The 115,578-nt window shown below is 27.6% G+C and overlaps 3 protein-coding genes and 1 long non-coding RNA gene across 4 annotated transcripts; 3 read left to right on the top strand and 1 right to left on the bottom strand.

Moving 5' to 3' along the window:
• The first annotated feature begins 43,379 nt into the window (after positions 1–43,379).
• On the top strand, positions 43,380–57,134 carry LOC135932084 (uncharacterized). The gene is made up of 3 exons (XR_010573281.1): positions 43,380–43,449; positions 53,023–53,233; positions 57,113–57,134. It is a non-coding gene; the product is annotated as an uncharacterized LOC135932084 (long non-coding RNA).
• On the top strand, positions 45,205–47,148 carry LOC135922302 (uncharacterized). Its single transcript, XM_065456701.1, has 4 exons — positions 45,205–45,335; positions 45,409–45,529; positions 46,176–46,440; positions 46,486–47,148. Exons 1-4 carry the CDS (start codon positions 45,205–45,207, stop codon positions 46,743–46,745), a joined length of 777 nt encoding a protein of 258 aa, XP_065312773.1. The 3' UTR covers positions 46,746–47,148.
• A 5-nt stretch (positions 57,135–57,139) lies between the features above and the next one.
• On the top strand, positions 57,140–78,210 carry LOC135932083 (sortilin-related receptor-like). Its single transcript, XM_065469428.1, has 6 exons — positions 57,140–57,552; positions 60,243–60,525; positions 66,259–66,495; positions 70,610–70,840; positions 77,397–77,515; positions 78,118–78,210. Exons 1-5 carry the CDS (start codon positions 57,385–57,387, stop codon positions 77,507–77,509), a joined length of 1,032 nt encoding a protein of 343 aa, XP_065325500.1. The 5' UTR covers positions 57,140–57,384; the 3' UTR covers positions 77,510–77,515; positions 78,118–78,210.
• Positions 78,211–101,756: 23,546 nt separating this feature from the next.
• On the bottom strand, positions 101,757–102,179 carry LOC135922871 (craniofacial development protein 2-like). Its single transcript, XM_065457378.1, has one exon. The coding sequence runs from the start codon at positions 102,177–102,179 to the stop codon at positions 101,757–101,759; it is 423 nt and encodes a 140-aa protein (XP_065313450.1).
• Between the last annotated feature and the right edge of the window lie 13,399 nt (positions 102,180–115,578).

The raw sequence follows: 115,578 nt of genomic DNA, 5'->3' as shown, positions 1-115,578 counted from the left end.
TTTTTATCTTTTGTTTTATATCTGTTTATTTTATTTTCACCCAGTTCTACAAATTATACCATCGCCAAACGGCTAACTCAATATTTTAGCCAGAAAAATTATGCCTAAACCTCGAGATTTCGTCAATATATGTCTAAACCTTTGTTCCTTCTATGAGCAAAATCTTCAGGTTTGCTTAATATTTTTCTGGATGGAATATTGAGTTAGCCGTCTTTAAAAATCGGCTCAAAACGAGCCGTTTAACAACACTAATCGCCACTAACACAATCCCTATGCCTCCGCCTATTTTTTGACAAATATAAACATTTAATCCTGTACTATCATTCACTTCACTAGGAGTTAATATAAATTATACTTTATCCAATTCTCCGAGAAACTTTCATGAATATTTAGAGCTTGAATGTACAATACGGCCAATTTCATAAACTTAATTAATGGAAAAATATGCAGTAGTTCTGTCGTGGCCTTTAAAGCAATACTTACAACCGTTTTATGATTGAGTTAACATTGTCGTTCATGATTCTATTTTATAGAGGGATACCTATGTTGACATTGACATGTACAGTACGGCCAATTTCATCAACTTTATTAATGGAAATATATGCAGTAATTCTGTCATGGCCTTTATAACAATACTTACGACCGTTTTATGGTTGAGTTAACATTGTCGTTCATGATTCTATTTTAGAGGGGGATACCAATGCTGACATTAACAGAAATATCGTTTTGCGTTCTTCTTTTACCAGTATCCCAAGGTATAAGCATATCATCTTTATCAGGACGTAATGTGTTTTGTACACTGCTTTGTTAATCAGTCATCACTTTCATCTACAACCCTAAATGATATAAAATTATACATTAATTATTTCCTCTCCAGACGACCTCCCAGATTTATTTTGCCGCTTTTCCATCAAAAATTAAAATGTCAACATGGATTTGCTCTTAATTTTATCAAATACATAATAAATAATCGGGTCCGGTCGGTCCGGACTGGACCGATATCCTCGGACCGGACCGAACCACGGTCCTTAAAAAAAGATCGATCCTGATCGTGGTCCTAAATAAAAAGACCGGTCCAGGACCGGTCTTTTTCGGTCCGGTCTAAGACCGATAGGACCGGACCGTTGACCTTCACTAATTTTAACATTTTTAATATATAAAAATAATTTTGAGAGACATTAATTGATGATTTTTATATTTTTAAAATAATTTTAAATATATATTCGAAAAACATGTCTAGTTTGTAAAATTCTTTCTATTCTGTTTTATTTTTATCCAATAATAAATCATTCATTCATATAAGTCAGTACAGGGGAGTATATCAACATCGATTGCAATACAAAAATATTCTCAAATAATAAATAATATACAAATGCAACTACATTTGCGGAAATCGTATACATCTATCATGTAGTTCAACATTCACAGAGCTATATCCTCACAATGTGGGTCATATCTTTTTCTCATGATATTTAACGACTCCAATATAAGTGCAAACCTTACTTGTGGCAAAACAAAAATGAGCAAGGCTGTCAAAAGTGTTTTAGTACCTAAATCCTAGAGGTTAAAATCTAGACGATTTGAAAGATGGGCATCCATATGCAATTCTAACAGATGCATCTAATAAGGGAAATATTAAAACATTTCCCCCCGATCCTTCGCTATTTTAATAAGAATAAGAACATTTTAATAAAACTGTTAAAAATTTTTCCTCGGATAGTGAAAAATCCAACAATGTAGCTAGCCACATAATAATAAATATAGCTGATTCAGGGTTATCAATGATTATGTCAGCTTTCTGCGCTGATAATGCCTCTGTAAATTTTGGCAAAAATTAAAGTTACCGAATTGAGGCAGCACAATAAGGAATTAATACCAATTGGCTGTATATGCCATATACTACATAATTCTTGCAAGAAGGCAATGAATGAACTATCTGTGGATGTCAAAATAATTGTGATGAAATGCTTTAACGAATTTAGTTCATCAACTAAAAGTGTTAATTATTTAAAATAGTTGGTGAAGTGGCCTGACTTGGAATGGTGTGAGTTGTTGCGATATATACCTATCAGGTGGTTAGTTGTGAATTTTAGAATTAATTTGCATAAAGATTTCTTTTGGATTTTGTTGTACTTTATATGTAATTTGCATAAAGAATTTTTGTGGATTTATTGTTATAACGCGTGATAAAAAGATTATATTTGAATAGTTATGATTAGTTATAAGAAGATTGAAAAGAGTATAAAAAGGCAAATTTTTACGATATAAAAAATCTTTGTTTTTTTTAAATTATTAACTTTTTTAATTATATTATATTTTATTTTATTTTTTTATGATTTTTACTATTATAATTTTGAATAAAGAATTAAAGTTGATTTTATGATTTCGTGATTCCTAATTATTATTAATTTCCTTTTTATATATATATTTGTTTTCTATTTTTATATTTAGGTTTTGATGCACAATGTCAACTTGTCGTTGTGACAATGGTGTTGGAGAGCGGAGGAGACCGGCCCTTTACAACCTTCAGTCTGTGACCGGTGGGACAACAAGGAGATGTGTCAAACTGTATTCTAATACAAAAAAAAAATTCCAGAAGAACGTAAGAAAAATATGTAAATAAAGATGAAAAGGAAAAATTATGTTGTTAAGATTATGTTTATGTAGGAATATAAAATCTAAAATTAAAGACAAAGGTAACATTCATAGTAGATAGAGATAATTGTGTTTAGTTATTTAAAGGTGATAATTAGGAATTTTATATTTAGAAGTTACTGGTAAACTAAAAACCAATCGAATTTTGAAACTAATAAAGACTTTTTAGATTTTAGAATTATTATCAAGTGATCACTAGAAATAACTTTGACAAAGAAATAGAAACATAAATTGCGAAAGTTAATATTTAACTAATAGGTTGCTGAGATATAATAATTAAAAGATTCGGTGAATAAGATTAGAATATAACTTTATTGTTAGGAAATAGTTGATTAAATTCTTATTGAAGATTTACGTTTAACTTTTATTTTAAGCGCTGCGAGAGATAAAACAGCCTCAAGGATTAATGTGAATTAGTATATTAGGTTGTAGATTAACCAAAAAATCTTCATAGAGAGAATCGGCTTTTCGTCATTAGAAAATTTATGCCGCAATCGAGCTCAATTTGAGATCGGATTTTTATTTTGAATCATGAATAAGATTTAAGAAGAATCATACAATATTATTCTAATAATACAAAAGGAAAAACATGCTTTAGAAATATACATATCAGTTTTCAACAACGGTTGTGCGAAAAATTATAATGATTAGATTTCATAAGTTCTTCAAAGACGTGGGGTGAAAACCATAGTGATTAGAATTAAGAGGTTGTTCATAAACGTAAGTATGAAAACTTTTATGATTAGGTCATTGATTTCTCAACAACGTATGTATGAAAAGAGATTTTTATATTTCAGCAGTTTTTTTTAAAGACTGAGTGTCAAAGAGTACATGAGGAAATAAATACACAATGATAATTTTTTTAAAAAGATAGGTTTTGATATATATTTTAGAATAGGATTTTTAGATATAAATTTAGACATGGCTGAAAAGAAGATGAGATCAATAGCTAAAGGATGAGTACAAGTAAATTTTTCAATAAAAATATGGGTCTAGTCTTCATTAAGGGGAGAGGGGTGATAGAATGTGATATATTTATATAATTTATTATATTTTGCTACGTATTATAAAATTTAAGATTTAGTATAATTTACGCCATTTATTAAAGGCAGAATTAGTTTAGAGGAGATAAATGTAGATATGTAAATAGATTATTTTAGGTAGAAGTAGATTAGATGTGATTACCCGATAGCTCAGCAAGGGCAAACTGTCGTAGAAGACCCGAAAGTCTGAAAGATAGATACGATTACAAGAATTAGAGGCAACAACCACTCAATTACAAGAGAAAGGGGGAAAACAAGCAAATTGATAGAAAGGAGGGTCAAGACGTTATGCTACAATAGTTAATCGCGGATCAATAATAGCCAATTATTATCGAGACTTGAGTCTAAGATACGGAAATCGACAATCATAGGAACAAGAATTCGTGAAAACCATCGTTTATCGCAGACCAATCGTTTATCGAGATAAAAAGCTAATCGTGGATTACAAGAGAATGATAGAAAACAAGCTACGATGAAACTGGATGGCATCGATAATCGTTCATCAAGCGTGGATCGTGGAAAACAAGCCTTTATCAAGTTCGTCAGTGGCCTACAGAGATAAAAAGCTGATCATTTCCCAGGGTGACAAGCGACAGAAAGAATTCAAAAATTTCAAGCGACAAAGCCTTCGTTAGAACTTAGAAGACAGCAAAAATTAAGAAGAATAAGTCGAGATCGAAAGAAGATTGATCATTCGCAGAATGTTGGGTCTAATTTAAGTAGGGAGGTGTTGTGAATTTTAGAATTAATTTACATAAAGATTTCTTTTGGATTTTGTTGTACTTTATATGTAATTTGCATAAAGAATTTTTGTGGATTTATTGTTATAACGCGTGATAAAAAGATTATATTTTAATAGTTATGATTAGTTATAAGAAGATTGAAAAGAGTATAAAAAGGCAAATTTTTACGATATAAAAAATCTTTGTTTTTTTTAAATTATTAACTTTTTTAATTATATTTTATTTTTTTATGATTTTTACTATTATAATTTTGAATAAAGAATTAAAGTTGATTTTATGATTTCGTGATTCCTAATTATTATTAATTTCCTTTTTATATATATATTTGTTTTCTATTTTTATATTTAGGTTTTGATGCACAATGTCAACTTGTCGTTGTGACAGTTATCATTAATACCTGCCAGCGATTGAATTTTAAAATTTTACAAACCCTTAAAAAAATAATTATTAAATAGAGATTTTAAAAGCTGATCTAAAATTTTAATTTGGGATTCGTTTCACATGTAGGAAATCTACTTCATGCAGTTAATATTCAGTTGCAATCAGAATATTCTTTATAAAAAAGATTCAAAAAATCATGCTACAGCTCTGTTCATCTCTACAGTTAAAATTGATAATAAATTTTATGGCGCTATTGCTAAAAATACTATATTAAAATGTTCAAATAATACTCTAATTAATACATTTTTAAATGAAGCAGATATTTTTATTAAGACAATTTTAGAATATTTACAATCAAAATTTGATTTTAATAACTCTATTTACAAATGTATAAATATTATGACCTTGGAACAGAAATCATCAATTGATGGTTTTTATAATTAATAAATATATTAAAAATACCGAAAGACATTGATTTCTTGTTTGAAGAGATTGTAATTCTCTCTATTTTTTATGATTCGCCAAAATACTTAAAGTTAGATGGTCTAAAAGCAGAGGAGAAATGGGTAGAATTTTTTCTTAATAACGATAAATCCCCATGCTTGAAAAAAATATGCGAGTATGTCTTCTCCTTACCCCATTCTAATTCCTCATCCTAGCGCATTTTTAGCCTGATGAGGATTGCCTGGAAAAAGGAGAGAAATCGGATTGCTTTAACAACATTAGAGGCCGAGCTTTAAACAAATATATAAAACTATCTGATAACCCGTCAGACGGGGAATCAGAAATTTCTTCTTTTCAATGATGAATGAATAATAAATTTATCTTTATTGAAGGACGAATCAGAAATTTTTATATTTTATGATTATTCAATAATTGACATGGAAAAAATGTTTCTTATTAACAGTCCAAATACTAACATTATCCACCAGAGCTCCTGTTAGTCAGCTTTGCTGTTCACTCCCCACCGCGTGAAGGTAGGAGATGGATTTTAGGGGAGCAAAGAGATGAAAAAAAGAATGAATAAAAGAAGGAAGAAATAGAAAAAAAGAGACAAAGATATGAATTATAAGAAAATATAATAATTGTATATACCTCAAGGCTTGACAATTATCGGATTCCAACAAATAAGCATTTGTAACCATATTAAAAAAATATAATATAGTAAATTTATAATAACAAAAATTTTACTAAAAAAGGAGATTTAAGATATTTTAAAAATTGAGAGGAATCTAATATTTTTAAGAATTAGCCTCGGGTATATCACCGTAAGTTGCCTTTTATTTGAAAATGTTGTTGTCATGTCTTTGATGGTTTTGCTCGAAGTGGTATTTTGATGATGATGTGATTTCCTTGCTCGTAGTTTGTCGTAAATAACCTGAAATAAAGCTTGTAAATTGAAAGTACAAAATAGAATTTACTGATGATGGGATCGTGTCTTTGATGGTTTTGCTCGATGTGGTATTTTGATGATGATCTGATTTCCTTGCTCGTAGTTTGCCGTAAATAACCTGAAATAAAGCGTGTAAATTGAAAGTATAAAATAGAATTTACTGATGATGATGGTCGTGTCTTTGATGGTTTTGCTCGATGTGGTATTTTGATGATGATGTGATTTCCTTGCTCGTAGTTTGCCGTAAATAACCTGAAATAAAGCGTGTAAATTGAAAGTGTAGAATTTACTGATGATGATGGTCGTGTCTTTTATGGTTTTGCTCGATGTGGTATTTTGATGATGATGTGATTTCCTTGCTCGTAGTTTGCCGTAAATAACCTGAAATAAAGCGTGTAAATTGAAAGTGTAGAATTTACTGATGATGATGGTCGTGTCTTTGATGGTTTTGCTCTATGTGGTATTTTGATGATGATGTGATTTCCTTGCTCGTAGTTTGCCGTAAATAACCTGAAATAAAGCGTGTAAATTGAAAGTGTAGAATTTACTGATGATGATGGTCGTGTCTTTGATGGTTTTGCTCTATGTGGTATTTTGATGATGATGTGATTTCCTTGCTCGTAGTTTGCCGTAAATAACCTGAAATAAAGCGTGTAAATTGAAAGTGTAGAATTTACTGATGATGATGGTCGTGTCTTTGATGGTTTTGCTCTATGTGGTATTTTGATGATGATGTGATTTCCTTGCTCGTAGTTTGCCGTAAATAACCTGAAATAAAGCGTGTAAATTGAAAGTGTAGAATTTACTGATGATGATGGTCGTGTCTTTTATGGTTTTGCTCGATGTGGTATTTTGATGATGATGTGATTTCCTTGCTCGTAGTTTGCCGTAAATAACCTGAAATAAAGCGTGTAAATTGAAAGTGTAGAATTTACTGATGATGATGGTCGTGTCTTTGATGGTTTTGCTCTATGTGGTATTTTGATGATGATGTGATTTCCTTGCTCGTAGTTTGCCGTAAATAACCTGAAATAAAGCGTGTAAATTGAAAGTGTAGAATTTACTGATGATGATGGTCGTGTCTTTGATGGTTTTGCTCTATGTGGTATTTTGATGATGATGTGATTTCCTTGCTCGTAGTTTGCCGTAAATAACCTGAAATAAAGCGTGTAAATTGAAAGTGTAGAATTTACTGATGATGATGGTCGTGTCTTTGATGGTTTTGCTCTATGTGGTATTTTGATGATGATGTGATTTCCTTGCTCGTAGTTTGCCGTAAATAACCTGAAATAAAGCGTGTAAATTGAAAGTGTAGAATTTACTGATGATGATGGTCGTGTCTTTGATGGTTTTGCTCGATGTGGTATTTTGATGATGATGTGATTTCCTTGCTCGTAGTTTGCCGTAAATAACCTGAAATAAAGCGTGTAAATTGAAAGTGTAGAATTTACTGATGATGATGGTCGTGTCTTTTATGGTTTTGCTCGATGTGGTATTTTAATGATGATGTGATTTCCTTGCTCGTAGTTTGCCGTAAATAACCTGAAATAAAGCGTGTAAATTGAAAGTGTAGAATTTACTGATGATGATGGTCGTGTCTTTGATGGTTTTGCTCTATGTGGTATTTTGATGATGATGTGATTTCCTTGCTCGTAGTTTGCCGTAAATAACCTGAAATAAAGCGTGTAAATTGAAAGTGTAGAATTTACTGATGATGATGGTCGTGTCTTTGATGGTTTTGCTCTATGTGGTATTTTGATGATGATGTGATTTCCTTGCTCGTAGTTTGCCGTAAATAACCTGAAATAAAGCGTGTAAATTGAAAGTGTAGAATTTACTGATGATGATGGTCGTGTCTTTGATGGTTTTGCTCGATGTGGTATTTTGATGATGATGTGATTTCCTTGCTCGTAGTTTGCCGTAAATAACCTGAAATAAAGCGTGTAAATTGAAAGTGTAGAATTTACTGATGATGATGGTCGTGTCTTTTATGGTTTTGCTCGATGTGGTATTTTAATGATGATGTGATTTCCTTGCTCGTAGTTTGCCGTAAATAACCTGAAATAAAGCGTGTAAATTGAAAGTGTAGAATTTACTGATGATGATGGTCGTGTCTTTGATGGTTTTGCTCTATGTGGTATTTTGATGATGATGTGATTTCCTTGCTCGTAGTTTGCCGTAAATAACCTGAAATAAAGCGTGTAAATTGAAAGTACAAAATAGAATTTACTGACGTAAATCTTCTGTAAAACCCCATAATTCAGAATCAATAATTTCACAAAGAAAACAGGGCGCTGAACGAATACATTATTTAATCATTAATTTATTTTTCGTATTTAGTAAATCTTCCGTTAAAATCCCATTATTCAGAATCAATAATTTCATAATCACAAATTGAACAAAACATAATCCAAAACCATAAAAAAAATTATAAATTTTCGGGATAAAAAAAATATAATAGTGATAAAAAAATATATTGCAAAATAAATAATAAAAAAAATTACATTATTTTCGTCCTTTAACTATGATAAATTTATATAAACTTCACCCCTTTATAACAAAAATTCATGAAATTAAATAAAATAATATTATCCCAAAAAACGAAAATAATTTTAAATAAACAATACAGGGCCGTAGCCAGGAATTTTTATTTAAGGGGGCTCAGTGGCCCCTACAACGGGGGGGGGGGTCCGAAGCAACTGCTTCAATAAATTTGTTTAGGGGTACTTCTTTTTTTTTTTTTTAAAAAATCTTTTATATTTTTTTTTTAAAATTTTCTTTATTATTTAATTCTTTTACTGATTTGTTACATCCATCATGATCAAGTGATTTCTGGTTTATAAATGTAATAATTAGACCTCCCCCCCCCCCAGATTACATTTAATAGGTGCTTTTCAATCATAGTTGAGGCACATATGATGTTTCGAAATCAGAAACAATAGCTTTGATAGTAAGATATGTTGAAAATAATGAGACGCCAAAGCCTGTTGAAATACTGATTGACATATATTGTATGGGAAATACCACAGGTCTCGCTATTAAGCATAATATAATATCCAAACTTGACTCGATAAATTTACCCCTAGAATTTCTAGTTAGGCAAAGTTATGAAGGCGCCTCAACCATGAGTGGAAGAATCAATCAAATTCAATTGGCAAAAGATTGCTTGATTAATTTGAGAAGTATATTATAAATTATTGTCTTAATTATTTTTTAATCTAATAGATAATAACACTGAATTTTTGGATGTTTTTTCAAAGGCAAAAGATTTTATGAAGGAGAGATATCTACCTTTTGATTTTGAAAGTTCTAGACAAACATTACAATCCAAAAAGGAGAGGTATATATACTTTCATCATTAAATATAGAAATTTTTTTGCTTTAAAATAGGTGCGTTTTATGCTGCACTTGATTTAATTATTGCAGTTTAACTAAAGATTTAATGATGATTCGATGAAATTTTTACATCAAACATCATTTTTTACGCCAAATAATGTGGCAGAAAAATCAATTATTAAGGAAGATATCGGAGGATATCTGTGAATTTTACAATTTAAATTCAAATCAAATTTTCGAAGAAATGTTGAAGTTTAGAAATATTTATAAAATGGCCAAAATGGGGAATGTAATTATTACGCATGACCTAGAGGTTCAAGAATCAAAAGATTTGTCAGATTCTGAGAATTGTAAATTTATTTTATTAAAATATTTTTACCAATACATTATTTAGCTTCTTCTGATGATGATGATAATTCAGGGACTTACGATTCAGATTGGATAAACTATTCATTTATTTTACCTTATCGTCTACTTTTAAATTTTTATGCTTTCCCTAATTTAACAATTTTATATAAATATTTATTAACCATTCCTACAACCTCATGTACTGCCTAAAGAGTCATGAGTAAAATTAAATTAATTAAAACAAGACTTCATAGTGCCATGAAAGATTCATTTCTCAATAATTTAACCTATTATCTGTTGTAATTGTGGTAATATTCAAATTTACTAAGAAAAACGCCAGACAGGCAAATTACTTTTAAACAAAATTACGAAGCCGAAAGATATTCAAATCTACTCAAGAAAAAAGAATTAAATCTCGGTACAAATTGAGACTATGCAAATGTTGATTAAAGAAAAAGGATATATAATGGAGAAATTATGATGCTAAAAATGATGATTAAATTATTATTTTTAACTTAAATTTACTTTCTTTTTTTATATTAATTTTAATTTTTCTTTTATTTTGATTATGTTTTTCACTTTGTATTTAACTATGTTTATTATTATTTAATAAAGGATTCAACTATAATTTTAATATATATTTCTTTTTATATTTATGTTTTGATTTCAAATGTCAAATCTCGCTTTCTTGACAATGGTGTTGGAGAGAGGAGGCGACAGGGCAATTAGAACTTTTCAGTCTAATGCAAATCAATATATACGGTGGGACAAGTGTCAAACTGTATTCTAATACAAAAAAAAATTCCAGAAGAACGTAAGAAAAATATGTAAATAAAAGTGAAAAAGAAAAATTATTGATAAGATTATGTTTATGTAGAATATAAAATCTAAAATTAAAAACAAAGAATTATAAAGGTAGCATTCATAGTAGATAAGATATAAAGAAGTTTGTGTTTAGTTATTTAAAGGTGATAATTAGGAATTTTATATTTAGAAGTTACTGGTAAACTAAAACCATTGGAATTTTGAAACTAATAGAGAAGATGATATTTAAATTTTAGAATTATTATTAATTGATCACTAGAAATAACTATGACAAAGAAAAAGAAACATAAATTGCGAAAGTTAATATTAAACTAATAGTTTGCTAAGATATAATAATTTAAAATTCGGCGAATAAGATTAGAATATAAATTTATTAGGAAATAGTTGATGTTGTAATTAAATTCTTATTGAAGATTTACGTTTAACTTTTATTTTAAGGGCTGCAAGAGATAAAACAGCCTCAAGGATTTGATATGTGAATGTTGTATATTAAATTGTAGATTAACCCAAAAATCTTCATAAAGAGAAACGGCTTTCGTCTTAGAAAATTTATGCCGCAATCGAGCTCAATTAGAGATCGGATTTTTATTTTTTTGAATCATAAATAAGATTTGAGATCAATTATGCAACATTATTCTATTAATAGCAGAAAAAAAAACATGCTTTAGAAATATATATCCTTGTTTTTCAACAACATGTGTTGAAAACTTTAATGATTAGATTTCATTTATTGTTCAAAAAGGTGGGTGTGAAAACCATAATGATAGAGTGGAGTGGTTGTTCAACAAAGTAGGTGTGAAGGTTGTTCAACAAACATATATATGAAAAATATAATGATTAGACTTCATTAATTTTTCAACAACGTGTGTGCGAAAAGAGATTATATATTTCAGCAGTTTTTTATCAAAGGATATAAACAATATAGAGAAGAAAATAAATAAAATACTTGAGCGCCCATATAAAGTAGGAGGAAATAAAGTTGCAAATTTTTTTTTTAAAAAAAGGATATATTTATATTTTGGAAAAATATTTAGAATTTTTTTAGATTCAAGACTATCAAGAGAAATTTAGATTTAAAGGACTACTAACGCAAATCAATGAAGATATGGGTCTGAACTTCATTGAGGGTAAAGGGGTGGTAGAATTTAATATAAATATATAATTATTTAGCATATTTTAAAATCTAATTTAGAGGAAAAAGTGAGCAAATATTTCGAAGTTAAGAAAGGTGATAACCTTAAGAAGGAGGGAACAGGATATATTCTAGGTAGTTCAAATTTAAAAATAAATGTGTAAGAAAAAGGGATAAATTATTTCAGAAGTTATAAAGGGTTAAATAGATTATTTTAGGTCGAAGATTAGATGCGATCTGAAACGGTGAGACCAACATCAAGTGAGAATAAAGACAAAGTCGATATCTAGGAACTGTCGTAAGATCTATAGGGTTACAAGAATTAGATGCCTAAAACTTCAAAGAAAAGCGACTAGATAGAACAAGGGGTCAAGACGTTCGAGCTGCAATCGTTAATCGCTGACCAATATAGCCAAGTGTCGACGGAAACTTTAGTCTAAGATACGAAAGTTGATGATCATAGAGACAGGAATTCGTGAAACAATCGTTAATCGCAGACAAATTATCGTCAGTCGTTTACCGTCATTAGTTACCAGAAACCGTTAGGAACAAGCAAAGACTAGGATAATTTACCAAAGGGATTAAAACGAAATATAATTAAAAGAGCTAGAAGAATGTATCGGGAATCATGATAACAGAAGTGAATCGAGTTCGTCAATGGCCTATAGAGATCAAGAGATAATCGTTTACAAGGAGTTGACAAGAAACAGAATGATTCAAGAATTTCAGATTGTAATCGGATACAAACAGTCCTTAGAAGTGAAGAATATTAGACAATAGACCGCCGTCATTAGAAACTAGAAGACATTAAAAATTAAGACGAATAGATTCGGTGGGGAAACAAGATAAGTAAAGTCAAGATCGGAAGAAAGGAGATCACCCGCAGAATGGTGGGACTAATCTAAGTAGAAGGGTGTTGTAATTGTGGTAATATTCAAATTTACTAGATTAAGAAAAACGCCAGACAGGCAAATTACTTTTAAACAAAATTACGAAGCCGTAAGATATTCAAATCTACTCAAGAAAAAAGAATTAAATCTCGGAACAAATTGAGACTATGCAAATGTTGATTAAAGAAAAAGGATATATAATGGAGAAATTATGATGCGAAAAATGATGATTAAATTATTATTTTTGTTGGAAGTGGGTCTTTTGAGACCTAAAAATAAAAATAGAAAACAAATATATATATAAAAAAGAAATTAATAATAATTAGGAATCACGAAATCACGAAATCATGAAATCAATTTAATTCTTTATTCAAAATTATAACATTATCAAATTAACAAAATTATAAAAGTAAAAATAATAAAAAAGATTAATAAAAATAAAAATAAAATACAAAAAAGTTAATAATTATAAAAGATGCTCGCGAATGGTAAAAATTGGAGTTTTTATACTCTTTTCAATCTTCTTTATAACTAATATTCATAACTTAAATTATTTTCAGTTCTCACTATTCAAATATAATATTTTTATCCCGCGTTATAATAATAAATCCAAAAGAACTCATGCAAATTAAATATAAAGTACAAATTTAACGAATCTACAATACATATTACAACACCTCCCCACTTAAATTAGACCCAACATTCTGCGAATAATCAATCTTCTTTCGATTTCGACTTTACTGACCTCGTATATACACCATATCTATTCTTCTTAATCTTTGCTGTCTTCTAAGTTCTAACGAAGTATTCTTGGTTTCGAACGACCGTTTGTATCCGATTATCGCTTGAAATTTTTGAATTCTATCTTCTGTCGCTTATCACCCTGGGAAACGATCAGCTTTTTATCCCTGTAGGCGACTGACGAACTTGATAAACGCCTGTTTTCCACGATCCACGCTTGATGAACGATTATCGATGACATCCAGTTTCTTTTTCAACTTTTGTTTTTTCTAGTCTGTCTTAATTTTTTTACAATTTATCGTAGCTTGTTTTCTATCATTCTCTTGTAATCCACGATTAGCTCTTTATCTCGATAAACAATTGATTGGTCTGCGATGATGGTTTTCACAAATTCTTGTCCCTATGATTGTCGATTTCCGTATCAGACTAAAGTCTCGGTAATAATTGGCTATTATTGGTCAGCGATTAACGATTGCAGCATCACGTCTTGACCATACTTTCTATCAATTCGCTTGTTTTCTACTTTCTCTTGTAATTGATTGGTTATTGACTCTAATTCTTGTAATCGTATCTATCTTTTAGACTTCCGGGTCTTCTACGACAGTTGGCCTTTGCTGAGATATCGACTTTATCTTAAGGTTTCAGGTAATCACATCTAATCTACTTCTACCTAAAATAATTTATTTAAATAACTTCTGAAATATTTTATCACTTTTTTATATTTATTCTCACCTATAAACTACCTAATTCAAATATACTAATAAAATATATAAATATACCAACTTCATCCTAATGTCTACATATATCTCCTCTAATCTAATTCTGCCTTTAATAAATAGCGTAAATTATATTAAATCTTAAATTTATAATACGTTGCAAAAATATATATAATAAATTATATAAATATATCAAATTCTATCACCCCTTTCCCCTTAATGAAGCCTAGACCCATATTTTCATTGAAAAATTTACTTGTACTCATCCTTTAGCTATTGATCCTCATCTTCTTTTCAGCCATGTCTATACTAAATTTATATCTAAAAATCCTATTCTAAAATATATATCAAAATCTTTTCTTTTTTTAAAAAAAAATTATCATTGTGTATTTATTTCCTCATGTACTCTTTGACACTCAAGTCTTTAAAAAAAAACTGCTGAAATATATAAATCTCTTTTCATACATACGTAGTTGAGAAATCAAAGACATCTAATCATAAAAGTTTTCATACTCACGTTTATGAACAACCCCTTAACTCTAATCACTATGGTTTTCACCCCACGTCTTTGAAGAACTTATGAAATCTAATCCTTATAATTTTTCGCACAACCGTTGTTGAAAACTGATATGTATATTTCTAAAGCATGTTTTTCCTTTGTATTATTAGAATAATATTGTAAAATTCTTCTTAAATCTTATTAATGATTTAAAATAAAAATCCGATCTCTAATTGAGCTCGATTGCGGCCTAAATTTTCTAATGACGAAAGCCGATTCTCACTATGAAGATTTTTGGTTAATCTACAACCTAATATTTACTAAATATTATCAAAATCTATGTATCTTATTCACATATAGTTGAGCTTAAAATAAAATTGAACGCAAATCTTTAATAAGAATTTAATTACAACATTAACATAATTTACATAAGCTACCATAAAACAATTTTTTTCTTTAATCTACGTTTTTCAAATTTGATTTAAATAACCTTAAATATCATTTTGTCAAATTCATATTTTTCTTACCCCTTTTCCGTTTTGAATTTGTTTCTTTTGTATGGAGTTTGGTTAGCATTAGACTGAAGATCTAAATCCCCTGGGTCTTTATTTTAGGCATTACTGTTGTAAGCAGCTAGTTTAAAACCTAAAAATGTTTCGGCACCAATGTTGGAAGTGGGTCTTTTGAGACCTGAAAATAAAAATAGAAAACAAATATATATATAAAAAAGAAATTAATAATAATTAGGAATCACGAAATCATGAAATCAATTTAATTCTTTATTCAAAATTATAACATTATCAAATTAACAAAATTATAAAAGTAAAAATAATAAAAAAGATTAATAAAAATAAAAATAAAATACAAAAAAGTTAATAATTATAAAAGATGCTCGCGAATGGTAAAAATTGGAGTTTTTATACTCTTTTCAATCTTCTTTATAACTAATATTCATAACTTAAATTATTTTCAGTTCTCACTATTCAAATATAATATTTTTATCCCACGTTATAATAATAAATCCAAAAGAACTCTTTAGGCAAATTAAATATAAAGTACAAATTTAACGAATCTAAAATTTATTTTAAAGTATATATTTTTTGCATTTTATTTATATTATATATTAAAAATTGATGCAATAAAAATTTTTTTTGAAATTTATGGGTGTCATAAAATAATAATTTTTTTGAGGGGGGTACTTTTCAGGGGGGTATTCTGCTTCATTCGCTCAGAAAGTGTAGGGGCCACTGGGGGGGGGGGGCAGCTGCTTACTTGAGGAACCACTATTTTTTTTTAATATAAAACAAATAATTAAGCATTCATAGAAATTTTTTAGTATTTTTATTAAAAATTTGTTAATGTAATATGAATACAAAATAATACTATAATTATTTAAATTTTAACATAAATGAATTAAAGGATAAATTTTGTGTTATTTTTTTTTCATATACGTTGATCTTTCATCGACTCTCGAGTGTAGTGTTGTTAAAAAGCCCGATTCGGGTCGATTTTAAAAAACGGCCTGATTAAGATTATAATATAACATTACGTAAGCCTAAAGATTTTGCTCATAGCTGGCAGGAATACTAGGATGACATCTATTTACCAAATCTCGATGCTGGCATAATATTATTTTAGCTAAAATCTTAATCGGGCGTTTTGAAAAATCGACCCAAATCGGACTTTTTAACAACACAACTCGAGTGCTAGATAAAACTCTTGTAGAGAAAGAGGCCACACAAGAAGCCGTTGTTACCCTAATGATGATGGCTGCTGAGTAGCATTTATACAATTCTTTAATTGCATGATGATATTTTTCTTATACATAGTATTTAGGATATTTTTAAAATTATATGTTTCTTTAACTTCTGCAGCTAATAATCCATTAGCGATTTTTATTTCATGATGTAACCATATTTAAGTTTAATAATGATTATAATCAGACCATTTTATCCTATATAAAATAATCAGGGTGAAAGAGGTACAATGTATTAAAACATGATTGAAGATTATAATCATCATGTGTAAATCTATCTAAAAAACGATCAATATTGAAAAAAAAGCCCCTTACTCTCAACCCTTCCCTCTCAATAATATAACTTAACAATCCAAAACGATCCTTTTAATAATATTAAATAAATATTATAACATTATATTTCATAAACATATTAAATCTTCCCCAATCAATCCCGTCTTCATCCAATAGCATGTTTTCTTCACTCCAAATCGCAAACAAAGAAACTTTTATTGTTCTTTTCTAAAAAACAACCCATGTTATCATTTCGTTTTCCTCCCATCCACTAGGAAAACTAATTCCCCTGTCAGAAAATAACTGACATAATTTATTTCTTCTTTTTTTCAACAGCTACAACACGCCCACCCTTTACAAGCCCAGCGTCCCTCTCTCTGTGGTGGTGTTGTATCGAATCGTCCTTTTGAATTGTACCGGGACGCCTTGAAGACGTTCAGGGAATTTATCGAATCGTCTCCCCTTATGATGATTTATAATATAATATCTCCGATACATTTCAATATATAATCGCGGAAACACATATTATCAATAATGACATGTACATTGGGGTATCTGCATGTATAATCTATGGAACCTTAATATGGACAATGTAATATCAGCAAAACATAATAATTCATTCATTTTAAGACATTTGGGAAATAGGAGCTATAATATACATAATTTGGGTATGATTAATGGTAATTAGGAAATAATGATTTTACATATAATACTGTAATTGAACACAGGGTCTATGTGTGAAATGCAATTTCAACACATGTAATTGTCCTTCTGTCATGTAAACAAAATCAAAGCTACATTTTTATAGATATCTCCTAAACTAGATATAAAAATCCATTTTTAGGTAATAAAAATAATTGTGAAAATTTGACAAAGATTTTAAATTAAATTACAAGCATGTATAGAAATAAATTTAATATTTTATAGGGAGGAAAAATATATAATATGTAGAAAATACAATATATTCCATCTAGGAATTACTCAGTATCCTAAGAAAAATATACCATTTCTACCTAACTCTGCCATCACAATTAGCACAAATTCACAAAAACGTAGAATGCAAAGTAACAAAAATTGAGAATATAATGGGCTATATGGTATATATGTAAAGAATTTTTAATATACCTTCACAATATAAAATAATTTGAGTCTTTTTTTTTAAAAAAAATGTTCATAAAATAAATAGTAAAATGTGATGTGCTATAAAATTATTACAAAGATAAAAAAAAATGTAATATGCAACATAAATTTACAAAAAAAAAATTTACACAAAAAAAAACTTTCTCCCGTATGCAAACTAAACAATATTCCCACTTCAAGGCATACCCATCAACACGGGCTGACCTTATCTGTAAAAATATTTTCCCAACAAAGTTATCAATAATTTCATAATTATTCCTTTTTAAAGAACTCCAATTGGAGTCTTTTTCACCATCAAATTGTAATTTGGTTTCGACTAAAAAATCTTGAAAATTTAAAGGCGTTTACGTGCTCTTGACAATTTGTGGGAAGTGAGATTAAATTTTGCTAAAAGTTTTTCAGCCTTAATTCTAATCAAATCAAAAGAATTATAGCTTCTTTTATTTTTTATACAATTTTTAGCATCCACTAGATCAGTACCTACTGACTATAGATACTTAATTAGTGGATCTATTGTTATTATATCTCATAAATTAAAATGGCTAATATAACATAATTTATATTGAGGCATTGAGATAAAAACCAGAGGCTTCGTGAATCCTGAGTGGAAAACCTCTGAATTAAGAGTTCTATTAGAAAAGTAAAATAAAACTTCACCAATAGCTAGAAAATTATTATAAATGATACGAGATGTTTTTAAATGACCAGTTCACCTCTGGTCTAAAAGTATCTTAATACATGATCTGCATATTTACAGGATACTCTAAAATGTCTAAAAAATTATACAATACATTAGATAAATTTAAAAAATTAGAAATGATAACAATATTACACCAATTTTAAACCACAAGATGAAACTTCTGGTTGTAGCATATAAAAGGAACTTTTTTATTAAATTTCTTTTGAAGAATTTGCACTCCTCCATTTGATCATGACGTTTGCACCATCATATACCTGACTTATTATATTCGTTGAATTAATATTTAACTAATTAAGTTGCTTTAAAATGCAATCAGTAATGCTTTCAGTAGAAAGACTTCTTGAATTTTTCCAGAATAAAATATAGCGATATGCTCAGGTTTTTACAATCTGATGTATCTTTTGCCTCATCAGCCTTAAGACAAAAAAAAGGCATTCATTTTTGTTATATTTATCTGAGATATTTAAAGCAACATATCTTCCAATTACTTCCTTTTGAATCTGGGATGATGTATATTTGGCATTTTTGGGTATTTCATATTTAATCCAGGATCTTTTTGAATGGTGTATGAAACATTGCTATAAATAGTCCAGAAGAATAAATTATGTTTTCATCTTTTGCAGCATCCGTAATTTTTGTTGAACCAACCCCACAAAAAAGTAGCCCTTGTATGCTAAGAAATAACATCAAATCAAATATTGATTTAAGATAGTAAAAATTATATTATCACTTTCATTTAAAAAAAAATTCACTGCACAGTTATAAAAATAAAACAAAACAATGATGAAAATACCATTTAAAAGAATATTAAAATTAAAATTGACATAATATATCTATATTCTATATAAAAATATATAATTATAAGAAGAGAAATTAAAAAAATAATTTAAAATAATATATTTAGGTATGGTCTGCGGGATTTAATGACCCGTGAATGGATATGCAGTTGGATCGACAAATTTAAATTGATATTCTTTGTCGAAGGCAAATGCCTACTTTTGGATCACCCGTGATTAAACATAACCTTATTACGGTTAATTTGTTGGCTTAACAAAATTGTTGATAACTCAGAATTTTCTTCATAATTCTTTAATATTCACCGCTGTTTTAAATAACTGGTTATATAATAATAATAATAATATTGTGATTGAACCATAATAAATAAAATAACTATCATTGAAATAGTACAATCTATATAATTTCATACAAAAACACATGAAAATGATAAAATATGAATGAATGTTTATTATTGGATATAAATAAAACAGAATAGAAAGAAATTTACAAACTAGACATGTTTTTTGAATAAATATTTAAAAATTATTTTAAAAATATAAAAAAAATTTTAAATTTGGGGGACTGGAAAATTTTATGGGGGCCAAAGATTTTTTCTGGGGGTCAGGTGGCCGAAAAAATTTTTTGGGGTGGTGGGGGGCTGCCCCCTTTCGTGGCTACGGCCTTGAAATAATAATATACATCCAAACGTTATCTTTTTCCTTGGACATATGTGAAGAGGAACTTTATTTTATCAGAACCCAAAAAATCAAAAAAATAAAATTTCTATTTTAAAATATGTATTCGTGTTTTATGGAACACGCCCAATTCCGTTTTTAGAGAATGAATGTTTTTGTTTTTATTATATTACTAATTGATAACCCATCAAGAATGACGGGAATAAAAAAATCATGAACTATTACAGGAAAATTTTTTTTGAGAACATTCAGTGAATTTTTTAAAATTTGGAAGTAAATTCCATTAAATAAGGAGATTGAAAGTATTTCTTTTTTCCATTATCTATATAAAAATAGCTGGTAGTAATTGAGGTATCGTTAATAGCCTGTATAACCTGATCAAACGCATGTCGCTGTAAAACATATAGATTGGTTAACATTACCTTTGCGACATCTGCTTCTATTATTGGGTCATATAAATTAGATTGAGTGATAGGGTCAGGAGATGGAAGATTAAAATCATTGCAATTGAACCCAGGACAATCTACACAGGTTAGAAGTATGGAGGATATTCCAGTGGTAGCAAAGGTAAGACATTTTTTTGTTGTCCTCTAAGATAGTGTAGTAGAGTATTATAAAGATATGTCGTCTTACCTGATCCACCAGGAGCATCTATATAGAAAAATCTGGTAGTAATTGAGGTATCGGCAATAGCCAGGATAACCTAATCAAAAGCATGTCGCTGTAAAACATTAACTCCTTACATAAAGATTTTATGAAAAATATACGTTCACCATCGCAAAATATGGTTGTAAAAATTTTTTTTTATCTCAACCACAATATGGGAACTTTGCAAATAGTTTAAAATACCTATTTATCAATATCTTCCCATGCCAGAAAATTAACCTTCCTCACTAATCCTAAGTACTTATTATAAATTAGATTTAACAAATAAATTTAAATTATATTTAGCCAATTGAAAAATAAACATTTATCTCATATTACCACCCCAAAATATGCCAGTATTCTCAAACAATATTTGAACACTGGAAATGACATACAATACCAATTTATCAATATCTACCTACATTTTTAAATATTCTGTATCTTAAGAATCTCAAATAAATAAATAAAGCTTGCTTAGTTAATAAAGAAAATAATTAAACGTCTGTTTAATTACTGTCTCTTATAGGGCCTTTGGCAGATATACTATTATGTCCTTGTAATCATTTCGTTATTAATATCAACATGTGAAATGCAGATTGAGTATGGGTCAGTTGAGACTTTAAAATTATTTTCTGATAACCAGAGGTAAGCTCAAACATGATTTAAATCTTGTGCCAACCTGATGGTGATTTATTCTGTAATAATATCTATAAAAATTAAACATCTTTTTAATTACTGTCTCCTATATTTTTGGGCCTTTGGCAGATGTATGTTTATGTCCTGTTGTAATCATAAATTAGATTTAACAAATAAATTTAAATTATATTTAGCCAATTGAAAAATAAAAATTTATCTCATATTACCACCCCAAAATATGCCAGTATATAAATTTTATCTCAAACAATATTTGAACTCTGGAAATGACATACAATACCAATTTATCAATATCTACTTACATTTTTAAATATTCTGTATCTTAAGAATCTCAAATAAATAAATAAAATTTGCTTAGTTAATAAAGAAAATAATTAAACATCTGTTTAATTACTGTCTCTTATATGCTGGGGCCTTTGGCAGATATACTATTATGTCCTGTTGTAATCATTTCGTTATTAATATCAACATGTGAAATGCAGATTGAGAATATACAAAAACGTTCATTTCTTGATTACGGTGATTATATATATAAATAGTTTCTGATTTGAATACAAATTATGAAAAAAAAATATTTATTAAAAATTAAAAAAATACAAGTGTAGATACACAAATTAAAATATAAATTAATTATAAACTACTAAATTATGTCAAGCATATGAATCATTATAAAATAAATGTTCCTAGGAATTAATGCATGTGTATAAACTTACTTAGTAGTCATGAAAAGAAATATGGTGTAATATAACTAAAATGTATATTATAAATATAACATGTGAATGATTCATACCTCTTTGGCTTTGAGCTAATTTTTCAATAAATCCAACAGTGTTTGGTGTCAACTCCATATGTATATTAAGAAGGGCTAATTCATCTATCTTTCAGAGGTTGAAGTTCACAGTAGTAATCTTAAACGGCTTGATTTGACCCGATTTTAAAAAATCGATAACTTAATTCCTGAAAAATATTATGTAAGCCTGAAGATTTTACTCATTGATGGCACAAAGGTTTGGACATCTATTAGCAAAATCTTAAGGTTTAGGAAATATTTTTCTAGCTATATTATTGAGTTTTTAGAAATAATAAATTTAATTTAAGTAGTGTATAAAAATTTATTTATTTATTTTTATTCCCATTTCCTAAAACTAGTAATAGAATAATTTTAAAAAAATCTATTGGAAAAAATTTAAAAGAAATCTTTACTTATATTATGGAAATATTATAAGATTCATGAGTAAAATAATTTTTCAGTTAAATACTTATCAATTAGTAAAAATATAATCCGGTGAGATTATGATTTACATTTTACAATCATTAAACACTTTTATTCTTTCCCTAAGAAATAAATAAATTAAAGGTAATATTTGGTGAAAAATATAATAAATAATTTAGAAAATTAAATCTTTTGACCTATTAGGATTCGGATTCGTCGAATCTCGAAATCTAAATTTTTAGAAATCCTAGTGGGCATGTATTTTAGAAATTACACAAGTGTGTTGAAAATAAAAGGATATTTCATTTGAATATTACTTAATTTTTATTTTTCTTGTTTAGTTTAGTCTTTTAATTTAATTGTCTTAAATGAAGATGAGGTCTTCTTCCAAAGAATTCATAATATGATGGAAATGTCAGAGCAAATAAGTCACTAAGGTTATACTGGAAAGATAAAAATATTTAGCTATTCAGCAACTGCCCCTTTCTAAAGAAAATTTTAGCACTGCTGGAAGATTTTAGGAATAAATGATATCTTGTTTGAATTTTTAAAACATCATAAATATTTCAGATATTATTTTATTAATTTGATGACTTCTTAATTTTTATATTTATTATTTTTCCGAATTTTAAAACTTTAATCATTTGCCTTTCTGGAGGATTAATATTTTCATTCTTGATATTTAAAAAAGAATAACAACGAATGAATATAACATTTCTTAAACCAAATACAATATTTCAATACCAATCGGTGATAGAATGATTTTCTTTAAAAATCCATGGGCTGGCATGTAAATTTTTTTTAATAATCTTGGCGGAGGATAAATTATTATAAAGCATGGCTGATGATGAAGTTATGGGTTAAAATCAATTGTCGGCATTTAGTTCCCCACCTTTAGGGAAGGGCTTTGGTTCAAACTCTCAATTATACATTGAACACCTTTGAAGGAAATAATATATAATGCCAATCATTGAATAAGACATAAGTTAATTTATTTAAACATTATAGATGCTCTTTATGTACCGTAGTTGTATACAAGATTTTCGTAAAAAGGAAGAAAATTTTGGAAACTTTATTCACCGTAAATTTTATTGTTTTTAGACCCTTATTTGAAAAACTTTGATCGGAATATTTAAAACACACAACTGTCAAATTTAACCCCGTTCTCTTCCTTTGGTTACGTCAATAATACACACTATCACCAAAATTTAGTAACCTAGTCTAATGACCAACTTACTATATATACTATGCACATTAAACTCACTTTATTTAGTCTCTGTATAAATTATACTACAATCAAATTATTTCACTATTTTGCAACAATTGGAATTATGATATTATATTGGAAGAATATTAACGTGTTATTAATTATGCTTTAATTTTTTTAAATTTAAAAGAAAACCTGCTAAAATATTCTTTTTCAAATCGTTTTTCGACTTTCCTGATATATATTTTCAAAGCTCTTAGTGTAAAAAAAAGTTAAGGTGCCCTCATTATTATTTTTTTTGCACCCGTTCTGCATTTGCTTTATTGAATGAGGGGTTCACTGATATACTATCTAATCGTATCATTCTCCCTTAATTTGGTATTCTGCAACGATGCTATTGATTACGAAGATGGTAATTATAATGTATATAACTTTTGGTAAGTGGAAAAGCTATTGATCCATCTAAATTTTACTATATATTTTCTTCTTCTTTTATTTGATATGCGAAAACACCAATATTTTTCTGAAACTAACTTGACCAGGTTGTAGGTAGAGTCAGGGCTGTGAACCCTCCTTATAAAATAGAGGGTTCAGGTTCTGGTTAAGCAAAAAATTTCTGGACCAGGTTTGGGTTCTGTGTTCAGGCTTCAGTGTTCAGAAATTTTAAAATTTCAAATTTACCATAAAATTATTTTCACAAATGTTTTTTAATATTGAAAATAAAAAAAAACAATTGTTTTAAACATTTAATAGGTTTTCTAATTATAGAAATATTTTACATGTTATTTATTTTAATATATTTTTTTTTATACTGTTCAAATTCTTTAAAATTTAAAAAATAAAATAAGGAAATTTAAAAAAAAAAAAATTCTTGAATCTGAATCCTAAATTTAAAAAAAATAAGGTTCGTGGTTGGGGTTATGGCTCAGTAAAATATCAGGGTTCTAAGAGTCTGGTTTAGGGTTCGGGTTCATAGCCCTGGTTAATAAATAATTCATATATATAGTTTAAGGTTAAAATATATTAAAAACTGGCTCAATAGCTGCCCACTTACATATTGACAATATCATTTTTTTGAATAAATTTATATAGTTAAATAACTCCTCAAACAACATTGACCCAATATATTATTTAGAAAAGTATATTATTTTTTTAAAGTTATAAAATTATTTTATGATTTATAAATAGTTGTATATAGTTTTCTTTTGGGATTGTCAATTCTGTATAATATATTCCTTTTTATTATGTTAAATTTGATAAATAAAAAATATGTTAGAAATATGGATTTAAATTTTTAAAAAAATAGCAAAAATAAGAAAGAGTTAATTCGGTTAAATGTTAAGAACCTTTAAAATTTACTTGTCCTTAGCCAAATTGATACTTTTCATCTTATAATTTTTTTTAACGATATACAATTTATTTTAATATATTATATATTGTGCAATTGGTAATATTATAATTATATTTGAAGGTTTCTATCTCCATTTCTTGTCTCGTTTCATTTGAGGTACGACGTTGGTGTTGACATTGGCCATAAAAACAGATAAATCATGTCTACCTTTAAAGGTGGTCAATGTGTTGCCATCTATTCACTTAGTGGTCGGATGTCAACTAATCATAAATAGCTACTTTCAATTATTTGTCTCATAAGAGAATGCAAAGGCTGCTACTGGGAAGGACCTCTAATATTCTTATCCTATAGGAGTATCAAATCTAAGAGAGGATTAGATATTATATCAGTGTAAAAGCTTTCTATAAGGGGTAGGAATAAGTTTTCATGCTTGATAACTAATTAAAATGAAGTGTTTACAGGGATATATCCTCTTTAATAAATCGTTTAATGATGTGAAGGCGGATATCATGGAGTTATTTACAATCTGGAGGCGATAAAATGATGATATGAGACAGTTAAAAGATCTAACTAGCTTGATTTTGCAGGTAATTGGGAAGGAACCCATTAATTAATATTTGAAATATTTTCTAAAAAATATTTAAAATTTATCTGCAATTTATTAAAAGGTGTTTTTAGGGGGGACCTATAATTTTTGGAATGTATAGAAATTTGCTAAATGGAAATAAACTTTGGCGAACAGGTATGTGTTTAAGAATTCTAGAAATTGAAGAATTAGCTAATAGAGAACCTATAGCTTGCCATAGTATTTGGTAACCGACTAAATCTAAGAGGAGTTTTGATCTTATAGGAAGAGATTCAAGAGAGAGGGGTTGTCCTCAAAGTATTTACTATTAAGAATATTAGATGATGGCCCACATAAAGTTCCTCAATCTAAGTGCCATAAATTTAAATTCAGGCTAAATTTATGTTTTACTTGAAACATGTTTATGAATACCTAGACAAAATTGAAATTCTAAGGGATCACCTTGTTGGTTACTCAACTGTGCAAGGATCTGATATAGTTCAAAAGTTAGTGTAGTAATTAGGACATGTTTCGTAAAAATATTTTAAAAATTCATGTCGATTAAACCATACTAATTCCCAGATAGTAGGATGGGGATAAAAGAATATCATTATCAGGCTTTGAGACCTAAGAGGTGAAGACGAAAAATATTTGATGTATTTGTATGAGAATATCTCTAAAAAATATTTTTAAACAATGCAGTAATATTATAACCAGAATTTAAAACCGGAGTCAGAACAGAAACCCTCGAAACCTTTACGCATTTTAAAACCAAAACTTGAAACAAAAATTGATAGGAATTATGTTTTTAAAATTTCCAGGAAATGGTTCCGAACCAATTATAGCAAAAATTTAAGTAATTGTACTTAATATGTTACTTAAAATGTTGTGTGATTTATTTTAAAGGATATATTTTAGGGATACCTAACCTGAAATAAACCTGTATTGACCACTATTATTTACTGAGCTAAACCTAAATCACCTGAATCCTAATATATTTTGCCACCCGAATCTGAACAGGGTTTAACTGTGAACAAATCATTTTTCGATAAATTTGAATCGGAGGGTAGCAGCTACCAAAGTTAGCCAGTAAAAGTATTCTCAATCAAAAAAAAAATTTATTTCTCTTTATAGATATAATTTGATAGAAGATACCTTGAAAATATTCTAATTATATAGTGTCAATTGCATTTTTTGGAAAAAATTATATTAAATAATTATATTGTTCATTTATCACAATTTATTAGTGAGTAATTTATTTTTATATGCAATATTAATAAAATAAACATTATTTGATATACAAGTCTAAAATGGACTTATCTATGACTCTAAAAATGTTTAAAAAAAGTTCGAAACAGTAAAACCGATGAGATATTAATATTTTTACCAACCGAAACCCTAACCGTTATTCTGAACTAGACCCCGAATCTAATCGATATTCGATCCGATTCGAATCCCAGATTTAGTTTTTGTTCAAAAAATATATAGTTATTTTTTATGACTTTAAGAGAAACTAGTTCCAGGTTTATAAACTCTGATTATAATAAATACTATCAGAAACTTCCCTCCGATATTTAGGCTTATTTGTGTAAATTTTGTAAACTGTAAACCACAACGTTCGTAAGGTAAGCAGATCCAAGACACACAACACCAATTTTCCTTTTTAAAAGATCTGATACCTAAACCAGGTCATAAAGTGCAAATAAAAAATTTTCGTGTCCCAATCAACAATCGTAATCGCTTTTTCTATTTAAAGTGCAACCTCTCCAAAGGTTATTAGCCAATTTATATAATTTTTAATTTATATTCATACAATAAATATTTTTTTTCAAGAAACGTATATGATCGAGGGATGGATGCACAGATACAACGAGGACATGTTCAAAAATCCATCATCTAAGTTATTACATTTTTTTGAAAATCTTTTATTTGTCATACATAATCATAAAATAGATTTCCTAATTGTTTCGTGGATAGAATTTTGAGACTTGATCTTGTATACATTATCTGCTGATTTATAAAAATGAAAAAAAAATGCGATCAGCAAATTTGTCCCAATAAAATTTCCCAATCGGGGGTTATATTTTTCCTAAAATACAATAAGAATATGTTTAAAACAAAATATAAATTTAATCAAAATAGAGTCGAGACTTTAAGCATTAGAATATTGTTTATAAAGGCTTAAATTTTTTTAATTTTATTCTTCCTCACTCAATAGCAATTGTATTTTAGGATTAAGTTTTTTATAAAATACAATATATGATAATAAAAACAGAACAAAATACTTTAAATGATTTGGGAATACATCGATAACTAAAAAAAACAACTATACTATAATTGGTTAACTGAACGCTATTTAAATAAATGATGATTTAGACTTGCTTCCAAAGTTCAAGCGATATCTGGCGTTAGTTGAGACAAATTCTTGCAGTTCAAACTCTAGAAAATTATTTTTTTTATGGCTTTGATTCTAAGATTAGGTAATTTTATGTTTGATCAAATCGTATGGAATCATTACAGTTCGGTTAATGACAAGATTCTCTTTTTCCATATCTATTCCAGAACCTTTATTAAGCAGGTTTTTGACCCACCCCACCCCCTGATCCAAGGTCTAACACAGTGCATCATTCATTTAAAATTATAACTATAAATTATAAAAAAATTTCCTATCATATTTTCTCTAGAGCGGCAAAATGCTTCTAATAACAATAGTTGTTTCAAATTAAATTCCTAGAATCTTAACGATTCATTGAACTTTTTAATTTAAGCCTAAAAAGAGAATTTATAGGAAGCTTTGAAGATAATATAATTTCCTTGTTAAAATATAAATTGATCTGACCCATATCACAACTTAGGTTATTTTATAATTATTTAAAAAAAGAAGTAGAGCAATGAGTAACAATAATGGTTAATTTATTTAGACATCAAAAATAAAAAAAAATATTATTTAGGGTTCGAATTTACAAGGAAGAAATGATAGATCAAACTTTATATGAAATATGAAAATATAGAGATAGATTTTATCAAATCTAATATTTCAATGCTTGTTAGGATAGAAATTCAATACAAGAAAAAAGAAACTGTATAATATATTTACTTATAGTGAAGGAGTATAATAAATTAATGAAACGTTAAGAGAAGGTGCGTTATCTTTATAAAATGACCAAGCCCATATGAGTAGCCATGATTTTATTAAGGAAGGGGGAGGACATTACTAGGTTGATTTTTTCACAATAAATTTTATTGGTGGTATTTAGGTCCACTTATTTTTGAGACTTTAGCTATGTGTTAATTTTAATAAAAATATTAAATTGCAATTTTTTTAAATATAAAAAAACTCTTTTTATGTAATTTTATTTTTCTTTCAAATTTTATAATTTACAAAAAAAATTTTGCTGCAAAGGAAATTATATGCTATAGAGAAAAGGGTGAACCGCATCAAAAGGGACTGGAGACGCGAAAATAAGTATGGAATGTACTGCAAAAAACTAGCTTGCGTTTACGGTCTAGTGCCTTGCTGTGATGAAAAGTGGTGTTACTGTAAATCCTCTAACACAAATTGCTTTTGCGATGAATTTAGCAGTCCTATCCATATTGATTATTATAGGTTAGATTAGTAATCTATATGATTTAAAGCATTAAATAAGTTTGATCACTATAATGATTTAAAGATGCAGCCCCTTTAGCTGGGAGGTCTGACAAGGGTTCTTCAGGTTAAACGTCTGCCACTCAAATCTTTTTAGGTTTTAAATTTTACTACTGGTTTAAATCTCGAAAAATGGGTTAAATTCATCTTTCAGGTAGATAAATAAATATTACCCCAGGTTCAATTAAGATTAAAAAAAATGTTTCTCTTTTTAAACAATACAAAAGCTATCTTCTATAATAAAGTAATCTTCTAAACGTGATGGCCATAAAATAAAATGACCTTTAAATGTAGGGCCCTCTAATTATGGTGGGGGGGGGGGGTAAAATACATCAGAAAAGGCGGGAGTATCTTCCTAGTCAACATACACATGCAGTATCCATTTTATAATTGAATTATTTCATATTTTAATCATTAGGTATTAGGTATATGAGGCATCAGCTTCATTGGCTTAGGGAAGTTTTATAGGGCTCTGTTTGAATGGTCACTGTACTAAGTATGTTTTTATTGTTGATTATATATATGGTTATGACTTTAAAGAAGAAGCTGTGAATGGTTCAAAAGAATAGTCAAAACTTTCTTCGATCATTTTGTTTCCCGAAGTCATAACCTTCAAAATTCCTATAAATTGACTAATTTATTCATATATATTTACTTTATTCTATTTCCCATAATGAATGTGAATAGAATATTATTTCATTTCAAACTTTGATTTTCTAAAAATATTCAAAAGACCACAGAAATATCCAGCTATGAAACAATATGGTCGCCGATAAATAAAATAGGTAAAATAGTTATATTTTATTAATGCTAATGACATTTATACTAATCTAGAATGACAATTCATTTATTAAAGGTAAGTCAATGTCATTGGCTGTAGTAGCCATTGTAAGATATTTTGTTTAAATATCCTTCACTTTTAAATGCCTTTCAATGGCTGACTTCAATGTTTGTACACTTTTACATGCAATGAATGAATCGCCAGTCTAGGTTAATATTAATATGTAATGCATATTGAATAAATTAATAAAACAAAATTCTATATCTAGGAAAGGTGAATTTTCCTTTTAAACTAAGTTTATTCTTCTTCATTTGATAGCTACTGAGTCATTATCTTTAATATATAATAGTAAATCCATTCCAAATTTTCATGCTTTTTTAACATTACCTTGCCCAAGAGTGTTTCACAAAAATATTGAAAAAATTATAGTAAAAAAATAAATAATGATGGCTCACTAGCTACTCACTCATCCCTGAGAACAAATTTTTTTATATGTCATATATACATCAATAATTGGCTTTCCTAAGCAAAATTATGAGAGTTGAAACGATACCAACGAAATCCAAAAATATTTAAGTTTATCAAAAAATTTGAAAAAAATATATTTTCCCAGTCTTCTTTCAATAAATTTTTTTTGATTTTTAATTTAAAGTCATAATTTTTTTTTTTATATTATACATATTATACATATTGTAATTTTTATTTTAATACATATTGTAATATATATAAAAAACTAGATTAAAAAATATATGAATTTCAAAATCAAATCACATAAATTTAAATTATAAATCAAATATATATAATAAAATATAATAAAATAATGAATATATGAACGTATAAATAAAGTCTATATTAAAATGCGACAAAAGGAATATGAATAAAAAATTTTAAAAATACCAATGAAGAACGGGGATGGTATAATGCGAGGGAAAAAAGGATTTAGTAGGATAGCTCTTTGGCTAGTAGACTACCATTGAAGCTGATATAATTGGCTTTAAGGATTGCTATGGCGAGCCTTTGTCGAAGAAGAAACCCCTCTCGAGGTTCTTCCGAGTGTTTGCTGATTTGAGATCCTAAATTTTTGAAAAAAGCTAAGGCAAGGGGTTGAAATAATTGGAATGAAACAATGGTCATTAGTAATTTCTGTATTGCCTTTGTATTATAAAGATCTTGTTGTCTTAGTTTATTTTCTTGTATATTTCATATTATGCTTAAAAGAATTATTCGTTATTTGATAAAGTAAATAATCAAATTTCCCCAATGAATGAATAATTAATTTTTTATTTTATTTATTCTGCATGTTTTTTATATTTACATTATTATAAAAATTAAAAAGAATGGGACAAAGTAAAACATATATATGATAATTTAATATTCTTTTTTAATAAAATGTATATATTATATACGTAAGCGGCAAAATATCCCATTACACAATTTAAATTGTTATATCTCATAAAATATTAAATTTGACTTAAAATTTTGTACAATTGAATAAATATTTGAGATAATATAAAATTCTTAAATTTATTCTTATTTATATAAAAAATTATGGTACTTTTTCTATGGAACCTGCCTTTAGTTATATAATTGTCACAAAAAAAATTAAAAAGTGCAAATTTGATTATATATTTTATTAATTCAATATTCTTAATTTTATAATGAGATCATATTGTGCATTTTTAGTAAACTTTAATGAAATTTGAACATTTCTTAAAATATTTAATGAATTTGATTGTATTAAAAAAATTCGTTTATTATAATTAGAAGAAATAATGTATAGAAAAGTCGCTGATAAACATTTTTATAATCAATTCCAGAAATCGGATGTATTTTTAGCTGAATTTTGTTTGGACATTGGGTTTATTTCGATTGTTATTTTCTCTAAATTTTGATATGCTGATTACAATTAGCTTAGTTCTAGTAGAATCCCTAAAAGTCATATTTTAAAACATATCCCATCCACACTTATTTAATTTTCTACAAAATATAATATTTTTTATAAACTTTAAAAAAATTTAATTTTCAAATCGAATCGAATAATTAAATCGATTGCTGATTTGTAAGAATATGAATTTGATTTGTTAATGAAAATTTTTATAATCAAATACGAATAATAGAATTATTTACTTAATTAATTTCGCCAAAATATTAAAAGTAAGAAAAGAATTAACAATGCCTTTCTTTATTAATAATATCGGTTTTACCCTACATTCATAGTTAGCGTGAATTCGCGGAAAATTATATAAAAATACACAAAAATATAACATATTTTACATAATTTGCCCATCAATTCGCACCAACTATGAATGAGGTGTTATAATGATTATTATTTAAAAGTAAAATAAAATTAGGCAATCAATAATAGAGCCTTGTTTTTTCTTATATGTTTAAAAATTTATTTCTCTTATAAATTCAAGAATTAATTGGCCTATTTTTAAAATTTGTTTTATAATTATAAACATGAGGTGATAATGTTGAAGATATTTTTAGGAAAAACGAGGGAAGGATCTTGATATTTTTGCTATATTTATTACTCTGTAGTGTGAGTTGAAAAAGAAGCTTCCATATTATCATACAATATATAGTCCTAAGATTTAAGAAATATTTTGCATAAAATATAACTTTATAATTTTTGAGTATTTATAGATTATATATACTTAAATACATAATTAATCATTTTAAAATATAACAGTCTAGCTCAAAATTTATTTGAAAATTTGTATACATCTTATTTTCAATTGTAAGATAAATAATATACGATTAATATTAGGATTTTCACCCCCCCCCCCCCCAGAAAAAAAGATAGCCATTTACTATAAAGTATTTGTGTACCAACCATAAGGGTCAATGAATTACTTTAAAAATAATTATAAAAGACTGAACTACGTTTTATAGGATAGAAGTTTGAGAAATATCTAAACTGATATCATCTATATATTTTAATCCATTGACCTACAAACTGTCATAAAAAGACATATTTTTTTGTATATATATAATTTCCTTTTGTATTCCGTGTCAAATATGTTAACTGTTGGGTTCTAGATTTCTAGATTTATTAATGTTCATTTTAATACATTTTCATTTCTATAAAATTAATAACACAATATCTGAATTTAATTTCATTTTAACCCTTGTGCAAATAAAAATTGCCCCCATTTGCGTTAAAATATGAATATTACAATTTAATATTCATATTATTATTTATATCAATTAATTAAATTTTTAAATTGTAATATTCATATTATTATTTATATCAATTAATTAAATTTTTAAATTTATTTAAAAATTGTACAATTTAGAAATGTGGACATGTCTGAATATCAAAGATAATTCTTTTAATATGAACTGCATATCAAATTTTAAATTTAAAAAAAAAAAAAGAATTCCAGAAAGAACTGTATATGACTTGACTATTTTGAATATTAATTTTTTTTCTAATAATATTTTATAAATTAGAGGATTTATGGAATTATTAATTCGATTTGTTATATATATTGGTTTCAGATAGTTATGTTTTATAATTTTTTATACTAATATTTTCAAATTAATAAAGCATGAAATTTATAATAAATATTCAATGAAATATCTTCATTTGGGTCTCGTCTCAAAGTAGAAATTTTATATAAAGAAATTTAACCCCCCCCCTCCCCACCTCCCCCCGATTTGGGATCGACCCCACTTAAGAGTAAAGATTTTTAAAGATTTCTAATTATATTATTCTTTATTTATATTTTTGCACAATAAAATATTTAATGTTCGGTCGATCTAATCTATTTATTTCAATGAATTCAAAATATTATCTATTTCTTAAATTATAAATGAGTATTAGAACTAGTGATCTACATGGAAGGTTTAACCCACAATCCTGCCTATGGTTTTAAAAAATTTCTTTACAGTGGTCAAAAATGCTGCACAAGCTTATAAAATATGATTGGTTAAAGTTGTTTTGTTTTTTTATATTTATTATAATTTTTTTAAATCTATGAAATATAAATTTTTCAAACCAACTTTTACCTACTATTCAAGTTTCTATTTAATCCCCACCTCAGGTAGGAACATGTCTCTGCCCCCCCCCCTCATAAACTTATGAAGCAAAATATCCCCTAGCAAAAATATTCCCCCCCCTCAAGCCACAATATTTATAAAATCAATTCAACTCCCTCTCTACTAAATTACTGTACAATTTGTTGCACAATTTAAAATAAAATATAACTTGAAATTCTGATTAGTAAAATTGAAAAATATAATTTTTATATATATAATATTTTTTAAAAATGATAAGGTTAGCTGATATATTGCACTAATTGATATAATTAGGGTACGTCCTCCTAAAAAAAAAGAATTAAAACGTATACAAATTTTAGAATTTTAAAAGTTAGTACAGGGGGACTGGCGATGCTACAGCCGGGCAAATGTTTTCTATCGGCTTCATTTTTATGGGGGCTTCTCTCCCATATTCCTATTTACGGGACTTCACCGGGATCCCTTTAATGGCTTATGTTTTTATTATTACTTATATTTTTGGACAAAAATATCTAAAACGATGGGTGAAACACAATATTACAGTTATCTCATTTTTATTTAAAATATGAAATGAAAATCCCATATTTTATTTTAGGAACACATATATATAATCATATGAAATCGCAATTACATTATAATAAAATATATATTACACATAATCAATGTAATAATGTTTTTTATAAATATATATTAAACGTTAAAATGGAATGTCTGATTATATTGATTATCAGAAAACAAAGGAATGTATATAAATTTTCTCTAATTAATCTTTTCATTATGGAATTTGGTCATTGTTTTTTATTTTCTTAAACAAACGATGATAGATTTTGGTGAAATTGAGTTTTATACTATAGATTGTGAAATACCGACCGATTATTAAACGTTTTATTTAAAAACATTATCGCTTTTTTATTATAATATATTAATTTACAAGGTAGAACTGATAAAAATGATTTTTTTTATTTCCTAAAGATAAATTGAAAGAATCCTATATCTTAATCCGTCATTTGAAATAAATATATACAATAATATAAATATATTCATTGCAATACACATTTACCAATCCCGTGTAGCCCATATCTTGATTTGCAAATTCGAAAGACCAAACAGGTGACAAAAATTTATATGAAATACTAGTGCTTTGTAGAATAAATACTTAAATTGAAAATATTAGATTTTTATTAAATTAGACAGTAAATTTTATTATACTACTTTTTATTTTAGTGTTTACAGATAAATGAATAAATAAAATTCTTGCATTTTTCTATTTCTTATTTTTAATTATGCAATGTAGAACTTTTTGTAACTATTACATGTTAACCTTTAGATATTTTTGAAGAGAAATGGTACCTTAGCTGTTATATTTCATAATGGTAGCCTTTAAATTAAGTAACATGCCCAACCCTGTTTATCTGCAAATCATAAAAGAATCACATAGATACATATTAAGCATTGATTATTTGGTTGGATTTACCATTATCTTGTAATATTTCAATATTTATTAGATTCCTCACTATCACAAATTATATCATCAATATTTTCATTAACCTGACTATTAAATTGTAAATACGGGCAAAAAGACGGACAATTCATGACGTAATTTGTCACCAAATACATTTCCTAATAATAAAATTTTCTTCAAGGCCAGAAATACCTTAGATATTAATTTCATCAAAACTCTTGGGATACAATTATTGCAATCTATTTATTAACCGAAAATCTTAAGATTGTTAAACTTTTTATGATTTAATCAATTGTAGGCTGAAATGCTTTAAAGTAAATTTTCAAATTTTTAGTTTGAAGATATAATGAGAGCTGCCCCATTATTTCAAAACAAATATAACGTTTTTGGTCAGATACTCAATTAAAGATTTTCCTGATGAGGATGATTTTTCCCTTGAGATCGGGAGTACTCTTCATCATATAATTATCTAAGGTCTTCATCATGTGCCCACTACCTTGTTTTACCTATATTTTCTGAGACTTGGCAGCTTCAATTAGCCAGATAAATTATTTACGCCAATATCAGATGCTGTCGTCTTGTACTATATATATGCAAACTAATGGTTTGCTACCTATCTCCCTTTTTTAAATATTAAATTCCTAATTTTAACTAGAAAAGCATTGATTGATAACTTATTAACGGTTGTCCTTAACATAAAATTATTAGAGATTTCTTCCCTTGGATTTTTATTTATAGGGAATATTTCAGATTTACTCCTAAAAAGAGTCTTTTCTAAAGGGTGTCTAAGTATTTTATCCTTTTTTGATATGATTTGTATCATCTCAAAGAAATTCCCGTATTTTAATTTTCAATATCAAAATTGATAAGTGTTCATTATGATCTGATCCTCTGTAGGATTTGCATATGGATATATTGCATTTATTATTTTAAAGTTAATTGAGTTCTATTTAAATAATAAATTATAAATAATGTATAAAAATATAATCAATCAAACTTGACTCTCATTTAAATTGACGCATTTTTTTTTGAAAAAATAACCCATAAAATAGCAATATCTAAATGATAATCCTCAAAAAATGTATTAATATGATATTCTAAATGCTAAAAATGGAAATAAGACAATTTTTATTATATGAAATATAGGTATGATAAGAGTAAAGTCATAACTTAATGATAAAAATATATATTATATTTTTTTTTCTGATCGGCCTCTTTTTTCCATTTTTTTATTGATGGGCCTCAAAAATAGACATTTTTTCGAGGCCTAGTGGGCAAAATTCCCAGTCTTATGGCCAGTCCGCCCCTGAATGAGATATTATTTTGAGTTTGAATGTTTACCCTTATAATGGTATAAAAATATAAAAATATTTTGAAAAAAAGGATGAGAAGCTGTGAATTAAAATTGTAAGTAAAGAAATTAAATGGTTGTCTTTGACAAATAACTAAATTAATCATTTCAATAAAATAATGGAAGAAAGATGCAAAAGTATTTATAAAATCAATCAATATCTAATAAATTAGGTTTTTTCCATTGATAAAATTTATAAATTATTTTTTAAAAAAATTTTCATCATGCTTGAAAAGATTTAATCAGCCAGATTTTGCTCATACTTTTCTTTATTAATATTAATGGCATCATCATCAGAAGATATATACACTTTTTCTTTAGTATACTTTAAAAATAAAATAAATTTAAATAAATTAATCTTCAATGTTAACGAGTAGATTTTTAATTAATAGTTAGAAGAATTTTATTAGTGATTAAAAAAAGAAGTTAAGTAGCATCTTGAAATAATATTTTCCTAAAATATGAGAATTTTTATGACTTTTATATCATAGAACAATTCGTTTTGGTAATATTAAAGTTTAAAATTGATTTATAATTTTTTAAATTTAATTTTCAAATCAAATTTCCGTCATTGTTATTTAGCTTACATTCGCTAGTTTTTCTCTCGATATGTTGACCCTTAACATTATTACAAAGAGATTTAAATTTCGCAATTTCTTTTTATATATTTCTTTAATTTCATTTTTTTTCGATGCAGTGATGGTTTGAGAAATTAATTTTGACATTTTTATAGTAATAATTAAATTATGAAAATTATTATTTTTAAATATTCATAAGCAAAATTATTTTATAAAAAAAAATTATCGATATTTTTTTAAAAAGACTTAGATAGGACCTAAGATATTATATGCCTAAATATGAATATTTAAATATAGGGTTGATACTTGATAGTTACTAAATATACAACATTATTAATTTTTAAATAATTGACTTGTGAGTTTTTCTGGTGGTGCAACAATCAGGTGATAGAGTTTTATTGTTTTTTAATGTGTTTTTGTGAAAATATTAAACAATGTCGTCAGGACCCAAGCTATATAGGTACATGCAGGTGGGAAGGGGCAGCTCCCCCCCCTCTCAAAACAAATTTGGTCCCCAACACTGGCCCCCAGGAAAAATCTTTGGGCCCCCAAAAATGGCCCCATAAATTTTTCCGGCCCCCCAAATTTAAAAATTTTTTTGTAATTGATTATTTTTATATTTTTAAAATAAATTTTAAATATTTATTCAAAAAACATGTCTTGTTTCTAAATTTCTTCCTATCCAATTTTATTTTTATTCAATAATAAATCATCATTCATTCATATTTTATCATTTTCTTGTGTGTTTGTGTATAACATTATATAGGCGCTTAATTATAACGTTTAAATTATACTTATTTCATTGAATTTTATTTATTATGGTTCAATCACTATATTATTATCTTTTGAAGGTCTCTGAAATAGATCTGGGTGCAAATCAAAAAAACCCGGGATTTTCTGAAGCTAATCAAGTGGTTACTCAAGGCTTGATATATATATATTTGATATATATATATCAAATATTAGGAAACAGATTGATACCGATCCGTAAATATTTATTAAAATAAAAAAAGTTCTTATTAAATTTTTATAAAATTTGGTAACTATTGTGCAGTGTTGCTAAACAGCTCGATTTGGGCCGATTTTTAAAAATAATACGATTAAGATCTTAGACAAAATAATATTATCTAAGCCCGATATAATCAGGTATTTAAAACATCGGTGAATAATTTAGCATCATAAAGAAAATACTGAGATAACAACAATTTTGATAAGCCAACAAATTAACCGTAATCTTTTGCTTAAATCAATATTTCATGTATTTCTTAACATAAAAAGCTACCTTTCCCTGGGACTGGTTCAACAAAAATTACAGATGCTGCAAATGTAGAAAACAAAATTTATTCTTTCTGGACTATTTATAGCAATGTTTTCATACACCATCCAAAAAGATCCTGAATTAAATAAAATTACGAAATTTATATACAAAAATACGCGATATACATCACCCGATTTAAAACGAAGTAATATCTATTATGGTAGATATGATGCTTGATTATATTTCAGATAAATATAATAAAAGTGAGATTCCTTTTATTTTGTCTTAAGGCTGATGTGACAAAAGTTGCATCAGGTTTTGAAAACCTGCGCATAATTGTATATATTTTTTCTGGAGAAGTCCAAGAAAATTTAATAGGGATTATTAATTTACAGTTTATTTCTGCTGAAAGCATTACTAATTGCATTTTAAAGCAACTTAATGAGTTAATTCAATGAATATGATAAACCAGGCATATGATGGTGCAAACGTTATGTCTGGCCGAAATGGAGGAGTGTAAACCCTACTTCAAAAAAAAATTAATAAAAAAGTTCCTTTTATACATTGCTACAACCACATGTTGCATCTTGTGGTTCAAAATTGGTATAATAATATTGTTATCATTTCTAATTTTTTTAATTAATTCAATGCATTGAATAATTTTTTAGACGGTTTAACGTATCCTGTAAATATGCAGGCCATACTCTTAAGAGACTTTTAGACCAGAGGTGGACTGGTCATTTAGAAACATCTCGCATCATTTATATTAATTTTGAGGCTATTGGTGAAGTATTAGTTTACCTTTCTAATAGAACTTTTAGTTCAGAGGTTAGCACTCATGATTCTGTCAAAGCCTCTGGTCTTTTATCTCAATAGGTTAATATAATTTACATTATATTAGCCATTATAATTTATGAGATATATATTAATAATAATAGATCCACTATGTATCTACAGTCAGTAGGTACTTATCAAATGGATGTAAAAATTATATTGATTCCACTATCAATATATTTAAAAAATATAAGAATCAATAATTCTATTGATTTGATTAGAATAAAGGCTGAAAAACTTTTAACAAAATTTAATCTCACTCCCCACAAATCATCAAGCGTACATAAAACGCCTATAAATTTCTAAGATTTTTTAGTCGAAACCAAATTACAATTTGATTGCGAAAAAGACTCCAATTGGAGTTCTTTAAAATTGAATTAGTATGAAATTATTGATTACTTTGTTGATAATTTTTTAGATAGATTTACACAAGATGATTATAATCATCTATCAAGTTTTAATGCATTGTCCCCCTTTGATAGTAATTATTTTATATCGTACAAAATGGCCTGATTAAATTATTAAACTTAAATATGGAAACTTTACATCATGAAATGAAAATTGACTAATAGATTAATAGCTGCAGAAGTTAAGGAAACACATAATTTTGAAAATGTCCTAAATATTATGTATAAAAAAATATCATCATGCATTTAAAGAATTGTATAAATGCTACTCAGCATTGGAGTAACAACGGCTTCTTGTGTGGCTTCCTTCTCTATAATAAAGAGAGTTCTATCGAGCACTAGAGGGTCGATGAAAGATCAAGCAAAATTTAGTAGTGATGGCTTATGAAAAAATATTAACACGATATTTATCCTTTAATTCATTTATGTTAAAATTTAAAAATAAAAATCGTCGTATTATATTTTAATATTATTTTTGTATGTTCATATTATAGTATTATTTTGTATTCATATAATATTAATAATTTTTTAATAAAAATAGCAAAAAATTTATATGAATGCCTAATTATTTGTTTTATTTTTTTTTAAATAGTGCCCCCCCCCTAAGTAAGCAGCTGGCCCCCCTAACGGAAATTTCCTGGCTACGGCCCTGGATGCATGACTAAAAATTTTTAGGGGGTAGAAAGAAAATAAAATGGCCAAAAGGCACACTTATTCGTGGTTCATGAAAAAAGCAGGGTTGTGAACCAAACCTGTATCAGCGAACTTAGATTTTCGGGATTTTTTTACAAACCCTAACTGAGCCGATTTGAAACTAGTATTTTACAAAAAATCACATATTTCTACACATAAATTTATAAATATTAATTACTTGAGCTAAGTTTCAGTATTTATAATATTTGGAAATTCTCGACCATCTTGCACAGATGTTAGTTAATTGTTAGAAACCCTTTCATTTAGCATAATTATATATTTTAAACTCAAAATATTAGGAAGGGATATTATAAAGGCCCAAAAAATATAATTAAATGAATTTAAAAAAAAATATATTAGCATAAATCTTAATATGGTATCTGTAAATTTACAGTTTTATTCAGAGTGGTTAAAAGATATTTTTCTGGTGGATCTCGTTATAGATACATCATTGTATAAGAATAAATCTAACAAATATCTCGTATAAAAATGTATCCGCAACTAAATACATTCTTGCAAATGTATCTGTATATATATAATTTTTTTTTTCGCAAGCTATTTTAATTATAATTATATAAGGTGTGCATTAATGCTTAATTTACAATTCGATTGTTAAATTTCAAATTTTGAAACGAGCTCTAAAATTTTTTATTTAATTAATCTCATCTACATACAAAATATGTAATTAAATGATAATAATAATTAATAAATTTTAATATCACATAAATAAATAATTAAATGATAAATAAAAATTATTACAATTTAATAATACATATAAAAATATATAATTTTATTTATAAGTAATAATTGTTAGATTTTAATAATAAAACATTCTCTAGGAACCCCCATTTAACTGTAACATTATTGATCACATTAAAATGTCTTCCTACCGTGGAATTTGACTGAAAGTGGTATTATATTTTATGAATAACAACTTTAAATTGGAATAATCTTATTTGAATATTCTGATCCCGACACTCATTTTAAAAGAATATTTAAAATTTGATGAGTGCCTAAATTTATATCATTATTCACATTCACTAGGCAAAGGGTGGGGGGGGGGGGGGGTGCTAAAAAATTCTGATATTAAATTACGATTATTTTTTACAGATTATTTGTTTATAATTAGCTAGAAACTTTAATAGATAATCAACTATTAAATTTAACATATTGAAGTTATCCATCCATTGAAATAAAATTCTTCTGGTTTGTTTTTATAATGAATTAAATTGGACATAATATTTAATGAATTTAATCCAAATATTATTATTTTTGATATAAAAACATAGATAAGATACAAGTAATCGATACTTTTGATAAAAGTTTAACTAAATAGAGATATCACATTTTTTATCTAGATACTTTAATAACCTTTGATTCTATCTTAGAATGAATACCTTAAATGGTCCTCCTTTATTAAATATTGAGGGCTATAAATTTTAAAATTTTTAAACCTTTATATCAAAAATATTGAAATATTTATCAAACAATCAATCTATTCTAGACAAAATATCAAGAGAGGACGAAAAATTTTTAAGCTTAAAAGTTTATGCAGTTCATAGACTTGCTTATTCAAATTCTATCGGTTTGCTACAATTTTGAGAATTGTGTACTTTAGAAGTCTCTAGGTTTTGAGTAATGGCTCTAATTCAGCTATATTTTATATGATTTTTGTTAAAATTATTTATTTTTCCCTAACACACATATTCCTGAACCCTAACCTAAACTCGAATGTTCCCAAATCTGAGATCGAACACTTTATCTTTTTCTGAATTCCAGTCCGAAATTTTTAGCGGATTTACAGGATTGGAGAAGAATCCTTGTTACGTCACTGATAGCTGAATTTCTACTTAAAATTAGTTGGGCTCATAAATACGAAATAAATTAGTGCGTCTGGTTTGTTTTTATAATGAATTAAATTGGACATAATATTTAATGAATTTAATCCAAATATTATTATTTTTGATATAAAAACATAGATAAGATACAAGTAATCGATACTTTTGATAAAAGTTTATCTAAATAGAGATATCACATTTTTTATCTAGATACTTTAATAACCTTTGATTCTATCTTAGAATGAATACCTTAAATGGTCCTCCTTTATTAAATATTGAGGGCTATAAATTTTAAAATTTTTAAACCTTTATATCAAAAATATTGAAATATTTATCAAACAATCAATCTATTCTAGACAAAATATCAAGAGAGGACGAAAAATTTTTAAGCTTAAAAGTTTATGCAGTTCATAGACTTGCTTATTCAAATTCTATCGGTTTGCTACAATTTTGAGAATTGTGTACTTTAGAAGTCTCTAGGTTTTGAGTAATGGCTCTAATTCAGCTATATTTTATATGATTTTTGTTAAAATTATTTATTTTTCCCTAACACACATATTCCTGAACCCTAACCTAAACTCGAATGTTCCCAAATCTGAGATCGAACACTTTATCTTTTTTCTGAATTCCAGTCCGAAATTTTTAGCGGATTTACAGGATTGGAGAAGAATCCTTGTTACGTCACTGATAGCTGAATTTCTACTTAAAATTAGTTGGGCTCATAAATACGAAATAAATTAGTGGCTATTTGTTATAAAACATGAACGGTTGGAATTTATTTTATTAAATCCACAATTTTTAAAAATAACCGAAATAGATCAGTATTATGACTAATGTCGGGCATCGTATGATCAGATCGTGATTTAATCAATTTAGCAGGTCCGATCTCCTTTCTCAAAGGTAATTTTATATTTTACGAAAGGCTTAAAGCGCCTTATATTAAATATATTTTAACAATAAAAATTTAATTTGATGATTTCATTAAAACATAGATATTGGATATGGACTAGGTTTATATTTACATCTTTTAATCTCAAATAGTTTTATAGTTTTAAGGTACCCACTAAAAATCTTACCTGATCTTTACAGCCAATACATTTTTTATGCAACTCGCTCTAGCATAAGCAACAAGCTCATCTCTAGTTAGACATTCCCCATGAGGTGTATTTGTGAACTTAATATACATCAAAAAAGTAACATCTTAGAAAACGACTATCTTGACTCCTAAATTATAAATAATTCCTTATAGAATCTTAAATCTATTTAATGATCTGATACTTACTAGTTGAGCTTAATATCAGGGGCGTCACTAGCTTTTACAATCTCAGGGGGCTCAAAAATGTTTTTTTTTTAAAAATGTTTCAAAATTACCTTTTTATTTATTTTAGCTAACATTATCAAAATTATATAAAAAAAATTCAAAATTTTGAAAGGGCCCTTCAAATTTTTTAGGAAGTCTGACCCCCTACGTGCCTCCCCCTAGCGCTACTGTTTAATATAAATCTGTAACAGTCTGGGTAACACTTCTAAATGAATCAAGAACTGGCCCTAAAGAACTTCGATTCTTAACAGTTCACATTTTAAAACAATCTCCAATATAACTGATAAGAAATAATGCTCGAATTTCAATTCTAATACACATCATATTGATTAGAACCCTCAGATTTCTTAGCCATCCTATAACAAACCAAACACATCTATTTATGAATTTTAACCTTTATAAATGGGCATCTTAAACTTGTCAATATAATCTTACAAGCTTAAAAAATAAAATTATGTATACATGAAGAAACTAAAGTTCCGCCTATCAAAATATTTGTTATTGGCTACTGGCTGATTCCCTTGGCATAAAAAAATGACGTTAATTGTATATAATAAATTCTAAACTTATATATTGCAAAAAAGAAATTCTTAATATGCTTGTGAGAAAAGGGTGCCAAGGCCATTATTTCGACCAGATGATATTATTTTTTTAAAATAAGACTATTTTTAAAAATATTTCATAATAATAACATTTCTATCTAAATAACATTTCTGTCTAATGTTAATGCCATATACAATCTGAGTAAATATACCCTATTTGAACTAAGGATAATATTTTTTTGTGAACACAACTGTATAAAATTATAAAAGTAGTTTTTAAAGCATATTTTAAAATAAATAACAACAAAAACGAATATATTGGAAATCATTCATTTTTATCGAAAACAAATAGGGGAGACCGGGGATAGTGTGTTCCCGGGGTAGGTATTTCCTTCTTAAATAATTTAAAAATTAATAAAGTTTAAGATTTGTAATTTAAGCCAAATATGTATTATAATAAGGTGCTTAAGTAGATCCAAAATTGTTTCGGACAAAATTGCTCATGAAAAATTTTAAATGCAAATTTAAGTTTCAACATACCCAAAGTAACTTTTTTAAATTTTACATTTTCACGAATAACTTTTTTTATAAAAGTTGTTCAGACTTAATATAAATTCTAAATGATAAAAAAATCTCCATTTTATCATATATAAAAATATTGACAATCATTATGTTATTTTAATATTCTAAATTTAATTTTTAAATGATCCTGTGGACCTGGGGAAGGTATTAGCGGGGTGCGTCTTTTCCTTTTACATACATTCATTAAAATATTGGTTCTGATTTTGTAAAATGGTTCGAACATATATTAGAAAAACTAACAAAGAAAATAATGATAATCAAAAGGCAAGTATTCTTCAAATGCTGAAATATAAGATACCTTTGACAGTTATAACCAAGAATACGAATTTAAGTTATGGGAGGTATATTTATATATTTAAATTAGTATATATTTAAGAAACTAAGCATTAAGAGGTATAATAAATTGTTCAAAAGAAATGAAGATTTTCAAGAGCGATATCTTTACAGATCAGTATTTTCTCCTATTCAAGAAGCTAAATTAACAGATTATTTAATTAAAGGATCAAGATTATTTTCAGGATTATGCCCTAATCAAGTATTTTAATCCTTTGTTATATCATATATCTCTGTAAAATGATTTTTTTTATAATCTTTAAATTTATGTCATGGTATTTCTTTAGTTAAATAATAATAAACTTGAGAAAATTTTTTAAAATTATTTACATTATATGTTAATGAAACATCTTTATTAATTTTAAAATACTTTAAAGTAAGAATTTAACTTATACATTAGAATGATATTTATTTAAGTGTGTATGATATATATGTAAATAAAATGATGCTGCCATGTATATATATTAATTTTAAAATGATGCTGCCATGTATTAATATTAATTTTAAAATGATTTATTCAATGTAGCATTATATATATTATATCATGCATTAAATCATATCTTACCTATATATTAAAGATTTAATTATGTGTGAATGATATATATTTAAAACAAAATGATGCTGCCATGTATATTAATTTTAAAATGATTTATTCATTGATTTAGCATTAAATTATATCATGCATTAAAACATATTTTGGTTCTTACCTATACATTAGAGGTTTAATTATGTATGATATATTTTATTATATTAATTATTAAATAAATTCAGAATAAAATTTAAGAATTAGGATTTTAATTAGATTGCCTTAATATATAAATAATTTAATGTCTTATGTTTAAATTTAGGTTAGAGTTTTAGCTTATCAAATGGCCAAGAGGTATAGTTTACAAGTACCAAAATCTTGTGAAATAACTCAATCAGCTGGTGAAGACTGGGTTGGAGCATTTATTAAAAGAAATCCAACCATTTCTTTGAGAACACCAGAGGCTACAAGTATAGCCAGGGCTACCAATTTTAATATGAAAATGGTTGATTTATTTTTTAATTATTTGACTGTCACAAGGGAAAATAACTTTCTACCATGTGATATATATAATATGGATGAAACTGGTTAATTAAAATATAAATGATAGCAAATCTTTAATATTTTCATAGGATTAACAACAGTTCAACGGCCTAATAAAGTTATTGCAAGGAAAGGCGAAAAACAGGTTGTGGCAATTACTACATCAGAATGTGGTACACTTATGACCTTGGCAATTGCTGTCAATGCTCTAGGAAATTCTATTCCACCTATGTTTATATATCCCAGGAAAAAATTTTATGATCATTATTTAAGAGATGGCCCTGTAGGATGCATTGGCGTGTCTAATGGTTCTGGGTGGATGCTGGCTGAAGATTTTATATATTTTTAAAATCATTTTATAAAATACACTAAGCCCAGTCAAGATAAAAAAGTTTTGCTTATATTAGATAATCATAAATCTCACCAATCTATTGAAGTCATTGAGCTGTGCTCTGACAGTGGTATAGTTCTATTGACTCTCCCTCCCCTCTTCACCTTACAAAAAAATAGCCAGATCTAGGGCTAATAATCTGAAAAAAAAATCAAACCAATAATAAAAAAAGTTTAAATATGAATGCTGGCAAAAAAGAATTTTGTTTAGTGTGCCACAAAAACTATCAAACTCACCACCATAATGAAGATTGGATTGTCATTTATGGGCACATGGATCATGTTGTGATTTTAATCCATTTTTTATATGTAATAAATGTGTTGTATGTTAATATTATATGTTTGTTATGATTTTTATATGAAAAAAATGAATAAAATGCTTAGAAAATGATAGTCTAAAACATGCCCCACAAAAGGATAATACATCCCCCGTCTCTTTTTCATGACTCAAAAATTTTCATTTTTTTTAAATTTAAATTTAAAAAAATATATAATATTTTTTTATTAGATATTAATTTCTACCGTAGATAATTATATAAAGAATAAAATAACATCAAAATTATTTTGATAAATTATTTCTCCTCCTTTTCACAGCCTCTCAATTTTTTATGGACAATATAACCCCGGTCTCCCCTAATGGTGACTAGGGGAGACCAGGTTATATTGAACACAGGGGAACGTTAGGTCCCAGTTATATTTTGAGCTATTCTGGAAATTTTAACTTAACGTAGATAATTATGTCATACATGATTGTCTAAAAAAGATTTGAAAAATATTTAGTATTTTAATATTTACCGAATAAAAAGTGATTTAGGAAACCAAAAGTAATAAAAATAAATTGCAAACTCTATCCTTTATATCTATAATTAAAACATTTAAAATCTTATTAAATAAATTTTAAGAAAGTTTAAACCCTATTTTTTAATCTAACAAATCTTCAGAATTAATTAACAGGAATTATTACGTTTTTGAATGATATTTACATAGTTATAGGGCTTGATCATAGTTGGTAATAGTATAGTCGTGACACGTTATTTTAGCTCATTTTACTATTTACTAGTAGAGCAAAATTATAAAGAGGAGAGGAAGATCTTTGTACAGAATATTATGGAAAAGCCTTAATATCCCAAAACATTAGTCATAAATTTATCGTTACCTATAGGTAAAATTATTTATATTTTTTTAGGCACTCTAAAATCAATATTGTAATGTTATGTATTAAATATTATTAATTAAATCAAATGTGTCATAATCTTTAGTCTTACCGAAATGCCGATTTTGAACCTAGAGTATGTCATAGTTGGAACAAATAATTTTTTTTAAAAATTAATATATTAATTATTTCAAATAATATACTTTAAGCAGTGACCCCTACAACGGGGGGGGGGGTCCGAAGCAACTGCTTCTATAAATTTCTATGGGGGTACTTTTTTTTTTTAAATTTTTTTAATTTTTTATTTTAAAATTTTAAAAAAATTTTTTTATTTTATTATTTTAAAAATTTTTATGGTCGATGTTTAGCAAATTAGTTTGTTATCCGATATTTCTTATCATAAAATTATTTTTCCACTTTCAAGATTTGGCGCAAAATTAAAATTTTATCAAAGGGAATAGTAAAAATTTAAATATTAAATCTTATATATAATCATTTATAATTTTTAGATCATTGTCAAAATATGCCCAAAAATATTAACCAAAAAAAATATAAATGCTTATCCCGCAATCAAGCCTTCTGGGGGAACAGGCAACAAGATGGCAATATGATGAGCCTTATTAAACTTATTGCAGATTCTGAGCCTGTTCTTAAAATGTATATACAAGATAATGAAGAAAGAAGAAGTGAGAAAAAAATTAAGGGATTAAAATCTAAATTATATTCAAATCTGTTATCATATAATAACATAAATATTCTTATTGAAACCATGAAAAATATGGTTATAAAAAAAATTCAAAAGGAGATTGAATTCAACAGGTGCTATTCAATTATAGTTGATGGCACATATGATGTATCGAAATCAGAAGCAATAGCTTTGATAGTGAGATATGTTGAAAATAGCGAGACACCTAAGCCCGTTGAAAGGCTGATAGACATTTATTGTACGGGAAATACAACGGGCCTCGATATTAAAAAGAATATAATATCCAAGCTTGGCTCCATGAATCTACCCCTCGAATTCCTAGTGGGGCAAAGCTATGATGGCGCCTCAAACATGAGTGGAAGAATTAATGGAGTGCAGGCTTTGATTAGAGCGGAGGCGCCAAAGGCAGCTTTTATTTGGTGCTATTGTCATCGATTAAATTTAATAGTTGTTCAATTATGCCAATCAGTAAAAGAGCTGCGAAATGTCTTGGGAATATTAGACGAAATTTACGTATATTTTAATGGTGTTAAAAGATATGAAGTACTCAAAACATGTCAGAGTGATTTACTGACAAAATCACATAGATTTTTACGCATCACCACTCGGTAATATTATCTTAATTGTTTCGATATATAATGTTTATTTTATATTTATAGAAGCTGGTCATATAAGGCGATTGTAATTTTTTTCCTACTTTATGATGCTTTGAGGGCAGCTTTGGCAAATTTAAAGGATTCTGAAGATCCTGCCACTTCCACTATGGCTAGTGCTATAGTCTATAGAATAGAAAAATTTGATTTTATTTTATCACTATGTGTTTTGGATAAAATATTGTTGATAACAAGCTTGGCTTGTACAAAATTGCAAACCATTTCGAAGGATATAGGGTTTGCAATAAATCAAATTCAATTGGTAAAAGATTGCCTGATTAATCTGAGAAGTATAATTTAAATTATTATCTTTTATTATTTTATAATCCTAAAATAGATAATAACACTGAATTTTTGGATGTCTTTTCAAAGGCCCAAGATTTTACGAAGAAGAGAAATTTACCTTTTGATTTTGAAAGTTCAAGACTTCAAACATTACAATCCAAAAAGGAGAGATATATATATACTTTCATCATTAAATATAATATTTTATTTTAGCTTTAAAATCAGTGTTTTATGCTGCACTTGTTTTAGTTATTATGCAGTTTAGTGAAAGATTTAACGATGAATCGATAAAATTTTTGAGTCAAACATCATTTTTTACCCCAAAGGGAATGGCGGAAAAGGCAATTGTTAAAGATGATATCAAGGATATCTGTGAATTTTATCAATTAAATACAAATCAAGTTTTTGAGGAAATGTTGATGTTTAGAAATATTTATAAAATGGCTAAAACGGGGGACGTAATTATTACTCGTGACCTAGAGGTTAAAGAAGATTTGTCAGATTCTGAGAATTGTAAATTTATTTAATTAAAATATTTTTACTAATACATTATTTAGCTTCTTCTGATGATGATAATATGAATGATTCAGACTGGAGAAACTATTCATTTATTTTACCTTATCATCTGCTTATAAATTTTTCTGCTTTCCCAAATTTAACAATATTATATAAATATTTATTAACTATTCCTACTACATCATGTACTGCCGAAAGGGTCATGAGTAAAATTAAACTAATTAAAACAAGACTTCGTAGTGTCATGAAAGATCCATTTCTTAATAATTTAACCATTTTATCAATGGAAAATAATTTATTTAAACAATTAAATATTGATAAAATTATAAATTCTTTTGCTTTCTCTTCCCCTAATTTATCAATTATTAATTTAAAAATAATATTTTTAAAGCATATATTTTTTACATTATATTTATATTATAATAAATATTGATGCAATAAAAATTATTTTTAAAATTTATTGGTGTCAAAAAATAATTTACAATGGGGGGGGGGGTACTTTAGGGGGGTATTCTGCTTCTATCCCTCAAAAAGTGTAGGGGTCACTGACTTTAAGGATACAGAAGATGTTTTATATTCAGATTAGTCTAATATTATTGAATTTATATAGGTGAGAACAAAAAATTCCAACCATCCCCGTTCCTTAATAATTTTTATCCTTCTCCTAAATGGAAAATTAGCACATTTGTGTATTTTGGCATTTTAAGCTAGTTGTCATTAATGTATCATTATTACATAAATTATGCTTATAACTAAGCAATTCGGTTATCTATTACTAATAATTATATTTTACCATAATAAACTTCATAATTAATAACTAATTCATATTCGCGAATCCCTGGTGTCTAGTATAGAAAGAACATGAGAGAAATATGCATTTATTAAAGTGAGCCCCCCCCCCGTTCCATCCAAGCCAAAAGTATAAAATACTTTAAACACCTAAATCTTAATAAGCTACCATTTCGAAATCAAGTATATAAATTTGGTTGTTAAATATTTCTTAGAAATAGTTTTTAAATACTTAACAATTAATTTTATAAAAATAATTCATATCGAATATTTAATTAAAAGACATGAAAATCGAATCGAATATAAAGTATTTGATTCGATTTGATTTTACAAGATCTATACGGATAAACTTGCATATTAATCAGTTTGAGTAGTTCTGATATCTCTAAGATGTATAGACTATAAATAAATTGTGCGCCTGCCTGCTTTAAAATTTGGTCAAAATTTATATAAACCCATTATTGTATACTATTAAAATATTGTCTTGTCTTGATAATTTAGGTACTTGCTCTATTTCGCTATATGGGCAAATATTATTTTTTTCTAATTATAGTTATAAACGATGGACCATAAAACTAATGATATTATTTTAAACTGATTTATAATTGTTGAATTTTGAATAGCAGAAATTTTATATCTGAAATAAATAAACAACTTTTAAAGGTACCAGTAGATCTTTAATTTGGGCCTAAAATCTTAATTTCTTATAACCTTCCCTACATTTATTAAAACTATTTCATTAAATAAATTATATTATACAATAATATTCTATAAACCTATTTAATGGATGCCGTTTTGAATAAAATTTACTCTTTACTTTTCTTAGTTGAAAAATTACGTAAAATTTTTTTTAAAAAAAATTAAAATAAATATTGATAGTTTGGAAAGGTTGTGTATTTTTTTTTATAGTAATAGATAAAAAAAAAATTCGTGTATTTTATTTTTATTTTTACCTGTAATTTTTTTGTTTGATCAAATTTATTTTATTTTATTTTAAAAATCGAAGGAAAAAAAAATCAATCAATAATTAGGGATATATATCTGTTAAGTTATTTCTTTACAATAATTTCCAATTTTTAAAAACTATTTAAAAAAAATAATTAAACCTAATTTTGTTTTATTTTAAAAATTGAGAATAAAAATTATATAATCAGAAATCAAAATGCTGACTATAGTATATAAAAATGAATAATATGAATATTATTTGGTCAAAATTATAAATCAAAATTCAAAGAGTGGTGTATCAATTCTCGAATGGATTTGAAGGTAAAAAAATGAAGATACATTATGAATTTTTTTTAGGAAGCATTTATAGCGCAATTTTTATTTTATTCTCTTATTGTTATGGGGAGCCATCTCGAGCTAAAATGATAATCACTATATATATGTCGTCCTAGGTTTGTTTTTAAGAACTTTTTAAAAGAGATAATATTTTTGGAACTTGTTTAAAATGAATTTTGCTTTTGAACATGCTTTTGCTTTTTTCTGGCGATCCCACTAAAATTAATCTTTTTCCTATTAAAAAAAGATTAATTTTAATCAAATTAAATCGAAACAAATAATATTAAGATGATATATATAATAGATTCTAGCAGATTTCTTTAGAATTATAAATGAATTTGTAAATGTTATAATAAATAGCATATTATAGCTAGTAAGAGCATATTTTTAAATTTAGGCATATATTGAATATTCAGTAAATCTTAATTATTTTATATAATTTTTTTATTAAAAATAGGCGATTATTGCTCTATTTTATTGACAAATAATTTTTAAATTATTTCTAGAAAAGGTTAAAATGTAAAGGGTTTATTAGATAACAAAAAAAATTTTCAGGTTATAAAGATCTCCCAAAAAGATAATATTCATAGCAGTTTTTAATATAAATCAAAATAATTGATACGAAAAGAAGCAGGTAATCTAAAGTATTCTTGCAATAAATTAAAGTGTTAAAAATTTTGACAATACTTATATATTTCTAAAAAAAATTACGATATAAAGAAATATTTCATTAAACAAATAAATTTTATATTGATTAATTTATAGTAGAGAAAATCCGTGAAAAATATTTTATAAATTTTAGTCAAATGTGAAACTTCTTTTCTCTCTTTCTCTCTCTCTCTATATATATAAGGAAACAAATCCAAATTATGATACTCGTAAAAAAATCGGTTCCCCTAACTATAAAGGCAGTGATAGGAAGAGTAGTTTCAGGAACGAAGTGAAAGGCTGTTGGAAGGGTTTCAAGGAGTTTATTACCAAACGAATCCAGCTCTCTCGACTGGCTTTGATATTAGGACTTCTCTTGTTACTCTTAATGGTAATTTTGGCTAGCCTCTTATTTTGTAAGTAGTTTGTATAAAGAATTGTTATTTTTTTTAAAAATAAAAATATAATAAATTAAGGGGTAAATTATCATCTAAATATAATTATAGACGTAGCCAAGATTTTTTGAGTGGATTTTTTTCCATAATATTTATTGGAGGGCTTTAGGCCGGCTTGTTGTAGGCCTTTGTTTAAGTTACATTTTTTAAAAATAATTTTGATTCTAAGGCTGTGACCTAAATATCAAAAATATAATTCGAAAACTTTCGTAACTTTTACGAAAAATTCGTAACTTTTACGAAAAAGAAATAAGTTATTTTTAATAAAAAAAAAATCGTTGCAAAATTCATTTTTTCGAATTTATGAAAGTTTATTAATTTTTTAAAGTTAGAGAAATTAATTAAAATTTAATAAATTTTTGGTTGTTTATAAAACTGTAAAATATTTACGAAAAAAAACAATATTAATTTACATTTAAATTATAATAAGAAATGGGCAGTTATATTCATCAAATGAGAAATGTTTAAATTAAATGGGAAGGGAAGTATAAAAATAATTTGGTAGAATTTTAAATTCAAAAATTTACAAAACTTTTAAAAAATTTTAATGAAGATTTTGGACATGTTTAATAATTTTATAAAGTTAAGGAAGTTTTGAATGTAATGTTGTATTCAATTTTTTTCGAGAATTTATATTAGTTTAAAATTGTATTTAGCAAAACTTGCAAAAGGAAAATCTCTTCCCTATGCCCCACTTTTACCTCTGAATTCAATAAATTATTCATCAAATTATTTCATTTCGAATGATCTTATACATAATAAAGCAAACTTTTCCATTTTAAATTGGGTTGATATTTAATTTTTTTCATTAGTAAGTTTTTTTTTCTCGTTTCCTTTATACTGTTTTAGGCTTATTTTTGATGTACAATCGATTCGAAAAACTAGAATTTAGGTGAATTACAAATTTTCTTTAAATATTGTTAATAAAAATTAATTAATTAATTCATGAATTAAATTCGTTTTATTAATATTAAGAACATCCTAATGAAAAAACGAAAAATATAATAATTCGAATATTTTATAATTGATTTATAATGACAGTTAATCTCCATAATAAATGCCTTTACCCCCCCCCCCCCATCTCTCTATAAAAGAATCACTTTGACCGAAAACCGAATAATAATATACTTGCTGAAATTTACCACCTTCCATTTTGAAATGAGAATCAAATCTTTATATCTTGAAGAATAAATTCCATCGAGGTTTGAAGGTCTTTTAATTGGTCATAAAACAAATATATAAGAAAACAAATTTATATAAAGATTTCTTTTTTTAACACTATGGCGCAAGGGCGTAGCCAAGAGTTTTCTACGGGGGATAGGGGGGGGATCATATTTTATTACATTGAATAATTTTTTTGTAACATTAACAATTAATTAGAATCATTATATAATTTTATTAAAATCAATCATATTTACAAATTGATAATTTTGATCACAAATCTTAAAATATTGGAAAATTCTAAATATTTAAGAGCAAATATAACATAATAAAAATATTATAGCTATATAACCCAGTATGTAAACAACAAAATATAGAATTAAACCTTATGATGATAAAGTTAATCAATTCATAAATGGAAATTTAATTTTCTTTGCGCTTGCGCTGATTTTTTTTATGATTCTCTATTTATATTAGCCTGTGTCCTAAATATCAAAAATATAAATAAATAAATTTATTAATTTTGAAGGAAAAAAATACATAAGCTATTTTTAAGACCGTGTCCTAAATGTTTTGAAAAAAATCCCAAATATAAATTTTCGCAAATTTTCACAAATTAATAAAATTATAAAAAAATAAATAAAAAAAACCATCAAAAAAATAAAAAAAATAAAAAAAACCATCAAAAAACTAAAACGAAACATAAAACAAAACATAAAACAAAACATAAAACAAAACAAACAAGTACTTTAATATTTACTATTTTATAAAAATTACCCAAATAAATAAATTTTGGAAAATTTTATTAAAATTTATTAATTTCTATTATTTTTTTAAAAAAAATTGTTTTTAACGAAAAATGATTTCGAACATTATTTTATTTTCATATTAAAAATAACTTATGTTATTTTTTTCTTCAAAATTAACAAATTTTTTATTTATATTTTTTAGATTTAGGACACAGCCTTAATGTAAAAATAAAATAGCGTTCTAGATCATTTTTCGTCATTTATAAAAATTTATTATTTTTTAAAAATGATAGAAATAAATAAATTTTAATAAAATTTTGCTTAATAATTAAATTTGTGTACGTTATATGAGAAAAAAACTTGTAAGTAATATAAGTATTTGGTGGTATTGTTATTTTTAGTATTTTATTCTCATTTTTTTCGTTTTTTTCGTTTTTTTTATTTTTTGGTTGTTTTTTTAGTTTTTGTTATGATCGTTTTTTATATTTTAATTTTTAAAAAACTTTAGGAAAGTTAATAAAAGATTTCGGGCATGTTTCATAATTTTATTAATTTGCCAAAATTTATAAATTTTAAGGATTTTTCAATATATTTAGGACACAGCTTTAAGTGCTGGTTCATTCAATTGATTTTCTGATGCCGTACTTCTGAAGGGGTTTTATTCTCCTTAATGAAGTAAACCTCTCATTTATACTTTAGTAATAGAAATTATTGCCAAAATATCGGTAATTTGCTAATTAGGAAAAAAATTACAAAATATATTTTAAAGTATACAATGTTTCCACGTTCTTAAAGGATAATTTATTAAAATTAATCTTTCATACCAAGATATATCTTAAATAATTGTCCATATTGAACGAAATTTTTCATACCAATATCAATATCAAGTTCTTAAGATGGATTTTTAGGTAATAAATAGCATTTTTATATGGATAGAGCCATTTTGAATCACAAATCGTTCATAGTCAAAAAGTATTCAAAAGTGGAATAAAAACGGTTATTCTATAATACCCTCAAATGAGTCCGCGTTAATATTGAAACGATTGTTTGCCTAGGTCGAGATTTACAAATTTCAAAATCATATAATATCGCATTAGCTGAATATATATAAATCTCATGATTTATTGGCCGATATTATTTCTTAGTTTTCTTAGTTGTAATATAATAATATTCGTATAAAACCACAGTCAAATCCATATTAATATTTTAAAAAATATTGCCTAAAATTGTTGTGCAATTAAATAATTTATTAATATATTCCAATGCTAAAAAAATAGACTGTCTTATTGAATCTAATAATGTATCTGCTTCAAATGAAATTTTGGTTCAGGCTATTCTGCTATTTCTCCAAGGGCGATCTAAATAAACTCTTCAAGATCCAAACGAAAGCTCCATAGTGTCTGGCATGCTTTTTGCATTTTTTTCTTCTTGTTGCACAAGATCTTAAAAATAATTCTATTCAGAATAATATATCTAATGATTCCTAGCCTCCATACTTTATTTCTTCAATATTTATATTTTTAGATTCTTCATTTAGTTCAATAGTTTTATTTGTATTATTTATGCATCAGATTGTGACGATTAATAATTAGTTATTTTTCTGGAACTATTATTGGGTTTAGTTTATAAATTTTATAAATTACTTTTAGGTTTTTGGTTGATAAAATTTTCTTATGAATATATGCTTCATATTTTCCTGGGAAAAATTTTATTACACAAGAAAGAAATATAAAAATTAATTTAACTTTTTGCTAAAATTTATAGAATATAATCTATTTGAAATAAATACTTTGCATTTCACATTTCATGAAACCTTTTATATTTTTCAAAAAAAATTGTAAGAGTGGGTGGGGAGGGTTGGGAGAGCTGTACATGCCTGCTTTTCTGACATAAATTATTACTTTAAATTTTAAACAAAAATGATCATAAGATAAATATATTGCGGTTCTGGCAAATTTAAAGAGAGATCCCACTATACACATTCCTACCGTACCCTCCACCACCAGATTTCCAAATTATCCTATATCTTACACTTCAGATCGTGTTACGTTTAGAACTTCGCATAGTATTCCATCATGGCAAACTTCCAGATTCGATATAGGTGGAAATGTGACAACTTCGCACTTCCCGATATCGGAAGTCTCTAGTCCCACTTGGACACCTAGAACTACTCCTTTTGAACAACCATCGATAACGACAGATATGGTAGACCATAATACCACAAGTTATGTAACCGAAAGTCCCGAAACCGAGAAACCCGTGATAACCACTGAACTATTTACAACTGAGTATACCCCATTTTCACTTTCGCCAGGTTCAACTTCTAAACCTCCACCCGTATACACAACTCAAGAACAAGAATTTACAACAGTATTATATATATTATCTTATTTTAATATATTACGAAGATTAATTTAATTAAGGTCATATTGCCTAGGTAATCATTACTATTATAGCAAATGTTTAATTTATTCTGTAAATGGTTTAAATCGTGTATGAGCCACTTTAGAGAACAATCATTTATTTAAGAAATAGCTTTTATTAAGGAATTCTTTTATATATTATATATAAAGCTTATTCCTAAGGGCAAATTCTAAAGGGCGCATTTTTATGGGCATGTTCCTATTTACTTACCTTCTGCCGTTTTTGCCTTGCCTTCGGCCTCACTTTGGCTTTTTCTAAATAGTTTTTATATCTTTTATAATACAAGGTCAAAACAATCCAGGTTAATAATAGCAATTTATATGAATAAACATTAGAAAATTATATCTAAAATGATATAATTTTCTAAATTTATGAGAAATAGGCATAGATATAACTTATTTTCTAGTGTTTTTCTCTAAAAGGAGGCTTCGTCAATGTATTTATTGCCGAGCTGAGTGTCTAAGCGTATATCAAGTATAGTGCCAGCAAATTTTTAGACCCTAGATATAGTATATTGCACTTTGAATGGCTAATGAATCTTCCCTTACAACGCTTGCAGTGCAAAGAGTGGAGGATTTAGGAGTTAACTGATGTCAGAGAATACAGTGATAGGGTATTATCATTTGGTAAAACTCCTAATTTGTCCTCTCCAATACTGGCACTAAATCTATTTTTTATTATTTTTAATTTACTAAAGTATTTCGCTCATAGTTTACTTGAGTAACTGATAATGTTAATATAAGTTCGTAAGCAAGAAGAAATAAGTAGGTGTATGACTGTAACTATGCAGAGAGTCACACAGTTAACTTATACAATCTTTACATTTATTACAATGTAATTCATTGTTCTCCGAATCTGAGACTTCTTCCCATTTCATATTTTGCGCGATTTTTTTTGGATATCGCATTTGCAGGATTTTTATTTGAATAGCAAAAAAAAATAATATCCGTCATTCCTGACAGTGGATTTTTAGTTAATTCGGTTATTGTAACTAGTGATTATTAATATGCTAAAATTTATTGGGTGAAAATATTGTAACACCGATAAGGCCTTAATTTTTAGAAAATTTCTCAACTATTAATTATTTGATCTATTATAGGCCGAAACACCCATTCTAATTATTAAGTCATTCATCTCTATATTCATCTAATATATTCTTTTTGTATAACTAATTCTATGAAAGGGTAATTCATATTCCTTGACAATATTTTCAAGTCATTTAATTTGAGTGCTTATCTTTTGCTTTATTTTCAATTGAGATTAAAATCCAAATAACTATTTTAAAAATTATGCTGCTAATAATGCATGCTTGTGTTTCGGAAGAAGTTTTAGCTTGAACGATTGTGAACCTATAATATATTGTAAGGCGCTTATTGTAATAGATATGAATATTTTTCATATACCCATGTGACAGCTTTTTCCCGAGCCCACTATCTTGTTTCCCCTATCTTTTTAAGCGTTTGAAAATCTCTGGCCTGCAGAATTATTTCTATTCTCCCATACTTTCATACGTTTATAGAATTCTCCAAAAAATGTTGCAAGTCTATTAAGAAGTCACAATAAATTCTTAGATTTAATATTCTTGCAGGTGTATATAAGGTATGATTTGATAGGCCTGCATTCCTTTAAATTCACTGAGCAATTCGCAGCCCCATCAAATGATCTCGAATTGGATGTCATGCTTTTTAAAACAGCCGTGAAACTAAATCGTATTATCTTTGTCCGGATGAATTAGCTATTTTTTATATAACGCGAAAAGTCGTTTATATTTCTATTAGCTATGTCGGGTTTGTCCAAAACAAAATTGAAATTAATGAATGCATATGAATACAATTTCTATGTTATGAGATGTTTAAGATTGTTTTTTTTGTTTGTCATAGTATATATAAAATATAAATATTTTGATGATTATGTATTTTTTAATAAGCATTTTCTTCAATAGCCAAAAATTATATGTATCTAAATCGGACCAAAAAAATCTGTAATTTCAATCAAAACAAATTCGAATTTAATATACACCAAAATAATATGTATTTTAATCAAAATTTTATGTATTATGTCCTAACCCTGTGGATATTTTGCCCACCTATCTTAATGGCCATTCCGCCAAAGTTTACCACCAAAATTTCGCTCGAAGATAAGAATTCTCAAAGTTAAATGGGATTGTAGCTAGGACTAACTTCTTTCATATTACATCAAATATATTATCTTATCGTTTTCCTGTATATAAAAATATGGTAATGGCATTTCTGAATAAACCAGACAGATTTTAAATATTGTTGAATTTTTTAGAGTGGAGTATCATCTAAGAATAATTTAAATCTATATCACATGTTAAAAACATTTGAATAAGGGTTAAAATTTATAAAGTAAGTAACGAAATCCAAAAATATAATCATTATAGAGTTTCATTTTCAAGATTTTAGAATTACAAGCGCGTTGTTTCTTGTAACGTAATCTATCTATAGTGTAATACTGACTGTTACTCTCTACTCATCCCTGCACAAATAAAGTTAAACGTTACTCTTACATTAAAGCCCCACTACTATCATATTACATAATTCAAAATTTTGTTAATAATTAGAAAAATAAATATAACATCTGAAAAAAATTAGAAAATATATTAAATATTTAAGACTACAGAAACAAAAGAAACATCGGATATTCTGCCTGAATACATAACAACATTTGAAACTAAACCACCATCGGATTCTTCTTCCCCCCCTGATATGAATACTGAACCACCTCAACCTGATTCTTCCACAGATAATGGAACCTTCTCACCCATTCCACTAAATAACAGATCACTTCAACCTCCCTTTAGAGACCCTCAGTTTCCTTCAAATAATGGCCAGTCTTCCCCGGCTCAATCACCTTTACCTTCGTTTACCAATTCGACCCAAGAAAACAAAAACACTAGTATTATAAAACTAGATTTGTATAAACTAGTTCAAATTAAATTTCTACTTTAATTAGCTTAAAATATTTATAAGAACAGAATATTAATCTTGAATCTGTTCTATCGATTAATGTTTAAAATTAAATTTAAACAGATGAATAATAACTAATTCTGAATATCATTCAAACATATGACACAAAAATTATGTGAAACAAGGGACTCGAATCATTATTTATAAAGATCTGGCCGGTTCAGGAGCGAAAAATTAAAAAGGTTACGTTTCGGTTTTGATTAGAATGTATGCTGCTTTAATTTTAAAATGTACCGTTTTCGTAATACAGAAGTATACACAAAAACGGGAATCAGTTTAATTGGAAAAAAAATACATTATGGAGTATGGGCTGGGCTGTGACCTAAATATCAAAATATAATTTATTAAATTTATTAACTATAACGGAAAAAAGAGAAGTTATTTTTTATATTTTTTATGTAAAAATAGAAAAGTGGTCTAATCATTTTTTTCGAATTTTTAAAAAATTTTTAATTTAAAATAATAAAATTTAATAAATTTTAGTTTAGTTGTGAAATCTTTACGAGAAGAACAATAAGTAATATTAAGTTATATTTTTCAAATTATAATAAGAAATGGGCAGTTACATTATTCAAATTGGGAAGTATTTAAAATAAATGGGAATAATAAAAATTATTTGGTAGGATTTATAAATTTCAAAATTTAGAACTTTAAAAAAAATTTAATGGAAGATTTTTGTCAATTTATAAATTTTGAGGTTATTTAAAGGAAGTATAATAAATATTTAAAATATTTTAGTAACAAATCAGAACATATAAGCAATGTTCACGTTCGTGAACGAAGTTCGTTTTTTTGAAAAAAATTAACGACGTTCCTTTTATTTTTGACGAACTTTGAAGGTGAATGCCTTCTTCTTTTTTGATAAAAGAGTTCGTTTTTTAGGTTAAAAGAAATTTATATATATATTTTTATTGACTTTAAAACTATTAATTTTAAACATGGCTAAATATTGTGCTATAAAAAATATATGGTATTCATTTATATTAAATTAAATAAAATGAAATTTGAAAAAAAATTCATTCATAAAGTTTTGAACGAACGTAAACGAAAGTGAACGAGTTCATAAACGGAATACATTCCTTTTTTTGAAGATGATTGTTGAAAGAGATCGCGTTTGATTTTTGCCTAGAAATGTGTATAGGATTACATATAAGTAGTGTTCCAAAAGTTGACAATATTTAATTGAATAAGTTTTGATTTGCAATTTTTTTTCTAGAATATATTTACGATTTTATTTTAAAAATAATTTATCAAAATAAAATATATTTGATAAAAAACAAATTAAAAATTATATGAAAATAAAAATATATAAAACATTTAAAAAAAGAACTATGGATAGGCAGATTTCGATAGATGCTTATGAAGGTAAAGTCCTTAGTTGGGGTCACCTGTAATTGGTCTCATTTCTTTTCTTTTCTTATAGTTTTTATAAAATTGAGGGCCTTCTGTTCAAACATCCCTAAATCATTAGCGATTATTGGTATAAACTGTGTTTATGAGACTAGCATATTAATTTTTTTAAGAACTTCTGCCTAGTTGATGGTAGATAGAGGCTAGTCTTCGCTGAAAATCTATCTAAGTGTAGTCAAGGTCAATGAGGGAGACCGTTCTTTCAAGAGATAAGGAGTATACCATTATACCATCCGGGCATATGGCTTTTTCATTTGAAAGGCCCATTTTGAGTATAGCTATATAATCAAGCAATAAAAAATCAAAATATTTAAAAATATTATTTTTAAAAAATATTGTTTTTAAAAAATATTTGCTATATAAAGATAATAAAAACTCAACAGGAAAGTGATACTTGAATTTATTATCAAATATATGGTCTTAAATACAAATTTTTTATATATAACTAAATGATTTTAATTTAGGTTCGTGCCTATTAACAATTTGGTAAAAAATTTCGGTCACAGTTCAAAAAATGTAAATTCCGATATAACAATTCAGTTCGCTCCAAGTCCCTGTGTAAAACTGAGTTTGAGAAAGTGAGGGCGAACCTCGTATATTTTTCCAATAATATTTTAATAAAAGTGATCAATTAAAAATATTTTTGAATATTTAGAAATAAAACAGTTTTGATACTATCACAAGTATATTTAGTCAAAGGCTGTAACTAGAGAAGCAAGCATTTGGGGCCCAACCCCTCTCTTTTAGAATCATGGGCAAAAATATCCTGCAAAAAAATCCCAGATATAAAGACCCACGGACACTGGGCATAATACTAATTTTTAACAAAAAAATTGATTGCCCTGAAATGCGGAACATTTTTAAAATTATCCCTTTTTAAAGCATTGAAACAATTTTTTTAAATTGAGGTTATTTTTTCTGTGTCTTTTTATTAGTGGATCCTTTATCACTGTTTTTTTGTCCGTGGTACCTTTTCCGGTCTTTTTACCGAGGAAATTTGCAATATACCAGATCTAGCCTTTCTGGCCATTTTTATACACTTGTAGGTAAATTGTAATAAAAAATATATTATTATACATGATATATTTAATATTTTTATCAATTACATAATTCATATTCTAATCTTCTTATTTATGATATGATAGTGATCGAAATTAAGCAATTTTCGGTCGAACTCATTCGATATATGCTATGATTATTGGTGAAGGGGGATTAGCCCCCCCCCAATCCACAATGCCCATTATGGAAAATATCCTGGTTACGATTCTGAATTAGTCAGAGTTTGAATAATAAAAATAATAAATTTGTTCTTATTGCTAATATAATAAATAATCAGAATAATTTATATTTATGAAAAAATTTTGATTAACTATCTCGAAATATTAGATAGCGTAAGTTTTATAATCAAGGTAATTAGTTTTTCGAACCTCACTTTGGGGCATTTAATTTTTTTATTAATATTTAATATTTTTTAAAAAATATTTTACTTCATAAGTGTTTATTGATGTTAAATTTGTTGTTTAACCAATAAGTTATAATAATAAAAGAGGCCGTCTTTTATATTTAAGATAATTTTTTTTATTACCTTCCAAAAAAAGAAGGTTTCTTTGAAATTTAACCATGATAATAAATACTTTTTCTTTGTTGTTTTAAAATTGTGGATGGGCCTATCAAATTTTAGGTGTGATGATTAATTAAATTCATAATTATGATCATATAGAAATAAATTCAGAGCAGTAATTTTTTAGAATGTTTATATTATTTATACAAAGGCGTAACAGATACATCACAACCCCCACGATGCGGGCAGGCCCAATAAATTTTTGAAGATACTCAAGAGCAAATTATGAAAATAAGCCCTATAAAAATTTGTTTTTTGAGGTAGCGCGCTTCTAATTTGAAGGATCAGATTCATAGTCAATCATTTTTTTCATGAAATCTTTAATCGTTAATTAATATTCAGGAAAAATCGACTTAAATTAAACATGATTCAAAACTTTACAGAGAAATATTGCCTAATATTAATGTGGTAGGTTGGCATGTACTGTACATATAATAGAATATCCCGAAAAATGAAGTCTATAATTTTTTTTTAAAGTGGGCTATAATTGATGTTAAATTTTATAAATTCTTTCATACATTAGGCAATATCGGAACCGAATGAATCCAGATCCTATGATATATACTATGTGTTTATTTTATTATTATGTTTTAAAAACCATCATTCATTTAATAATGTAAATTACAATTTTAATTAGTGAATTCCATATCAAATCAGCTAAAAAAGGTCGATATTCAACCCGATTCCCTCAGAATTTTTTTAAATTTGGTATATCGGTAGTATATTAAGAAAAAAAATTAATTTCCTTACACCACTTACTCTCTAAGATATTGGGGTTTAAAGAGCGGTAAAATGGTATATATAAAATGCACTTCATTTATTTTTAAATATCTTAAAGAAAAAACAAAGTTAGAGCAATAATTTGAATTTTATTATATAGCTTAATAATAGATCTTTAATATGACATATAAATAAATGTACCAAAAATCGGAAGTACAAAACCAAAATGGGTCATAGAATGAATTTTTTTTAATTTTTTTATAGATGTTTTCCAGACTGCTTTGTATTTGTACAAAATCCTAGAATGGAAAAAACAGTGGGGATAATGATATTTAACATTTTGGCTAAATTTTCTTTTGAAATTACTTAGCAAAATAATTTTATATTTTATTTTACCATGAATTAAAAATTAACTAAAATAAAGGCTTTATTTATTATTTGGCCCATATTTATTCAATAGATTATATAGCATTTCTTGAAACGCTGACAAAATCCGTTAACAAATTTGTAGATTATTTAATTAAAAAATTAAATAATTTTATTCCTCATTTTCTTATAGCTTAACAACAATTCTTATTTCAAAATTCATTAAAAATTTATATGTAGATGAATTCTTAGTTATTGCTGACCTTTCAAAAAATTATGCATTTGTAGTGCAGGATCATGCACAAGGATTATATTAGACCTATAATCAGGCCACTATTCACTTTTTATGATTTATACTGTTAAGACAATTAATCAAGTAAATTTTGTTGTTATATCAGATTGTTTAAGCACAACGTAGGTGCATTTTATTATTTCAAACAAAATTGGTCCTATTCTTTAATAAAAGATTCGGCAGAGTAGACAAAATTCATTATTTTTCTGATGGTGAAGTTACCCAATATAAAATTCATTAACCTCTACCATCTTGAAAATGATTTTGGGATAAAGGCAGAGTGGTATTTCTTTGCAACCGCACCTTGTAAAGGTATAATTTTTAAATGAATTATTAGGTAAATAGCCATTAAATTTAAATATGATAATATTTTATGTTAAATTTGATCAATTTCAATCATATAAAGACTCCTAGCACGTTCATCCCTGTCCAGTATTTTGTATAAATATAAAGGAGTCTAGTAAACATCCACAGAAAAAAAGTTTTGGAAAAAAATGCCTTTACAGTTTTATACTCCCAGATTTTGGTATTAATCGGGCTTCTATTACATTTTTTATATGTAATATTAAAGATTAAATTATTGCTAACTTAATTTTTTCTTGGAATATTGTAATTAATGAAGTGCATTATTCCACTGTACCATTTTTCAGCTCTTTAAACCCCTATATCTTAGCGAATAGGTGATTTAAGGAAGTAAAATTTTATTTTTTTTCTTAATTATAAATTCTACCAATATTCAAAATTTATAATGATTTTGAGGGAGTTGGGTTGAAGACCTAGTAAATTTGATACGGAATTTACCATATATCGAATTTATTTTCTAACTTGTTAATTTTTATTCATGCCCGAAATCGCATTTTAATTGCTTCAACTAACATATTTATAAGGGCTCTTATAATTAAGAAATAATTTTAAAGGCGTCTCTGATAAGGTCACAATTATTTTGGTAAGCCTAACCCTTATAAACCCAATAAAATAATTCCATAGAGTCAAAATGATATCATAATCTCACCACGAACTAAATTGCACATATATCATAACGGATATGGAATCCATAAAGATTCAGAATATCATTTTAAATATTTACTAAGTCTCTACTTGTTGGAATCCATTTTCAGTTTTAAATTTAAAAATTACCATTAAAAAATGATTTAAAATCACGAGATTCCTAATCTTCATGAATTTCATATCCCCTTCTATGAAATATTTTACATATTTTTTTAATCCTATAAAAACTATAATTAATTTATAAGTTTGCTCCAACATATTCGATTCTTTCACATGCAAAGATGGCAAAGGGATTCATTCCTGCACACAATATTGTGATGGGAAAGACGACTGCGCTGACAAATCCGATGAGGATCCTGATTGCAAATGCTCAGCCGGAGAGAAGAAATGCAAAGGTGGTGGATGCCTTCATTCATTCAAATTTTGCGATAAAGTGCACGATTGTCCTAAGGAGGGAGATTATAGTGATGAAATGGATTGCGGTTAGTTTGAAATCACTTTACATTAAGAGAAGTTCAAATAATATAATTTTAATTTTACTGTAAATAGTTGTTAAACGAATATTTCAGCTATGATAGAATAATTCTGGAAATTTTATAAAAGTTATGACTTTCCAATTATTGAAAATAGACATATAATGCTTCTCCTCAGAAATTAACATAATTTTTATCGTCGTTATATCATTTTAGTATTTGGCACAAATTATTTTATTCTAATTTCTAAATTTCACTTAACAGCCTTTGTTATATTTGTATTTTCTGAAAAAAAAAACACTATTTCGAAAATTTAATTCAAAATTATCTCTGAACCATTAAGATTTCTTATTTTTAAAAAAATTATTTTTATAGCTTCAAATTGATTCTGAAACTTTAAATTTTGATAAAATTTTGGTTACCATTGTCAATTCCAAAAAATTATAAAGAAAATCTATAAATAAAAAAAAGAGAAAAGATTAAAACTAATAAATGAGTAAATAAATAATTTAAAAAATAATGTTAAATAGGTTTAATAAGCTATTCTGTTAAATTAGCAATTGAAACTAGTTTTTAAGGAGCGATTGGTAACGACGCTATTTTTATTTAAACAACTAATTAATGGCGCCGCTACTTTTTTTAAAATAGCTACTTTAAAAATAATTTCAAATAATATTTTAAAATGATTAACATAATTTACGTTCTATAATTTGAATAAATAATTAGATATAAAAAAAATAAATTGGTGTAAATCTTTTAATTTTCCTACATTTATATTCATTTATTTAAAACTTGAAATCGATATGATCACATCTTATGCATCATAAATAAGATTATAAATTTATATATTTTGTTTAGAAAAAGAAAAAACAAAGGAGGAACTTGAAATAGAAATTATAAAACAAGCTCATGATATTTATAAATATGATCAAAATATAATAAAAGAATTATAGCTGAAAAATCCTTGAGCCGGAGAAAAATATTACAAAAAGTTTGTCCAACAAGATGAAACCTTTGCCATAAAGAGTAACGGTTTTTATGTGGAGTTAGAAAACCCAATTATAAATGCTTTTACCGAAATAACCCAATGGCCTTAAAAAGCCATAGGCAGACAGATTATTGGACACAATATTACGACCAATTTTTTTTAAATCAATAAATCTTTAATACAATAAAATGTCAACACTTCATTCCTTTGTTTTATAACAAATATCCTGAATATTCTTTATACATTCTCCACAGTAATTCAAGCCCCTTTTCTAAAATAAAATAACAACATAATTAAATCACAAGAGGGAATCCCGCCATTTTTTGCATTGCAAATTACAAAATAATCCAGGAAATTTAACATAAATCCTTCCTTTAAATTCCTGGTTTCTAGATGATGGGATTGTCTGGGAAACATTTCCCCAATCATGTCCATCCCCCCCCCCCCCCCACTATCGAGAATATCTTACATATTACAGGACTATCACTCAATCTCCCCAAATGTGAGATTTGCTTCCATTTCTTTAGACATGGCATATCTCGTCATCAATAGAGACGAGATGACACATCCGTTCATTTGAATACCTTGAGGACAATCTCAATAACTTAGTATTATAAGCAAACTCAGGTTACGAATGATTGGAAGCCATTCCCAGTTCCAATCTTGGCTTCCTCATGACTGACGAACAGCTAAGCATTTTCATAGCTCTCCTCCTTGGCTGTAATGCTGTAGTTCCTACCATTTGTATCGAGTGTGGCCAGCCCATTGAATCGAAAGCTTACCATCCCTAGCACTGCAGTTCTCCCATGGATGACAACCTCGTCATAAATCTATTATCAACATTCTCTTAGCTGCCCTTAAAAAGTTAATATTCCATCCACTCTCGGACCAGTGGGCCTCTCAAACGAAAACGCCATACGCCCCGATGGTATATACCTCATTACCTGGACCAACGGTCTCCCGCTCGCTTGGGACTATACCGTGTCGATTTTGCAGCAAAGTCCAACCTCTCATTTTCTGCCATCGAAAGACAGAAATCCTAAAAAAACAAATACGCTGGCCTCACCAACACTGTATTCATACCAATCGTTACCAATACCCTAGGCATGTTTGGAAGTGAGACCCTCAATTTTATTAAAATAATAGGAAAATGATACAGATCTCAGGGGACCCCAATGAAGGATTTTAACTTCGTCAGCAGATCCCTAGAAATCTGTCGGTCCAATATTTTAAGTATTCACTCTTCTCTAGGGTGATATGTACCCCCTTTTTAAATATTTTTTTTTCTTTTTTCTCTTAGTTCTTTTTTCATAGATTTATACATATATAATATTTAAAAAAAATTAATTTTTTAATATATCTTCATTTGTAATAATATTTTTCATTCAATAGTGCGTATATCCTATTTTAAAATAAAGTATCATCTAAATTACACAATTATTTTATGCAAAATATTTTTAAAAAAAATTATATTTTATTTATATATAATTGAGATTATGAATAGCTGAAAACATTATATTGATACTTAAGGATATTAGCGCAAATGGAGGAATTTCATAAATTATATGTCATTGTGGAATCAAGAGCATAACTCTATGAATTTAATATTTTTCTACCTCGACTCGCATGAATGCAATCCTCTTTTTCCAATATTAATATGGGGTCAAAAGAATACTATAAAATAAACTTTATTATCCCCCTCTTCTAGAACTTTATTATTCAAATAAATAAAAAGTTATTGAGTAAGGATGTAGCACTTACAAATCTGCCAATATTATTACCCCAAATTCTTTAATATTTCTGCCACTGAAAGAACATTTTATTCTTTAAAAAGAATATAAATTTACCTAAGAAATACAACCTCTGAAAAAAGATTAATTTTTTAATATGCATTTGGAGCCAGAGACCTGCAGGCCCGGCCCGGAGGTTTACACCAAGCGCTGGTAAAATCATTGAAAGCTCATCCCAAAGAAGATTTAATTTAACATTATAAATTTATTATAAGCTTCTTAATTATATTTTTATACATGAATACTTTGTTAGTTTGCATACATAAATAATTTTTAAGAATATTTTTGTACATTAATATATAATTCAAACATTTCATTTTTTTAAATATAATTTAAATTCATATATCAAATTAAAGTTTCTTTTCGAGACATATATTTTATATCACCATTGCTAGTGCTAGTCCTAATAAATTTTTAAAACTCAAAATATTTTAGAAACTCCTAGAAATTTTTTTAAAATTATCCGCCCTCCCCCATAGCAAATTTCTACTTTGCGCACCTGATTTCTTAGTTATATGAAATTCATGCAAAAGAATTAATGTACGCCAAACTTCATAAGCTCTATTTAATACAATAAAATAATATGCTAGTTTTTGGCTCAAGAGCTATGTATTTTTCTCAGAATTATAAAAAAATCACATAATAAAATGAGGACATCTTGCCTTTTAAGTTTTCCTATGCTATTTCCGAAGAATGTAATCATATTATATAATTATAAATAATATAAATTAAATAACTAATTTTTTGATATCATCAACATCAGATATTCAATATATTTAAAGAGTCTTCTCTTTTAAAATTCCCTTTTATAAAATATAATACCCTCTATCCATCCAGTTCACCGAGAGAACATTTAATTTAGAAAAGGATGTTTTGGGAGGAAAAGATGTTCTTTGTTAGATAAAAACTTTTGAGAAACTCTTCTCTTGATTAAAATTATATATGCTTAATATTCTATTAATAAATTTTTTTATTTCGCCTAGAATTGATATTTGTATCACAAATCTTAATAAAAAGTTTATTTAGATTATTAAAATAAATATATAATTGGTACTGCAACTTTTCAGCACATAAGAAAAAAAATTAGACATAATTTTTAAAGTATCTTAAGCCTTTGTCAAAGAAATTTAACCAAAATCTACATTATAACTAGATAACTATTATTTACTCCGCGAAGCTTGCTCATTACTTATAATTTACACTTGCCCTTCATTCATCATTAAATATATAACTAACTACCTATAATTTTAAACCGCCCTTCACTTATCATCACATTACATTAAACATGTATATGAAATAGCTGACCAAAATCCACGATATTTTATTATTATTTGTGTTAAAAAAGTTTGTGATAAATCGGAATTCAAGTGCCGAAACGGACTATGCATGGACGAAGAACAAGTCTATTGCAATAAAGTGAACGATTGTGGAGATAATTCAGACGAGCCCGCTAACTGCACTTGCTTAGGTCGGGATAGACAATTCGAATGCCTAACGGAGGGGATTTGCATTCCATCTATTAGCAAGTGCGATGGCCATGTCGATTGCAGAGACAAAGGAGACGAACTTAATTGTTGTAAGTTCGTATATTATATTAAACAATTTAAATCAGAGGTTGGCACCGAAACCAGAAACCAAAACCTGGAAGGAACCGCGGCTTATAAGAATCGTAAATCCAGAACTTGTTTAACTGGAACCAAATATATTTCTTATAAATAACCAAAACCGAAACATAACCAGAGTCAGAAACATTTTTAGTATATGCTCCAAATCGGATTTAAATCTAGTTTCTTTTCCATTTTCTAAAGGAAATTTTAATTCAAGTTTAGGTAATCAGAATGTTTTTCATAATGAAGACAAATTTTAAAAATCGAAATTTTTTTTATTCAATTTTATCATATAACATATTATATTAAACTATAAACTATAGTATTTCTAATGGCAATAAAAATAGGTAATTAACCGCGATATGTTATTAATTTTATTAATCATATATAATGTGTTGAATTTGAAAGTGTAAATATGTTATATTTAGTATACATTAAATGACATAAATTTTAGTTCAAATTGTACATACGAATTAGTAAACGTTTATCAAGTGCCAGTTTATAAATAAAATTAATTGCTCGAATTAATGTTACCTGGCAACACTTATATTTTATTAAAAAAGACATCTCCATAAATAGTGACAGAATAGATTACTCGAATCACAGTTGCTGATTTGTGGAGAGTTTACAATAAACAGTATTTCAATATTCCTTCCACTGAGTATTATACTGTACTCCCTTTTACAAAATGCATTATTTTCGCTAACTCAATTTTTAAGTATGGTAAATCGTGGTTATATTGCAGCTGTTTTATTATTTGCGATAAAATTTTATAATTAAACCAATTGGTAGCATTCTACCTTTTAAGCTGTGTTTTTTGGGATTAAGTAAAGGTCCCTGGGTAAGTTTAAGTTAAGTCAAATATCCAATTTTAAACAACAAAACACAATTAATTTTATTGGTAATGAATAAACAAATTATGAATATTTAAAAAAAAATTGGTCGTTACAATAAACAAAAAATAGATAATTCCTGTTAAAAACAAAATATGTCCATTCAAGATGCTTAGTGCATTAAAACAAATCCTCATGCCTTTAATTTTTATTGAATAACACTAGTAAAGATACCTCCACATCCATTTATTTTACCTACACCTGAATATTTTACTAAAAAAATCTACCATTAATATTTGCCTAACAAAACAATTCCTCCTACCTTCCTTCAACCTCTATTTTCTCCTACCTCCTTTCCATTCCTATTATATTTGGGCGATCTTGGGCCATACCCTCCCCTTTATGACAGAAATGCCTGTTATCATGATTAGATAGTTGGTTATAGACAACTTTACATTAGGAATAACATCATTCAAAATGGTTTTATCTCTAAACGATCATTACATATATCTAAAATGCTACCGTTTATGAAAATCACGCCGGCCTATAAATTTTTTTCATATTTTATACCTTTTCATGTTAATAATTGGTCAACACCACTATTGTTTTTTTAATGTCAATCAGGATTTTGATGAATTCTTATTTTCTACATATTTTAAAATCATAATTATATTGACGCCATTTTAGAAATCAATCAATCAAAAATCTAAAATTCAAAAGATTACCATAATTTTACATTTTTTTAAAATGAATGCATCTATATTTAATAAATCTATACATAATTTTAATATTATAGTAAATAATAAAAATAAAAAATTATTTGGTAGTAGTTTTTTGATTTCTTATACTTAAAAAGAGATAGTAAAACAATTTACATATATTCTGACAAATTTTACTGTAGTCGTTGCTTATTGTAGACGATGATGATTCAAATAAGCCCTTTTCACAGTATATTTTTTAAAAAATATTATTATCTGCCAAAATCTTTAATAAATTAAAATATATGTTTTATAAAATATAATCTAGCTAAAATTCAAAACTTTCAATCAACATTACCACAGGAATTTGTTAAAACTATGTGTTATTATATTGTACTGACTTATTATCTTTTCAATCAATTGATAACATAGGAATGAAATTTTTTTTGAAGGGATCAAATTTATAAAAAATTTGGTATATTATCTATAATATTTACATTAATAAAACTCCCATTATTATTAAACAAGAACCTTTTAAGATCTACCAAGTCTTTTTTGCTTTATTGATATAGCATTGATTGTCAAGGAAGGTTTACTAGTTGAATTTCATAGCCATGCCAACAATATGATTAGACATAGACATTAATAATTTAAATAATATTGGATAATTGCATATTCATTTATCCTAATCATCTCTTCTGGGTAGCTTTACAACCAGAATAAATTTTTAACAAATTTATTTCTTCTTGATAAATTGCCCCTAATTTGTTGTCTAATATAAATTAAAGATATAATTATTTTTTATTATAAATTTCAAAATACTTATTTTAGAAATTTCAAGTTATCAATTATAATTCTGATTTGCCAGATAGGACAACACTAAGCCGTACTGCTCTTAATGAAGTTTACCTATCAATGAAAGCATATGTGCTAGAACAAATTAACTCAGGGCCAAAATTTTGATCAATTATATTCGATATAGATCAATACAGAAACAGAAACTATATACTTTATTTAATAAATGATAATTTTGAAATGATTTACTTTACTTACTCATTTTATAACCCAAAAACACACAGGTGAGACTACTCTAACTGAGATTGATAAAATAGAAGAGGAATTTAATTTAAAAATAAAAAAAAACAAATGGTCACAGAGTGCTAGGCCTAATGTTAGAAAGGGTGTTCGATTAGGTGAATATGAACATATGTTTGGGTCATGGTTTACACAGTCTGGTTACAGTAGATAATATTAAAAGATACCCTTTGTTGAAAATCTAACCAAAAGCATTAGAGAAATTACTACTGCTCTAAGATATAAAACTGCAAAGGTTGAATATAAATTCGAGGCAGATCAAAGAAAATGCCTTGGCACGATAGATCTAACATTAGACATGTTAGATCTTAATAGCATCCAATTACCCGTTTTCAAATTGGCAATTCTAATGATAATAATAACAATAATTCCATGCATATGAAATTCTTAAAACTAAATGTCCCAACACGTTGGCTTATGTATTAATTATGCTAGAAAGCATACCTGGATAATAATGTTTTGAAAAGAATTTGGAAACATTTTTTCAAATTAAAATTATGAATCTGATCTGGTAGAATAACTATTAGAATTTTTTTCAAAATTTAAAGAAACTGTCGAATTTCTATCAGTACAAAAAGGGCCTGCGTTAAACTTGGCGTTAGATCCAAGATTTCAAAAATTGACAATTGTGTCAAAGTATATAATAGAGCAAAACTGTTTAACTTTAGAATTTATAATATAACATCTTAAACTTATAGAGAATGATGATATTCAGGTAGTAAATATAGCTATTGAAGATTAAGAGGAATTTTTAAATTCAAGTTATTCAAATTTGGCAAATAAACATTCAACATATAAATTATGATTCCACGTTAGGTTACTTAGAACAAGAATGCCACATTCTTCTTGGAAAACTACATTCACAAGATATGGATGTTCTAAATCTTTGGAGAGAAAAGAAGAGTGAACTTTCCTATCTTTCCAGGCTTGCCAAAAAATTCTTTGTATTCCGGAGAATAGCACACCCTGTTAAAGAGTTGTGGGTTGACGTTGAATTCAAGGAGATTATCATTATATCTGAAAAATTCAAATACGATAATTATAATATTAAGAAATCGATTTCGGATTTATAATGAGTTCTCTTAAATAAAGATTAAAAAATATGCCGAGATATCTGTAACCTAGTGTATATTTTACTTTTTTAAAAATTTTTTTTTTTTTCTCTTTAGCTTTTACTATTTCTGGTGGTAAGCTCCTTCAACATCTCTCTCCACTTTATGTTATTCATACAATCTCTTTTATCTATTTTATACTTCTTTATATTGGCTCTAACTTTATGGCCCCATTGAAGTTTTGGCCTTCCTCTTTTACGTTTGCCCATCACTTCCAAACTTTCAACTTTATTTCCTATGTAGTTCATAGGCCTTCTCATTGTGTGCCCATACCACCTAAGTCTGTTTACCATTAACTTAGTCTTAATGGGCAGTACCTTTAAAATATTTAGTATTCTTGTACTGCGCACCTTATCCTTTCTTGTTACCCCAGCAATCATCCTCAGCATTCTCATCTCCATAGTTTGTAGACTTCTCTCGTCTGATTCTTTGGTTGGCCATATTTCCGAACTATATAGAATAGTTGGTTGTACTATGGAACTGTAGATTTTTCCCTTTAATTTGTGTGGGATTCTTTTGTCAAATAGCACTCCAGATAAAAATCTCCACTTTAACCACCCTTGATTAATCTTATTCTTTATCTCTTTTTCTATTGTGACATTTGTTTGTATAGTGGAGCCCAAATATTTGCAGCTTTCAATTGCGGATATCTGCCAATCATTTATATCAATACTCTCCGTTTCATCTCCTCCTATCACCATATACTCCGTCTTTTCTCTATTTACTTTTAATCCGTGCGTTTCTAGGATATTTATCCAATTCACTAACCTTTCTTTCATTTCATCCTTGGATTCGGCAAGTATCACAATATCATCTGCAAATATCATATTCCACGGGACTGTTTGAGGTATAGACTGTGCTAATACATCTATTACTGTAATGAAGAGAAGTGGGCTGAGAGCCGACCCTTGATGAACTCCTTCGGTTATTGTGAAGCCTTCTGAAGTACCTGTTGTGCTACCTAGTACCACTTTCATATTTTATTAAATGACTGTCTTTTTTCCTATAGTAGATGTTGGTTAAGGCAAGGTCGAAGGCTTGCGCAAATTTCAGTACGTGCTCTCCTTCATCATTTCTTTCTCCGTATCCAAAACCACCATGATGCCTTTTGTAGCTATCTCTTGCTTTCCCCACATGCGCATTTAAGTCACCACCAATTATGACTAGGTCATCCTTAGGGATTTCCATTACAGCTTCATCAAGGATAGCTCTAAAGTCATCTTTCTCTTCTTCCTTGCAACCCGTTTGAGAAGCATATACTGATAGGATGTGTAGTATTGATTGACCAATGCAGAGTTTTATCTTCATCAGTCTATCAGAGATCCTGTTGACTTCTACTACTGAAGAGGTTAGGTCTTGGCTGAGGATGATGCCGACACCGTTCCTATTGCTAACAAGTCCATTATAGTACAATTTATACCCATCTCCAATCATCAAAGTTTTCTGTCCTTTCCATTTCGTCTCTTGTATGCACGCTATATCAACTTTTCTCTTGTTCAACATTGATGCCAATTCTCTCGTCTTACCTTTAAGCGTCCCAATATTCAAACTTGCTAGTCTTGTCTTCTTTGCTTTGACCTTTACTTTATTTTTCACAGGATGGAGGTCTACACTCTGCGCGTCGCATGGAGGGAACGCCCTAGCTTTCATATTCATATTTTCATTTGTGTCCTTCATTTTGTTTATTGGACAGGTATCCTTAGCACCCGGCTGTCCAGGCCTGTCGGTGACCGGGGTGTCATCTCTAAGCTCCGAAATTCATCATACCATATGTCTTTACACATCAGTCATCGAAGAAAAACTTGAAAGTTTTTATGGTTCTTACCAGGATTGAACCCGCGTCCTTGTCCATACTCGTGTTTCCAAGCCCACATCTTACCCATTAGATATTAAGCAATTAAAAATATATATGTTATAAAAATTTTAAACTGCGCCGATTTACGCCGCTTTTGTTGACGGCGACTAAAAATCGTCTCGCCGCCAGCCGTCGATTAGATTTTTGAAAATTGCGCCGGCTGCCGCTAGTTTCGTCGGCCCACAGGGTTATATATATATCATTGGTTATCCGGGTTCAGTGGATTGATTCCATCCACCAGCAGAAAACTTACCTAAAATATTATATGGGGTTGTTGCCCTGAGAAAGTTTTGCATCATAAATTTGCTATTTTACCCTTCGCGTAAAGCTTCTGGGGTAGTGAATTAGCTTAATTGACTCTGGCTATTTCTTCTAAGCAAGTTAGAAACCTACTACCAAATTGATTTAGTAGTTTAAACATTGAGGAATATATTTACAAATTTCATAAAATTAGAAGGGATACATTTGCCTCAAAACAACAAATAAGAAATAAAAAGGTTGGTGAAAAGAGAAAAATATTTTTGATCAATATTATTTGAATGTAGACAAAATAGGAATATGGTAGTTATTATATATAAATATACATTTTTTGACCAGATTTCAAACAAATGGCCCTAAAGATCAAAAGGTTATAAACGTTTGCCTTTTTATCTTACCTATCGTATAACCTTATAGACCTGATCTCCACCACTATAATCTACCACAACAATAAAAATGTTGCATAATTTAAAAGAATTCTTTAATTACATTATTACATTGTGAATTGTGTTCTTCAGTTAAAAATACAACAAATGCATATTTTATTATTTCTAGAAAAAGTAGTAAAAAATGTATATAAATCTACTCACATAATCATGCTAAAATTTTCTTAGATATCTTTTCCATTTCTATATTTCTATATAATAAAGTTTTGATTTGTGTATAAATTAAAGCATGTCCATCTGATACGAAATTTAAATGTGACGGTGGGGTCTGTAAAATATTGGAAAAGAAATGTGACGGCTATCGAGATTGCGAGGATGGAAGCGATGAAGAAAATTGTTAAACTCAAGTTTATTTAAAAAGCTTTATTATATTATTCTATCTCCACTTTTATAATTTTAAGGTAGAACAAATTTTTATAATTAGCCATGGGGCAGGATTTAAAACTACCTTCTTAAAATATGTAAATGATTTTCAATTTCCTAAACTCCATTTTAGCATAAAGGTGAAGATGTAATAATCGAATAATCTAAAAACTTTTAAAATTAACAATAAATTTTACACAGCTTTAGAAATGTGGAAAGGGGGGGGGGGGATAATAAAATAATTATATTTTTTGTTTATTAACATAATATATATATCAGAAATCTACAGAGGTACCAATAGTAAGGCCCTGACCAGGTTTGTAAAAAAATATTTTTTGGTCCAGTCCCCTTTTTTAAAAAAAAATTACACGGCCCTGCTCGTAGCCTTTGATATATATAATATTTAAAACATCATTTAATTGCGTTTAAATTGGAGTTGGGGCTATTTAAATTAAAAAAATAAAGTAGAAACTTGATTTTAAACTAAATCATAATTTTTGTTAGCTGTAATTCATTGTGAATTAGTCTTTCAGAATTAATTTTTCTTATATGTAATTTTTTTAAAAAATTTTAAACATATTTCAAGAAACTCAAATTCTCTATAATATACTCAATGTGTGAGGATTGAAAATTTCGGCTTCTTCGTCAAATGAAATTGCAATATTCGATTTTTATAGGCATTAAAAGAAAACAAATCTAAATTAATATTTTTTGACAATCATGTTAATAATAAATATACAATTTTTTTTTTCTTTGTAATTTAATTACTACAACTTAAAAAAAATCATATAAATTATGCACAATCAATTAAACATCATTTTTCCACTTTTTTTTAAATTATAATAAATATTTAATATATTTTATTAACTATAAACCAATAAACAATTATTATATTATACATTTATTTTGAATTCAGGCAAGGGGTGCGGTGTTAAATAAGCAAATAGGATCGTGAAGTCGTTATTTAAGTGCATTTTAATTTTTTATTTGGATCAATTCACATCAAATTAAGATGGATTTAAAGATTCAATTTGAATGAGATCTCTTATCATTCGATTTGCTATTTTGCCACTTATTTGAAGAGGGAAAGCCCAATATATGTATTGTCTTGTTCATTTACCTAATTTATTTACTAATTTAAATGCCTCTTAAAAAAATGTAGTGCTTTATAATTATTATAGTACACTAGTAAGTTCAAAATTATTAAGACCAAGGCAATTGTTTCTTGACGAGGGATTACCTAAAATATGACAATCCGAGGCTGCGGAATCTAATACATGCATATAAGGAATGGAATGAACTTAGACTGGGTTATAATGGATGTTTATAAATTGGTTGTAAATAAATACAATAATTTATTTATTTATTCTTTTATTTAAATCTTGTAATTAATTTATAATTATATAATTTATAAAATGAAAAATATATAATTAGTATAATTAGTAAACGATTACGGAAAAAAAAAATCATAATAACAAAAGGACAATATTGAGACCTAGATCATAAAATAATGTAAAATAAAAAATTAATAAAAGCGAAAGCAGCAAAATTATTCAAAACCTCCTTCACCTAATCATAAGGAGAGATCGAATTTATAACAAACATCATTAGCCTTAAGAATGGCTATTGCGATACTCTGCCTTAATTAAAAACCTTCGCGAGGCTCCCCAGAATTTTTTCTGATTAGGCGGTCAACGTCTCTAAAAAAGTTTTTAGCCAAATCACCATATGTAGTTAGGGTGGAGCAAATGATTGGTATGGATATGTAATTTAAGGAATCAGCGCTGTATTTGCCGATCTTAAAATTTTGAGCTCTGTCCAGGCGTCCTTGTTAAAATTGGAGGGAGAGTTAGTGCCCAGACAAGATTGAGCATGGGATACTTGTGACCCCATCAGGACGCCTACTATCGGAAAATAGGCGAGAAGGTTCCATTGAGGTAGGAAAGCCAGCTGACCTGAGTGCAATAGATATGATTTGATTGCACTTTAAGCGTCGAGTTTGCCGACCGAGATTACGATTGCAATGTAAAGGATGCAGCGCTATATTGTTATCATCAGTAGGACATTTGCTGCATTTATATGGTAATGAAAAGGGAATGTTGAGCCTGATACATAGAGCATAGCTGAGCTCATGTTTTTCCAATTCAAGTTTGAGATTGGTAGATGGAATAACATCTAAATATTTATATCCCCGATCTTTGGTTCAATAAATGTGGATCTAGCCAATGGTGAGAGATTCGAAATAAGGTAATCAACGTTTTTCACAAGTGGTAAATCCCAATCCTTCTGCTTAACAGAGATCGGAAATAGGGTTGTGTTTGTGACGGATTTTGCCCATTCTCTCTTAGCTGTATTCAAAAAAGGAACGTGGACCGACAGTTGTTGGTCAATTAATATACGTGCCTGAAGGTGGCTAGCAATGAACGCACATATTGATAGGGAAAATGGGGATCTTATATCAAGGCCGCCATGTTTGGAAGGAAGTGTGGCTTGATGCCAAGTTATGTCTGTAAATTAGATATTTAAGCAGTCGCTAAGGATGACTTATTCTGGTTTCGAATCTCACTAAATGCTCCCTCTCTAAAAATAATGAGCTCGATCGTAGGGCATAAAGGATTATAGGAATGTTGAAGAAATTCCGAATTGATACTAGGCCTTGTGAGCAGAAAGACAAGGAAGAATGCGTTTTAAATTTTCAAAGATATTGCCCATATCGCTAAAAAGGAATTCACTGACTCCTCACCAATGGGAGAGCCCAAATGCGATAAATTTTTTATGTCAACATGCTTAAAACCAAAAACGTTTTGCGAAATTGTATTAATATCGCAGTAATCAGTTTTGATTTGATTAATTGCAAGTCTGAGGCTGTCAGTAGAAGCCTTAATATATTGATAGCTTTTACCACCTCTGCAGATTCGCCAGAGAGTGTAAGGCCAGCGTGCAGTCATTGTTTATTTTAGTAATCAAATCATGGATACCAAGACAAAATAATATGGAGCCTAGGGGATCTCCTTGTTGAATACCTTCAGAAGAGTTTAGATATGATGGCCAAATATTGATAGTTTCTTATAGGGCGAGAGGATATAGTTTGTAAAAATTGGGAAATATTTTATAAATTGTGAAATTATTACTTTTCTGTGAATGCTATTTTAAGCTTTTGTAAAATCGATTTTTACAAGATGTTGAGCAATTTTGGTATTTTGAGCATAAATACGAGTTATATGTGCCGCTGCTTCACAGCCTGAGCTCGTACCAACCCCAAATTGAAGAGGAAGAAGTGTGTTAGATACTTGTACAGAAATTTTGCTAGCTATTAACTTGGAACATAATCTCCTATATAAAGCACCAACAGCAATAGGCCTAATATCACTATTCTTTTTTCTCAGGGCGACAAGTTAGGCTCCAAAAAAGAGGGCGCTTGCAAAATCTGGGACCTCATCATTAATGACCTTGTTGCATAATTGAGTTATTTTATCCAATAAAAGGTTTGACTGTTGAGGATGGAAGTAGTTAAATTTTGAAGAAATAAAGGTTTGATACCTTTAAATCCAGGAGCCGCATCCTTCTGAAAAGATCTCACGGAATTAAATCCTTCTTCCGAAATGAAAATCAGAGAAGGGTGGTTGTTGGTTTCATAAATCATTATAGCTTCCAGTGCCTGAGGATGCTTGTATATTAGTCTTTGGTATGCCACTGGGTCCACTGGAGCAAGTGTGTCAAAGGAGCTACATAGTCTGAGAGCACTATTTATGTCCAAATTGTTTATTTTGTTATCAATTAGCTTCACCTTGAAATTTAAATCGTCCTGTTTTTGTTGCAGGTATGAGTTATGATATTATGTGGTTCATAATTAGCATTAGAAGATGCTAGTTTAATATTCCTAATAAGAATTACCATTCGCAGCAGGAATTTGGAATAGTGGGCATAATTGGTAGAAACCCCTTGTCTGGCACCTCTTGGAATTCTCGAGATCAGACGAGGTTTGGGAAGGCCAAGGAATTGTTCAATGAAGGAATTAGTGATATGAATGTCAGGATTAGATTCGATAATGTTTGACGTTGGATTAGATTCGAGAATGTTTGAAGTTGTAATATCAACACAATTTGATGTAGATGGAATAGATAACTGTGTCAAAGGATTTAAGAGGGAACTGTGAGGAATTGCTAGAGGATAGATAGAAGGTACAAAGACAGAAGGGCATCTTTGTCCATTCACACTATAGGCCCTTAAACGGCCATTTCCAAGTATTAAAATAGAATTTCTGCATTGAGAACAGATATTTCTATCCAACATAATATATGGGCCTACTATTGGGTATTACAATCCATAGATTACCCATTAATATTTTTATTATATCATCTGAGAATTCATAACTGTACTTCATCATTTTTGGATGAAGGCATTTAAGAATATAATAATTATATACATTCAATCTTTCAAATTAGCGGTTATGTTGTTCACCATCTGCCATGAAAGCAGGCATTTATCAATATAATTATATGTATTCAAACTTTTAAATTAGAAGCTATCTTATCTATCTAGCATGTTGGTCTTAGACATAATGCTATTATAATATGTGATGGTAATAGGTTATTTTAAATTCTATCAATTCTCTTATAGTTGGATAATGCTAATATGTATTTTAAGAATTTAATCTGTCTTGATTTCTTACCATTGTATACCACCTGCCTTGAAAGCAGGAATTTATCAGTGTAAATTTTATATGTTAAAACTTTAAAAATTAGCAGCAAACAATTTTACATTATAGACATAATACTATTGTAATTTGTGATGGAGTTTGCTTATTTTAAAATTTAATCAGATCTATTGTAATTAAATAATGCTAATATGTATTCATGTATTCCAAGAATTTAATCTCTCTTTATTTCTTAATAACTAATGACATAATGATGTTCACCACCTGCCTTAAAAGCAGACATTTACAGTATAATAATTTTATAAATTTAAACAACAGCTATCAATTTTAAATTATAGCTACAACAGCTATCAATTTTAAATTATAGCTATTATAATATTGATGGAGATAGATTATTTTAAATAATAAATGTTTTATAATTAAGAAAAAGAATGTTGCTAATATGTGTTCAAAAAAAATAATTTAATCTCTCTTCGGTGTAACTAAACTGAGAATTGACAGGTAAACTGCGAATGGAGAGGTAAAATATATGTTTATTTTATAGCTTATCAATTTTATTTTATAAATAAAATAAACGTTTTTATTTTGTAAATCAAATTTATCCAATTTAATTTTATCTAAATAAATAAAATAGAATATAGAGGAAATTGTAGTCCATAAATTTATATAATATGTATAGAACAGATATGTTACATAGAAAATATAACATCCATAATAAATTTAAAAATCATAAATATATTTCCGTTAGATGGCGTAATATAAATTTTTTTTAGTTTTTAATTAAAAAAAATATGAATAATAGGAGCATAATTTTTTACTTTGGATTAATTTATTTGGTACAAGCTATATAATCATAAAATGAAAAAAAAATTAAGTTTCCATCATTATTTTTTGAGTTATGATGTCAATTCTCAGTTTAATCAAAAATATTTAGATTTTTGGGATTTTAAAAATGTTTTATTTTTTTGACTCATTTTGTGTAAATTTACTCACATAAACATAAAATGAAAAAAAATTTAAGTTTCCGTCATTATTTTTTGAGTTAAGATGTCAATTCTCAGTTTAGTCAAAAATATTTAGATTTTTGGGATTTTAAAAATGTTTTATTTTTTTGACTCATTTTGTGTAAACTTACTCCTATAAACATAAAATGAAAAAAAATTTAAGTTTCCGTCATTATTTTTTGAGTTAAGATGTCATTCTCAGTTTAGTCAAAAATATTTAGATTTTTGGGATTTTAATTTTTTTGGAAAAAAAATCCGGGCCGGTGTAACGTGTGAAAGTGATCTGTGAGATTTCGAAATCTCACGCAATCACTTTCACACGGATGGGTTGTGAGATTTAGATGATAATAGCCCCCAATGTTTTTGAAGCGATAAATCTAAAGCAAAAATTTTCATGACATGAATTTAAATGATAATATAATATAGAGACAATAATGGTATAAAACCTAACTGTTAAATTATAATCTATGTTTTAGAATAATATTTTAATAATGCTTTGCAAGATATATATCGTTTCATTTTAAGAACTCATCTTTATTTTTTTAAGATCATTAAGTCGAATAATGAGAGCTGTAAAATCAAGGAACATCATTAAAGTTAAGGATATAAAATATAATATAGAATTATAATCTATGTTTGAAGAAAACAAGAATATAACAAGTTATACTTTGTGTTTTATATTAATTTTATTTCTACTTTTAAAAATCAAATAATAATAATGATGTGTATAATAATCAACTGGTATATATACTAAAACATTTCAATAGATATTTAAATTAATACTCAATTAACATCAAAATAAATTAATACTCAATTAACATCAAAATAAATTATTTCACAAATTTGAATAAACAACACAATTAACATTCCCCTCCTCGACAAAGCATCAAGTTGCTGCTCGGTGGGCGCATAAGTCTGTCTGAGTCGCGTGAGTCCATACGTTTTCGTAGGTTTGTTAAAATTGTTGTACGTTATCATTATCATAAGGAATAATTGATCAAATTTGAATATATGGAATATGGAATAAAATTTTAAATTTGGAAAAAAGAATTTGGAATAAAAATTTTGGAGTATGGAATGATAAATATGTAGAATTCCGTAAGAATGATAAATCAAAAAAGATTATATAAAATTTCGCGTTTTTTTTTAAATTTTGCGTTTTATATATTTTATTTTAATAATTTAAGTAGCGTTTTAATATTTTATTTGTAGCGTTTTAATATTTTATTTTAATAATTTAAGTTGCGTTTTAATATTTAATTTATTTTTATTTATTTTCAATTTCCGAGGTATGCAAATAAAATAGCAAATAAAATATTATTCACATTTCCCTCTCTTTAAATAAAAAATTTAAATTTCACACCCTAGTTTTAATTCAAAAAGTGTTATTTTTAATAAAAATTCTTCATAAGATAATTTTTAGAAAATGATCTCACATCATTTAAATACTTATCTAAAATGAAGATGTTACATAACTTGTCTTCAAAAGCTTTATTTCAAAAAATTTTTATCATATTAAGTATTACTTATAAGGGTTATTTAAATCAATCATGTGATTTAAACCTTTTAATTCATGTTTTAATTACATTTTAATATATTTAAAATTAAAGTTTTATCTTCTTGTTTAGGATTTTTAATGGTTTATTTTTAATCATATCTAAAAATTCATCTTTAGGTTTAGTTAATTTACAACAATTGGTCATCATACAAGAAATCAAAAAAATATCAATATTTCACTAAGAAATTAAGTAAATAATTTTTTTAAGGCTTTTTATGTGTTCAAATATATCCATTATTGATTTACATTTAAGTTATTTTAATAAGTACAACATGCCTTTATCTCGGCATAAAATTTTAATTTATAATAACTTTTCTTCTTACGTGGATTAGAATAATAAGTAATCATCATTGGTCTCACAATATAGAATTCATAACCTAACGTCCAACTTCCATATTAGTTCTTTCTAGGTTGTCACATTAGGTTAGGTGCTGGTTATCATATTCCAGTCCAACATCCAGAGCCAGGACACCATGAAGAAAGAAGCTTTTTGCATGAAAGAACGTGCTAAGGTATGATTCTTGGTCATATCAATAGATAAGGAAATCATCTCAATAGGTAGTCATCTCAATAGATAAGGTAGTCATCTAAGGTAGTCATCTCAATAGGTAGTCATCTCAATAGGTAGTCATCTCAATAGATAAGGTAGTCATCTAAGGTAGTCATCTCAATAGGTAGTCATCTCAATAGGTAGTCATCTCAATAGGTAGTCATCTCAATAGGTTAAGCAGTCATCTCAATAGGTAGCCATCACAATAGGTAGTCATATCAATAGATAAGGTAGTCATCTCAATAGGTAGCTCACTTTTGTATATGTATATATCAGAATAATATTTGACTATATATTTATTTTTTTTAAAAACGAGTCATGTCCTTCGAATTTAATTTAATTTTTTTTTTAATTTTAGGCAAATTTTATATATTTTCTTCTTTTTTTTTACAAAAACGTACCGGGGAGCCATGAAGAAAACAAGAAAAAAACAAGTTATAATTTGTGTTTTATATTAATTTTATTTCTACTTTTAAAAATCAAATAATAATAATGATGTGTATAATAATCAACTGGTATATATACTAAAACATTTCAATAGATATTTAAATTAATAATCAATTAACATCAAAATAAATTATTTCACAAATTTGAATAAACAACACAATTAACAATGTTTTAAAATAATATTTTAGTAATGCTTTGTAAAATATATATTGTTTCATTTCAAGAGCTCATCTTTATTTTAACATCATTAAAGTTAACAATATAATAAAATTTCTCTTTTTGATATATATAAATTTAATTAAAAAGTAGATTATATATAACAAATAAAATTAAGTATTACAAGGTGTGGTGGGTAGTCTAGTTAGTAAGATTTACATTACCTATCCTCAAAATGCGTGTTCAAATCCATGTAGAGTACATTTTTTATTTAAATTGTTTTTTTTTATCTATCTTATCTAAATAGTCGCCGCCTCTCTATAGTTTTAAATTTATATTTTTAGTCTGCATATCATACCAAATAGTGTGTGATAAGATATGCAGATTAGAGGTCTGTAATGGGCGGGTTTTTAGCGAAAAGATTTATTTAACCTGCCCTCGCTCTCACTAATAATTATTTTTATATATATTTTGTTTTAAAATTATTTTATGGCTGGTTTGGCTCTTTATTTATTTTAATGTATTTTTAATTAAACATATAATATGGAATATTATGAAAAACTATTTACTGTTCTGCTCATTTCGCCTGAAAATATCAATTCTCCCATATTTTTTAACCCTCTCGCCCAATGTTGAAAATATTTTTTAAGGGCGAAAAAACCACCCAATCTAGACCTCTAGTTCAGATTATTGATAGGAGGCTCCAATCAATATCATAATTAAAGTTTAGCAATATTTAGGTAGGGAAGAGATCCTTACTAACAAGCTAATTTACACAACATGAAATTTATAAAATAATCAAATACTCCGATCCCATGATATTTCTTATACAAAGTACATCTTCTCGATAGACATTAATTTAGACAAAGCTCATATATGACAGAAAATTTACTAGAGGCAAACCGCCTTTTCTACCCAACCCTCTAAAAATCACTGCAAAGAAACAGTAAGATAAATTCTTAGCCTAAATGGCTTAATCGTAATGCTTATTTTGTTTACCTAATATAATGTTTTAAAGATAATTCATCTCTATATTATTTTGTACTGAATTGGGTCACAGATATTAGATAAAACTTTATTTGGTATAAGAAAATAGACGAAGAACTTTATTGATATAAATATTTATACAAAATTTTAAATTTAATAAAAACATCATGGAAAAATATAATTATTATCATATATTGCATATCAGAATGTAATTGAATATTATTTATAAACTACAACTTTCATAAAAAATATATATATAAGGCGATAAATTATAATATGAATGAAATATTTTTATATATTTTTATATAAAATTTTTTTTTTAATAAAAATAATAAATAGTGATTAGATGGAAGATAAATTGCAATCTAAAACATTTTCAAAATGACTCATCCTATTTTTTATATAAATAAAATTATTATTAAATATTTTAATATTGTCGCGAATATAAAATGGGTCATATCGGGCCCATACAAAATTATCATTATATTTTATATAAGTAAAAATAGCCGTATTTAACATTGTGGCCGTCGCCCTGACTTCTGTGTCAGAAGCCCACATCTGCTGTGTCATTACATTATTTAAGACATAAGTTTTTATGTCTATTTTTTTGTTCGTGTCGTAAAGATAATTATCAATTACCTTTCCCATCTCGGATGTTAGCATAAATTGTGCCAACCATTGCCTGAGAATATCATGGGAATTTTGAGCTCCAGTAAGCTCTACACTAATCGCCCTAAAAAAGTAGAATAAAATGAAATTTTATATTAATATGTTTAACCTATAAAAACAATTCGTATCACCTTCAATTTGCACCAGGATGGTGGGTTTACCAAGTTGTTTCCCATTCTACATCCCGACAACGTTTGGGAGGCTTTAGACCATATATTTTAGCATGATATTTTTTCCATACCTTTGTTGTAGGAAAAAAATATCTAGGGATATTTTCTAATTTATTTATTATCAAAATTTCATCATCCAATTCTGTATACGTAATAAATTAAAAAATAAATCAAATATATATCAGAAATAACATTACCTATGGGAGTCTTTGGATTGATAAAATCCCTGTCAAGCTGAATATTTTTATCTTCAAACTCAACATTTTGGGAACCACTATCTATAAGTAACACACGTGCTGCTTTATTTTCAAAAAAATAATTCAAATATAACCTATATACAATACCTCTGGGAGACTTTGGATCAACAAACTCTGTAGCAAGTGGAATAATTTCATCATAAAGGCCATGGGAACTACTATCTAAAGGCAATGCATTAATTATAATAAAAACATTAAAAATAATTATAAAGTTATTAAATATTAATTTTTGTATCTAAAAATATTTTTTTTACTTCATAAAAAATGTAATTTTTTAAAAATCATTACCATTTTCATCTGGATATTCATTGTTTCTTACAATAAATTCTTTTAAATTGGATAAATTATATTTTGTTTTTAATATGAGATTATTCGTGGTTAGTAATTCATATACACCTTGCCTTATCAAATATTTTATTGATCAAATAAGGGCCTATCCAGGGGTTCAACATTTTCCCCCCTTTCCTATCTGACCTATTATGGTTCCAAGCAAGAACCTTTTGTCCCAAAATAAAAGATTTAGAACCATTTGATCTTTTTTCGTAATCCTTTTTTTGTTTAAGCTGGGCTATACCAATATTTTGTATAGCCAGTTCCGTTATTTTTTTAAGATGAGCCATTTTAATTTCTAACTCTTCTTTTAAACAATGATAAATTGTTATTTTTGCCATAAGCTCTGGAAAGGCTAATACATCCTCAATTTTGTTTTGTAACTAAATAATAATTAAAAATATAACATTAAAAATTATTTCTACAAGAGGGCGTCGTGGTTTCTGACCATAAATCAGTTCATAGGGCGAAAATCCCGTAGAAGAGTGTATGCAAGAATTGTAGGGGCCACACACCCCTACCAAAGCATCTGGCCAGTCAGTTGGGATATCCAAAACCGATTTTGCTATTCGGTTCTGGATTGTTCTGTTAACTCGCTCAACCAAACCATTTGCTTGTGGGTGGTAGGCTGAGGTTACTCTCTGGACAATCCCACAATATTTATGGAATTCTGTACAAACATTGTTACAGAATTCCCTGCCTTGATCATTTATCTGAATCTTTAATAAATATATTTTTTAATTTTATTAAATTTAAAAAAATATATATTAATATAATAAAATTCAGTTAAAATTGGTATTTTTATTTTATTACTTCATAGCATTGGTGGGTATTGACAATGATGTATAAGGCTTTTACAACAGATTTAGCTGTTTTATCCTTAATAGTAATAGCCATTAAATATTTTGAAAAATAGCATATGGCACATAAAATATATTTGTATTTTTCCTTGGATTCTGGCATCTGGATTAAATCGATGCCAATTTGATACCAAGACTTTGGCACAACTTTAATATTGTGCAAAACATTTGAGGTTTTATCAAAACGACTGCTTGATTTTTGACAAACCTCACAGGATTTGATAAACTCTCTAACACTTTTATTGCTCCCCAACCAATAAAAGCTTAAAAAAATAATTAAAAGAATATTGCAATACTTTTCAGCTATTATTTGATTAGTTTTATTAATCCCCAGATGCCCTCCCATAGCAATACCCGCAACTGTAGACACCCCCCTCATGTATTGTTTTAATTATTTTTTTTTGTTCATCTCCTGTCAGTATAACTTTTCTTTCTTCTAAAATATCATTAAATTATATATATAATAATATTTGTGATGCAGAAAAAATATATATAATCAATGGCTAGAATAATAAACTGCACTTAATTTTGTCCTACAATTTTAGTTGTATATATTTCAATACCTAACTTTAATAAATTAATTATGCAATCATTTATAAGCCCAATATACATTATAATAAAAGTATCTAACATTTACTTTTCATCTTTATGTTATAATCTAAATTAAATTTTAGTTGTAAAATAGCATTAATAATGACTATATGTAAAATTTTATCAAATGTTATTACACATATATATATACACTTACATTTGCAGCTATAATTAATCTTAGATGAAAAAAAGATAATAATCAATGGCCTGAGCATTTTTCAATGTTAAAAAATAATATATTGCATTAAACTTATAATGGCAAATTTTAATAAATTAATCATGACATATCTAAAATTGACTTTCCCCATAGAATAATTGATTTTCTATAATCTTGAAGGCGGTGCACTGGAACTTTAGAACATTTTAGGAAGTCATATATATCATTATAATTTGAGCTAAAATATTTCTGAAATAAAAAATATATTGTTAAAAATTTACTTCATAATGAAAAAGAATTTCAAATTAAATTGTATTATATAGAAATATTTCTAATTTGACAGCCTCATTCAAATCTGACGTTTTAAAAGTATTTTTAAATTAATAATGCGAGATTTTAAAAATATCTATGAGATTTTGAAAAAATCCATGAGATTTTGAAATATTGAATAGCCGTGAGATTTTGATGATTTAAATGGCCCCCAATGTATTTGAAGCGATAAAAATCAAAATCTCATGAAATCCCTTTCACACGGTGTCAGTCGTGAGATTTTGATGGTGTGAGAATTCGAAATCTCACGGTAATCACTTTCACACGTTACACCGGATTAACCAGGATACTTATCCCAGGTAATTGTGGTTTACCAAAACTCAAAGGTAAAAAGAAATTATATATATATATATTCAAAATAAAAATTAAACACAAAACAATGCTACTAAAAATTTTGTAAAGTGATTTTTTAAAAAAAAACAATGAGATGGCTTTTAATTTTTTATGATAATAGGCCTAATATGCTTAGCAAGGTTTTCTTCCATAAAGATTTGTATTGTAAAAAGGTGTTAATAAGAGGTTTAATGAATTTGATTTAATCGATCATTTATTTACAGTGTTGTTATTTTTCATAATATATATATATATATTATTCATAATTGGTAAACATTTGATAAAGAAATGTAGAAAAAAAATGTAAAACTGTTCCTGTTAGTAAAATGGGTATTAACTATGAATTAGATATGGTGTTCAATAAACTGAAGGAACAGGTTAAAAATGGTAATACCTATGGACAAATGTATAAATGAAATGAAGGAAGATGCGGTGGCATCGGATAATTATTTGAATAAAACAATGGGAAAGTAATTTATAAATATAGTTTTAAATGAAATTATAAATGGTGAACCAAAAGTGGTTAAAAAATTGAATGGGAATAGGAACGTTTAGAGTGATAGTTGGTTATCCTCCAGAAATTAAAGGAATTAAAAGAAGTAACCAAGGCTATATACCAGGAGTATGTAAATTGATTAATATGAGTAATAATTTAGTTAAAGGCCAGATATGTGACAAAAATGGTCTTAATGGAAAAAAATGGTTTTTCAAGGGATACAAAATTTGGTGAATATTTCGGTGTAAAGAGGAATATTTTTTTAAATAATATTATATGCAACCGGTGTGGTTATAAGAAACATAAAGCGGAAACTTGTGTTGTAAAGGAACAAAATTTTTGTGTTGGTTTCCGTTAAGAAAATCAGTATATGGAAATTCGAATGTAAGAAAAATTTCTGGTATTGCCGCGAACAAATTTGAAATGTTGGAATCATATAATGATTATTCACGTTCTTGTTTTAAATGTTAAAAAATCGGGAAATGTGGCCACGAATTGAGCCGAGATGTCAAATAAGGTAAACTGACTACATGATTGCGGGTGTAATCATATAAAGGTCGAGAGGCCGGGAAATTATAAAAATAAATTATTTGATAAATATAATGTGGTAAAAATCCTAAGAATTTGATAAATATAATGTGGTAAAAATCCTAAGAATTTGATAAATAAAAAAGATTATTGTAAATTGTACGATATTAATAAATGGGAATTTAACTCTCATAAAGGGGGTGATTATGATAAAATTTATTATTATGATGATAAAATGAAAAATGTTAAATATCATTATAATCCGAATAGGGGTTATATTAATTTTAAATGGGAAAAATATCCTATGAGTATTGTTAAAAAACATATAAATGATGTTAAAAAGCCTCTAAATTCCGAGTTAAATTTATGCATGAATTTAGATTCTAAGGTTAAAATTTTACATAGAATAAATATTAATCAACCGATTAAAACATATAAAATTTTAATGACTGAAAGATTGAATGAACATTGTCTTTGTCCTCGGGTTAAATTAAGGGTTGACCATATGTTTGACATGTTGTTCGATACGGACTAGCATTATCTAGAGAAAATTTTTATAAATACATGCCGCTGGCATTATTGAAGAGGAAAATATGTGTGTTAAAATTTGATGGCTCCTAAATTAAAGTTTTGGGTAAGAGCAGATGTGATACTGTTTTCAATGATACTACTATAAGTTTGGATTTATGGGTGATAGAAAAAAAAATGTAGAAAATATAGGGTGGGATTGGATTACTAAAATTGGATCTCGTAATAAATATTGGGATTTTTTTATCATAGATAGCAAATTGGCCGCTGATAATGCTGAAAGAAAAATAATTGTGGATAGCATCCGAAATAAAATTCGAGAAAGAGAAATGTCTAATTTATTGAACGAAGGAAAGAGTCCTGTCGTTAATAATCATATTTTTGAATATCTGGAATAGGTAATGATAGAACCGAGTAGCTCTAGAATAAATATGAAAATTGATAAAGATATGATAGATTTTGAAATTATTGAGTTAAATAAAGTTAAGATTAAGATAATAAATAATTAGCTAAATAAGCTATATATATTTTTACAATTATTTTCTTTCTAAAATAGCTACAACTGGTGTTAAATATTATATAATATCTACTTGTGATTTGCATAGGGCCTAATTTTTCTAACCCGGCCTGAAAGATATATAAAAATATATATCCGGCCCCATCCCAAACGATTTTTTTTTTATTTATCCCGAAAAGCCAGACCCTAAATGAAAAAATTTTCAATAGAGTTTTATCTGATCTGGTTCAAACATTTCTTAAACATACTAGGCCTGACCCAGAGATCATCAATGCCCACCCACCTATTTTTTTTATGTCTAAATTTTAAGTTTTCTTTTAATTTTGAAAATTTACTATATATATTTTAATATAAATGATAACACTTGTCCCCTAGGATTTTGTCCAAATATTAGAAAGTATAATGTCTATCTGGAAAAAAAATTTGAAAGAAAAAAAGCGCAATTTTTATTTTATAGACATTCTAGTTTTCTATTTCCTGATTTTGGTAATAAATCGTTACAATATTAAAATGGACTCAATGGAAGATTACTACAAAGTAACTACTTTTTTCCACTTTTGGATACTTTTTTGATTTAAATTCATGAACGATTTATGATTCATCAAATGGCTATATCCAATTTACCAATACTATTACCTAGAAATCCTTCTGAGGATATTTAAATGATAATGAAAAAATCAAAAATTTTGTTCATTTTGATTCAGAGTATATAAATTTATCTGAAGGCCAATTAATTTCAAATCTTGGTATGATTGATTAGGTAGATTATTCTACAAGAAGCGACATGCAAGAATTAGTCGAAATATATTTTTGAGTTTCCCAAATATATTAAAATTACTGTAAATTTTGCCAACACCAATTAGTACAAGCATAAGGGGGGGGGGGCATTTTCTTCATTACGGAGAATAAAAACCTACATAATATACATAGAGATTTAATATTCTAATACAAAAAAACCCAATTGCATAGAAGATTAAATTTCTCTTTATGAACTATATATTGATTAACGTTTCATCATATAATGTTTAATTCTTTATTTATTGTGATTTATTTTGCATCCCAGCTATAAAATTTTTTATGACAGACATACCATTTCTTAAATTAGATAAGGGGCGACGGAGCAGAGGGGAAATTTTTTTAACGAGTGAAAGTCTCAAACTCTATCTGGCGCAAAGTAGTGTTGCCTCTAAATACAGCGATGCTTGTAACGAGTCATTTAACTTTACGGTGAGGAAGTTTAAAGATAGTTTTTGGCACCCCTTACCAAAAAGTGGTATAGTCATTTTCCCAACATTTATAAATTACCATTTGAATAAAATTGCGAAAATCATTTTAACTAAGGCAAATCAATTTACAAATACCTACATTGGAAGGTGATCTGTATAGGGCTAATTTTCCAAGAATGGCGCGGCTCAAAATTCTTTTTAAAAAATTTGTCAGGCCTGCCGAAACCAAACTATTTTGCCTCAAAAAGCCCTAACCGAAAAATTCAACCAGAAATAAAATTTTTAAATATATCAATTTATTTCGCAAAATAGAATAAGTTAAAAATTTAAGCTTGTTCCGGCCAGAATTAAAAAGTATTAGGCCTGACCCAGCTCTTGCCGAATTTTTTTAAAAAATGGGCCTGGTCCGAAGCCCCTTCTGGCTGAGTAGGGGCCAGGAAGGGCTTGGCTTTCTAATTAAAACCATCATTTAAATGATGATTTTCAACTTTCCAGTCTACTGTCATAGAATATGGCCTCGATATAAATTCTGGTTTAATGGTAAATTCCGGATGCTAAAAGATAATATTTTTATATTAATATCTAATATTTCAATGAATTTATAAATTAAAAAAAATAAATAATAAATTCTTCAAATCAGAAATAAGATTAACCTTCATATATTTTATTATGCGAAAAATATCGTCGAGTAAATGATCAAGTATATTTAAATTAATAATCATGATGGTTAAAGTTAAATATCGCAGATACGATCTAGATGACAAATGTTTATTTATAATATATATATTTAAAAAAATAGTTAACTTTGAAAAGCGCCGGAACTTAAACAAATGCATGATATCTCTCCCGAAGCACCAGTCCTTTTTCCTGCTAAAAGTTACCTTGTAATTCTAAAGATTCTTTACACTCTATGATCATCAAGTATTTTTCAATAACTAATGCTCACTTTGGCAAACTCCTGTTGACTCTTGAAAGGTCGCTATTTTCTACATTTCAAACGATGTAGAGATAGATTCTTAAGACATACAAAATGTAATGACACTATCGTGCCTTGAAATCGGCTGGAATTCCTTCAACCCTTGAGCCGACTGTACTTTATAACGCAGATTGTAAATTTCCTGATAGTTTATCCAACCATGGAAGAGTGTTAAGTTCTTAACCTAGGATTTTTCCTGTGTAGACACACTCGCACCCTCCAAATTAAACCATGATGCTAATGTTAACGCAGAAAGAAGTATCTGCAAATATTCTCCCGTTTTATTTAATAACCTTTTATACCAACTATTGTTACAACGCTAACTTTTTTTGGTACTCACTCTCTAGCCTTCTTCAAGGATCTATGGTTACAAATTTAAATGAAGGCTTTTACCTGAGACAATATAAGCCTTTAACATAAGTCGATCTAACCACATCAATTTCCTATTTTTTATTGATGGATAATAATTCATTTAATAAATTTTAGATAATTTATATTTGTTAATTTCATATTAATATTTTATTTTTCGATTGATTGTTTCTTTTATTATCAATTAATAATATAACAATTTAATTAATCACTATAAAAATGAATACATTAACAAGAATTTAAAAGTGTAAATCGAAGAGTGAAACAACTATATTAAGTGTAAAGTTGTGATAAAGAAAATATAAATATAATTTATAATATATAAATAAAAAAGAAGGGGAGAGATCTGATAAAAAAAAAGGGTCAAGAAGGAAATGAGTTAAGAAGACAATAAAAATTTGATATTTAGTATATTATATATTTATCTTTTTGTGTATTGTTAGCGGCTATGAGTTAATACAATGGAAAATTTATAAATTAACTTTCTTTTTATTATTAATAAATTGATTCAATATATATGTGAAAAATACTGTACGAAAAACCATTTTTTGAATCATCACGCTTTCATTTTTATATAATTCAATTTTGATTATTTGTTTTACTAAATAAATCGTTGTTCACGTTTAATTATTACACCAAGCATTATAGTTATGCTAAGCTAGTCCCTATCAGATTTGATGACTAAATTTCAAGTTTTTGACGAAGATAGAATCCTTCTTTCGGGTGATCTGTTTGACCTAAATTAGATTCCAGCTTTTTATGAGGTTTGGGCTTGAGGAATAAATATTTTAAAAGGGGTTATGATGACAGAAACAAAGTGCAGAGGCTGAGCAGAGGCGGGAAGAATTCCTCCAAATCAAAAAAATTCAGATGCAGGCTAAAATATTTTTCGAAATTATTACTCTTTTATGATAAATAATTTAAATTTTATAACCATTCCTCCTGTCGCATACATATTCTAATTTACATTTATTTAACATAATCATAGCAGAAATAAATACCTACTAATTTATTCTATGAATTAATATCGATTTCAAATTTTCCTTGGCATTATATATATCTGCAATTTTAAAATTTACCACCAAATTATTTGAAGTTTTTCACTGCAAAAAGTAAGTAAAATATATCCAAAAAGGCATCGATTGGATTGAGACTATGTGAATAGGAAAGCATTTTATTGGAACTTAAAGAAATTATGGCATAAATTTCTTAAATTTTAGGTTATTGTTCTATCAAAAGCAGAGGTCTAAGAATTTAACATTTGTTTACATCCACTTGAAGCAAGGCAAACCCGTTGTTCCAATATATATAGTCAGTCGAAGAATACTATAAAATAAATTTTATCCCCCTCTTGGATACTTTAATAATTCAAATGAATGAAAGGTTCTTGATTAATTAGATAGCAATCATAAATCTGCAAATATTATCACTCAAAATCTTTCTGAATCTTATTAGAAAAAAAATTTTACATTTGGCAGATTTTTATAGTAAGGTTGTTAAAATATCCAATGATGCATTACTAGCTGGTTGCAAACTATTATATAAAAGATTAAATATGGTCGTTCCAAAAAATTCTATAGATACTTCACACAATTTTAAGCAAATTTTAGACTATTGTAGATTATTATATTTAGCAACTCTACTCATTAGTACACCAATCTATGAAAGAATATTTTCTTCTTTAATACTAATAAAAATATATCTTAGAAGTTGTGTTGTTAAATGGCTCAATTAGAGCCGATTTTTAAAACGGCTAACTCAATCTTTAGTCTAAAAAATATAGTCTGCCTGGAGATTTTGCTAATAGATGTCAAAACCTTTATGCTATCTATGGGTTAAATCTTCAGACGTGGGTAATATTTTTCTGAAATTTACTTTTTTTAAATCGGCCTCAAATACCTTCCAAACTAGAACTCTCTATTCTTTTCAGATCAGATAGTAAACGTCTGTTAAGATCACTCAATTTTCAATTATAAGTATGGGCTGTATAGACCCCCTGGCTCTCTCCAACCACGCCCTTAACATCTTGGACCACAAGGAATATCGTAAAATCTCATATTATTCAGTTTCGAACAATATTTCATACCAATTATTTTGACCAAACACTTATCACTTTTAGTAAATTTGTCTTAGCATTCTTCAAAAATCAAGGCTCTCAAATTAATAAAGTCAGAGAAAAACTTTGAGATGGGTTTTTCCTACAACAAAGGTTGACCAATGGTATCCTTAAAGCGAACTACATAATCTTCATAGTTTTCCAAAAGCTATCCTAAATTTTTTTTACTTCTTATTTCCTTCTCGCTTTGTACCATATTTGTTATTTTGATAGTTATTTATATTTTTTTGTATATTTAACATATTGTATATTCTATTTTAAGTTAGAATTTCAAGAGTAAATTTTTCAATATATATTTCTTTAAATTCATTGTTTAATATTTTATATGAAGGCCCACCGACTGAAGTTATGAAGGCAATCCAAATAAAATCCAGCGAGAAAAGTTTGGGACTTCGAGTTAATCAAGACAAAAGCGAATATTGTCCTCTTGGAATCATTGACCTTAACCATGATACTATGTTCAATCATACACCATTGAACGCTTTAACACATCTCGGATCTCCAGTAGGTAAAGACGAGTCCTTTATCAAGTTCTTTGCCGATATTCTACGAGAGATATCCCTTATGCGCGATACACTATCTTGCCTCCCAGCTCACCAAGCTTTCTTCTTATTAAATAACTATCTTTTAATTCCAAGAATTTTATATACACCCCGAGCGTCACGGATCTTTCAATATGACGTCAACCTCGCTTCACACGAACTGGAGATTAAACGCCTAACAGAAGATATCCTCAATCTTAAATTTGGGGAATTATCATGGTTACAGGGTACCTTACCAACCAAATCCGGCAGCATTGGTATAAGGTCACCTTCTTTACTTTCTGTTAGTGCGTTCATATCCTCTCGCCTGTCCTGCGAGCCTATCATTCAAACACTAACAAAACATCCTGACCCCTTACTCCTACAGGCAATTTATCTATGGAAGTCCCTCTCATTAGTCGATCCTCCATCGCCGGCATTACAGAAGGATTGGGATAAACCTCTAGTTGGCAACTCAGTTGCATTCCTTAAATAAAGGAGCCAACCAGAGGATCATTCTCTACTCTTCCCCATTTCCGAAGGTAGTGGATACGAATTTCTTGAGGCTTTCCCATCCCGAAACATTGACCAGCTCCTAAGCAATGATGAGCTACGTCACGCCATGGGTCTTAGACTGAATTGCGATATGGCAATACCTTACCATTGTATCCTCTGTCAAATGTCGGTCAACTCCAAAGGCCGTCACTCTCTACACTGCAAGCGCTGTAAAGGCAGATTCATTAGGCATTCAAAATGCAATGATACCATTGCCAGGGCCTTAAATTCCGCCGGCATCCCATCAACCCTCGAACCTACTGGCCTTTACAATTCCGATGGTTATCGGCCCGATGGTTTGACTATGATCCCTTGGAAGAGGGGGGGAATTCCTAACTTGGAATTTCTCATGCATCGTTCCTCTTGCCCTTCCAATATAAATAGAGATGCCATACTAGATGCCGAGGTAAACTAGCTAAATATTCGCCATCTCTTCCCGCCATTTATACATTCCTACCACTAATCGCCACTACTCTAACGTCGTTCGGCTCTCATGCCCTAGACTTCTTTAAAGAGCTGGGAAAACGGACTCTGCTAGGACCGAGGATCCCAACTAGGGATTCTACCTACGCCAACTATTAGCCATAAACATAGTAAAATACAATTATCTCAGCTTTATTTTTTCAATATCCGAAACCCCGTAATTGAACATCCTATGCATAGTATAGACTTTGGCCATTTTTGCCTATTATAATGTTAGCGCTAAAAGGAAACTTGAATCTCAATCAATAAAAAAATGGCAAGAATTAATGACTTTATATAATTGTGATTTACTAATATTATATTTTTTTTAATATTATTATAACTTACCTTGATATAAATTGTCGATATAAAGAAAAGTTATAGTTTACCAATTAAAATTTTGTTCATTCTTTATTTTAATTTAATAAAATAGTTTTTTTAATCTTAAAAAAAAATAAATAAATAAAAAATTTCAAAAAAAAAGAAATTTCAAAAAGTAAAAGCAAATTTTTTCATAGAAAGGTAGCAATCTACTTTTGCTCTCCAACAGTGTTCAATATAATTTTTGTGTGAAAATAGAGCGGAGTGCGTTATCATTTTAAGTTTATATTTAATATTAAAATTCGAATCAAGCTACTGAATAAAATATTAGAAATGCCTAATACAGGATGATAAAATTTTTGGAACCAATAAGAAGTTCATGGACAAAAAGTATCCCAAAAATATGTTTTTGATAATATAAATAAATATTAAAGTTAGCCTCACCATTTTAGAATTTATTTTATAGTGATTCTTATTGGGTTCTACCTACGATTGGAAGGGTCCCGATATCTATATTTGATTAGAAATTTAAATTAGAAGTTAATAACAGTTCCTAAATCTATTCTAAAAATGTAGTACTATAATAACCGTGTAAATTTTAAAAAATTGAAAAGGATTAAAGCAATTTCAAAATGAATTTCTTAATTTAATCTTTATATTCTGATAAAGTTAAAAGATGTATAACATTCACTATTAAATTAATTTTTTTCTCTCTCTTTAGCTTTCACCTTTTCTGGTGGTAAGCTCCTTCAACATCTCTCTCCACTTTATGTTATTCATACAATCTCTTTTATTTAATTTATACTTCTTTATATTGGCTCTAACTTTATGGCCCCATTGAAGTTTTGGCCTTTCTTTTTTACGTTTGCCCATCACTTCCAAACTCTCAACCTTATTTCCTATATAATTCATAGGCCTTCTCATTGTGTACCCATACCACCAAGTCTGTTTACCATTAACTTAGTCTTAATGGGCACTACCTTAACTACTTAGTATTCTTGTACTGTGCACTTTATCCTTTCTTGTTACCCAGCAATCATCCTCAGCATTCTCATCTCTTTAGTTTGTAGACTTCTCTCGTCTGATTCCTTTGTTGGCCATGTTTCCAATTATATAGAATAGTTGGTTGTACTATGGAACTGTAAATTTTTCCCTTTAATTTGTGTGGGATTCTTTTGTCAAATAGCACTTCAGATAAAGATCTCCACTTTAACCACCCTCTTGATTAATTTTACTCTTTATCTCTTTTTCTATTGTGCCGTTTGTTTGTATAGGAGCCCAAATATTTGCAGCTTTCAATTGCCGATATCTGCCATTCATTATCAATACCCTCTGTTTCATCTCCTCCTATCACCATATATTCAGTCTTTTCTCTTTTTACTTTTAATCCGTGCTTTTCTAGGATATTTAACCAACTCACTAATCTTTCTTTCATTTCATCCTTTGATTCGGGTATCACAATATCGTCTGCAAATATCATATTGCACAGGACTGTTTGAGGTATAGACTGTGCTAATACATCTATTATTGTAATGAAGAGAAGTGGGCTGAGAGCCGACCCTTGATGAACTCCTTCGACTATTGTGAAGCCTGCTGAAGTACCTGTTGTGCTACAGACCATTGTTGTATGACCATATATTTTTCTGGAACCTTTTTATGACGTAGCGCCCACCAGATAAGTTTTCTTGGGATTCTATCGAAAGCCTTTTTTAGATCGAGAAAGACCATGTGTAGCCTTTTTTTCTTTTCCCTATATTTTTCACTCATTTGCTTAATTGCGTGGATAGCATCAGTTGTTGATCTTCCAGGCATAAAGCCAAACTGAGTCTCTCCTATTTCGATTATGTCTTTTAATCTTTTTCCTATTATTTTTTCATATAGTTTTGGACAGTGTGACATTAGTTTATGCCTCTGTATTTTTGACAATTGTGTGGATCCGCTTTATTTTTGAAGATAGGAACTAGATAGCTCTGCCTCCATTTTTGAGGAACCTCTTCATTTCCAAGTATTTTATTGTATAGATTTGTGAAGAAATGTATTCCATCATCTCCTTGTCCTTTAAGGCTTTCTATTGTAATATCATATGGACCCCTAGCTTTGTTGTTTTTTGGTATAAGGTTTTGACATGGGGAGTGTTCGTCTAGATGTAGTATGTGGGGATTAAAGTTGAGAAGCTCCTGAAAATATTCTTTTCATCTATTCTTTATTTCATTTTCCTTTATTATCAATTTCCCATCTTTATTTTTGATTACTTTCGGAGCTCCGTTTATATCCCTAGAATTCTTTTCTCGCTGTTTGGCTAATCTGTATGTTTTATTTTGCCCTTCTTTGGTATGTAGTTCTTCATACATGTCATCGTATACCATAAATTTGGCCCTAGCCACTGCCTTTGTAGCTATTCTCTTGAATTTTTTGTATCTTGTCTTGTCATCTGTGTTTTTGGATTTGTACCATATTTTATAAAGGGCTTTTTTTCTCCTGTATAGTGGTTTGTACTTCTTCATTCCACTACCATAGTTCTTTTTGCATTGATTGCGGCATCTGTCATTGTTTTTTATTTATCCCATTTGATGCATGGTTCCAGTTTTATCTTGTTTTGAGTGGATTTACTTGTGATGTGTAAATCCATGACTAGTAGCTTGTGTTGCGCGGCTATTTCTTCTCCTGGGATGATCTTGCAGTCTATTACAACTTTTAATCTTCTACGAGAGATTAGCATGTAATCTATCTGTCTTTTCCTTGTACCACTATATGTTATTAAATGACTGTCTTTTTTCCTATAGTAGGTGCTGGTTAAAGCAAGGTCGAAGGCTTGAGCAAATTTCAATATATGCTCTCCTTCATCATTTCTTTCTTCATATCCAAAACCACCATGATGCCTTTTGTAGCTATCTCTTGTTTTTTCCACATGTGCATTTAAGTCACCACCTATTATGATTAGGTCATCAGGGTTCATCAAGGATAGCTCTAAAGTCATCTTTCTCTTCTTCCTTGCAACCCGTTTGAGGAGTATATACTGAAAGGATGTGTAGTATTGATTGACTAATGCAGAGTTTTATCTTCATTAGTCTATCAAAGATCCTGTTGACTTCTACTACTGAGGAGATTAGATCTTGACTGAGGATAATACCGACACCGTTCCTATTACTAAGAATTCCATTATAGTACAATTTATACCCATCTCCAATCATTAAAGTCTTCTGACCTTTCCATTTCGTCTCGTATGCACGCTATGTCAACTTTTCTCTTATTCAACATTGATGCCAATTCTCTTGTTTTACCTTTAAGTGTACCAATATTCAAACTTGCTAATCTTGTCTTTTTTGCTTTGACCTTTACCCTGCGCGTCCCTTGGAGGGAACGCCCTAGCTTTCATATTTATATTTTCATTTGTTTCCTTAATTTTGTTTATTGGACAAGTATCCTTAGCACCCGGCTGTTCAGGCCTGTCAGTGACCGGGGTGTCATCTCTAAGCTCCGAAATTCATCTTGCCATATGTCTTTACACATCAGTCATCAATGAAAAACCTAAAATTTTTTATGCTCCTTACCAGGATTGAACCTGCGTCCTCTGTGTCCTTCTGTTTCCAAGCTTACATCATAATCCATTAGGTCACCCCATTGACTCACTATTAAATTAATTACCTTCATAATATTCTGAATCCTGGATAAAAATAACAAAATAATTATTGTTATAATTTGATAAAATTATGTGAAACTATAAGGTAAGTAGACATTATTTCCACCTGAAACATGGAACATTTAACGTTAAAGATATATATAAGATATTTGATGTGACATATTTTACATCATTATGAAATATTCACGTTGCTTAACATTGGCCACGAATTAATGATATCAAGTCATAGTTAAGAATCACTTTATCACGCTCACTTATTTAGAATATGATTATAGATTGAAATATTATTCCACATATATTTATAGAATTTTATGTCATTATTTACTGGTTCATAAATAAATTTTAAAACCATCCTTTATCATTTCGATTCAAATTTATTTCATTTATTTGAGATCTTTCTTATAAAATCAGCATATGCTGCTAATATAAATATATAGTGATAACGGTTCCATAAAATATATTTCTTTTATTTTAAGTTAGAAAAAAATGTGTCAGTAAGAGTTTTAAAAAATTTAGAGTATTAGTAATTATAAATTAAAATATATTAATTTACAGATAAATCAGACAATAAAATTCCATATCGTAACACGATAACAGAGCTCCGTGAAGTTGGCCGAACATTTGGAAGCACTAACGATGAATCATATGTCATTTTTTAGTGCTTCGTTAGTGCTTATTAGTCTTTAATCCGTATAGTAGCCGAATTTAAGGAAAAAAATTAACAAAAATAAAAATTTGTGCCAACTTCACGTTTAAAAGTTGACTGAAAGCACTAACGATGAAACTTATATCATTCTTTAGTGCTTAGTTAGTAGAGGTTAGTGCTTCAATCACTTTTGTAGCCGAATTTAAGAATAAAAAGTTATTGGCGAAAAAAACAAAAATAAACCAATATTGGCGATGTGCCAAAACAAAAACTAGAGTAGTACTAAACATCCGGTTTTCGCAATTATTTAGTGCTTAATTAGTGTATTTAAATTCCGTTATTAATTTGGTTAATCGCCATATGGAAAAAAGGTTATAAACTAAATAAAAATTATAACGTCACGATTTAAGCGTGAAGTTGGCCGAACTTTTGGAAGCACTAACGATGAAACTTATATCATTCTTTAGTGCTTCGTTAGTAGAGGTTAGTGCTTCAATCACATTTGTAGACGAATTTAAGAATAAAAAGTTATTTGCGAAAAAAACAAAAATAAACAAATAGTGGCGACGTGCCAAAACAAAAACTATAGTAGTAGTTAACATCCGGTTTTGCCATTATTTAGAGCTCAATTAGCAAATTTGAATTCCGTAATTAATTTGGTTAACCGTCTTTATAAAAAATTGTAATACGCTAAAGGGAGGTCAAATTTTGGCCAGAAAACTATGAAAGCACTAATGATGAAATTTATATCCTTCTTTAGGGCTCTCTTGGTAGAGGTTAGTGCTTCAATTACTTTTGTAGCCGAATTTAAGAATAAAAAGTTATTTGCGAAAATAACAAATAATGGCGACGTGCCAAAACAAAAACTATAGTAGTACTAAACATCCGGTTTTCGCCATTATTTAGTGCTTAATTAGCAAATTTGAATTCCATAATTAATTTGATTAACCGTCTTTATAAAAAATTGAAATACGCTAAAGAAATGTTTAGAGGTCAAATTATGGGCAGAAAATTATGAAAGCACTAACGATGAAATTTATATCCTTCTTTAGTGCTTCGTTAGTAGAGGTTAGTGCTTCAATCACATTTGTAGCCGAATTTAAGAATAAAAAGTTATTTACGTAAAAAACAAAATTAAACAAATAATGGCGACGTGCCAAAATAAAAACCATAGTAGTACTAAACATCCGGTTTTTGCCATTATTTAGTGCTCAATTAGTAAATTTGAATTCCGTTATTAATTTGTTAACCGTCTTTATAAAAATTGTAATTCGATAAAGAAATGTTTAAAGGTCAAATTATGGCCAAATTATTAAAGCAATAACGATGAAACTTATATCATTCTTTAGCTTCGTTAGTAGAGGTTAGTGCTTCAATCACATTTGTAGCCGAATTTAAGAATAAAAAGTTATTTACGAAAAAAACAAAAATAAACAAATAATGGCGACGTGCCAAAACAAAAACTATAGTAGTAGTTAACATCCGGTTTTTGCCATTATTTAGAGCTCAATTAGCAAATTTGAATTCCGTAATTAATTTGGTTAACCGTCTTTATAAAAAATTGTAATACGCTAAAGAAATATTTAGAGGTCAAATTATGACCAGAAAATTATGAAAGCACTAACAATGAAATTTATATAATTCTTTAGAGCTTCCTTGATAGAGGTTAGTTAGTGCTTCAATCAGTTTAATAGCTTAATTTAAAATAAAAAAGTTATTAACAAAATAAACAAAAAATCACTCAGTGACAAACATTTTATTTTTACCATTATTTAGTACTCATTTTGTAAAATTTAAACCCTAATTAGTTTGATTAAAAACCCCAAGTAATTAAAAAATGCATATTGTCTTTTTGCACTTAACCTATCAATTGTTTCCATAGATCATCTGCCACATTTGAGTAATATAATGTTTCAAAAGCTAATATATATTAAGGTTCCCAAAATACATGAATAGCTATAACCAAGTCACAAAATATTATTTCCACTACTGGCTAAATGGGTCCATTGAACCCCATTCTTGTGTAATAATTATATAATTTTTATTATTTTATTGTAACAACTACATTTTTTTCCAGCATCTATTATTCTGAGTGTCATTGAATGATATGGTTAAAAACATCCTCAGAAATTTTTTATTCTTAATTCAAATTGTTCTTTTTACATATTTTTATTTTATTCGAAAAAATTACGCATATAGTTATTTCTATCATAAATTTTAGTTATATTAAGATAACAATATTATGAAGTACCCGTCGAAACATGCTCAGGCCTAATTTTTTTTAAATATATCGGGTTTGGGCCTAATATTTTTTAAAAAAGGGCCGGGTAGGGTATGGCCTAGAATTTTTTTTAAATATATCTAAATATATCTAAATTTATCAATTATATATTAAATTTTTTATATAAAATAAAATATTTAATTTTATTTATAGAAACTAGACAACATATAACATATGTCTTATATTTTAAGTAATTTTAAAAATTATTTTCTATATTTAAATAAATTCGGGCATGACCGGGCCGGGTCGGTAAATTTTTTTAAAAATATTTCTGATTCGGGCCGGGCCGGCAAAACTTTTTTAAAAAATTTCGGACAGGGCCGGGCTTGAAAAATTAGGCCCGATGCAGATCACTAATACTTATGCAGGAATTCTGAGAGTTACCCTGATTCGATAAATAACCATATTAATCCAACAAATTTTCTGACACCTTTCTCGACGCCTAAGAAAATTTTAGACCAAAACATTAAAAAAATTATATTCGGTTCATAAATTTTCGTCTTTATTAAAATATTATTTTAAAAATTTATTTTAAAAAATTATATCAAAATCAAAATGTTTATTATAATAATTATGGAAAGTTATTTAATTTAAAAATTTACAAGTAATCAAAAAAATTTTGAGTAATATAAAAAATTAACCACAGAATCTCCCACATGTGATTAATAAATCAACACTCAGCTGTAAACCATATAATAAATAGAAGCCTAACACCTGCACACATTCCAAACAATCTTGAACCATCAAATTTATCTCAAGTAGATGGTTTAAGACCTGATGGTATGACAACCATACCTTGGGCCCTCAGCAAATCACTCATTGGGGCTACACGTGTGTCTCATCATTCCCTTCAAACATAAATTTCAATTTAATAACACAGGCAGAAATTAAAAAGACAAACAAATACAAAAATTTAAAAAACTTCATATTCACTCCAATAGTGACTTCTACTAACGGGCTTTTTTCGCCTTCAACATTTATGTTTTTAAAAAATCTGGGTAATAAAATACTACTTTTCACAAATGAACCAAGAGAATTTCTTTTTATTCGACAAAAAATTCAAATAGAAATTTTTAGACACAATTATGGTTCCTTTTTGGGGACTCAATTATAGAATTTTATTTTTAATTATATAACTATAAATTATAATTTTTTAAATTAGGTTTTATTACATATTTTATAATTTTATATTTTCATATTCCTTAGTGTATTACAATTTTTTATAAAGACGGTTAACCAAATTAATTACGGAATTCAAATTTACTAATTGAGCACTAAATAATGGCGAAAACCGGATGTTTGGTATTACTATAGTTTTTGTTTTGGCACGTCGCCATTATTTTATTTTTTTTTTCGCAAATAACTTTTTATTCTTAATTCGGCTACAAAGGTGATTGAAGAATTAAACTCTACTAATTAAGCCCTAAAGAAGGATATAAATTTCATCGTTAGTGCTTCCATAATTTTCTGGCCATAATTTGACCTTTAAATATTTATTTAGCGTATTACGATTTTTTATAAAGACGGTTAATCAAATTAATTATGGAATTCAATTTTGCTAATTAGCACTAATAATGGCGAAAACCGGATGTTTAGTACTGCTATGATTTTTGTTTTAGCACGTCGCCATTATTTGTTTTTTTCGCAAATAACTTTTTATTCTTAAATTCGGCTACAAAAGTAATTGAAGCACTAACCTCTACTAAGGAAGTCCTAAAGAAGGATATAAATTTCATCGTTATTGCTTTGATAATTTTCTGGTCATAATTTGACCTTTAAACATTTCTTTATCATATTACAATTTTTATAAAGACGGTTAACCAAATTAATTAAGGAATTCAAATTTACTAATTGAGCACTAAATAATGGCGAAAACCGGATGTTTAGTACTACTATGGTTTTTGTTTTGGCACGTCGCCAATATTTGTTTATTTTGGTTTTTTTCGCTAATAACTTTTTATTCTTAAATTCGGCTACAAATGTGATTGAAGCACTAAGCTCTACTAACGAAGCACTAAAGAATGATATAAGTTTCATCGTTAGTGCTTCCAAAAGTTCGGCCAACTTCACGCTTAAATTGTGACGTCATAATTTTTATTAGCTTATAACTTTTTTCCCATTTGGTGGTTAACCAAATTAATAACGGAATTTAAATACATTAATTAAGCACTAAATAATGGCGAAAACCGTATGTTTAGTACTACTCTAGTTTTTGTTTTAGCACATCGTGAATATTTGTTTATTTTTGTTTTTTCGCCAATAACTTTTTATTCTTAAATTCTGCTACAAAAGTGATTAAAGCACTAACCTCTACTAACTAAGCACTAAAGAATGATATAAGTTTCATCGTTAGTGCTTTCTGTCAACTTTTAAGCGTGAAGTTTGTGAACTAGAAATATACAATTTTTTTTAATATTTAGCAAATCTGGATTTTTATTTGGTAGTTAGACCGATATTTTATGGCCATGAAGTTGATGTTATGTTTAAAATGTATCTTTTTTCAATTTACAATTAAAAAATCTTAAATTCGGTTGAATATTATAAATCAAATTTAAATATATTATTCAGAAAAAAAATAATTGGGGTAAAAAAATTACAATTAGGATAGATATGCCACTTCGGTAAAGCAAGTGTCTTTGTGACTCTTTCACAACCAATAGAACTTCTAAATGAAAATATAACATTTATTTGTACCGAAAAAATACCTAAATAAAAAATAATATTAATTTGTATATAATAAATTTTTAGACACCTTAACTAAAAGATGTGCTCTGTTAATCCAAGAATAAATTGAAATGTATTTAATTGATTTTAATTTTTAATTTGGGTGTTATCATATAAATATAATGTATGAAATATAATTAATAAGTAACAAAGTAACGAGTTAATTCGGTCGTTTGTAAAAAATGCAACTAATTATAATGTCTATGCACATTTTCTCAAATTCTAAAGTAACTAGTAAAAAATATATCTTCAATAAATCTAATAAAATTAACAACACTAATAAAATTTTAAAAATTATAGAGTTCCTGTATTATATGAATAATTTGTATTAAACTCGTTTTAAAAAAAAACTGAAAAAATTTTGGCTTGCAAGATACGAACCCTAACCTCGGATTTCTAGGCAGACATGAATACTACTAGATTAAGTAGCCAGCAGAATAATGTGTTTTAATTTGTATACAATATAAGTTAATCAAATGAAATTGTTTGTTAATATACTTATTATACCATTATTATATCAGGATGTGGTAATGTCGACACTTTTATATTAAAATAAACACAATTATGTTTATCCTAACACAATACGAGGCTAAATTGGTCCAATCAGCTGTGCGAATAGTATAATTATAGTATTTAAGTTTGTTATATCATAAGTCAAAATCGAATAATGGTAAAATACATAAGATATATTTTATAAAATAAAGAATAAATTAAAAAATATAAATTGGATTAAAAAATCCTTGACATCAAAACATATATATTATACTGTACATTATTACTACACAGAGTATTTTCTATTATTTTACTTACTTTTCAATTTTCTCCCTTTTATGAACAATTAAGACACATTCAAAACAATTGATTTTTTGATGACTTTAATTTAAGTATACTTTTTCAAAAAAGACGAATTTGTTTCGTACTATAACAAAATAAATATGATGTCCTCGTTCAAGAACTTTTTATTAAAACGAGGACACCCTATTTAGGTTTGTTTCTATATTCGTATTTTATTATCGATTTTTGCTTTTTGTTCGTTTTTCTTTCTTTTTCTTTCTTTTTCTTTTTCTTTTTGTTGTTTTTTTTTTGCTTTTTTGGCTATATTAAGCCGACCTAGAACACTGCCTAAGTATTTATTCGGAGCGTTTAAGTTTTTTTCTTAGCATTTCAGTGTGAGCGATAAAATAGGAGCCATAAATAAAATGTAAAGATAAGAATGTTCTTTTCTTAATTTAGAATAGAGATCAAAAAGGATTATAATCATATAATGATAAATTAAAACTATTTTTCCATATATTATCTATTTTGGAATTAAGATAATAAAGTACTAAGATTTTTTAGTTTGTCTATTTTTTTATTAAAGCTTCCTTAAACTAATATATTATAATATATACTATATATATTTATAAATATTTCCTTAAATAATAACTCATAATCAACAAATTAATAAATCCATATTAAATAAAATTGTCACAATTGTTATATTATCTTTGGATAAAATTCCTAAAATTTTCCTTATTAAGGTGCGTTTCATCAGTTGCTATATTATAATTGTTATTATATAATTTCTTTTGTAAATTTTGATATCTGTAAACATTTTGAAAACCTTTGACATTACCAGTAGGCTTGGATTTGCTACACTCCAAAAAAATATCACTATTAGGGTTGGCAGAACTCAAACGGTTATTAAAATTGAAATATCCTCCTTTAGACTTTTTTTCCAATTTGCAACCCACTTTTTTTCTTTGCCATAGCAAAAATAGCAACGGGTTTATACAAGTAGATAAAAATGCAAACCATATAAAAGTCAAATAAGTTATGTCTATGTTGCCAGAATTATTTTCATCTTCAAACACGAAATGCATTACAAAAACTAGTATATTTATAGGACACCAACATATAGCGAATAATATCACCATCGTGACCTATAAATATATTTATATTTAAAAGTTATATGGTTTAGACTAAAAGTTTGATATTTGCATCAGGGGAAAATTCTATTATTTATAATATAACATTTTACCTCCTAAACTATTATTTCAAAATTAACAGGTAAGTTTCATTAAAATATCACTTCAAGCATGTAAAATAACATTTTAAATTTATTTTACTTATATAAAATTTTCTCTAATAACTTTATATTTAAAACTATTTAAAAATCCCAATTACTTTTAGTTAGGATATCTCAGATAGACAAAGAATTATAATGAAGGCAAGTTTGCATTAGTAGATTTATTATACTCAAAACGTCTATGATTTCTTTAAATAGTATACTTACAGGGTTTCCCATTCAAAAAAGGAAAAGTATTAATCATATACGGAAAGGATCCGATCAAAAAGGGAAAAAATCCGATCAAAAAATAAGAAATGTTCATTCAAAAGGGAATAGTCCCATTTTTTTTCATTATTCCTTCTTATTTTATTTTTTACTTTTTGTGATTCTTTAAGTCATTTTTAATTTTTAATTTTCTTAATCTTTTCTCGATTTTTTTTTCTACTCATTTTTGATCATTCCTTTTTGCCTTTTTAAAAATAATAATTTTTACACTTCATTTTTTTTTAACAATCAAATTTTTTATTATTATTTTTTGCCTACAATTGATGAATTAAAGTAATCGTTTGGTAATAATGTACCTTTTTATAAATTTAATAAAATATATGTATTCTTATTTTTGAAATTTAATATTTATACATCAATACTTCTGAGCAAATAAATAGTTTTTTTGTAGGTACGTGAAGTTGGCCCCACACTTTTTTATTTTCAATGGTTTATCAGTTGGACAGATTTGTACCCGATTTGTACCTTTTTCACTTCGATTTGTACCATCACCGTTTTTGAGATATTCAAAGAACATTGAGATATTCAAAGAGGGGGGCCAACTTCACGACAGCCCCCCAACTTTTGAACTTAAAAATAAAAAGTGCATAGGTCAATAGAGAATGATTTGTACCGATTTGTACCATCACCGTTTTCCAGCTATTGACCATTAAAAATATGGCGTCAAAAATAAAAAACACTCAAATTTTTTTTTTTAAATTTCTTAACGTACAACGATAGAGAATTTTTTTTTCTTCCTAATGATGCCTCAAATTAATCTTTATCTTCATTATTTATTCCGGAAATCAAATTTTAAACCTTATATTATAGGTTGAAGTTAGCCCCCCCCCCCGATATTTAAAATAGTTCGTTTATTTATAAATATTTTTCAAAAATGGACACATAATATAGAATATTACTTTATTATATAGATTTCATTTTATTAAAGAAATATAATGATGGTTAATAAGGTTTAAAATTTGATTTCCGAAATAAATAATGAAGATAAAAATTTGAGGCATCATTAGGAAGAGAAAAAAATTCTCTATCGTTGTACGTTAAGAAATTTTTAAAAAAAATAAATTTTGAGTGTTTTTTATTTTTGGCGCCATATTTTTAACGGTCAATAACTGGAAAACAGTGATGGTATGAATCGAACTGAAAACGGTACAAATTGGTGTAAATCATTCTCTATCGACCTATGCACTTTTTATTTTTAAGTTCAAAAGTTGGGGGGCTGTCGTGAAGTTGGCTCCCCATTGTGATGGTACAAATCGAACTGAAAACGGTAAAAATCAGTCCAACTGATAAACCATTAAAAATCATAAAGTGTGGGGCCAACTTCCCGGACCTTTTTTTTTGTAATTATTTTTAATACTCTATTCTTTTATCCATGAAAAATTAGGGTTAAAATGAAATCTAAAGAATTTCAGTCTTTTTTATCATATATTTCATTTGATGAGTATACCTTTTGAAAATAAATTTTTTGTTATAAAAAATAAAATCATGAAGATAATAGTAGTAAACACAGAAAAAAAAATAATGCAATAAGTTGATGCGTTTAAAAAAGTTAGTAAATTAAATATCAAAAACAGAATAAGCATATTAATTTGTATAAATTTGGGCACCTTATCCCAAGTTATGTGAAATGATTAAAGAAATATATAATGCACAAATATCAAAAAATACGTTATCAAGGTTACTATCTGGATTTAGGTATAGTTTATAAAGGGTATGACTAAATTCAGTTAAAAAAATTACAACATCGAGATTGCAATGAATAGACAAATTGGCCTATATGTAAGAAAACTTTTTTTTTATATGGGAACGGTTTTTCAATCTAGACGGTTATATGTATATTCACAAATAAATAAAAAGGCTATTAAAAATGTCCAAGGGATTAAGACAATTAATTATATCATCATTGCTCTCCTCACGATTGTGAAAATATTCAGATTCTTTGTTCATAATGACTGCTGTAACGCTATACACTTTAGCCACTCTGTAAATTAAATACAAGATCCATTTAAAGAAAGTAATATTATGAATATGGTTTTTGCGATGGATACTATTCCATTTCATCCTAACCATACAACTAGAGAATCGATAGAAAGGAGATATCATACAGTAAAATATTTACCACCATACATCCTTATTTTGCAGGTTTTATAGAATATGGAGGGAAATGAATATAGAAGGCAAAGAATTATTTTAGAAATATGGTAACAAATAAGAGAGGAAATTATTAATGGTTGGTATAAATTTTGTTTCTTAATATCGTAAAATTGTAATGAAATAATTTGATATGCAAAAAAGAAAAAGAATTTGATTGTAAAAGAAGCAATAAAAATGAAGAATTTAAAAAATAAAATTATAAGGAGAAAAAAAATCATAAAAAGACATTTTTTATTATGTAGAAAAAAAGAAAAAAGAATTCTTAAAAATGAATAAAAATAGAGAGTGAAGAAAAATGACAAATTATTTTTAAAGAGACAAAAAAGAATAAGAAGAAAAAAAAATCGAGAAAGTTTAATAAAAACAAAATTAAAAATGGCAAAAAGTTAGAAATAGAATAAGAAGGAAAAATGAAAAAAACTAAAATATAAGAAAAAATGACATATTGGCACTTTTCCTTTTTTGATGACCTTTTCATTTAGATTGAGACTTTTTTTTGGATTGAAAACCCTGTAAATTACATAAAGAATACTCCATTCACATTTAATTCATTTACTTGGTGTTCGCATGAATAAAAAAAATTTATTATATTATTCTACGGTATCGCTTTTAAACTTAAAGTTCTAGGCTTATGCTACAAACCACTTTATCATGTATATTCGGCGGGATTGGCTTTTACTCACCCTTGTGCTTATTTATATCGGCCCTCATATCATTTAATCTTTTCTCTCATAACTTTCTCAATCTCCTGCTCATCTCAGATGACGATCTAGCCTTAGCCCTCAGCATCTGGGACAATAGCCCCCCCCCCCCTCAATCTCATATCAGACCACTTCCCATACACAAATTGGGATTCTCCACTTTTGTCCTATCCTTTAGTTACCTTCTTACGAACGGTCACCTTGAGGTCAACTACACTTAATAATTTACAACTTTAAAACTGGCTATGAATGGATTGAGGCAATACAGCTTCAATCTCGGGTTGCTTCTCTCTGACAACTTAGAATCTTTATCGCACTCCCCCACTGTAACATAGCAACACCATCTAATTACGTTGACTGTAAAATAATCGAAAATAAATGCCATCACCTACATTGCAAAAATTTTGCGGGAGACAACCTCACCACAAAAAAATTCACTGCATTATATTACAAGTTTTCAAAAAGACCAACATATGCCCTCAAAATAGTATATCTTCTCAGTGATATTTATAAAGACCAGATGGGACCTTAATAATTTGATCTAACGGCCTTTCCTCTAGCTCCGGACTAGATCTTCATTGATTTATCATTTAGATAAATAATTCACACTTTACCCTACCCTATACCGAAACCTTGAAAAAATGCAAATAATGTGACCAAAGTGCAATTTTTACGCCCATAGTTATCAACCTTTTTAAAATCTTTGATGCTGAGGCTATTCAATATTAAAATCTTTGGATAAAAATAACTGTAGACACCAGACCTAAAGGAGGGGTTTTATCTATGGGAAATATTCAATTTTGAGATATTTCGGTCTAAATTCCTGAGTTTACACCATCTTTGGATGCCCCCGCACCTTTTTTTTTTAAATCAATTTTTTAGTTTACTTTATTATAGTTTCGTTTTTAGTAATCTCTTCTAAGCATTCATAAATTTTTTTAAGTTATTCTATTTTTACTTATAAATTATCAATATTTATGATATTGAAAGAGTTTAAAATAAATATGTCAATCAGAAAGGGAACCCTTTGACAAAAAAAGGGTCCAGGTCCGGGTTCGGGTACAGGAATAAAATTTGAAAGGCGGTTCCAGGGTTCGGGTCGGGGTTCAGGGAACATAAAAATAATGACTTAAAATAAGATTTTTTTTCATTCATTTATTATTATACTTCAATACATACATATTCATAATTTACAAATGAAAAATTTAAAAATGAAATAATTTATATTTTTAATGTTTTATTCTTGCAAAATCAGGGATCCAAACCGAACCTGAACCGGTTAAACCGCTAAAAACCGGTATTTTTTATCGAACCTGAACCGACCTAAACCGCTAAAAAATTCTAGCCGAACCTGAACCGAACCGCTATAATGTCTCTGAACCGGTTCGAGCCTCATGATTTTATGCTTATAAAACATGTAAATTATTATTAGTATATTGAAAAAATTTCAATTACATTCAAATTATTTAAAAGATTATCATCAATCACATTTGATTGATAAGTGTCGGTCATAATTTTTATAAACTTTAGTATATTATCATTTTACAACATTTTTATATTTTAAGCTTGTAAAATATAATGTTTAGAGAAAAATTAAATCCAAAATATTATTATAAATGACACATCAAATCTGATATCATAATGGCAGTGCCGGCTACCCAAGACAGTGTGGAAAGATGCTTTTCAACAATTAAATTTATACTATCTCCTCATAGTGTAATTTGAGTGAGACGAATTTTGAAAATATATTAATTGTGCGGCTTAATAAAAAAATTTAAGTAAAAAAAAGTAAAATATTGTTCATATTAAAATTAATCATTGATATATATTCTTATTTTTATTTTTATATTTATAAATTAAATATTATTTTGTAATGTGCAATTAATAAAAATGAA

Source organism: Gordionus sp. m RMFG-2023, chromosome 1 (assembly GCF_954871325.1).
Source record: "Gordionus sp. m RMFG-2023 chromosome 1, tfGorSpeb1-WG-v2, whole genome shotgun sequence".
Taxonomy (NCBI): domain Eukaryota; kingdom Metazoa; phylum Nematomorpha; class Gordioida; order Chordodea; family Parachordodidae; genus Gordionus; species Gordionus sp. m RMFG-2023.
This window is presented reverse-complemented; position numbering and strand designations above follow the sequence as displayed.

Bases quoted from the DNA above. Each gene is read 5' to 3' on its own strand.
- LOC135922302 (XM_065456701.1), top strand. From the start codon at position 45,205: ATGGTTCGAACATATATTAGAAAAACTAACAAAGAAAATAATGATAAT. The intron at 45,336-45,408 runs GTATATTTATAT...ATTGTTCAAAAG, and splicing joins ACGAATTTAAGTTATGGGAG to AAATGAAGATTTTCAAGAGC. The intron at 46,441-46,485 runs GTTAATTAAAAT...ATATTTTCATAG, and splicing joins ATATAATATGGATGAAACTG to GATTAACAACAGTTCAACGG.
- LOC135922871 (XM_065457378.1), bottom strand. From the start codon at position 102,179: ATGACTTTAGAGCTATCCTTGATGAACCCTGATGACCTAATCATAATA.
- LOC135932083 (XM_065469428.1), top strand. From the start codon at position 57,385: ATGGTAGACCATAATACCACAAGTTATGTAACCGAAAGTCCCGAAACC. The intron at 60,526-66,258 runs GTATTATAAAAC...TTAATTTATAAG, and splicing joins CCAAGAAAACAAAAACACTA to TTTGCTCCAACATATTCGAT. The intron at 70,841-77,396 runs GTAAGTTCGTAT...TATAAATTAAAG, and splicing joins AGGAGACGAACTTAATTGTT to CATGTCCATCTGATACGAAA.